The sequence below is a fragment of the Sardina pilchardus genome, chromosome 3 (assembly GCF_963854185.1).
Source record: "Sardina pilchardus chromosome 3, fSarPil1.1, whole genome shotgun sequence".
Taxonomy (NCBI): Eukaryota; Metazoa; Chordata; class Actinopteri; order Clupeiformes; family Clupeidae; genus Sardina; species Sardina pilchardus.
This window is the reverse complement of record NC_084996.1, coordinates 2,326,284-2,470,462: the sequence shown is the minus strand read 5'-3', so window position 1 is coordinate 2,470,462 and position 144,179 is coordinate 2,326,284. Positions and strand designations below refer to the sequence as shown.

Genomic DNA, 144,179 nt, shown 5'->3' with positions numbered 1-144,179 from the left:
GAGAGGAATTGCGACCAGATTTTTGAATTTTTGAAGTATATTGAAATGGCGAAGGTTTGAATTATGGCGTTTTATTAAGAAACAGGAAGTTGGTGTTATAGAAAGAAAAAAGGCTATGAATTGGATGTAATTTGGCAGCTACATGTGGAATTGCTTCTGCTAGTCAGAGACAGAGCTCTGGCCTAAGGTGTGGCTTTGGGACTCTATAGCGCCACCTAGCAGCATGTTATCTGTTGTGGTTGACACAAACATTCACGAAAATGAACCAAATTTGGTGGACTTGTGTGTTATTGCTACTACTAGTCAGAGACAGAGCTTTGGCCTAGGGTGTGGCTTAGGAACTCTATAGCGCCACCTAGCACATAGTCTGTTGTGGTTGACACATACATTGATGAAAATGAACCAAATTTGGTGTGCTTGTGTGTTATTGCTATCGCTAGTCAGAGACAGAGCTCTGGCCTAAGGTGTGGCTTCGGGACTCTATAGCGCCATCTAGCAGCATGTTATCTGTTGTGGTTGACACAAACATTCATGAAAATGAACCAAATTTGGTGGACTTGTGTCTTATTGCTATGGCTAGTCAGAGACAGAGCTTTGGCCTAGGGTGTGGCATAGGGACTATATAGCGCCACCTAGTGCGTTGTCTGTTGTGTTTGACGCATACATTCACGAAAATGAACCAAATTTGGTGGACTTGTGTGTTATTGCTATCGGTAGACAGAGACAGAGCTTTGGCCTAGGGTGTGGCTTAAGGACTCTATAGCGCCACCTAGCGCATTGTCTGTTGTCGTTGACACAAACATTCACGAAAATTAACCAAATTTGGTGGGCTCGTGTGTTATTGTTTTTGCTAGTTAGAGACAGAGCTCTGGACTAGGGTGTGGCTTAGGAACTCTATAGCACCGCCTAGCACATTGTCTGTTGTGGTTGACACAAACATTGATGAAAATGAACCAAATTTGGTGTGCTTGTGTGTTATTGCTATCGCTAGTCAGAGACAGAGCTCTGGCCTAAGATGTGGCTTCGGGACTCTATAGCGCCACCTAGCAGCATGTTATCTGTTGTGGTTGACACAAACATTCATGAAAATGAACCAAATTTAGTGGACTTGTGTCTTATTGCTATGGCTAGTCAGAGACAGAGCTTTGGCCTAGGGTGTGGCATAGGGACTATATAGCGCCACCTAGTGCGTTTTCTGTTGTGGTTGACACATACATTCACGAAAATGAACTAAATTTGGTGAACTTGTGTGTTATTGCTATTGGTAGTCAGAGACAGAGCTTTGGCCTAGGGTGTGGCTTAAGGACTCTATAGCGCCACCTAGCGCATTGTCTGTTGTGGTTGACACAAACATTCACGAAAATTAACCAAATTTGGTGGGCTCGTGTGTTATTGTTTTTGCTAGTTAGAGACAGAGCTCTGGACTAGGGTGTGGCTTAAGGACTCTATAGCGCCACCTAGCACATTGTCTGTTGTGGTTGACACAAACATTCACAAAAATGAACCAAATTTGGTGGGCATGTGTTTTGTTATAGCTATTCAGAGACAGAGCTCAGGCCGAGGGTATGGCTTAGGGACTCTATAGCGCCACCTACTGTGTTGCCTGTTGTGGTTGACATACATTCACGAAAATTAATCAAATTTGGTGAGCTTGTTTGTTATTACTGCCGCTAGTCAGAAACAGAGCTCTGGCCTAGGGTGTGGCTTAGGGACTCTATAGCGCCACCTAGCAGATTGTGTGTTGTGGTTGACGCATACATTCAGGAAAATGAACCAAATTTGGTGGGCATGTGTGTTATTGCTATAGCTATTCCGAGACAGCGCTCTGGCCAAGGGTGTCTTAGGGACTGTATAGCGCCACCTAGCGCATTGTCTGTTGTGGTTGACACACACATTCACGAAAATGAACCAAATTTGGTGGGCTTGTGTATTATTGCTATTGATAGTCAGAGATAGAGCTCTGGCCTAGGGTGTGGCTTAGGGACTCTATAGCGCCACCTAGCGTGTTGTCTGTTGTGGTTGACACATACATTCAGGAAAATTGACCAAATTTGGTGGGCATGTGTGTTGCTCATGCACATGCCCACCAACACGCACATGTTGCTTTGTTAGATTCCGAAATGTCACAGGTCTCCGCACCGCAGGTGCTCGGGCCCGCCATCGCCGCTTGCGGCTATATTTATACTTCTATTCCTCTTACCCTTAACTTTTTTGCCCTTTTTCACCAACTTGGCATGCTCTAAAACTCTTGAAATTTGGCAGCTACCTGTAGAATTGATGCCTCTACTGAGAGACAGACCTCTGGCCTAGGGTGTGGCTCAGGGACTCTATAGCGCCACCTACCACACTGTCTGTTGTGGTTGACACATACATTCACGGAAATGAACCAAATTTGGTGGACATGTGTGTTGTATTATTCTGAACAAGTTTTACATTTAAACTATATAGTGAATCTTAGAAAAATTTGAGTTATGATTATGATTATGATTTTTGCACATCACTTATTTTGAAATACTTCTCCTAGACGGTTTATCGAAATCATGTCATATAAGCACTAAAATGATCTTGAGGGGTTGCCCGAGAGGAATTGCGACCAGATTTTTGAATTTTTGAAGTATATTGAAATGGCGAAGGTTTGAATTATGGCGTTTTATTAAGAAACAGGAAGTTGGTGTTATAGAAAGAAAAAAGGCTATGAATTGGATGTAATTTGGCAGCTACATGTGGAATTGCTTTTGGTAGTCAGAGACAGAGCTCTGGCCTAAGGTGTGGCTTTGGGACTCCATAGCGCCACCTAGCAGCACGTTATATGTTGTGGTTGACACAAACATTCATGAAAATGAACCAAATTTGGTGGACTTGTGTGTTATTGCTATGGCTAGTCAGAGACAAAGCTTTGGCCTAGGGTGTGGCTTAGGGACTCTATAGCGCCACCTAGCAGCACGTTATCTGTTGTGGTTGACACAAACATTCCCGAAAATGAACCAAATTTGGTGGACTTGTGTGTTATTGCTATGGCTAGTCAGAGACAGAGCTTTGGCCTAGGGTGTGGCATAGGGACTCTATAGCGCCACCTAGTGCGTTGTCTGTTGTGGTTGACACATACATTCACGAAAATGAACCAAATTTGGTGGACTTGTGTGTTATTGCTATCGGTAGTCAGGGACAGAGCTTTGGCCTAGGGTGTGGCTTAAGGACTCTATAGCGCCACCTAGCGCATTGTCTGTTGTGGTTGACACAAACATTCACGAAAATTAACCAAATTTGGTGGGCTCGTGTGTTATCGTTTTTGCTAGTCAGAGACAGAGCTCTGGCCTCGGGTGTGGCTTAGGGACTCTATAGCGCCACCTAGAGCATTGTTTGTTGTGGTTGACACAAACATTCACAAAAATGAACCAAATTTGATGGGCTTGAGTGTTATTGCTGCCGTTAGATAAAGACAGAGCTCTGGCCTCGGGTGTGGCTTAGGGACTCCATAGCGCCACCTAACGCATTGTCTGTTGTGGTAGACATGTACATACACGAAAATGAACCAAATTTGGTGGGCATATGTTTTGCTATAGCTATTCAGAGACAGAGCTCTGGCCGAGGGTGTGGCTTAGGGACTCTATAGCGCCACCTAGTGTGTTAGCTGTTTTGGTTGACATACATTCACGAAAATGAATCAAATTTGGTGAGCTTGTGTGTTATTACTGCCGCAAGTCAGAAACAGACCTCTGGCCTAGGGTGTGGCTTAGGGACTCTATAGCGCCACCTAGTGTGTTAGCTGTTTTGGTTGACATACATTCACGAAAATGAACCACATTTGGTGGGCATGTGTGCTATTGCTACTGCTTGTCAGGGATAGAGGTGAATTTGTGAAGCATATCGAAATGGCGAAGGTTTGAATTATGGCGTTTTATTAAGAAACAGGAAGTTGGTGTTTTAGGCAGAAAAAAGATTATAAATTGGATGTAATTTGGCAGCTACACATGAAATTGCTTCTGCTAGTCAGAGACAGACCTCTGGCCTAAGGTGTGGCTTTGGGACTCTATAGCGCCACCTAGCAGCACGTTATCTGTTGTGGTTGACACAAACATTCACGGAAATGAACCAAATTTGGTGGACTTGTGTGTTATTGCTATGGCTAGTCAGAGACAGAGCTTTGGCATAGGGTGTGGCGTAGGGACTCTATAGCGCCACCTACTGCGTTGTCTGTTGTGGTTGACACAAACATTCACGAAAATTAACCAAATTTTGTGGGCTTGTGTGTTATTGCTATCGGTAGTCAGAGACAGAGCTCTGGCCTTGGGTGTGGCTTAGGGACTCTATAGCACCACCTAGCACATTGTCTGTTGTGGTTGACACAAACATTGATGAAAATGAACCAAATTTGGTGTGCTTGTGTGTTATTGCTATCGCTAGTCAGAGACAGAGCTCTGGCCTAAGATGTGGCTTCGGGACTCTATAGCGCCACCTAGCAGCATGTTATCTGTTGTGGTTGACACAAACATTCATGAAAATGAACCAAATTTAGTGGACTTGTGTCTTATTGCTATGGCTAGTCAGAGACAGAGCTTTGGCCTAGGGTGTGGCATAGGGACTATATAGCGCCACCTAGTGCGTTTTCTGTTGTGGTTGACACATACATTCACGAAAATGAACTAAATTTGGTGAACTTGTGTGTTATTGCTACAGAGCTCTGGACTAGGGTGTGGCTTAAGGACTCTATAGCGCCACCTAGCACATTGTCTGTTGTGGTTGACACAAACATTCACAAAAATGAACCAAATTTGGTGGGCATGTGTTTTGTTATAGCTATTCAGAAACAGAGCTCTGGCCGAGGGTGTGGCTTAGGGACTCTATAGCGCCACCTACTGTGTTGCCTGTTGTGGTTGACATACATTCACGAAAATTAATCAAATTTGGTGAGCTTGTTTGTTATTACTGCCGCTAGTCAGAAACAGAGCTCTGGCCTAGGGTGTGGCTTAGGGACTCTATAGCGCCACCTAGCAGATTGTGTGTTGTGGTTGACGCATACATTCAGGAAAATGAACCAAATTTGGTGGGCATGTGTGTTATTGCTATAGCTATTCCGAGACAGCGCTCTGGCCAAGGGTGTCTTAGGGACTGTATAGCGCCACCTAGCGCATTGTCTGTTGTGGTTGACACACACATTCACGAAAATGAACCAAATTTGGTGGGCTTGTGTATTATTGCTATTGATAGTCAGAGATAGAGCTCTGGCCTAGGGTGTGGCTTAGGGACTCTATAGCGCCACCTAGCGTGTTGTCTGTTGTGGTTGACACATACATTCAGGAAAATTGACCAAATTTGGTGGGCATGTGTGTTGCTCATGCACATGCCCACCAACACGCACTTGTTGCTTTGTTAGATTCCGAAATGTCACAGGTCTCCGCACCGCAGGTGCTCGGGCCCGCCATCGCCGCTTGCGGCTATATTTATTATACTTCTATTCCTCTTACCCTTAACTTTTTTGCCCTTTTTCACCAACTTGGCATGCTCTAAAACTCTTGAAATTTGGCAGCTACCTGTAGAATTGATGCCTCTACTGAGAGACAGACCTCTGGCCTAGGGTGTGGCTCAGGGACTCTATAGCGCCACCTACCACACTGTCTGTTGTGGTTGACACATACATTCACGGAAATGAACCAAATTTGGTGGACATGTGTGTTGTATTATTCTGAACAAGTTTTACATTTAAACTATATAGTGAATCTTAGAAAAATTTGAGTTATGATTATGATTATGATTTTTGCACATCACTTATTTTGAAATACTTCTCCTAGACGGTTTATCGAAATCATGTCATATAAGCACTAAAATGATCTTGAGGGGTTGCCCGAGAGGAATTGCGACCAGATTTTTGAATTTTTGAAGTATATTGAAATGGCGAAGGTTTGAATTATGGCGTTTTATTAAGAAACAGGAAGTTGGTGTTATAGAAAGAAAAAAGGCTATGAATTGGATGTAATTTGGCAGCTACATGTGGAATTGCTTTTGGTAGTCAGAGACAGAGCTCTGGCCTAAGGTGTGGCTTTGGGACTCCATAGCGCCACCTAGCAGCACGTTATATGTTGTGGTTGACACAAACATTCATGAAAATGAACCAAATTTGGTGGACTTGTGTGTTATTGCTATGGCTAGTCAGAGACAGAGCTTTGGCCTAGGGTGTGGCTTAGGGACTCTATAGCGCCACCTAGCAGCACGTTATCTGTTGTGGTTGACACAAACATTCCCGAAAATGAACCAAATTTGGTGGACTTGTGTGTTATTGCTATGGCTAGTCAGAGACAGAGCTTTGGCCTAGGGTGTGGCATAGGGACTCTATAGCGCCACCTAGTGCGTTGTCTGTTGTGGTTGACACATACATTCACGAAAATGAACCAAATTTGGTGGACTTGTGTGTTATTGCTATCGGTAGTCAGGGACAGAGCTTTGGCCTAGGGTGTGGCTTAAGGACTCTATAGCGCCACCTAGCGCATTGTCTGTTGTGGTTGACACAAACATTCACGAAAATTAACCAAATTTGGTGGGCTCGTGTGTTATCGTTTTTGCTAGTCAGAGACAGAGCTCTGGCCTCGGGTGTGGCTTAGGGACTCTATAGCGCCACCTAGAGCATTGTTTGTTGTGGTTGACACAAACATTCACAAAAATGAACCAAATTTGATGGGCTTGAGTGTTATTGCTGCCGTTAGATAAAGACAGAGCTCTGGCCTCGGGTGTGGCTTAGGGACTCCATAGCGCCACCTAACGCATTGTCTGTTGTGGTAGACATGTACATTCACGAAAATGAACCAAATTTGGTGGGCATATGTTTTGCTATAGCTATTCAGAGACAGAGCTCTGGCCGAGGGTGTGGCTTAGGGACTCTATAGCGCCACCTAGTGTGTTAGCTGTTTTGGTTGACATACATTCACGAAAATGAATCAAATTTGGTGAGCTTGTGTGTTATTACTGCCGCAAGTCAGAAACAGACCTCTGGCCTAGGGTGTGGCTTAGGGACTCTATAGCGCCACCTAGTGTGTTAGCTGTTTTGGTTGACATACATTCACGAAAATGAACCACATTTGGTGGGCATGTGTGCTATTGCTACTGCTTGTCAGGGATAGAGGTGAATTTGTGAAGTATATCGAAATGGCGAAGGTTTGAATTATGGCGTTTTATTAAGAAACAGGAAGTTGGTGTTTTAGGCAGAAAAAAGATTATAAATTGGATGTAATTTGGCAGCTACACGTGAAATTGCTTCTGCTAGTCAGAGACAGACCTCTGGCCTAAGGTGTGGCTTTGGGACTCTATAGCGCCACCTAGCAGCACGTTATCTGTTGTGGTTGACACAAACATTCACGGAAATGAACCAAATTTGGTGGACTTGTGTGTTATTGCTATGGCTAGTCAGAGACAGAGCTTTGGCATAGGGTGTGGCGTAGGGACTCTATAGCGCCACCTACTGCGTTGTCTGTTGTGGTTGACACAAACATTCACGAAAATTAACCAAATTTTGTGGGCTTGTGTGTTATTGCTATCGGTAGTCAGAGACAGAGCTCTGGCCTTGGGTGTGGCTTAGGGACTCTATAGCGCCACCTAGTGCTTTGTCTGTTGTGGTTGACACAAACATTCACGAAAATGAACCAAATTTGGTGGACTTGTGTGTTATTGCTATGGCTAGTCAGAGACAGAGCTTTGGCATAGGGTGTAGCGTAAGGACTCTATAACGCCACCTAGTGTGTTGTCTCTTGTGGTTGACACAAATATTCACCAAAATGAACCAAATTTGGTGGACTTGTGTGTTATTGCTATGGCTAGTCAGAGACAGAGCTTTGGCATAGGGTGTAGCGTAAGGACTCTATAGCGCCACCTAGTATGTTGTCTCTTGTGGTTGACACAAACATTCACCAAAATGAACCAAATTTGGTGGGCATGTGTGTTATTGCTAAAGTTATTCAGAGACAGAGCTCTGGCCTCGGGTGTGGCTTAGAGACTCTATAGCGCCACCTAGTGCATTGTCTGTTGTGGTTGACACATACATTCACGAAAATGAACCAAATTTGGTTGTCATATGTGTTATTGCTATAGCTATTCAGAGACAGCGCTCTGGCCAAGGGTGTCTTAGGGACTGTATAGCGCCACCTAGCGCATTGTCTGTTGTTGTTGACACACACATTCACGAAAATGAACCAAATTTGGTGGGCTTGTGCGTTATTGCTATCGATAGTCAGAGATAGAGCTCTGGCCTTAGGTGTGGCTTAGGGACTCTATAGCGCCACCTAGCGCATTGTCTGTTGTGGTTGACACGTACATTCACCCAAATGAACCAAATTTGGTGGGCATGTGTGTTATTGCTATAGATATTCAGAGACAGAGCTCTGGCCTCGGTTGTGGCTTAGGGACTCTATAGCGCCACCTAGTGCATTGTCTGTTGTGATTGACACATACATTCACGAAAATGAACCAAATTTGGTTAGCATATGTGTTATTGCTATAGCTATTCAGAGACACGATCTGGCCTAGGGTGTGTCTTAGGGACTCTATAGCGCCACCTAGCGCGTTGTCTGTTGTGGTTGACACGTACATTCAGGAAAATTGACCAAATTTGGTGGGCATGTGTGTTGTTCATGCACATGCCCGGCAACATGCACATGTTGCTTTGATAGATTCCGAAATGTCACAGGTCTCCTTACCGCAGGTGCTCGGGCCCGCCATCGCCACTTGCGGCTATATTTAGGGCCCGAGCACCGAGGTGCGGCCGCTGTAGCAGCGGCTGCACCGTAGGTGCAAGGCCCTATTGCTTCTGCTCAGATTATTATTATTATTATTATTAGGGCCCGAGCACCGAGGTGCGGCCGCTGTAGCAGCGGCTGCACCGTAGGTGCAAGGCCCTATTGCTTCTGCTCAGATTATTATTATTATTATGTCTGTGGAATCTTCTTACAGGTCATGTTTGGCCTTTTTTCACCAACTTGGCATGCTCTAAAACTCTTGAAATTTGGCAGTAGGATGTAGAATTGGTAACGCTACTCAGACACAGAGCTCTGGCCAAGGGTGTGGCTCAGGGACTCTATAGCGCCACCTACCGCGCTGTCTGTTGTGGTTGACACGTGCATGCAAGAAAATGAACCAAATTTGGTAGGCAGATGTGTTGCATGAATCTGAACAACTTTCACATTTACACTACATAGTGAATCTTAAACAAATTTGAGTTATGATTATGATTATGATTTTTGCACATCATGTATTTTGAAACACTTCTCCTAGACGGTTTATCGAAATCATGTCATATCAGCACTAAAATGATCTTGAGGGGTTGCCCGAGAGGAATTGCGAACAGATTTTTGAATTTCAAAAGTATATCGAAATGGCGAAGGTTTGAATTATGGCGTTTTATTAAGAAACAGGAAGTTGGTGTTATAGGCAGAAAAAAGGCTATGAATTGGATGTAATTTGGCAGCTACATGTGGAATTGCTTCTGCTAGTCAGAGACAGAGCTCTGGCCTAAGGTGTGGTGTTGGGACTCTATAGCGCCACCTAGCAGCACGTTATCTGTTATGGTTGACACAAACATTCACGAAAATTAACCAAATTTGGTGGACTTGTGTGTTATTGCTATGGCTAGTCAGAGACAGAGCTTTGGCAAAGGGTGTGGCGTAGGGACTCTATAGCGCCACCTACTGCGTTGTCTGTTGTGGTTGACACAAACATTCACGAAAATTAACCAAATTTGGTGGGCTTGTGTGTTATTGCTATCGGTAGTCAGAGCCAGAGCTCTGGCCTTGGGTGTGGCTTAGGGACTCTATAGCGCCACCTAGTGCGTTGTCTGTTGTGGTTGACACAAACATTCACGAAAATGAACCAAATTTGGTGGACTTGTGTGTTATTGCTATGGCTAGTCAGAGACAGAGCTTTGGCATAAGGTGTAGCGTAGGGACTCTATAGCGCCACCTAGTGTGTTGTCTCTTGTGGTTGACACAAACATGCACCAAAATGAAAAAAAATTGGTGGGCATGTGTGTTATTGCTAAAGTTATTCAGAGACAGAGCTCTGGCCTCAGGTGTGGCTTAGGGACTCTATAGCGCCACCTAGTGCATTGTCTGTTGTGGTTGACACATACATTCACCAAAATGAACCAAATTTGGTGAGCATATGTGTTATTGCTATAGCTATTCAGAGACAGCGCTCTGGCCAAGGGTGTCTTAGGGACTGTATAACGCCACCTAGCGTGTTGTCTGTTGTGGTTGACACATACATTCAGGAAAATTGACCAAATTTGGTGGGCACATGTGTTATTGCCATCGCTATTCAGAGACAGAGCTCTGGCTGAGGGTGTGTCTTAGGGACTCTATAGCGCCACCTAGCACATTGTCTGTTGTGGTTGACACATACATTGATGAAAATGAACCAAATTTGGTGGGCTTGTGTGTTATTGCTATAGCTAGACAGAGAAAGAGCTCTGGTCTAGGGTGTAGCTTAGGGATTCTATAGCGCCACCTAGTGCATAGTTTGTTGAGGTTGACACATACATTCACGAAAATGAACCAAATTTGGTGGGCTTGTGCGTCATTGCTATCGTTAGTCAGAGACAGAGCTCTGGCATGGTGCGGCTTAGGGACTCTATAGCGCCACATAGCGTGTTGTCTGTTGTGATTGAAACATATATTCACAAAAAATAACCAAATTTAGTGGGCATGTGTGTTGCTCATGCACATGGCCACCAACCCACAAATGTTGCTTTGTTAGATTCCGAAATGTCACACGTCCGCACCGCAGGTGCTCGGGCCCGCCATCGCCGCTTGCGGCTATATTTAGGGCCCGAGCACCGAGGTGCGGCCGCTGTAGCAGCGGCTGCACCGTAGGTGCAAGGCCCTATTGCTTCTGCTCAGATTATTATTATTATGTCTGTGGAATCTTCTTACAGGTCATGTTTGGCCTTTTTTCACCAACTTGGCATGCTCTAAAACTCTTGAAATTTGGCAGTAGGATGGGGAATTGGTAACGCTACTCAGACACAGAGCTCTGGCCAAGGGTGTGGCTCAGGGACTCTATAGCGCCACCTACCGCGCTGTCTGTTGTGGTTGACACGTGCATGCAAGAAAATGAACCAAATTTGGTAGGCAGATGTGTTGCATGAATCTGAACAACTTTCACATTTACACTACATAGTGAATCTTAAACAAATTTGAGTTATGATTATGATTATGAGTTTTGCACATCATGTATTTTGAAACACTTCTCCTAGACGGTTTATCGAAATCATGTCATATCAGCACTAAAATGATCTTGAGGGGTTGCCCGAGAGGAATTGCGAACAGATTTTTGAATTTCAAAAGTATATCGAAATGGCGAAGGTTTGAATTATGGCGTTTTATTAAGAAACAGGAAGTTGGGCTGTGTCTCATATGGCGCACTTCCGTCAGTGCACTGAAATGTAGTGCGTAGTGCGCACTGAACACTTACCTCTGTAGTGCACACTGTCGTGGGTAAGTATCGTCTCGAGTGGAACACTGTCGTTTTGCACTTGGCGGAAGTGACAGGCTAACATGTGATCGCGATTCTCCAACCCGCCAAACATTTGAACGGCGTTGTTTACAACAATGAACTTCCTCGTGGTTTTGCTCGTGTTTATTTACCCCGTTACCCACGTGGAGGCGACGCCGAATCCAACGTAATCGTAAGATCCGGCTCCTATTATTAGCGCAAGCTGAGATGGTACTAGCCTGTTATTTTAATTGTTTATGTATGACCGCCCTAAAATACATGCCTAATGGCAGCGTCGCGCCGGTTTTAGGCTTACCTTTTCATGCAGTGTGTCCAACGACGTTGTTTGTACAAAGTTTTATCAATACATGCACTAGTCAAAATAAAGTTCATATTCGTTTTTTGCATATCACCCTACTTATTGCAATTAACTGCCTTTTGTTGCCCACATTTATGTAACACTGTACTTTGAGAACTAAACCTCATGTTTTCATGTTCAGCACCATCAGCATACATACCAGTATTCATGTGTGTGCGCATGTCTCTCTCATAACCATTAGTATTAAGGCGCAATTCACACCAGTAAAATGTCTCTCCCATAACCATTAGTACTAAGGTGCAATTCACACCAGTAAAATGTCTCTCCCATAACCATTAGTATTAAGGTGCAATGTATTGTTTCACATCTAATTGTAGTCTGATGTTTACACATTAAGTATGACAAAAGATAACCAATTATAGTTAGAAAATCATAGTTACAGTATATCATAGTAAGACAAATCTAATAAAAAAGTAAGGAAGAGGCTAAAACACAGGGATGCAGCAAACTTTCATATACTTTATTAAAATCAATATAAAAATATAGCCGCAAGCGGCGATGGCGGGCCCGAGCACCTGCGGTGCGGAGACCTGTGACATTTCGGAATCTAATAAAGCACCATGTGCATGTTGATGGGCATGTGCTTGAGCAACACACATGCCCACCAAATTTGGTCAATTTTCCTGAATGTATGTGTCAACCACAACAGACAACACACTAGGTGGCGCTATAGAGTCCCTAAGCCACACCCTAGGCCAGAACTCTAAATCTGACTATGGATAGCAATAACGCACAAGCCCACCAAATTTGGTTCATTTTCGTGAATGTGTGTGTCAACCACAACAGACAATGCGCTAGGTGGCGCTATAGAGTCCTTAAGCCACACCCTAGGCCAGAGCCCTGTCTCTGACTAGCCAAAGCAATAACACACAAGTCCACCAAATTTGGTTCATTTTCGTGAATGTTTGTGTCAACCACAACAGATAACATGCTGCTAGGTGGCGCTGTAGAGTCCCGAAGCCACACCCTTGGCCAGAGCTCTGTCTCTGACTAGCCATAGCAATAACACACAAGTCCACCAAATTTGGTTCATTTTCGTTAATGTATGTGTCAACCACAACAGACAATGCACTGCTAGGTGGCGCTATAGAGTCCCTAAGCCACACCTTAGGCCAGCGCTCTGTCTCTGAGTAGCAGTAGCAATTCCACATGTAGCTGCCAAATTACATCCAAATTAGTCACTGTTTTCTGCCTATAACACCAACTTCCTGTTTCTTTAATAATACGCCATAATTCAAACCTTCGCCATTTCAATATACTTTTGAAATTCAAAAATCTGGTCGCAATTCTCTTGGGCATCCCCTCAAGATCATTTTACTGCTGAAATGACATGATTTCGATAAACCGTCTAGGAGAAGTGTTTCAAAATACATGACGTGCAAAAATCATAATCATAATCATAACTCAAATTCTTCTAAGATTCACTGTGTTGTTTCAATGTAAAAATTGTTCAGATTAATACAACACATATGTCCACCAAATTTGGTTCATTTTCGTGCATTTATATGTCAACCACAAAAGACACCGTGCTAGGTGGCGCTATAGAGTCCCTGAGCCACACCCTTGGCCAGAGCTCTGTCTCTGAGTAGCGTTACCAATTCCACATCTAACTGCTAAATTTCAAGAGTTTTAGAGCATGCCAAGTTGGTGAAAAAAGGCCAAACATGACCTGTAAGAGGAATCCACAGACATAATAATAATAATAATAATCTGAGCAGAAGTAATAGGGCCTTGCACCTACGGTGCAGCCGCTTCAGCGGCCGCACCTCGGTGCTCGGGCCCTAATAATAATAATAATAATAATAAATATAGCCGCAAGCGGCGATGGCGGGCCCGAGCACCTGCGGTGCGGAGACTTGTGACATTTCGGAATCTAACAAAGCAACATGTGCATGTTGGTGGGCATGTGCATGAGCAACACACATGCCCACCAAATTTGGTCAATTTTCCTGAATGTATGTGTCAACCACAACAGACAACACGCTAGGTGGCGCTATAGAGTCCCTAAGCCACACCCTAGGCCAGAGCTCTATCTCTGACTATCGATAGCAATAACGCACAAGCCCACCAAATTTGGTTCATTTTCCTGAATGTGTGTGTCAACCACAACAGACAATGCGCTAGGTGGCGCTATACAGTCCCTAAGACACCCTTGGCCAGAGTGCTGGCTGTCTCTGAATAGCTATAGCAATAACACACATGCCAACCAAATTTGGTTCATTTTCCTGAATGTATGCGTCAACCACAACACACAATCTGCTAGGTGGCGCTATAGAGTCCCTAAGCCACACCCTAGGCCAGAGCTCTGTTTCTGACTAGCGGCAGTAATAACAAACAAGCTCACCAAATTTGATTCATTTTCGTGAATGTATGTCAACCACAACAGGTAACACACTAGGTGGCGCTATAGAGTCCCTAAGCCACACCCTCGGCCAGAGCTCTGTCTCTGAATATTTATAGCAAAACACATGCCCACCAAATTTGGTTCAATTTCGTGAATGCACGTGTCAACCACAACAGACAATGCGCTAGGTGGCGCTATAGAGTCCCTAAGCCACATCCAAGGCCAGAGCTCTGTCTTTAACTAGCGGCAGCAATAACACACAAGCACACCAAATTTGGTTCATTTTTGTGAATGTTTGTGTCAACCACAACAAACAACGCTCTAGGTGGCGCTATAGAGTTCCTAAGCCACACCCTAGGCCAGAGCTCTGTCTCTGACTAGCAATAGGAATAACACACAAGCCCATCAAATTTGGTTAATTTTCGTGAATGTATGTGTCAACCACAACAGACAATGCGCTAGGTGGCGCTATAGAGTCCCTAAACCACACCCTAGGCCAGAGCTCTGTCTTTGACTACCGATAGCAATAACACACAAGCCCACCAAATTTGGTTCATTTTCGTAAATGTATGTGTCAACCACAACAGACAACGCACTAGGTGGCGCTAGAGAGTCCCTACGCCACACCCTAGGCCAAAGCTCTGTCTCTGACTAGCCATAGCAATAACACACAAGTCCACCAAATTTGGTTCATTTTCGTGAATGTTTGTGTCAACCACAACAGATAACGTGCTGCTAGGTGGCGCTATAGAGTCCCAAAGCCACACCTTAGGCCAGAGCTCTGTCTCTGACTACCAGAAGCAATTCCACATGTAGCTGCCAAATTACATCCAATTCATAACCTTTTTTCTGCCTATAACACCAACTTCCTGTTTCTTAATAAAACGCCATAATTCAAACCTTCGCCATTTCAATATACTTCAAAAATTCAAAAATCTGGTCGCAATTCCTTTCGGGCAACCCCTCAAGATCATTTTAGTGCTCATATGACATGATTTCGATAAACCGTCTAGGAGAAGTGTTTCAAAATACGTGATGTGCAAAAATCATAATCATAATCATAACTCAAATTCTTCTAACAATCACTATATAGTTTAAATGTAAAACTTGTTCAGAATAATACAACACACATGTCCACCAAATTTGGTTCATTTCCGTGAATGTATGTGTCAACCACAACAGACAGCGCGGTAGGTGGCGCTATAGAGTCCCTGAGCCACACCCTAGGCCAGAGGTCTGTCTCTCAGTAGAGGCATCAATTCTACAGGTAGCTGCCAAATTTCAAGAGTTTTAGAGCATGCCAAGTTGGTGAAAAAGGGCAAAACATTCCGGTAAGGGGAAAATACTATAATAAGAATAATAATCTGAGCAAAAACAATAGGGCCTTGCACCTACGGTGCAGCCACTTTCAGTGGCCGCACCTCGGTGCTCGGGCCCTAATAATAATAATCTGAGCAAAAACAATAGGGCTTTGCACCTACGGTGCAGCCACTTTCAGTGGCCGCACCTCGGTGCTCGGGCCCTAATAAAAAAGATCGCTGTTCTGCTTTATGAAGTGGTCCGCCATCCCACCGCAGAGGAACTCTCTCGCTTGGGTGCCCGCTTTGCCCGCCTAGCCGGATCTGCTGCCTTCAACAGGGTGGTAGGAGCGATTGACTGATGGCACATCCGCGTGAAGCCCCCTGCAGAGGACGCTCCCTGCTATTTCACTCCGTCCAGCTGCAGGTCATCTGTGACGACGGCGGAAGATTTCTGGACGTGTTTGTTGGATGTTGTGGGTCAGTCCACGACGCCCGAGTCCTACAAAAAGGCCCCATCTACTATGAGCAGTCCTACCCCCCACAGGATACTGCACATTGGAGATGTGGCTACCCCTGCTTGTCACGCCCCATCTGCCCCATCTGCCTCATGACACCCTTCAGACAGCCTGTTAGAACCACCTCCAAGCAATATACAACTGCTACCTGTCAAGGGTAGTCTTTTGGGGTCCTGAAAACAAGATGGCAGTCCATTTTCCTCAAGGCTCTGGAGGTGGAGGTGAAGTATGTGCCGGAGGTCATTGTGTGCTGTACTGTTCTCCACAACATCTGTGTGAGCAACGGGGACGTCCTGGAGCCAGATGCTGATGTCGATGTTGGGAGAGCAGCAAGGGACCAACCCGCACCAGGACCAGTACCTCCAGGAACCACCTCTGGGGCTGACAACAGACAGAGGATGGAAACAGCATGTTATGCCCCTGATCTTAATTACATTTAAACTATCCAAATCTTTTCAAGAGTTGACAATGTAAGTCACTTTGGATAAAAGTGTCTGCCCAGCTAGTGTCTTCATTCATTCAACACCTCAGAATAAGCAAACTGAAGATATAAGATCTAATTAAGACTAGACACAACATAGACACAACTTTAATCGCTATCACTTATCACTAAATAAATCTGATAACATAATCTTTCTGTCTTACATCTGTCAACATTAAAAAAGTTAGTCAAACATCTTGTCTGGTAGGCAATGGTAGAAAACTATCCCAGTTTCACTATTCTTTGGCGAAAAATATTGAAGACCCTCCCAGATGTAGACTATAATGATTATGGATATTTTGCAGACTTTTGTACAACGTGATGTACAACAAAAAATACATTACGAGAATTATTTAGTCACAAGTTACAAGAACCAAAAAAGCGTACTAACTATCATACCCACATGAATTCAACACTTACCGTTACATTTAATACAAACCTGTAGGTGTCCGTACCGTTCCTCTTCCCCGTGAAAAGCGCCACATTGGCCGTCCGCCACAATATTACGGCCCCGGTGTCCTCATATGTCCCTGCAACATCCGAGATACCTCGACTACATTAAAAACAAGACCTATGGTAGCCAAGTAAATAAAAGTATATATCTAATACAACACAATGTTGAGTTCGCCAGCACATGATCCAAATTTGATTTCGTTGTGACAATCGTTTAATCCAAGGTAACACTGACGATAGCTGGCTAACGATAGCTGGCTAACGTTAGCTGCTAACTGGCGTCGTTTCCCGAGAAGCGTTTTTCAAAGACCATTCGTTCACCTCAGAGACTCTAAAATGCTCAACCTACAGATTCAACAACGAAGACATACATAAACTACAACATGGACCATTTAAAATATGCAGTAATGTCATCAAAGACTGCTTAACCAGCTAAGAAACAACAGTTAACATTACGGTGTGCTAACTCTCGGTATGACCGCTAACGAACAAGTAAATCATAACTTTTGTCAGAGAGCGAGATAGGTATACGGCATATCGTTGTATACACTAGTAAAACAATTTCATTTCATTCAAGTTACTTACATTTTTACGAAGCAGTTCCCCTCGGCTTGCATCGCTGCTTTCATCGCTTCCATCTCGGTGCTGGCCGCCATTATTTCAAATCTGAAAACTTGGGGAAAAGCCCCTCCCCTTCCGCTACGCAGGCAAAATGGCGTCCGTTTAGTGTAAGTAGTGTCCATCATCTTACACTGGATTTTTGTCCGTTATTAGTGCACCATCCGGGTACTTTCAGAGCACTGAGTTTTCGCTTGTTTTTCAGTGTGAACGCACTATGCCCTAAAAATCGTGCTTTTAGTGTGCAAGTGCGCCATATGAGACACAGCCTTGGTGTTATAGGCAGAAAAAAGGCTATGAATTGGATGTAATTTGGCAGCTACATGTGGAATTGCTTCTGCTAGTCAGAGACAGAGCTCTGGCCTAAGGTGTGGTGTTGGGACTCTATAGCGCCACCTAGCAGCACGTTATCTGTTATGGTTGACACAAACATTCACGAAAATTAACCAAATTTGGTGGACTTGTGTGTTATTGCTATGGCTAGTCAGAGACAGAGCTTTGGCAAAGGGTGTGGCGTAGGGACTCTATAGCGCCACCTACTGCGTTGTCTGTTGTGGTTGACACAAACATTCACGAAAATTAACCAAATTTGGTGGGCTTGTGTGTTATTGCTATTGGTAGTCAGAGACAGAGCTCTGGCCTTGGGTGTGGCTTAGGGACTCTATAGCGCCACCTAGTGCGTTGTCTGTTGTGGTTGACACAAACATTCACGAAAATGAACCAAATTTGGTGGACTTGTGTGTTATTGCTATGGCTAGTCAGAGACAGAGCTTTGGCATAGGGTGTAGCGTAGGGACTCTATAGCGCCACCTAGTGTGTTGTCTCTTGTGGTTGACACAAACATTCACCAAAATGAAAAAAATTTGGTGGGCATGTGTGTTTTTGCTAAAGTTATTCAGAGACAGAGCTCTGGCCTCAGGTGTGGCTTAGGGACTGTATAGCGCCACCTAGTGCATTGTCTGTTGTGGTTGACACATACATTCACGAAAATGAACCAAATTTGGTTGGCATATGTGTTATTGCTATAGCTATTCAGAGACAGCGCTCTGGCCAAGGGTGTCTTAGGGACTGTATAGCGCCACCTAGCGCATTGTCTGTTGTGGTTGACACATACATTCACGAAAATGAACCAAATTTGGTGGGCTTGTGCGTTATTGCTATCGATAGTCAGAGATAGAGCTCTGGCCTAGGGTGTGGCTTAGGGACTCTATAGCGCCACCTAGCGCATTGTCTGTTGTCGTTGACACGTACATTCACCCAAATGAACCAAATTTGGTGGGCATGTGTGTTATTTCTATAGTTATTCAGAGACAGAGCTCTGGCCTCGGGTGTGGCTTAGGGACTCTATAGCGCCACCTAGCGTGTTGTCTGTTGTGGTTGACACATACATTCAGGAAAATTGACCAAATTTGGTTCGCATGTGTGTTGCTCATGCACATGCCCACCAACACGCACATGTTGCTTTCATAGATTCCGAAATGTCACAGGTCTCCGCACCGCAGGTGCTCGGGCCCGCCATCGCCGCTTGCGGCTATATTTCTTATTATTCTCTTTTCCTCTTTGCCCGTGCGGCCCTTTTCACCAACTTGGCATGCTCCAAAACTCTTGTAATTTGGCAGCTACATGTGAAACTAGAAATGCAATTCCAAGGAATTACCAGTGCATGAAAATGCAAAAATATATAGATAGATAATGTAGATATGGTTACTAAGGTGTAGCTAGGGTAAACATGGTGGTTGCATAGTTTAAAGACAGTTGATATGTGAAGGTAGACAGTTTAAAGCTTAAACATTCCAGTTGTAACTTAACTAATGATTTCTAAAAGGTATGTTAAAATGTTATCTAACTATGTTAACAATGATAACCAGGTTGATTGGATTACTTAACTAATGATTTCTAACAGTTATGGTAAAAATGCTAACAATGTTAACTATGCTAACAATGTTAACCAGGTTGATTAGCTAACCTAGCTAATGATTTCTATCAGTTATGCTAAAAATGCTAACTATGCTAACAATGCTAACCATGCTAACCAGGTTGATTAGCTAACTTAGCTAATCATTTCTAACAGTTATGTAAACAATGCTAACTATGATAACAATGCTAACTATGTTAACAATGCTAACTAGGTTGATTAGCTAACTTAGCTAATCATTTCTAACAGCTATGCTAAAAATGCTAACTATGCTAACAGTGTTAACTATGCTAACCATGCTAACTAGGTTGATTAGCTAACTTAGCTAAACATTTCTAGCAGCTATGTTAAAAATGTTAACTATGCTAACAATGCTAACTATGCTAACCATGCTAACTAGCTACTGAGGACTTCGATTTTGAAACATTTGTTGATAGGGTATCCATGGCTGCCTTATCAGGAATAAAGAAGTTACTGTAGTAAAATCCTGTTGGTTGCTATGGAAACGGTCATAAACGCTTCATTTTAATGGTTGCTATGTTGGTTGCTAGGTACATGGAGGTCTCATGTAGTTGACTGGAGGCATAGTTGATGATAACTGACAGTTGGAATGGTTGAACAGTTAAATAGTTGAGTAGTTTCAATGGTTAAATGATTTAATAGTGTATTATTGCAGTGAGGACTTTTATTTTGAAACAGTTGTGGAAAGAGGAAACAGTTAACAGGATATGTAGTCTTCACAGAGAGATTGTATGCTTAAAGCCTGAGAGAGAGAGAGAGCTGCTGCAGGTGGGGCTGGCCACCTGGCATAAGATTCTAATTGCTTAACGACCCGACTGTGATGTCATAGAGGCCAATGTTAAGTCTATGGGGAAATTTGTAATAGTTTTTAATTTATAGTTTAAAAAGTATAAAAGTTACAAAGTTGAAAAATACTTAGCAGCATGCCCCTATTGAAGACCTACGTTGCAACGTTTGAATGAAGTTTCTAGGTTAAACGGTTCAAGCTGAATAGAAAAAATTAATTTGGTAAGCGGAATAATAATAATAAGAAGAAGCCTTGGAAGAACAGTACAGTGCATTTGCATGCACTGTAATTACAGTCGCTACTCAGAGACAGAGCTCTGGCCTAGGGTGTGGCTCAGGGACTCTATAGCGCCACCTACCGAGCTGTCTGTTGTGGTTGACACATACATGCACGAAAATGAACCGAATTTGGTGGGCATGTGTGTTCTATTAATCTGAACAACTTTTACATTGAGACTACATAGTGAATCTTAGACAAATTTGAGTTATGATTATCATTATGAATTTTGCACATCATGTATTTTGAAACACTTCTCCTAGACGGTTTATCGAAATCATGTCATATAAGCACTAAAATGATCTTGAGGGGTTGCCCGAGAGGAATAGCAAACAGATTTTTTAATTTTTGAAGTATATTGAAATGGCGAAGGTTTGAAATATGGCGTTTATTAAGAAACAGGAAGTTGGTGTTATAGGTGGAAAAAAGGTTATGAATTGGATGTAATTTGGCAGCTACATGTGGAATTGCTTCTGCTAGTCAGAGACAGAGCTCTGGCCTAAGCAGTGGCTTCGGGACTCTATAGCGCCACCTAGCAGCATGTTATCTGTTGTGGTTGACATAAACATTCACGAAAATGAACCAAATTTGGTGGACTTGTGTGTTATTGCTACTACTAGTCAGAGACAGAGCTTTGGCCTAGGGTGTGGCTTAGGAACTCTATAGCGCCACCTAGCACATTGTCTGTTGTGGTTGACACATACATTGATGAAAATGAACCAAATTTGGTGTGCTTGTGTGTTATTGCTATCGCTAGTCAGAGACAGAGCTCTGGCCTAGGGTGAGGCTTCGGGACTCTATAGCGCCACCTAGCAGCATGTTATCTGTTGTGGTTGACACAAACATTCACGAAAATGAACCAAATTTGGTGGACTTGTGTGTTATTGCTATGGCTAGTCAGAGACAGAGCTTGGCCTGGGGTGTGGCGTAGGGACTCTATAGCGCCACCTAGCGCCATGTCTGTTGTGGTTTACACATACATTCACGAAAAATGAACCAAATTTGGCGGGCTTGTGTGTTATTGCAATCGCTAGTCAGAGACAGAGCTCTGGCCTAGGGTGTGGCTTAAGGACTCTATAGCGCCACCTAGCGCATTGTCTGTCGTGGTTGACACATACATTCACGAAAATTAACCAAATTTGGTGGGATTGTGTGTTATTGCTATCGCTAGTCAGAGACAGAGCTCTGGCCTAGGGTGTGGCTTAAGGACTCTATAGCGCCACCTAGCGCATTGTCTGTTGTGGTTGACACAAACATTCACGAAAATTAACCAAATTTGGTGGGCTCGTGTGTCATTGTTTTTGCTAGTCAAAGACAGAGCTCTGGCCGAGGGTGTGGCTTAAAGACTCAATAACGCCATATAGCGCATTGTCTGTTGTGGTTGACACGTACAGTACATTCACAAAAATGAACCAAATTTGGTGGGCATGTGTTTTGTTATAGCTATTCAGAGACAGAGCTCTGGCCGAGAGTGTGGCTTAGGGACTCTATAGCGCCACCTAGTGTGTTACCTGTTGTGGTTGACATACATTCACGAAAATGCCCTTGAGGCAGCCGTGGCCTACTGGTTAGGGCTTGGGGCTTGTAACTGGAGGGTTGCCGGTTCAATCCCCGACCAGTCCACCACTAAAGTGGTTCTTATCCTCACTAAAATGCTTGGTTGGGATAGCATGTAATAACCAGAATACAGAAAAGTCAAACAATCATGACTTAGTTTTGTTTACATCAAGACACACACACACACATTAAAAACAGCAACAGGTTTTATGAATTCAATGATCTGAAGCAAAGATATTGATGTAAGCCTTACAGATGCATGATTTACAGTAAACCATATCAACACACTGGTTATCATCTCAAATTTGGACTAAAAATATGGATACAGAGATAGAGCTCTGGCCAAGGGTGTGGCTTAGGGGATCTATAGCGCCACGTAGCGCATTGTCTGTTGTGGTGGTTTACACATACATTCACGAAAATGAACCAAATTTGGTGGGCATGTGTGTTATTGCTATAGCTATTCAGAGACAGCGCTCTGGCCAAGGGTGTCTTAGGGACTGTATAACGCCACCTAGCGCATTGTCTGTTGTGGTTGACACACACATTTACGAAAATGAACCAAATTTGGTGGGCTTGTGCGTTATTGCTATCGATAGTCAGAGATAGAGCTCTGGCCTGGGGTGTGGCTTAGGGACTCTATAGCGCCACCTAGCGTGTTGTCTGTTGTGGTTGACACATACATTCAGGAAAATTGACCAAATTTGGTGGGCATGTGTGTTGCTCATGCACATGCCCACCAACACGCACATGTTGCTTTGTTAGATTCCGAAATGTCACAGGTCTCCGCACCGCAGGTGCTCGGGCCCGCCATCGCCGCTTGCGGCTATATTTAGGGCCCGAGCACCGAGGTGCGGCCACTGAAAGTGGCTGCACCGTAGGTGCAAGGCCCTATTGTTTTTGCTCAGATTATTATTATTATTATTATTCTCTCTTCCTCTTAGCCCGTTTGGCCGTTTCACCAACTTGGCATGCACCAAAACTCTTGTAATTTGGCAGGCATATGTAGAATTGCATTTGATTCTCAGAGACAGAGCCCTGGCCTAGGGTGTGGCTCAGGGACTCTATAGCGCCACCTACCGCGCTGTCTGTTGTGGTTGACACATACATTCACGGAAATGAACCAAATTTGGTGGACATGTGTGTTGTATTATTCTGAACAAGTTTTACATTTACACTACATAGTGAATCTTAAACAAATTTGAGTTATGATTATGATTATGATTTTTGCACATCATGTATTTTGAAACACTTCTCCTAGACGGTTTATCGAAATCATGTCATATGAGCAGTAAAATGATCTTGAGGGGTTGCCCGAGAGTAATTGCGAACAGATTTTTGAATTTTCGAAGCATATCGAAATGGCGAAGGTTTGAATTATGGCGTCTTATTATGAAACAGGAAGTTGGTGTTATAGGCAGAAAAAAGGTTAGGAATTGTATGTAATTTGGCAGCTACATATGGAATTGCATCTGCTAGTCAGGGACAGAGCTCTGGCCTAAGGTGTGGCTTCGGGACTCTATAGCGCCACCTAGTAGCACATTATCTGTTGTGGTTGACACAAACATTCACGAAAATGAACCAAATTTGGTGGACTTATGTCTTATTGCTATCACTAGTCAGAGACAGAGCTCTGGCCTAAGGTGTGGCTTAGGGACTCTATAGCACCACCTAGTAGCACGTTATCTGTTGTGGTTGACACAAACATTCACGAAAATGAACCAAATTTGGTGGACTTATGTGTTATTGCTGTCGCTAGTCAGAGACAGAGCTTTGGCCTAGGGTGTGGCTTAGGGACTCTATAGCGCCACCTAGTGCGTTGTCTGTTGTGGTTGAAACATACATTCACAAAAATGAACCAAATTTGGTGGGCACATGTGTTATTGCCATCGCTATTCAGAGACAGAGCTCTGGCTGAGGGTGTGGCTTAGGGACTCTATAGCGCCACCTAGTGCATTGTCTGTTGTGATTGACACATACATTCACGAAAATGAACCAAATTTGGTTAGCATATGTGTTATTGCTATAGCTTTTCAGAGACACGATCTGGCCAAGGGTGTCTTATGGACTGTATAGCGCCACCTAGCGCATTGTGTGTTGTGGTTGACACACACATTCACGAAAATGAACCAAATTTGGTGGGCTTGTGCGTTATTGCTATCGATAGTCAGAGATAGAGCTCTGGCCTAGGGTGTGGCTTAGGGACTCTATAGCGCCACCTAGCGTGTTGTCTGTTGTGGTTGACACATACATTCAGGAAAATTGACCAAATTTGGTGGGCATGTGTGTTGCTCATGCACATGCCCACCAACATGCACATGTTGCTTTGTTAGATTCCGAAATGTCACAGGTCTCCGCACCGCAGGTGCTCGGGCCCGCCATCGCCGCTTGCGGCTATATTTAGGGCCCGAGCACCGAGGTGCGGCCACTGAAAGTGGCTGCACCGTAGGTGCAAGGCCCTATTGTTTCTGCTCAGATTATTATTATTATTATTATTATTATTAGGGCCCGAGCACCGAGGTGCGGCCACTGAAAGTGGCTGCACCGTAGGTGCAAGGCCCTATTGTTTTTGCTCAGATTATTATTATTATTATTATTCTTTCATCGTCTTACCCTGTGCGCCCTTTTTTCACCAACTTAGCATGCTCCAAAACTCTTGTATTTTGGCAGCTACATGTGGAGTTAATGTGGCTACTCAGTGACAGAGCTCTGGCCTAGGGTGTGGCTCAGGGACTCTATAGCGCCACCTATCGCGCTGTCTGCTGTGGTTGACACATGCATTCACGAAAATGGCCCAGATTTGGTGGGCATGTGTGTTCTATTAATCTGAACAACTTTTACATTTACACTCTATAGTAAATATTAGAAGAATTTGAGTTATGATTATGATTATGATTTTTGCACATCATGTATTTTGAAACACTTCTCCTAGACAGTTTATCGAAATCATGTCATTTCAGCAGTAAAATGATCTTGAGGGGTTGCCCAAGAGAAATTGCGAACAGATTTTTGAATTTCAAAAGTATATTGAAATGGCGAAGGTTTGAATTATGGCGACTTATTACGAAACAGGAAGTTGGTGTAATAAGCAGAAAAAAGGTTATAAATTGGATGTAATTTGGCAGCTACATGTGGAATTGCTTTTGCTAGTCAGTGACAGAGCTCTGGCCTAAGGTGTGGCTTCGGGACTCTACAGCGCCACCTAGTAGCACGTTATCCGTTGTGGTTGACATAAACATTAACGAAAATGAACCAAATCTGTTGGGCTTGTGTGTTATTGCTATGGCTTGTCAGAGGCAGAGCTTTGGCCTAGGGTGTGGCGTAGGGACTCTATAGCGCCACCTAGCACATTGTCTGTTGTGGTTGACACATACATTCAAGAAAAATGAACCAAATTTGGTGGGCTTGTGTGTTATTGCTATCGCAAGTCAGAGACAGAGCTCTGGCCTAGGGTGTGGCTTAGAGACTCTATAGCGCCACCTAGTGTGTTACCTGTTGTGGTTGACATGTACATTCACGAAAATGAATCAAATTTGGTGAGCTTGGGTGTAATTACTGCCGCAAGTCAGAAACAGAGCTCTGACCTAGGGTGTGGCTTAGGGACTCTATAGCGCCACCTAGCGCATTATCTGTTGTGGTTGATACATTCACGAAAATGAACCCGATTGGTGGGCATGTGTGTTATTGCTACTGCTAGTCAGGCATAGAGCTCTGGCCTAGGGTGTGGCTTAGGGACTCTATAGCGCCACCTAGCACATTGTCTATTATGGTTGACACATTCACGAAAATTAATCATATTTGGTGGGCATGTGTGTTATTGTTACAGCTAGTCTGGGATTGAGCTCTGGCCTAGGGTGTGGCTTAGGGACTGTATAGCGCCACCTAGTGCATTGTCTGTTGTGGTTGACACACATTCACAAAAATGAACCAAATTTGGTGGGCTTGTGCGTTATTGCTATCGATAGTCAGAGATAGAGCTCTGGCCTAGGGTGTGGCTTAGGGACTCTATAGCGCCACCTAGCGTGTTGTCTGTTGTGGTTGACACATACATTCAAGAAAATTGACCAAATTTGGTGGGCATGTTTGTTGCTCATGCACATGCCCACCAACACGCACAAGTTGCTTTGTTAGATTCCGAAAAGTCACAGGTCTCCGCACCGCAGGTGCTCGGGCCCGCCATCGCCGCTTGCGGCTATATTTATTAGGGCCCGAGCACCGAGGTGCGGCCACTGAAAGTGGCTGCACCGTAGGTGCAAGGCCCTATTGTTTTTGCTCAGATTATTCTTCTTATTATTATTATAGTATAATTATCTTACCAGTAAAATTTTTCACCAACTTGGCATGCTCTAAAACTCTTGCAATTTAGCTGGCATATGTAGAATTGCATTTGATACTCAGACACAGAGCTGTGGCCTAGGGTGTGGCTCAGGGACTCTACAGCGCCACCTAGCGCGCCGTCTACTGTGGTTGACACATACATTCACGGAAATGAACCAAATTTGGTGGACATGTGTGTTGTATTATTCTGAACAAGTTTTACATTTAAACTATATAGTGAATGTTAGAAGAATTTGAGTTATGATTATGATTATGATTTTTGCACATCACGTATTTTGAAATACTTCTCCTAGACGGTTTATCGAAATCATGTCATATAAGCACTAAAATGATCTTGAGGGGTTGCCCGAGAGGAATTGCGACCAGATTTTTGAATTTTTGAAGTATATTGAAATGGCGAAGGTTTGAATTATGGCGTTTTATTAAGAAACAGGAAGTTGGTGTTATAGGCAGAAAAAAGGTTATGAATTGGATGTAATTTGGCAGCTACATGTGGAATTGCTTCTGGTAGTCAGAGACAGAGCTCTGGCCTAATGTGTGGCTTTGGGACTCTATAGCGCCACCTAGCAGCACGTTATCTGTTGTGGTTGACACAAACATTCACGAAAATGAACCAAATTTGGTGGACTTCTGTGTTATTGCTATGGCTAGTCAGAGACAGAGCTTTGGCCTAGGGTGTGGCGTAGGGACTCTCTAGCGCCACCTAGTGCGTTGTCTGTTGTGGTTGACACATACATTCACGAAAATGAACCAAATGTGGTGGGCTTGTGTGTTATTGCTATCGGTAGTCAAAGACAGAGCTCTGGCCTAGAGTGTGGTTTAGGGACTCTATAGCGCCACCTAGCGCATTGTCTGTTGTGGTTGACACATAGCCTACATTCACGAAAATTAACCAAATTTGATGGGCTTGTGTGTTATTCCTATTGCTAGTCAGAGACAGAGCTCTGGCCTAGGGTGTGGCTTAGGAACTCTATAGCGCCACCTAGAGCGTTGTTTGTTGTGGTTGACACAAACATTCACAAAAATTAACCAAATTTGATGGGCTTGTGTGTTATTCCTATTGCTAGTCAGAGACAGAGCTCTGGCCGAGGGTGTGGCTTAGGGACTCTATAGCGCCACCTAGTGTGTTACCTGTTGTGGTTGACATACATTCACGAAAATGAATCAAATTTGGTGAGCTTGTGTGTTATTACTGCTGCAACTCAGAAACAGAGCTCTGGCCTAGGGTGTGGCTTAGGGACTCTATAGCGCCACCTAGCGCATTGTCTGTTGTGGTTGATACATTCACGAAAATTAACCACATTTGGCGGGCATGTGTGTTATTGCTACTGCTAGTCAGGGATAGAGCTCTGGCCTAGGGTGTGGCTTAGGGACTCTATAGCGCCACCTACTACATTGTCCATTATGGTTGACACATTCACGAAAATGAACCACATTTGGTGGGCATGTGTGCTATTGCTACTGCTTGTCAGGGATACAGCTCTGGCCTAGGGTGAGGCTTAGGGACTCTATAGCGCCACCTAGTACATTGTCTATTATTGTTGACACATACATACACGACAATTAGGTACGCTTGTGTGTTATTGCTGCCACTAGTCAGAGACAGAGCTCTGGCCTTGGGTGTGGCTTTGGGACTCTTTTGCGCCACCTAGCTTGTTGTCTGTTGTGGTTACACATTGATGAAAATTAACCAAATTTGGTGGGCATGTGTGTTGCTCATGCACATGCCCACCAACAAGTACGTGTTGCTTTGTTAGATTCCGCAAATGTCACAGGTCCGCACCGCAGGTGCTCGGGCCCGCCATCGCCGCTTGCGGCTATATTTATTATTATTATTATTATTATAGTTTTTTCCTCCTTACCTGTCCCACGGCCTTTTGGCCCTTTTTCACCAACTTGGCATGCTCTAAAACTCTTGAAATTTGGCAGATACGTGTGGAATTGGTAAAACTACTCAGAGACTGAGCTCTGGCCTAGGGTGTGGCTCAGGGACTCTAAAGCGCCACCTATCGCGCTGTCTACTGTGGTTGACACATACATTCACGGAAATGAACCGAATTTGGTGGACATGTGTGTTGTATTATTCTGAACAAGTTTTACATTCAAACTATATAGTGAATCTTAGAAGAATTTGAGTTATGATTATGATTATGATTTTTGCACATCATGTATTTTGAAACACTCCTCCTAGACGGTTTATCGAAATCATGTCATTTCAGCAGTAAAATGATCTTGAGGGGTTGCCCAAGAGAAATTGCGACCAGATTTTTGAATTTCAAAAGTATATTGAAATGGCGAAGGTTTGAATTATGGTGTCTTATTAAAGAAACAGGAAGTTGGTGTTATAGGCAGAAAACAGTGACTAATTTGGTTGTAATTTGGCAGCTACATGTGGAATTGCTACTGCTACTCTGAGACAGAGCGCTGGCCTAAGGTGTGGCTTAAGGACTCTATAGCGCCACCTAGCAGCACGTTGTCTGTTGTGGTTGACACATACATCCACGAAAATGAACCAAATTTGGTGGACTTGTGTGTTATTGCTACTGCCAGTCAGACAGAGCTTTGGCCCGAAGTGTGGCTTTGGGACTCTATAGCGCCACCTAGCACATTGTTTGCTGTGGTTGACACATACAGTACATTGAAGAAAATGAACCAAATTTGGTGGGCTTGTGTGTTATTGCTATCACTAGTCAGTGACAGAGCTCTGGCCTAGGGTGTGGCTTAGGGATTCTATAGCGCCACCTAGTGTATAGTTTGTTGAGGTTGACACATAATTCACGAAAATGAACCAAATTTAGTGGACTTTTTTCGTATTGCTATCGCTAGTCAGAGACGGAGCTCAGGCCTAGGGTGTGGCTTAGGGACTCTATAGCGCCACCTAGCGTGTTGTCTGTTGTGGTTGACACATACATTCACGAAAATTAACCACATTTAGTGGGCATGTGTGTTGCTCATGCACATGCACACCAACCCACACATGTTGCTTTGATAGATTCCGAAATGTCACGGGTCCGCACCGCAGGTGCTCGGGCCCGCCATCGCCGCTTGCGGCTATATTTATTATTATTATTCTTTTTCCGTCTTACCTGTTTTTTTTTTCACCAACTTGGCATGCTCTAAAACTCTTGTAATTTGGCAGCCATTTGTAGAATTGCAATCGAAACTCAGAGACAGAGCTTTGGCCTAGGGTGTGGCTCAGGGACTCTAAAGCGCCACCTAGCGCGGTTTCTGTTGTGTTTGACACATACATGCACGAAAATGAACCAAATTTGGTGGGCATATGTGTTGTATTAATCTGAACAACTGTTACATTTAAACGATATAGTAAATCTTAGAAGAATTTGAGTTATGATTATGATTATGATTTTTGCACATCACGTATTTTGAAACACTTCTCCTAGACGGTGTATCGAAATCATGTTATATAAGCACTAAAATGATCTTGAGGGGTTGCCCGAGAGGAATTGCGACCAGATTTTTGAATTTCAAAAGTATATCGAAATGGCGAAGGTTTGAATTATGGCGTTTTATTAAGAAACAGGAAGTTGGTGTTATAGGCAGAAAAAAGGTTATGAATTGGATGTAATTTGGAAGCTACATATGGAATTGCTTCTGCTAGTCAGAGACAGAGCTCTGGCCTAAGGTGTGGCTTTGGGACTCTATAGCGCCACCTAGCAGCATGTTATCTGTTGTGGTTGACACAAACATTCACGAAAATGAGCCAAATTTGGTGGACTTGTGTGTTATTGCTATAGCTAGTCAGAGACAGAGTTTTGGCATAGGGTGTGGTGTAGAGACTCTATAGCGCCACCTAGTTCGTTGTCTGTTGTGGTTGACACAAACATTCACGAAAGTTAACCAAATTTGGTGGGCTTGTGTGTTATTGCTATCGGTAGTCAGAGACAGAGCTCTGGCCTAGAGTGTGGCTTAGGGACTCTAGAGCGCCACCTAAAGCATTGTCTGTTGTGGTTGACACGTACATTCACGAAAATGAACCAAATTTGGTGGGCATGTGTGTTATTGCTAAAGTTATTCAGAGACAGAGCTCTGGCCTCAGGTGTGGCTTAGGGACTCTATAGCGCCACCTAGTGCATTGTCTGTTGTGGTTGACACAAACATTCACGAAAATTAACCAAATTTGGTGGGCTCGTGTGTTATTGTTTTTGCTAGTCAAAGACAGAGCTCTGGCCGAGGGTGTGGCTTAAGGACTCAATAACGCCATCTAGCGCATTGTCTGTTGTGGTTGACACGTACAGTACATTCACAAAAATGAACCAAATTTGGTGGGCATGTGTTTTGTTCTAGCTATTCAGAGACAGTGCTCTGGCCGAGGGTGTGGCTTAGGGACTCTATAGCGCCACCTAGTGTGTTACCTGTTGTGGTTGACATACATTCACGAAAATGAATCAAATTTGGTGAGCTTGTTTGTTATTACTGCCGCTAGTCAGAAACAGAGCTCTGGCCTAGGGTGTGGCTTAGGGACTATAGCGCCACCTAGCAGATTGTGTGTTGTTGTTGACGCATACATTCAGGAAAATGAACCAAATTTGGTGGGCATGTGTGTTATTGCTATAGCTATTCAGAGACAGCGCTTTGGCCAAGGGTGTCTTAGAGACTGTATAGCGCCACCTAGCGCATTGTCTGTTGTGGTTGACACACTCATTCACGAAAATGAACCAAATTTGGTGGGCTTGTGCGTTATTGCTATCGATAGTCACAGATAGAGCTCTGGCCTAGGGTGTGGCTTAGGGACTCTATAGCGCCACCTAGCGTGTTGTCTGTTGTGGTTGACACATACATTCAGGAAAATTGACCAAATTTGGTGGGCATGTGTGTTGCTCATGCACATGCCCACCAACACGCACATGTTGCTTTGTTACATTCCGAAATTTCATTGGTCTCCGCACCGCAGGTGCTCGGGCCCGCCATCGCCGCTTGCGGCTATATTTAGGGCCCGAGCACCGAGGTGCGGCCACTGAAAGTGGCTGCACCGTAGGTGCAAGGCCCTATTGTTTCTGCTCAGATTATTATTATTATTCTTTTTCCGTCTTACCTGTTTTTTTTTTTTCACCAACTTGGCATGCTCTAAAACTCTTGTAATTTGGCAGCCATTTGTAGAATTGCAATCGAAACTCAGAGACAGAGCTTTGGCCTAGGGCGTGGCTCAGGGACTCTATAGCGCCACCTATAACGCTGTCTGTTGTGGTTGACACATGCATTCACGAAAATGGCCCATATTTGGTGGGCATGTGTGTTGTATTAATCTAAACATTTTTTACATTTACACTCTATAGCAAATATTCGAAGAATTTGAGTTATGGTTATGATTATGAATTTTGCACATCATGTATTTTGAAACACTTCTCCTAGACGGTTTATCGAAATCATGTCATATAAGCACTAAAATGATCTTGAGGGGTTGCCCGAGAGGAATTGCGACCAGATTTTTGAATTTTTGAAGTATATTGAAATGGCGAAGGTTTGAATTATGGTGTTTTATTGAGAAACAGGAAGTTGGTGTTATAGGCAGAAAAAAGATTATGAATTGGATGTAATTTGGCAGCTACATGTGGAATTGCTTCAGCTAGTCAGAGACAGAGCTCTGGCCTAAGGTGTGGCTTTGGGACTCTATAGCGCCACCTATCAGCACATTATATTTTGTGGTTGACACGTACATTCACCAAAATGAACCAAATTTGGTGGACTTGTGTGTTATTGCTATGGCTAGTCAGAGACAGAGCTTTGGCAGAGGGTGTGGCGTAGGGACTCTATAGCGCCACCTAGTGCGTTGTCTGTTGTGGTTGACACAAACATTCACCAAAATTAACCAAATTTGGTGGGCTTGTGTGTTATTGCTATCGGTAGTCAGAGACAGAGCTCTGGCCTAGAGTGTGGCTTAGGGACTCTAGAGCGCCACCTAATGCATTGTCTGTTGTGGTTGACACGTACATTCACCAAAATGAACCAAATTTTATGGGCATGTGTGTAATTGTTATAGTTATTCAGAGACAGAGCTCTGGCCTCGGGTGTGGCTTAAGGACTCTATAGCGCCACCTAGTGCATTGTCTGTTGTGGTTGACACATACATTCACTAAAATGAACCAAATTTGGTTGGCATATGTGTTATTGCTATAGCTATTCAGAGACAGCACTCTGGCCAAGGGTGTCTTCGGGACTGTATAACGCCACCTAGCGCATTGTCTGTTGTGGTTGACACACACATTCACAAAAATGAACCAAATTTGGTGGGCTTGTGCGTTATTGCTATCGATAGTCAGAGATAGAGCTCTGCCCTAGGGTGTGGCTTAGGGACTCTATAGCGCCACCTAGCGCATTGTCTGTGTACGTTCACCCAAATTAACCAAATTTGGTGGGCATGTGTGTTATTGCTATAGTTATTCAGAGACAGAGCTCTGGCCTCGGGTGTGGCTTAGGGACTCTATAGCGCCACCTAGTGCATTGTCTGTTGTGGTTGACACATACATTCACAAAAATGAACCAAATTTGGTTGGCATGTGTTATTGCTATAGCTATTCAGAGACAGCACTCTGGCCAAGGGTGTCTTCGGGACTGTATAACACCACCTAGCGCATTGTCTGTTGTGGTTGACACACACATTCACGAAAATGAACCAAATTTGGTGGGCTTGTGCGTTATTGCTATCGATAGTCAGAGATAGAGCTCTGGCCTAGGGTGTGGCTTAGGAACTCTATAGCGCCACCTAGCGTGTTGTCTTTTGTGGTTGACACATACATTCAGGAAAATTGACCAAATTTGGTGGGCATGTGTGTTGCTCATTATCGAAATCATGTCATATAAGCACTAAAATGATCTTGAGGGGTTGCCCGAGAGGAATTGCGACCAGATTTTTGAATTTTTGAAGTATATTGAAATGGCGAAGGTTTGAATTATGGTGTTTTATTGAGAAACAGGAAGTTGGTGTTATAGGCAGAAAAAAGATTATGAATTGGATGTAATTTGGCAGCTACATGTGGAATTGCTTCAGCTAGTCAGAGACAGAGCTCTGGCCTAAGGTGTGGCTTTGGGACTCTATAGCGCCACCTATCAGCACATTATATTTTGTGGTTGACACGTACATTCACCAAAATGAACCAAATTTGGTGGACTTGTGTGTTATTGCTATGGCTAGTCAGAGACAGAGCTTTGGCAGAGGGTGTGGCGTAGGGACTCTATAGCGCCACCTAGTGCGTTGTCTGTTGTGGTTGACACAAACATTCACCAAAATTAACCAAATTTGGTGGGCTTGTGTGTTATTGCTATCGGTAGTCAGAGACAGAGCTCTGGCCTAGAGTGTGGCTTAGGGACTCTAGAGCACCACCTAATGCATTGTCTGTTGTGGTTGACACGTACATTCACCAAAATGAACCAAATTTTATGGGCATGTGTGTAATTGTTATAGTTATTCAGAGACAGAGCTCTGGCCTCGGGTGTGGCTTAAGGACTCTATAGCGCCACCTAGTGCATTGTCTGTTGTGGTTGACACATACATTCACTAAAATGAACCAAATTTGGTTGGCATATGTGTTATTGCTATAGCTATTCAGAGACAGCACTCTGGCCAAGGGTGTCTTCGGGACTGTATAACGCCACCTAGCGCATTGTCTGTTGTGGTTGACACACACATTCACAAAAATGAACCAAATTTGGTGGGCTTGTGCGTTATTGCTATCGATAGTCAGAGATAGAGCTCTGCCCTAGGGTGTGGCTTAGGGACTCTATAGCGCCACCTAGCGCATTGTCTGTGTACGTTCACCCAAATTAACCAAATTTGGTGGGCATGTGTGTTATTGCTATAGTTATTCAGAGACAGAGCTCTGGCCTCAGGTGTGGCTTAGGGACTCTATAGCGCCACCTAGTGCCTTGTCTGTTGTGGTTGACACATACATTCACAAAAATGAACCAAATTTGGTTGGCATGTGTTATTGCTATAGCTATTCAGAGACAGCACTCTGGCCAAGGGTGTCTTCGGGACTGTATAACACCACCTAGCGCATTGTCTGTTGTGGTTGACACACACATTCACGAAAATGAACCAAATTTGGTGGGCTTGTGCGTTATTGCTATCGATAGTCAGAGATAGAGCTCTGGCCTAGGGTGTGGCTTAGGAACTCTATAGCGCCACCTAGCGTGTTGTCTTTTGTGGTTGACATATACATTCAGGAAAATTGACCAAATTTGGTGGGCATGTGTGTTGCTCATGCACATGCCCACCAACACGCACATGTTGCTTTGTTAGATTCCGAAATGTCACATGTCTCCGCACCGCAGGTGCTCGGGCCCGCCATCGCCGCTTGCGGCTATATTTAGGGCCCGAGCACCGAGGTGCGGCCACTGAAAGTGGCTGCACCGTAGGTGCAAGGCCCTATTGTTTCTGCTCAGATTATTATTATTATTCTTTTTCCGTCTTACCTGTTTTTTTTTTTTCACCAACTTGGCATGCTCTAAAACTCTTGTAATTTGGCAGCCATTTGTAGAATTGCAATCAAAACTCAGAGACAGAGCTTTGGCCTAGGGCGTGGCTCAGGGACTCTATAGCGCCACCTATCACGCTGTCTGTTGTGGTTGACACATGCATTCACGAAAATGGCCCAGATTTGGTGGGCATGTGTGTTGTATTAATCTAAACAATTTTTACATTTACACTCTATAGCAAATATTCGAAGAATTTGAGTTATGGTTATGATTATGAATTTTGCACATCATGTATTTTGAAACACTTCTCCTAGACGGTTTATCGAAATCATGTCATATAAGCACTAAAATGATCTTGAGGGGTTGCCCGAGAGGAATTGCGACCAGATTTTTGAATTTCAAAAGTATATCGAAATGGCGAAGGTTTGAACCTAGGTGTCTTATAAAAGGAACAAAAAGTTGGTGTTATAGGCAGAAAACAGTGACTAATTTGGATGAAATTTGATGGAGTATTAGTTAGTGTGTTTGTAGTGACAGTCATATACAAAGTTTTGAATTTGGTGTTGTTTGTGATTTTTAAAAGCGCATTAATGATTGTGGTGGACACAGTTTTAGCTAAAATATTTTGAAGCGAGTTGATGAATAATGATAATCATATCAACCTATGCTGCAATTTCGACGTAAACCACATTAACAGAAAGTGAGTTATTTAGGTTTTCATATGACTATGGTCTCTCCTATCCGCTCCTTGCTGCCCGCGCGTGTTACACACAGAACTACCTAGCCGCTCCCTCACTGTGGCTCACCCACTCTCCCCCTCCTTGTTTCTTTCCTTCCCCCCACAGTTATTCACACTTTCCCCTCTCTCCCAGCTGGATGTCTCTCTCTCCTCCCCCGCTCTCCACACAGAGACACAGACACAGACACAGACACACACACACACACACACACACACACAGAGTCAAGAATGACAGTGTGATGCAAAGTAAAAGGTAAAAAAAAGATCATGTGTATAAAGATTTTATTCAGGTTAAGTCATTTTTGTGATTGAATTGGGGACTGACTGAGTAAGACCCAAGTTCTAATCCTCATAAAAATTTGTCTTTGCCTTGTGTGTTGCCACCTCTAGTCTGAGACAGAGCCCTGGCCTAGCGTGTGGCTTAGGGACTCCTGGTCACTCACTCACTCACTCACTCACTCACACACTCACACACACACACACACAATATTATTATTCTCTCTTCGTCTTAGCCCGTTTGGCCGTTTCACCAACTTGGCATGCTCCAAAACTCTTGTAATTTGGCAGGCATATGTAGAATTGCATTTGATACTGAGAGACAGAGCCCTGGCCTAGGGTGTGGCTCAGGGGGTCTATAGCACCACCTATCGCGCTGTCTGTTGTGGTTGACATGTGCATGCATGAAAATGAACCAAATTTGGTAGGCAGATGTGTTGTATAAATCTAAACAACTTTTACATTTACACTACATAGTGAATCTTAAACAAATTTGAGTTATGATTATGATTATGATTTTTGCACATCATGTATTTTGAAACACTTATCCTAGACGGTTTATCGAAATCATGTCATATGAGCAGTAAAAGGATCTTGAGGGTTTGCCCGAGAGGAATTGTGAACAGATTTTTGAATTTTCGAAGCATATCGAAATGGCGAAGGTTTGAATTATGGCGTCTTATTACGAAACAGGAAGTTGGTGTTATAAGCAGAAAATAGGTTATAAATTGGATGTAATTTGGCAGCTACATGTGGAATTGCTTCTGCTAGTCAGGGACAGAGCTCTGGCCTAAGGTGTGGCTTCGGGACTCTATAGCGCCACCTAGTAGCACGTTATCTGTTGTGGTTGACACAAACATTCACGAAAATGAACCAAATTTGGTGGATTTATGTGTTTTTGCTATCGCTAGTCAGAGACAGAGCTCTGGCCTAAGGTGTGGCTTAGGGACTCTATAGCGCCACCTAGTAGCACGTTATCTGTTGTGGTTGACACAAACATTCACGAAAATGAACCAAATTTGGTGGATTTATGTGTTTTTGCTATCGCTAGTCAGAGACAGAGCTCTGGCCTAAGGTGTGGCTTAGGGACTCTATAGCGCCACCTAGTAGCACGTTATCTGTTGTGGTTGACACAAACATTCATGAAAATGAACCAAATTTGGTGGACTTACTGTATGTGTTATTGCTATCGCTAGTCAGAGACAGAGCTTTGGCCTAGGGTGTGGCTTAGGGACTCTATAGCGCCACCTAGTGCGTTGTCTGTTGTGGTTGAAACATACATTCACGAAAATGAACCAAATTTGGTGGACACATGTGTTATTGCGATCGCTATTGAGGGTGTGGCTTAGGGACTCTATAGCGCCACCTAGCGTGTTAGCCCTTTTGGGTTGACATTTACATTCACAAAAATGAATCAAATTTCATGAGCTTGTGTGTTATTACTGCCGCTAGTGAAAAACAGCTCTGGCCTAGGGTGTGGCTTAGGGACTCTATAGCGCCACCTAGCGCGTTGTCTGTTGTGGTTGACACATACATTCAAGAAAATTGACCAAATTTGGTGGCCATGTGTGTTGCTCATGCACATGCCCACCAACACGCCTCATGTTGCTTTGTTAGATTCCGAAATGTCACAGGTCTCCGCACCGCAGGTGCTCGGGCCCGCCATCGCCGCTTGCGGCTATATTTAGGGCCCGAGCACCGAGGTGCGGCCACTGAAAGTGGCTGCACCGTAGGTGCAAGGCCCTATTGTTTCTGCTCAGATTATTATTATTCTTTTTCCGTCTTACCTGTTTTTTTTTTTTCACCAACTTGGCATGCTCTAAAACTCTTGTAATTTGGCAGCCATTTGTAGAATTGCAATCGAAACTCAGAGACAGAGCTCTGGCCTAGGGCGTGGCTCAGGGACTCTATAGCGCCACCTATCACGCTGTCTGTTGTGGTTGACACATGCATTCACGAAAATGGCCCAGATTTGGTGGGCATGTGTCTTGTATTAATCTAAACAATTTTTACATTTACACTCTATAGCAAATATTCGAAGAATTTGAGTTATGGTTATGATTATGAATTTTGCACATCATGTATTTTGAAACACTTCTCCTAGACGGTTTATCGAAATCATGTCATATAAGCACTAAAATGATCTTGAGGGGTTGCCCGAGAGGAATTGCGACCAGATTTTTGAATTTCAAAAGTATATCGAAATGGCGAAGGTTTGAATTATGGTGTTTTATTGAGAAACAGGAAGTTGGTGTTATAGGCAGAAAAAAGATTATGAATTGGATGTAATTTGGCAGCTACATGTGGAATTGCTTCAGCTAGTCAGAGACAGAGCTCTGGCCTAAGGTGTGGCTTTGGGACTCTATAGCGCCACCTAGCAGCACATTATATTTTGTGGTTGACATGTACATTCACCAAAATGAACCAAATTTGGTGGACTTGTGTGTTATTGCTATGGCTAGTCAGAGACAGAGCTTTGGCAGAGGGTGTGGCGTAGGGACTCTATAGCGCCACCTAGTGCGTTGTCTGTTGTGGTTGACACAAACATTCACCAAAATTAACCAAATTTGGTGGGCTTGTGTGTTATTGCTATCGGTAGTCAGAGACAGAGCTCTGGCCTAGAGTGTGGCGTAGGGACTCTAGAGCGCCACCTAATGCATTGTCTGTTGTGGTTGACACGTACATTCACCAAAATGAACCAAATTTTATGGGCATGTGTGTTATTGCTATAGTTATTCAGAGACAGAGCTCTGGCCTCGGGTGTGGCTTAAGGACTCTAGAGCGCCACCTAGTGCATTGTCTGTTGTGGTTGACACATACATTCACAAAAATGAACCAAATTTGGTTGGCATATGTGTTATTGCTATAGCTATTCAGAGACAGCACTCTGGCCAAGGGTGTCTTCGGGACTGTATAACGCCACCTAGCGCATTGTCTGTTGTGGTTGACACACACATTCACGAAAATGAACCAAATTTGGTGGGCTTGTGCGTTATTGCTATCGATAGTCAGAGATAGAGCTCTGCCCTAGGGTGTGGCTTAGGGACTCTATAGCGCCACCTAGCGCATTGTCTGTGTACGTTCACCCAAATTAACCAAATTTGGTGGGCATGTGTGTTATTGCTATAGTTATTCAGAGACAGAGCTCTGGCCTGGGGTGTGGCTTAGGGACTCTATAGCGCCACCTATTACATTGTCTGTTGTGGCTGACACATACATTCACAAAAATGAACCAAATTTGGTTGGCATGTGTTATTGCTATAGCTATTCAGAGACAGCACTCTGGCCAAGGGTGTCTTCGGGACTGTATAACGCCACCTAGCGCATTGTCTGTTGTGGTTGACACACACATTCACGAAAATGAACCAAATTTGGTGGGCTTGTGCGTTATTGCTATCGATAGTCAGAGATAGAGCTCTGCCCTAGGGTGTGGCTTAGGGACTCTATAGCGCCACCTAGCGCATTGTCTGTGTACGTTCACCCAAATTTACCAAATTTGGTGGGCATGTGTGTTATTGCTATAGTTATTCAGAGACAGAGCTCTGGCCTGGGGTGTGGCTTAGGGACTCTATAGCGCCACCTAGTGCATTGTCTGTCGTGGTTGACACATACATTCACAAAAATGAACCAAATTTGGTTGGCATGTGTTATTGCTATAGCTATTCAGAGACAGCACTCTGGCCAAGGGTGTCTTCGGGACTGTATAACGCCACCTAGCGCATTGTCTGTTGTGGTTGACACACACATTCACGAAAATGAACCAAATTTGGTGGGCTTGTGCGTTATTGCTATCGATAGTCAGAGATAGAGCTCTGGCCTAGGGTGTGGCTTAGGAACTCTATAGCGCCACCTAGCGTGTTGTCTTTTGTGGTTGACACATACATTCAGGAAAATTGACCAAATTTGGTGGGCATGTGTGTTGCTCATGCACATGCCCACCAACACGTACATGTTGCTTTGTTAGATTCCGAAATGTCACATGTCTCCGCACCGCAGGTGCTCGGGCCCGCCATCGCCGCTTGCGGCTATATTTAGGGTCCGAGCACCGAGGTGCGGCCACTGAAAGTGGCTGCACCGTAGGTGCAAGGCCCTATTGTTTTTGCTCAGATTATTCTTATTATTATTATAGTATAATTATCTTACCAGTAACATTTTTCACCAACTTGGCATGCTCTAAAACTCTTGCAATTTAGCTGGCATATGTAGAATTGCATTTGATACTCAGACACAGAGCTGTGGCCTAGGGTGTGGCTCAGGGACTCTACAGCGCCACCTAGCGCGCCGTCTACTGTGGTTGACACATACATTCACGGAAATGAACCAAATTTGGTGGACATGTGTGTTGTATTATTCTGAACAAGTTTTACATTCAAACTATATAGTGAATCTTAGAAGAATATGAATTATGTGAGATTTTCTGATTTTTGCACATCATGTATTTTGAAATACTTCTCCTAGACGGTTTATCGAAATTATGTCATTTAAGCACTAAAATGATCTTGAGGGGTTGCCCGAGAGGAATTGCGACCAGATTTTTGAATTTCAAAAGTATATTGAAATGGCGAAGGTTTGAATCTAGGTGTCTTATAAAAGAAACAAAAAGTTGGTGTTATAGGCAGAAAACAGTGACTAATTTGGATGAAATTTGATGGAGTATTAGTTAGTGTGTTTGTAGTGACAGTCATATACAAAGTTTTGAATTTGGTGTTGTTTGTGTTTTTTAAAAGCGCATTAATGATTGTGGTGGACACAGTTTTAGCTAAAATATTTTGAAGCGAGTTGATGAATAATTATAATCATATCAACCTATGCTGCAATTTTGATTTTAACCATGTTAACAGAAAGTGAGATATTTAGGTTTATTAGGTTTTTATAGGTCTGTGTGCCTAGCGGCGCACGGTCTGGCTCCCTCACTGTGGCTCGCCCACTCTCCCCCCCCTTGTCTGTTTCCCTCCCCCCACAGTTCTTCCCACCCCTCCCCTCTCTCCCAGCTGGATGTCTCTCTAACCTCCCCCGCTTTCCACACAGAGACTCAGACACAGACACAGACACGCACACACACAGACACACACACACACACACACACACAGACACACACACACACACACACACACACACACACACACACACACACACACACACACACACACACAGACACACAGAGAGAGAGTCAAGAATGACAGTGTGATGCAAAGTAAAAGGTAAAGAAAAGATCATGTGTATAAAGATTTTACTCAGGTTAAGTCATTTTTGTGATAGAATTGGGGACTGACTAAGTCAGACCCAAGTTCTAATCCTCATAAAAATGCTTGGTTGGAATGGCATGTAATAACCAGAATACAGTAAAGTCATGTATTTTGAAAAACTTGTCCTAGACGGTTTATCGAATCAAACCAAGGGTTTATCGAATCATATCATATCAGCAGTAAAATGATCTTGAGGGGTTGCCCAAGAGGAATTGTGAAGTATATTGCCCCGGCCTAGGGTGTGGCTTAGGGACTCCTGGTCACTCACTCACTCACTCACTCACTCACTCACTCACACACACACACACACACACACACTCTCACTCTCACTCTCACTCTCACTCTCACTCTCACTCTCACTCTCACTCTCACTCTCACTCTCACTCTCACTCTCACTCTCACTCACACACACACACACACACACACACACACACACACACACACACACAACCCCCCCCCCCCCCCCCCCCCCACCTAGCATGTTGTCTGTTGTGGTTGACACATACACTCAGGAAAATTGACCAAATTTGGTGGGCATGTGTGTTGCTCATGCACATGCCCACCAACACGCACATGTTGCTTTGTTAGATCCCGAAATGTCACAGGTCTCCGCACCGCAGGTGCTCGGGCCCGCCATCGCCGCTTGCGGCTATATTTATTATTATTATTATACTTCTATTCCTCTTACCCTTAACTTTTTTGCCCTTTTTCACCAACTTGGCATGCTCTAAAACTCTTGAAATTTGGCAGCTACCTGTAGAATTGATGCCTCTACTGAGAGACAGACCTCTGGCCTAGGGTGTGGCTCAGGGACTCTATAGCGCCACCTACCGCACTGTCTGTTGTGGTTGACACATACATTCACGGAAATGAACCAAATTTGGTGGACATGTGTGTTGTATTATTCTGAACAAGTTTTACATTTAAACTATATAGTGAATCTTAGAAGAATTTGAGTTATGATTATGATTATGATTTTTGCACATCACTTATTTTGAAATACTTCTCCTAGACGGTTTATAGAAATCATGTCATATAAGCACTAAAATGATCTTGAGGGGTTGCCCGAGAGGAATTGCGACCAGATTTTTGAATTTTTTAAGTATATTGAAATGGCGAAGGTTTGAATTATGGCGTTTTATTAAGAAACAGGAAGTTGGTGTCATAGAAAGAAAAAAGGCTATGAATTGGATGTAATTTGGCAGCTACATGTGGAATTGCTTTTGGTAGTCAGAGACAGAGCTCTGGCCTAAGGTGTGGCTTTGGGACTCCATAGCGCCACCTAGCAGCACGTTATCTGTTGTGGTTGACACAAACATTCATGAAAATGAACCAAATTTGGTGGACTTGTGTGTTATTGCTATGGCTAGTCAGAGACAGAGCTTTGGCCTAGGGTGTGGCTTAGGGACTCTATAGCGCCACCTAGCAGCACGTTATCTGTTGTGGTTGACACAAACATTCCCGAAAATGAACCAAATTTGGTGGACTTGTGTGTTATTGCTATGGCTAGTCAGAGACAGAGCTTTGGCCTAGGATGTGGCATAGGGACTCTATAGCGCCACCTACTGCGTTGTCTGTTGTGGTTGACACATACATTCACGAAAATGAACCAAATTTGGTGGCTTGTGTGTTATTGCTATCGGTAGTCAGGGACAGAGCTTTGGCCTAGGGTGTGGCTTAAGGACTCTATAGCGCCACCTAGCGCATTGTCTGTTGTGGTTGACACAAACATTCACGAAACTTAACCAAATTTGGTGGGCTCGTGTGTTATTGTTTTTGCTAGTCAGAGACAGAGCTCTGGCCTCGGGTGTGGCTTAGGGACTCTATAGCGCCACCTAGCACATTGCCTGTCGTGGTTGACACGTACATTCACGAAAATTAACCAAATTTGATGGGCTTGTGTGTTATTCCTATTGCTAGTCAGAGACAGAGCTCTGGCCAAAGGTCTGACTTAGGGACTCTATAGCGCCACCTAGAGCATTGTTTGTTGTGGTTGACACAAACATTCACAAAAATGAACCACATTTGATGGGCTTGAGTGTTATTGCTGCCGCAAGATAAAGACAGAGCTCTGGCCTCGGGTGTGGCTTAGGGACTCCATAGCGCCACCTAGCGCATTGTCTGTTGTGGTTGACACGTACATTCACTAAAATGAACCAAATTTGGTGGGCATATGTTTTGCTATAGCTATTCAGAGACAGAGCTCTGGCCGAGGGTGTGGCTTAGGGACTCTATAACGCCACCTAGTGTGATGCCTGTTGTGGTTGACATATACATTCACGAAAATGAATCAAATTTGGTGAGCTTGTGTGTTATTACTGCCGCAAGTCAGAAACAGAGCTCTGGCCTAGGGTGTGGCTTAGGGACTCTATAGTGCCACCTAGCGCATTGTCTGTTGTGGTTGATACATTCACGAAAATGAACCACATTTGGTGGGCATGTGTGTTATTGCTACCGCTAGTCAGGGATAGAGCTCTGGCCTAGGGTGTGGCTTAGGGACTCTATAGCGCCACCTAGCACATTGTCTATTATGGTTGACACATTCACGAAAATGAACCACATTTGGTGGGCATGTGTGTTATTGCTACCGCTAGTCAGGGATAGAGCTCTGGCTTAGGGTGTGGCTTAAGGACTCTATAGCGCCACCTAGGGTGTTGTCTGTTGTGGTTGACACATACATTCAGGAAAATTGACTAAATTAGGTAGGCATGTGTGTTGCTCATGCACATGCCCACCAACACGCACATGTTGCTTTGTTAGATTCCGAAATGTCACAGGTCTCCGCACCGCAGGTGCTCGGGCCCGCCATCGCCGCTTGCGGCTATATTTAGGGCCCGAGCACCGAGGTGCGGCCACTGAAAGTGGCTGCACCGTAGGTGCAAGGCCCTATTGTTTTTGCTCAGATTATTCTTATTATTATTATTATAGTATAATTATCTTACCAGTAACATTTTTCACCAACTTGGCATGCTCTAAAACTCTTGCAATTTAGCTGGCATATGTAGAATTGCATTTGATACTCAGACACAGAGCTGTGGCCTAGGGTGTGGCTCAGGGACTCTATAGCGCCACCTAACGCGCCGTCTACTGTGGTTGACACATACATTTACGGAAATGAACCAAATTTGGTGGACATGTGTGTTGTATTATTCTGAACAAGTTTTACATTCAAACTATATAGTGAATCTTAGAAGAATTTGAATTATGTGAGATTTTCTGATTTTTGCACATCATGTATTTTGAAATACTTCTCCTAGACGGTTTATCGAAATTATGTCATTTAAGCACTAAAATGATCTTGAGGGGTTGCCTGAGAGGAATTGCGACCAGATTTTTGAATTTCAAAAGTATATTGAAATGGCGAAGGTTTGAATCTAGGTGTCTTATAAAAGAAACAAAAAGTTGGTGTTATAGGCAGAAAACAGTGACTAATTTCGATGAAATTTGATGGAGTATTAGTTAGTGTGTTTGTAGTGACAGTCATATACAAAGTTTTGAATTTGGTGTTGTTTGTGATTTTTAAAAGCGCATTAATGATTGTGGTGGACACAGTTTTAGCTAAAATATTCTGAAGCGAGTTGATGAATGATAATAATCATATCAACCTATGCTGCAATTTTGATTTTAACCATGTTAACAGAAAGTGAGTTATTTTAATTTTATATTTGCCCACAGCCCCTCCTTTCTCTCCTTCTCTGTCTCTCTCTCTGTTGCAACTAACAGACACACGCACGCACTCTGTCACCCCCCTTCTCGGGTCCCCCTTAACTAACACACACACATTGACACACGCGCGGCTTTCTAGAGACACAGAGACAGACAGACACACACACACACACACACACACACACACACACACACACACACACAGACACACGCACTCTGTCACCCCCCTTCTCGGGTCCCCACTAACTAACACACACACATTGACACACGCGCGGCTTTCTAGAGACACAGACACAGAGAGACACACACACACGCACACACTCTGTCACCCCCCTTCTCGGGTCCCCCCTAACTAACACACACACATGGCTTTCTAGACACACACACACACACACACACACGCACACACACACAGCTTTCTAGAGACACAAAGACACACACACACGCACACACTCTGTCACCCCCCTTCTCGGGTCCCCCCTAACTAACACACACACATGGCTTTCTAGACACACACACACACACACACACACACACACACACACACACACACACACACACACACACACACACACACACACACACACACACACACACACACACACACACACACACACACACACACACACACACACACACACACACACACACACACACACACACACCCCTTGGGGCAGCCGTGGCCTACTGGTTAGGGCTTGGCGCTTGTAACTGGAGGATTGCCGGTTCGATCCCCGATCAGTCCATAGCTGAAGTGCCCTTGAGCAAGGCACCTAACCCCTCACTGATCCCTGAGCGCCGCTGGTTGGGCAGGCAGCTCACTGCTCTGAGTTAATGTGTGATTCACATGGAGTATTAGTAAGAATGTTTGTAGTGACAGGCACATACATTTTTTTATGTTGTTTGATTTTATGTTGATTGTGTGTCTCAATAGCACATTAATGATAGTGGTTGACACATAGTTTTACCTAAAATATTATGAGATGAGTTTACAAATATTAATACTTATATGAAACTACGCTGAATTTTGACTTTAACCACATTAACAGAAAGTGAGTTATTTAGGTTTTCATATGAGGATGTCTCACTCTCTGATCCTTCTTGCCCACGCGTTCCTTTCGCCTGTTACACACAGATCTACATTCAAACACACACACATTACGCGCGAGCTTCCCAGAGAGACACGCACACACATCCTCACCCTTCCCCCTTTTGCCTCTGCCCTGCCTCTCTCTCTCTCCGTCTCCCTATCTTAGCCCCATGACCCCCCTCTTTCGCATGCCCCCCCACACACATACACACTCTCTCACTCCCTTCCCATCCCCCATGTCTCTGTATCCCAACCCCTTTCTCTCCCTTCCTGATATGAGTAAAAATCATGAAAATAAATGGCCAGAGTTGAAATGAGTCATGAATGACAGTGTGATGCAAAGTGAAAGGTAAAGAAAAGATCATGTTTATAATGATTTTATTTGGGTTATATATTGTATGCATGTTGTGCAGTGGAGGTAAGGAGACCAACAGAATAACTCAATTTGAGTATGAGTGAAGGCACCACAATCCTGCATCTTAATTGCAATGTGTGTGCATGACAACACCTTGGTTAATAGATCTGAAACTATCCTTAATATGAGATAATGATTAACGAAGGCTTAAGAATGCTCTGTCTTGTTGTCTGTTGTGGTTGACACATTCATTCACAAAAATTAACTACATTTGGTGGGCTTGTGTGTTATTGCTACTGTTAGTCAGAGACAGAGCTCTGGACTGGGGTGTGGCTTTGGGACTCTATAGCGCCACCTAGCACATTGTCTGTTGTGGTTGACATGTACATTCACAAAAATGACCAAAATTTGGTGGGCACGTATGTTATTGCATCCGCTAGTCAGGGATAAAGCTCTGGCCTAGGGTGTGGCTTAGGGACTCTATAGCGTCACCAAGCACATGGTCTGTTTTGGTTGACACACATTCACGAAAATGAACCACATTTGGTGGGCTTGTGCATCATTGTTATCGATAGTCAGAGACAAAGCTCTGGCCTAGGGTGTAGTTTGGGGACTCTATAGCGCCACCCAGCGTGTTGTCTTTTGTGTTTGACACATACATTCATGAAAATTAACCAAATTTGGTGGCCATGTGTGTTGCTCATGCACATGCCCACCAACACACATATGTTGCTTTGTTAGATTCCGCCAACACCCACATGTTGCTTTGTTAGATTACGAAATGTCACAGGTCTGAACATGTCACAGGTCCGCACCGCAGGTGCTCGGGCCCGCCATCGCCGCTTGCGGCTATATTTCTTATTATTATTATAGTATAATTATCTTACCAGTAACATTTTTCACCAACTTGGCATGCTCTAAAACTCTTGCAATTTAGCTGGCATATGTAGAATTGCATTTGATACTCAGACACAGAGCTGTGGCCTAGGGTGTGGCTCAGGGACTCTATAGCGCCACCTAGCGCGCCGTCTACTGTGGTTGACACATACATTCACGGAAATGAACCAAATTTGGTGGACATGTGTGTTGTATTATTCTGAACAAGTTTTACATTGAAACTATATAGTGAATCTTAGAGGAATTTGAGTTATGATTATGATTATGATTTTTGCACATCACCTATTTTGAAATACTTCTCCTAGACGGTTTATCGAAATCATGTCATATAAGCACTAAAATGATCTTGAGGGGTTGCCCGAGAGGAATTGCGACCATATTTTTGAATTTTTGAAGTATATTGAAATGGCGAAGGTTTGAATGATGGCGTTTTATTAAGAAACAGGAAGTTGGTGTTATAGGCAGAAAAAAGGTTACGAATTGGATGTAATTTGGCAGCTACATGTGGAATTGCTTCAAGTAGTCAGAGACAGAGCTCTGGCCTAAGGTGTGGCTTTGGGACTCTATAGCGCCACCTAGCTTCATGTTATCTGTTGTGGTTGACACAAACATTCACGAAAATGAACCAAATTTGGTGGGCTTGTGTGTTATTGCTATCGGTAGTCAGAGACAGAGCTCTGGCTTAAGGTGTGGCTTTGGGACTCCATAGCGTCACCTAGAGCGTTGTTTGTTGTAGCTGACACAAACATTCACAAAAATGAACCAAATTTGGTGGGCTTGTGTGTTATTGCTGCTGCTAGTCAAAGACAGAGCTCTGGCCTCGGGTGTGGCTTAGGGACTCTATAGCGCCACCTAGCGCATTGTATGTTGTGGTTGACACGTACATTCACGAAAATTAACAACATTTGGTGGGCATGTGTTTTGCTATAGCTATTCAGAGACAGAGCTCTGGCCGAGCGTGTGGCTTAGGGACTCTATAGCGCCACCTAGTGTGTTACCTGTTGTGGTTGACATATACATTCACGAAAATGAATCAAATTTTGGTGAGCTTGCGTGTTATTACTGCCGCAAGTCAGAAACAGAGCTCTGGCCTAGGGTGTGGCTTAGGGACTCTATAGCGCCACCTATTGCATTGTCTGTTGGTTAATACATCCAAGAAAATGAACCACATTTGGTGGGCATGTGTGTTATTACTACTGCTAGTCAGGGATAGAGCTCTGGCCTAGGGTGTGGCTTAGGGACTCTATAGCACCACCTATCACATTGTCTACTATTGTTGACACATACATTCATGACAATTAGGTACACGTGTGTGTTATTGCTGCCACTAGTCATAGACAGAGCTCTGGCCTTGGGTGTGGCTTTGGGACTCTATAGCGCCACCTAGCTTGTTGTCTGTTGTGGTTGACACATACATTGATGAAAATTAACCAAATTGGTGGGCATGTGTGTTGCTCATGCACATGCCCACCGACAAGTACGTGTTGCTTTGCTAGATTCTGCAAATGTCACGGGTCCGCACCGCAGGTGCTCGGGCCCGCCATCGCCGCTTGCGGCTATATTTCATTCTTAATATGTGTCTCATTTACACTTTGTTTCCATCTCAAACCACTTTCCAGCCAGAGCCTTCTGAAATTTAGATATCAAAATCTAGTATTTTTCAAAATAAAACCCGGCGCCTAAAGGGTTAAAGTCAGTGAATGGTCCAGTGTGTGTGTAAGTAAGTAAAGTTTATTCATAGAACACATGTAACCACAGCTCACACTGACCAAAGTGCTGTGCATAGTGCATAAGCTAATAAATAATAAAATAGGATAAAATAGTGTATGTGTGTGTGTGTGAGTGTGTGTTTGTACAGTGTGTATAGATAGGTCTGTGAGTGTGTATAACAACTGTTTGGGTGTGTATGTAAGTTTGTGTGCCTGACTGTATATTTGTTTGTATCTAGAAAAAAGTGATCTGAATGAGGGTCTGAAATACACAGGAATACAATTAACTGGATTCTAAAATTCCAGGTTATCCTGGATGTATGGAATCCCTGTGTTCTGAATCCATTTTGATTAATTTCTGCAACAAATTAATGCCGACATACAATATTGAGGGTTGTCTTTATGTCAAATCACTCATCTTTATTAGTTATTAACACAATTATACAACACTCTCTGTGACATAAAAGGCTTCAATGATGACATCTACTTAACGTTAATGAAAAAGTTACAATGTTTCAATGATTATATTTACTCAACATGAAAGAAAAGAATAAAAAGCTTCAGTGATCATATTTACTCAACGTGAAAGAAAAAGATTAAAAGTGTCAGTGATAATATTCACTCAATAATGCAAGAAAAGGATAGAAAGTTTCAGTGATTATATGTACTCAAAATTAATGAAAAAGATTAACCATTTCAGTGATTATATTAACCCAATCATGAAAGTAAAGGACAAAAAGCTTCGATGATATATTTACTCAACATAAAAGTGATGAATGATATTATTATTCAAGCTGTGTCTCCAAGTTACAGCTAACACAACACTGAACCATCACCACAATCTCAGGGACCAGATAAATGCAAAAAAACAATAATATTTCAAATGTTTGTGCATCAAATTGCTAAATTTCAAAATAGCGTTGTTCAGCACACGTACAGATGTTAAGGATGTATACTAGCTGTACTTATTAACTGTTTGCTTTGTGTAATTAAGTGAACTATCTGCAGCTGAGCACATTTTGTGTCCATACATCCTTGGTGGCTCCATGAGAGAGCCATGTCTCTAGATTAAATTACTGTTCTTCCTGTGTATGTATCAAATACACTCAATTAACAAGGAGGATGGAGAACAATATAGAACCAATGCTTGAACATCATAGGGTAAAACAGAACTATTTTTTAGCTGCTTCTTTAGAAGTAATGATTCAAACTCTCTACAGCATCTTCTTTTGTGTATTGTCTCCAATCATCTGGAATCTCACTTATCCCTTCAAATGTGTTCCCATAACGTTTTTCTAAGTCTTTCTGAAACTTGCAGAGAAACCACTTCCAGTATGGCAGCTCAGATAAATCAGGGGTAATGCTCCAGTTTGCATATTTCCCTCCTGCTGTTCTGTACTCTTTCCATGGTATTGTACTATCAGAGTCGGGTGATGGGTAAAAGCCATCATCACTTGCCACTGAAGATGTGCAGAAGCCAATACACAAGTGTGTTGTACCCCTGTAATGCCATCCTTTCATGCCAGTGTTCCGATGAAAAACAGCCACATGATCTTCTTTGTGTCCTCCCACTGTGTTGGCGCAGGGGGCCCCACAGAATGGACACTGCTCCCAGCAGTACTGCTCAAAGTGCTTCATCAGGATCTCATCAGGCCGGTCACTGTAGTCCAGCATCTTTGGGAAAGTGTCTGTGCTGAATGTGCTCCTTACGTCAGCAATGATTTTTGGAATTTCTTTAGTCACAGCTTGTTCAAGAAGATCAAAGTTGTCAACTTCATCAAGACTGGCACCTCTGACGTCAGAAACGACCATCTGCTCTGAGAGGCTCTGAGTGAAATACTGCAGCCACCCACGTACATCTCTGTCATCTTTGATCATCTTTGTTGCGTTCTTTCCTGCATCTATGATGCTCTGGTGCCTGAGATCAATCTGCTTTTCCATCAGTGGCAGAACAATGTTCTTAAAATTGTCTTTAATGTAGACATCGATTACCTCTTTGACAAAAAGTTCAACGTATGTCTTGTAGCTATTAATGTATGTGTAGTATGATTTAATTTTATTTTTTTTTGCCAGTGACTTCAGAATATGTTTTTCTAGGTTAGCTCTGTTCCCACTTAATGATTCAAGGCTGTTCTGCAATTCACCGACCACTTTCAAGGAAGTCTCCTTATATACACTTATGAGAATGGGTTTTTTGAGATTCTGACAGATGATTTCACCAAGAATCATAGCTGATGTTGCTCCTTGGCAATATTTCTTAAAAATGTGGAAGTACTCTTCCTTCTTACTCTGAACATAGAGAGCAGGATCATTATTTTCCATGAATCTTTGATGGAGTCCTGTGAACGTCTTCTTTGCTTTCTTACACACACCAATTGAAAAATCCCTGGTGAACTCCTTTGTGAACATGAAGGGTACTTGTTTTTCATATTCCTTTACTCTTGAGTCGATGTAATCTGTAAGCTCTTGAATGTAGCTGATATTGTATCCCATCTTTGCAACAGGTTTTGACTTAATCATGCGATCTGTTTTCTCTGCAATGTCATTGACAAAGTGACTTATCTGGCTATGCTCCACTGGAGTCAGTTTGTTGTCATACCCTGATTGTTTGAGAGACCTCCTGAAAGTGACGTAATCGGAAAAATTTGATAATGAAGAAATATCTTTTCTCCCACTGCTTTTTTCCCATTGGTCAAAAGATGCACCTTCGTAAGCATTGCCAAGAATGTTTCTCACATCTGTTGATAAGTCAATTTGTTCAGCAGAAGTTGCTTTTCTTTTGATATCATCCACCCATTGACTCCAAACTGTATCAAATTCTTTTTTCAGGGTTTCATCATCATTTGCCTTATCTTTGAGTATTGAGGCAATGTCTCTGCTCTTCTTTAAGAGTGCTACATCATATTGTTTCCTCTCGTTATCAATCGTTTCAAGGTTTTTTCTCTGGTTAAGCAGCTCCTCTAACTTCCCTTGTGTTTCTATCACTATCTGCTTTTGAAGCTCCTTTAATTTTATGTAAAAAGAACCCTTCCACTGGATCAAGATATCCCCATCATTGTTTTTCTCAAAGAATTCGGCCATTAATTTTTCCACTTCGTTGTTAGTCTTTTGTAGTTGAGTTTGTAGTCTGTTTTCCTCAACCTTATGCAGCAGTCCACTTTCAATTTCGTTGGTCATCTTGTTTGCAATTCTTAGCATGGCACGCCGGATTTTCCAGGTCCACTTTCCATATTCTGTCTCCAGGTTCCTGTATGTTGTAATCTCCAGTGAATTTTTGAAACTAAAAACAAAGTTTTCATTAAGTAGAGCTTCCCAGAGGTCTTGAACACGAGTTTTCAGACCTGACAACTTCATGACTTTAGACTTTGAGGCATGTGAGAGGATTATTTTCTTCAGTTCTTGAATATTATCACCATAGCGCGGGTTTGGTGGGGCCATGGGTGGGCTGCCCTCCCACAACTGTGCAAAGTATTTCACATCAGTCTGAATATCAAAGGCAATGACATCACTGAAACACTCTGCATCACAGGCTTCCTCATCAGCAGCTAACTTTGCCATCTCATCCAGTTTCTCCTGCAAACGTCTCTTTCCATCCATATTTATCTCTCCAGCTGAGACATCTGAAACATTCTGATGCACAAACATGCAGCTGGGATTCAGCCTGACCTTCTTCATCCTCAGGAAGGCCTGAATAACTGTCTGAAGGATGTCCTGCATTTCAGCAGGGTTCTCTCCAAAGATGTTGATCAAGGTCATATTTCCAAGACCAACTACATATGTAGCAAGCTCATTGTCATGATGCACTGTGGCCTTCCCAGCCAGTTCTAGAGTTCGAAGTCCCTCAGTGTCCACAACCAGAATGTAGTCAAACATCTCTGTCTCTCTCTCGGTCAAGTCTGCCTTCTTTTCTGCCTTCAGCTTTTCCCTCAGCTCTGCCTTCATCTCCTCTGACACTCTGACCAGCTGCATGAAAGCTCCTCTGGTGCACCTGCCAGCACTGACTGCAAACTGGAGTCCAAACATGGCGTTCAGCATGGTGGATTTGCCAGTGCTTTGGATCCCCAAAATGGACAACACAAATACTCTCTGATCTCCCACTATCTTGATGAGTTCATCTAGAACAGCAGTAACCCAGATCAGAGGAACATGAGCAGCATCTCCATCCATCAGCTCTATTGGGTGCCCAGAGATCATCAACTCTGCAGCCATTTTAGGAAGGTCACATACATGTTTGCCACAAGATGATTCATAAACTTGACCCATTTCTCTGAAGATGTGCTCAAGGCCAAAGGTTGCTCCATTGAGTCTGACAGATACTTCTTCCAGTTGTTTTTGTTCAATGTCCAGTAAATCTGATTTTCCATGTGTCTTTTTCAAAGCCAAGACACTACCCCATTTTTTGTCATATTCCTGATAGATGGCATGGAGTTTTTCTGAAGTGAAGTCATCCAACTTACTACCAATCCACCTGAGGAAATACTGTTTCTCAGTGATTGGCAGTGACTTTAGAGTTCCAATAAACAGCTGCATGAGCTCACTAGATCCTCTATGCTTCTGCTTCTGTCTGATTGCTTTCATTTCCATCCGTTTCTTGCTTTGATCAATTTCAATATTTTCTCCTCTGAGACGATGCAACTCTTTGTTTAACTGACCCCAGTCATGCCACAGTTTCCCCTGACAGGGCAGAAATGTGTCCTTCACTGTTGATGAGTCTTTCCCCTCCAGCAGCTGCATTATCTGGAGAGCAGCATCCAGACCTCTTCTGCAGTCCTCACTGTCAGTGTCCACTTTGATCTCCGGGTAACGCGAAACATTCTCAAGTTTGAAGCAGTGAGAGACAGAGAGTGACAGAGAGTGTGTTTGCATATTCTCTCTGATTACTGCTCTTATTTCGCCTGATACTTCTGACTGATTTCTGTTCTTTAATCCTAGTTTATATTTGCCCTCCCCAATCTTAATAAGGGGATCTTCATCTTCAGTGACAATATAGATCAGAGGTTTGGAAGATGTCTCTGCCATCATTATGTTTGCACTACCATCCAGTTTAGGTAAAAGAACAACATTTATTGTGGCCATGTCAGTTAGAATGTTCCTCTGCACATGATTAGTTCCAGCATCACCATGGAGATTGCAGAAAGCAACACAGTCAGTGAATTCATCATCTCTGATCCCAGAGGGGCAATACCAGGCAATCTCCACCACTCCATCCATCAGTAGTCTGATTCTGCTGCTGCCTGGACTGTTCCTGTGGAAGAATGTGTTGTGCTTCTCATTGATCAGGCTGTTCATCAGCTGAGACTTGGATGAAGACACAGAGCCCAACCTGAAGAAAGCCACCATTGGAGTTTCTGCTTTACAGATTGACTGACTTTTGCTGATAACTTCACCTTTCGTTTTAGTCGCCTTCCAGCTCTTCTTGATTTGGTGAAATGTCCAGAGTGGAAATTCGATCTCTTTGGACAGGGGATTGGGCACAAGCAGAGGCAGAGCATACTGACACTGGGAGAGTTTAGTCACTATGAGTTGCTTCAGGAAATGATCTGCACGATAGAACACTGCCATCTGGACATCCATTGGATGGATCTGGGCTGGTTTTCTCCACTTTCCTCTAGCACTACTCCCCTGATCTCCCACCTGTTTTGCATCTGCTGACACAGGGGGTTCCTTCCTCACTGTCATGTATCTTGCATAGTAATTTCCTGTTAAAAGCATTTGTAGGAACCTGTTACCGATCTCTTTTTCTGTACCTGCTTCCTGATGATGCACTGAGTGTGGTGATATTGTAAGGGCATCTGTGTGCATGATTTTTCTTTCCAGGTCAAGTCTGACCAAACAGTCTTTTGCCATCTCCTCAGTCATTCTTCTCTCCCTCTCCTCCTTTTCTTTCATTTCTGCTCTGAGTTGTTCCTCTGCTTCTTCTTTCCTCTCTTCAGTTTGTCTTTTTTGTTCAAGTATCCCCCTCTCTACTTTATAGTCGAATTCCAGCTTTTTTTTCTCTTTCTTAATTTTGTCCAGTTCTCTTTTAAGTTTTTCACAACATTCATAAGAATCCTGATCCTCTTCATCTCTTTTCTTTCTTTCTTGTCTCATCTCGGGACTGAATTCCCTTTCATCAAGTTCTTGATTCTTTCTCTCCAGCTCTTTCAATTTGGCCTGAAAACATTCTTTAGCATTTCTCAGCTTTTCATTTTCTTTGATCAGCTCCTCATCTCTCTCTTTAAACCTCTTCTCTATTTGTTCTTCAACTGTCTTCTCCACCTGCTGGAATATCCTACTAGTGTAATATTCTCTATCATTCTTTGCCCCCATATTGTCAATTTTTTCCAAGAGAGTAGAAACCTGAATATGGTCTCCAGTGTCATTGTTAAGCACATGGTATCTATTACCACATTGTTCAATGAGGTTCATGAGAAAAGATCCAGGCTTTCCCAGGAACTTGTCAATGGGCTTGTTCTTCAGATCATCTCCTCTAGTGAAGAGCAGTATTGTGTACTTTATGGTGTTTTCACCAAAAATATTTTGAATGATGTCTACTGCTTGTCTCTCCTCTGGAGTAAACCGTCCCACTGCTATCACCAAGAGGAACACATGTGGGCCTGGTAGCACCAATGGAATGCAGTTAGTGAGTTCTCTCTGGATCTCTTCATTACCGCGCTCAGTATTAAACAAGCCTGGAGTGTCAATCACTGTAATCTGCCTCCCATTGACTTCAGCTACATGTTTCTGACATATTCTAGTAACTGATTCAGCAGATGGTTCAGCCTCAAATGCTTCTCTCCCCAAGATGGTGTTTCCTGTAGCGCTCTTCCCAACTCCAGTCTTCCCCAGCAGCACAATCCGAAGATCAGGGTGTTCTGTAAAAAATGAAATATAAAAGGAAAAGAGATTGCATCAGACTCACATTGTGTAATTGGATGGCCCGTGACTTTGCACACCAGTGTGATGGGAGTTGCATGTAAACAGGACAGTGCAAGTTTAATTTTGAGATGTTGACAATGAAAGACAAACAAGGGAAGCACCAGAAATTAATTAAAATAAAGCTGCAAGCAGCAGTGGCAGGCCCGAGCATCTGTGGTCTGTGACCCATGACATTTTGGAATCCAACACCCCTGCCTTTACAGTCCGAATGTTTATTTTGTTTTTGGTCCGTTTGCAAAATGATTCAAAATGATTCATGAAAGGGTTGGTATGAATGTTGAGTCATGTTTCATGAAACAGTCATGAATGCTTCATGTGCAGTTCATGACAGCTGTTATGAATGTGTTATGAACGAACCCGTCATGTAAAGTGTTACCACTAGCCAAAAAGTAGGCTAGTTATTTTGAACATTTCCATTTCGTTAACTTTCTAAAGCATGCAGTTTAAGAAGGCTTGAGCGTGTTACATCTACATAAAAAGTGCATGTTATATTTAACCCCGCGCTCTGCTGCGCTGTGAAATCGGCTACAGCATTGCCGGGACATTCTAAAACTCTTAACATGAAAAAGCTTAATGTGAAAATTAAGATAACGTCCATAATGATTGGACTTGGATTCGATATTCTGAGAGTTTTATGTGCTTATGAGAAGTACAGTAATAGGCTATAAAAGAGAAATTTGGTGATCATTGGTCTTTGTTTTCCAACCTTATTCCACGTTAAGCCTTTTTGTAGGCAGCATATGAAAAGAAGAGGAATGCCGGTGCAATGCAGGTGTCTTCTTTTATATTTATTTAAAAGGGGCAAAACATAACTAACGTTTCGACAATACAAACGTCTTCATCAGAGTCGTATACATAAGTTGTTCATCAGAGTTGTATACTTCTGTCCTGGGGGGTATTCCATCAAGCGAGCTAACCGTAAATCGCGGCTAACTTTGATAAGCCTCGCTAATTTTAGAGAGAGCTCGGTTCCATTACTCCCGCTAACAGGAATCTCAGCTGAGTTGCTGGGGTAACATATGCTTCTGAACTAACCTGGTCGGTGGCAGGCTAACTGCCGAGCTAAATTAATCTGTGTTGCAAATAAAAAACACCAGTCGGAAAACGAGTCCCAAACCATTGGTTCCGTCAACCTGTGCTTTCGTCACCTGTAGCCTACAACTTAAAAAATAGAAGGAGAAACTTTTTCCGACAGTGTTGCAAGCATTGATTAAGGCTATCTATCCGCTAGTTTAAATGAATTTCTGAAAATTATGCAACTTACATTGTTTGAACTTGATATGTGTGTGGTCCAAGGAATCTTGCGGCTCTGCGCAATGTACGTCTTTCGTGGTGTCATGCGCAGCGTGACAGGAGAACAATCGAGGCATGTTTTGCGTGTTCTCGGGTTCGGTTCCCATGCGATGAATTTACATAGACTATGTTAACACATTAATATTGCCATGTTTAGTTATACTCTTTAATGAAAGGCATCATTATTAAGGGTCATATACAGTAGCTTCAGTGACAGTAGGCAGGCTGTCAGTGTGCTATACGATGCAAGGCAAGCCAGCCTATAGCCTAATTCTGTAAAGGCTATAATAATTAAAACCGCTTCATATAGTCTAATTAATTATGCATGTAGTTCGGATATCAAACCAACTGTATTACAGAAATTAAATATGAAATGACATATTGAAAGCCAATATGGCATTTCAGATAGGCTAATTATATTTCACAAACACTTTGGCAGAACTATATGCTTATGGGAGACAAGGCTAGGTTTTCTCCCAATACTCCCAGGACAATATATAGGCTACCAATTTATTTTATGACCACCGAAAAAATATTTCAGAGTGAACCCTTTTAATTTACAAACGTAGGTTATCTTTATTGTTGAATAGCCTATGCCAAAGTTGTTTTGAGTTTAAATGGCCTGCTTATTCACTCGTTTTGTTCAGAGTGAAGACAATCAAAGTCCCAATTCAAACCATCATAATTACTGTTTAGCGATTTACAGTAGGCCTACGATTTCGTTATTCTCCTTTTTAGGCAACTACTGTATCTGTTTTTTTCTCTCGTGTTCAATTTGATTACTTCCGATGAAAATCCTGTAGATGGCGCTTGTAAATCGAACTGAAATCTTCTAGTTTGCCTTAATTTTACGACATGCATCCTCTTTTCGTCAATCTATGGTTTTGGTCTACTTTTCTACCTCGTGCACGAGCAGACATGAAGCTGATTTTAGCCTCGTTTGAATAAACGAGGGCAAGATGCAGCTAACTTGAGTTAATGGAACGGCTTTAGCTTCAAGTGGAAGTCTACACTAGTTCAAGCCAGGCTATTTCTGTTGAGCGCCGCCTTGTTTAGCGAGGTTGATGGAATACCCCCCTGGCCTGGTTGCACCAGATTGTCGCACAACAGAAGCGCACAGAACTTTCCTTTGTAGGCCTATGCTTAGGCTATGTCAGATAACGTCCATGGAGTTTGGGTCCGAGTTTTTGATAGTTTGATGCGCTGAGAAGTAATATGAGAGAGACATTTGGTGGTCAATGATGGTTGTTTAGGTGCATTAAACCACGTTAAGCTTTTTCCTTTCAATAGGCGTCAATGAGACAGAAACGCATAATGTCAGATAATGTCCATAATAATTTGAGTTTGGGTTCGATATATTTATAGTTTAAAGTGATTATGATGAGCAATATGAGAGAGAAATTTGGTGGACATCATTGTTTAGATACATTAAACCAAAGCCTTTTTCTCGCCATAGGCGCCAATGAAGAAGACAACGTAGCCTAAATGTGAGATATCTTCTCTAAGGTGAGACACTACAGGTGAATAGGGTAATTTTATTTAACTAGCAGATATCACTATGAAACTTCCCCAGTCGATTACTTACATCGACATAAGAAAAAAATGTATTACAAGTTTTTTGTAATTTAATGTTTAAATATGCTAATTAGGCATTATCTCATTAAATATGCGCTAATTTGCATATGTTTCAAAATACATAATCTGAGTTTTGGATAAAGCCAGGTTAAAAATTATTTTTTCATTGTGTTAACATATTAGATGGGAGAAAAATTACAGAGGGATTTATGGATATCTACTTCTGTTGTCTTGTAAATCAGCATATAGTGTCAATAGCCTTGAAAAATCGTTTTTTGCCATGTTTTTAAGCATAAAATGTCATATATCAGGTTAGGAATAATATTTCAACAAACCCCTCTGTAAAAGTCTTGTAAATATAGTCTGGCATAAGACTGGAAAGTTTGGCGCATGTAAGTGCTTCAGAAGTGGAGATTATGTTCTCCGAGTGGGAGAAGAAACTCCTTGAAACACAGCCAATGGGATACGTTCTAAGCCTAGACTCGCCTTTGAACTTTCGCGATTGGTTGCTAATACAAAGGAAATGTCCATATTTGGATTGCATAGTGTCATTCAGGAGGGAAAGGGCTTTCCAACGGTATCACACATGATATGATTTGGATCACGGTCGCGGTAGTACATGACACTTTAGAATGGGAACTTTTGGTAAAATTAGGAGAAATATATAGGCGCGAGTAGACAAAATGTCATGAAATAAACACCTAAATGTGCAAATCGGACTTTATTGTTGTAGTAGGGTGGTAGAATACATGCTAAGGTAGCAAACTAGCACAAAATATTGAAATTGACCGGAGGTCACAAAAACGATGTTTTCACCTGCCGTGTCTCGCCTTAATAGTTGGATTACGGTTTAGTTTTTTTGACAAGTTTAAGTGTCCATGACAATATATGGTCATGAGAAATTTGGTGATGATTGACCGTTGTTTTCCGCCCTTAAGCCACGTTAAGCTTTTTCAAGTTAAGCGTTTTAGAATATCCCGTATAGGGCATGACTTGACGTTTCATAGCGCTAAATCTAGCTCACGTTCAGAATGAAATAATGCGTGGGAATGAGCATGCTGTTGTGTGGTGTCGTGTCTTAAACGAGGGACTTTTTACCCGTGTTGTCTTTTTAGCGTGTGGCTTAAGGCCTATGAAGATGTTGAAGTTGGTGCGTTATAATAAAAAGTTTGGGAATCGCTGCCTTAGGCTTTCACTATATCCTTTCACCCTGAGCAGTGGCATAGACTTTGTGTTGAAGCATTTACTTTTGTACCACTTCATCCCATTTATTTTTGTACCAACTTTCAGTCTCCATCGGATTCGGACAAAGACGCTTAAAGACAGTATAGGCCTACAGACGGCCGATGTCGGCGTAGCATTTTAGGCCTATTACATAACACTATCCATTGTAACAGCTTCATGAAGAGCAATTGTCTTATGCGATCATTCCCCCTCCCCCACACTCATCTAACCAGTTCTTCACCTATGCGCAGGACGACTTTAATATAAAAAATTATATTAAAAAATCTTTGTTTATTCCCACAAGGTGTTAGGGAATATGAGATCCGAATTTATTTTTCAAACTTGTGAGGTCTGCTGTTCAGTCCTAGCCTAGAAATCTAGATGCCCCTAGCGGCAGCAAATGTAATTTGGCTGGCGGGGCAGTCTAGGCACGATCCATAGAGCCAGGGAGCTGAGAACTCGAAAAAATCAGCGGGCCAATCAAACCGTGTATAGAGTCGGTGGGTGGGCTTAACATAATGGTGACTGACATGCGACCAGAGGTTGTGACGGTGACGCATCCTGTTATTTGAAAACAAGAAGATGATTCGTTTAGCGTTATCCTATTGCGTGGAGAGGGAAGGTTACGCATCCTGCTACTTGAAAACAAGAAGATGATTCGTTTAGCGTTTATTGCGGGGAGGGAATTTGAAAGACAACTGTTTATCCCACCCCTCTGATTGAGCCCTGTCTACGGTGAGTGTCCAGACCCTACATCTTGATGTGGGTCTGGCTCGTCAGGCTAGTTCAGTCCCTGATGGAATTGATTTTCTTTTCATTGCTTTTTCTGAGAGTGTTTATACTTATCTCAATAAGAAAAAAAAACAAGAGCCTATGTTGAGTAGGCCTAAACAGAGCCCAGCCAACTCCAATAAAATCAACTTTGAGGGACTGCCTAATTATTAGGCTACTGGATTTAATATAACAAGTCCATAGACTAAGAAAAGAAAAACACAAATATCACACTGTCTTGTGTCGTAAACAGTTAATGAGTTTGTGGCCACCTAGCGCGCAACTGCATCGCGCCTCCATTTAAACTAAGAGCAAAACCATTCATTCGTGCCCAAAACGAATGAATGGGTTGGGAGCGTCGCCTGGCTGTGTCGGCAGACTGCAATACAGACGGTCTCGAGGGGTTGAATAGCGCATGTTACTTGAATTTTAAACCAGCTCTTCTCTTACCAGTAGCATATATCCTATAGCCATACTTTAATAATCAGATAGAAGAGGAATGCCGGTGCAACACAGATGTCGTCTTTAGAATTTATTTAAGGCGAGACACGGCAGGTGGAAACATTGTTTTTTTTAGCATCAGTCAATTTCGAGATTTTGTGCTAGTTTGCTACCCTAGCATGTATTCTACCACCCTACTACAACAACAAAGTCCGATTTGCACATTTAAGTGTTTATTTCATGACATTTTGTCTACTCGCGCCTATATATTTCTCCTAATTTTACCAAAAGTTCCCATTCTAAAGTGTCATGTATTAACGTGACCGTGATCCAAATCACATCGTGTGGGACACCTTTGGAAAGCCCTGTTTCTCCTACAAGACGCTATGTTATCCAAATATGGGCATTTCCTTTGTATTAGCAACCAATCGCGGAAGTTCAAAGACGAGTCTAAGCTGAGAACGCATTTCATTGGCTGTGTTTCAAGGCTGTTTTCTCAAAAGGAGTTTTTCCCCACAATCCATGCAAAGGATCTCCACTTCTGCAGCACCTACATACACCAAACTTTCCAGTCTTATTCCTAACCAGTAGTCGAGTTGAGGGGGGATGAGGAGGGATGGCATCCCCCTTTGGAATTGATATGGTCAAAATCATCCCCCCTCTGAAACGGCCATCCCCCTCCCCATCCCCTGTAATTTTTCAATGAGTGTGGAAATATCACCACTATTTCATTTTCAACATTTAGCTTTCGCACACATCGAGGCTAAAATACTGTGGACGAGGGGCATTCTCCTCCTATTGTCACGGCAATCAGCGAAGCATGCAGCCTTCTTTTACTGTCTATGCGCACGACAGGTGATTTCATTCAGCAGCATCATGGCCAAGCGACAAGCAAAGTTTGATCTAAGGGACGTCGGCTTTATTAAGAGGACAAAACGTTGATGAATTAGAAAGAGTACATTTATACTCAAACCTGAAACGCCCAGTCTCCCTTGTTTGCTAAAGTGAAGGTTCCTAGCCCGCTAGCGAGAGCTAGGTGTTCACTCCAGCTGTTTCTGAACAAACTTGCCATAATGTAATTGGAAAGGATAGGCTACCGTAGCGGCTCATGGCGAACGCAATATTGTCCAACTTTTTTGGTCATCTTTTTGAGAGTGATGTATGAATGCATCCTCACTCACACGAAAGAATAGTTTTGTAGTGTGCGGTTCTGCAAATAGACAATGTCATGAGGTGGCTGAAGAGACAAACGTCTGAGCATCTGTTCATCTTTAGAATTATTATTCCGCTGTGCATGTAGCCTAGGCACAAAGAATACGCTTTTGTTTTGCATTTTTAAAGGTAGAACGTAAGACTGAGACTGAGCTACAAAGTATCCCACAAACATTGTTGTGTGGCAATTAAAGTTTCTGTTCTAGGCTACTGTAGCCTATGGTGGTAGAATTCCAGAGTGAAAGCAAAAAGTTTCAACTTTTTTTGTTGGTTCCATTTAACTTGGCTAGATTGGTAATTATAACAAGTCATCGTTGAATGCATTAAAATTGATGTCTGGTTCACTAATTCAGATTTAGTATATTTAAGTGATACTGTTACTCTGAACTGGGATCAATTTTAGCAACTCAATGTAGACATGATCTAAAATGTTAGTGACACATCAAATGTACATGAATTGGAAGAAATTCAGAATTTGCCAATGTCCAGCAGGTCACACTATAAATGGACTAGAATACAGGAAATTGCATCTTAAAAATTAAAACATATCTGGGGGAGAACCCCCATAGACTAATACCCAGATGTGCATTTTAAAATCCACCATCCCCCCTGCCATTTTTTAACAACTCGACTACTGTTCCTAACTATATTTGGAAGATATTTACAGAGGGATTTGTTGATATAGCATTCTTGTCCTGATTTACATGACTTCGTATGCCTAAAAATAGGGCGAAAATCCATTGTTTAAGCCAATTGGCAGTATTTTCTGATTTACTGGAAAACAAAAAAAGATATTCATAATCCCCTCTGTAAATGTTTTTTTATTTGATATATTAACACAACAACAACAAAAAATCAACCTGGCTTTTTCCAATGGTCAGATCCTTCGCATCAAAATATATGTAAATTAGTGCATATTTAATTGGATATAGCCTAATTTGCATATTTAAACATTAAATTAAAGAAAACTTGCAATACATTTTTTTCTCCTATTTATGTGAGTATTGAACTGGTAAAGTTTCATGAAGATATCTTTAAGTTAAAAAATGTCCCCTATTCACCTGGGGTGTCTCGCCTTAAAAGGTGCAAAACATGACAACGTTTCGACTGATGAAGACGTTTGTAACCTTATACCATATATATCATGAGTGTAGCAATTTAACACGGCTGATCATGTTATCTGGCTACCGAGTTATCTTGCCACCGTTGCCCAAGCCATTTACCCGAGCCATTTATCCTTTTAAGTTGAGAAATTAAGTAGGCTATTGTAAAACATCTACCAAATCCATGTTTACATGTCAGCAACATTATCGTTAATACCCTATAAGCCCACGTGTTTACTGAGTTTTGACTATCCTTGTGCTTAATGTTGCGTAAAATATGGAGATGTTAGACTTCTCCTGCCCATTGCATTTCAATGTCTGTGTTTCATGAACTGCATTCTTAAAAGGATAGTCTAGGCTGGACAAAAGGATACAAAGTTAGACAACATATTTTTATTCCAGCCTATTTATTTGCTGGCGTTCATGTGTCTCTACAGACAGGTAGAGGTGGCCATAGCCTGAAGTTACTGAAACGTTTGTAAAACTTAACCATGCTAACCAACTTTGAAGGCCTACGAAATGGCTTGGGCAAAGGTAGCAAAATAACTCGGTAGACAGATACAATGATCAGCCGTGTTAACTTGCTACAATCATGATATACTGTACATGGTTTAAGTCAAGTAGCCTACACGTCACAGTGATCCTACAGATAGTTTGTGGCGTGAATAGATGAGTAACGAACTGACAATCTTGCAGCCTAATTTATTGCTAGTTTGAATCCCACGTGGAGTTATAATTACTTTATTTAGGTATTAATTTTTCGATGGCATATTCATGATCCAGTGCACGTAGCCTACTACAACCAATTTTGACATTTAAGGATGTCATGCATATTTGTATTTATTCGTCTCCCGTTTATATCAGAAAGTTGACAAATCAAGGTGCCACATCTGTCGAAGAGACGTCATCAATCATGGAACGTCATCAAGGAAGCAAGTTGACATAGGAAGCCAGTTACCACCTAACACCGGCATTCCTCTTCTTTCATGCCCCTCTGTCCTGGCATGGTTGCACCAGATTGTCGCACAACTGCAGAAGCGCGGAGAAGTTTCCTTTGTTTTTTAATAATCAGATGTTATGCTCATTTTTGTAGGCTACACCTCACCGGCAAGCACGCACGCAAATGCTGGTTTTGCACATCTACAATATAGGCTGTTAATTTGCCAGGCTATATATAATAGGCTTAGGACTGTATTTTGCCTTCGTGCAACTTTAGTTGTGCTCAATCTGAATTATTGTCAGTAAGGATAGGTCATATTACCAAATGGCGAACCTCGGAAATTATTTAGGGTAGAGCCGTGTCCATTATGCACTACAGTTATTTAGGCTATTGTTTTATTTTAGTGGTTTTGTCCACCATGGCAAACATAGTTGAAACGTTCGCTCTAAACTTATGTATTTCCAATCGGGTTTCACAATCAGCTACAGCTGCGCCGATGATCACCATGAATACTTGCAATGTCTATAGCCTACAGAACTGCTAATTAAAAGGCTATGCTCACTGAATATGCTGGCCCTTCAGTTTGACAGATAACAATCAGGCGAAGGCAGGCTTAATACAAGGGGGGCAGGCAACTTACAGTATTCCACATCAGCACAAAATGAGTGATTATATCTCATCAGGAGCAGTCTTTCGAAATGTTTATCTAAAGCTGCGTTTAGACTGCAGATCGGATATGCTCAATTCCGATTTTGTGCTCATATCCGATTTTTTTGATTGCATGTTTACATCTACTTTCGCCAGTGACCCAAATCCAATCATGTGTGTTTACATTTGCCAGACACTTGAAATGGCCCGCATGCGCATGGGCTAAAAGTTTCTTGTAGGGGAGAACCAGCACAATCGTAACACTTTTTTCTCAGTTCAAACTAGCTTTACACAAAGACGATAGACTTGAGAGCAGTGAAACTTGACCAGAACAGAGTCATACATCTCTACTCCATGAAAGTTGAAACAGAATGTAACAAATATGTTGCAGTTTGTTAATAACTTAACGTAAGGCTACAGTTGTAACAGTATAGCGTCATGGTTGTAACAGTGCTACAATCCTATAACATATTTTAACACAAAACACTGCTGGCTTAAACAAAGAACATCTGTTTTCATATATAATCAACAAAAAAAGGTTCAAATGTATGACTGTTAAAGCTAGTTGTATGAGTGATTAGCCATTGCAAACCATACGGTATGATGCTAGCTCACAATAACCTTTACAGTGGGTACGGGTTGAGAATGCACCTTCTCCCGCGGGACTCCCGAGGAGATCCCGCAGTGCGTCAAGCCGATTTTTTTCGAGGCTAAGGCAATGTACCCAAACAACCACCAGGTGGCAGAAAGTTTCAACTGCATTTAATGATGAAGACCGCTTATCCGTCAATAGTCGACTCCTTAATCTCATTGAATCATTAAAATGAAGGTGATGACTGGCGAAATTATTCAAACGACACTTCAATGAACCATTGTTGAAATGAATGAAAATGGCTATAGAAATCGCCTACAGCCAGCGTTATAAGAAATATATAAGTAATAGTTAGTCTTCTTCCGTATTAAACAGATAGCCTACGGGACGCTCTTTGTTCCGTATTTTAAGGAACTACTCAATGCACACACACTGGGTAAACTGGCGCGCTACAAACATTAAAATATCCAATCATATTTATTTCTCTTTGTCGCCATGGTATTGGGGGAAACGCGGAGAGGCGAGATGGTCAGTCCTCGTATTTTTTCTTCGCGTTTCGTTATAAGAAATATATAAGTAATATATAGTATTCAAGTTCCTTCTCAGCACGAAGACGTGACCTTGCTTGCTGTTGGCCCAGAACAACATGCTCGGATTCACCAACAGAGTCGCGGCAACGTTGGTAGATACGGATGCCTGCTCTTCAGAGCCATCACCACAAAGGAGCACTACAGAGCCTGGTGCAAAACCACCAACTGGGATGGATCTAATGGCAAGCAAGCACTGCCACACAACGTCAAGACCTTTGTGTTGTCAACACTAAGCAGAAAGTTTCCTACGATGGGGAGAAGTGGCCGCAAGGACTGCATCGATAAGATCAACGAATGCCTTCGCAAGCCCCGAAACCCTGGCGATACATTTTCTTTCCTTTAATTCAATAAAACATTGTTTATCTGAAGAACTTTTCCGAGGTTGTCTTGTCTACCAAATCCTAAACTTAAATAGAGTAAACATTTTATCTTATGAAAAAACTCTTAGGGGGAACAGTTAGGCAGCCCTTCCTCCATTATCGTAGTAGGACTATAGGCAATTTATTAGAGGGGTCAAAAAAAACTCATAAAGTAGGCTAGACTAAATGTGTCACTTTAGTGATTGGCTCTTTCAAATGCAAATTAGGTGGATGGGCTTTTGAATGGGCCTGCTGCAGGTGAGATCCTAAGAATTTATTGTTTTTAGAAAGTGCCATTATCATTGCCATATTCTCTTAAAACATAGGCTATATATTTGAAAACGAGTTGATTAAAGGCTTCTAATGGTGTTTCTATAATATGATAAAAGCAGAGATTGAGATGTGTTTGGAACAGTTTTTCAAATCCCCCGGGGGTATTTAGACTCCAGGGTGTTAAGCACTCATTCACAACTGTCCCATCGCTAAATGCTCTCTTGTGTTGCGTGATCACACAAGTATACCTGTCGTAGTGTGCTTTTAATTTGATAGGCCTAATTATTATCTCCGCCAAGGATATAACAAAGTCTATGGATTTGCTATCCAGTAGCCTAGCCTAATAATTAGGCTATGTGCCACGTCCGATTACGCAAGTGGTGTAGGCTACTAGGCTACATTTAAAAATCGACAGCCGCCTATGAGATTCATTTCATGAAGAGCAATTGTCTTGTGCGATCATTCCCCCTCCCCCACACTCGTCTAACCAGTTCACTACATTATAGCCTACCTATATGCGGCACTGAGGACGACACTTGAGCCCGACACTATGTCAATGTAAAAATGTGTGTGAGTGCGCGCTGAACCACGAATTAACATATTAACTTTTCTTTTCAGCAGACATCGCAAACATAAAAAGAATCTCAAAACAGAAAGTCTTTCATTTTTTTTAATAAATCAATGCATGTTGGTTGCTATGGAAACTGTCATAAAAGCTTAATTTTAATGGTTGCTATGTTGGTTGCTAGGTACATGGAAGTTTCATATAGTTGACTGGAGGCATAGTTGATGATAACTGACAGTTTGAATGGTTGAACAGTTAAATAGTTGAGTAGTTTCAATGGTTAAATGATTTAATAGTGTATTATTGCAGTGAGGACTTTTATTTTGAAACAGTTGTGGACAGAGAAAACAGTTTATAGGATATGTAGTCTTCACAGAGATTGTATGCTTAAAGCCTGAGAGAGACAGAGCTGCTGCAGGTGGGGCTGGCCACCTGGCATAACATTCTAATTGCCCTATTATGATGTCATAATCCAATGTTAAGTCTATGGGGAAATTTTAATAGTTTTTATTTAATAGTTCAAAAAGTATAAAAGTTACAAAGTTGAAAATTACATAGCTGAAGTCACCTAAGTAAGACCTACGTGGCGCAGTTTGAATGAAGTTTCTACGTTGAACGGTTGAAGCTGAATTGAACGCACAAAAAGCGTTAGAAGAAGAATAATAATATCGATAACTAGAGAAAGCAATTCCAGGGAATTACGAGTGCATGAAAATTGTGACAAAGATAGAGGTGAAGTAGAGAAAAGGTTGAGGGGAGTCATAGTTGATGACAATTAACAGTTGGAATGAGCAAAAAGTTAAACAGTTGAGTAGGCCTAGTTCAAATAGTTGAGCTATTTAATAGAGAATTATTGTGTGAGGACTTTTATTTTGAAACAGTTGTGGGCAGAGGAAACTGTTGGTGGGATACATAGCTGATGACAACTGTAATTCGGAATGGCTAAAGAGTTAAATAGTTGCATAGTTTAAATAGTTACATTATTAAATACGGAATTAGGACACTGATGACTTATTTTGAAACAGTTGTGGGCAGAGGAAATAGGTGGTGCGAGTCATAGTTGAAGACAACTGACAGTTAAAATGGCTGAACAGTTGATTAATTGAGCAGTTTAAATGTTTAATTCCTTAATTGTGAGTAATTGTTGTAAGGACTTTCATTAAGAAACAGTTTCAGGCAGTAGAAACAGTTGGAGGGAGTCACAGTTGATGACAACTGACAGTTAGAATGGCTGAACAGTTAAATAGTTGAATTAATTAATAGTGAAATATTTGAGTGAGGACTTTTATTTTGAAACATTTTCAGGCAGTAGAAACAGTTGGAGGGAGTCATAGTTGATGAAAACGGACAGTTGGAAAAGCCAAACACTTAATAGTTGAGCAGTTAATAGTTGAGCAGTTTAAATAGATGAGTAGTTTAAATAGTTGAATCAATTAATATTGAATTATTTTAGTGAAGACTTTTATTTTGAAACAGTTTCAGGCAGTAGAAACAGTTGGAGGGAGTCATAGTTGATGCAAACGGACAGTTGGAATAGCCAAACAGTTAAATAGTTGAATTAATTAATAGTGAATTTAGTTTCAGGCAGTAGAAACAGTTGGAGGGAGTCATAGTTGGTGAAAACGGACAATTGGAATAGCCAAACAGTTAAATAGTTGAGTATAAATAGTTGAGTTGTTTAAATAGTTGATGACAACTGACAGTTAAAATGGCTGAACAGTTAAATAGTTGAGTAGTTTAAATGGTTGAATGATTTGATAGTGAATTATGGTAGTGAGGATTTTTATTTTGAAACAGTTTTGGGCACAGGGAACAGTTGAATAGGATCTGTAGTCTTATTAGACTGTAGCCTATGCTTAAAAGCCTGAGAGAGAGAGTTCTGGCATACAGTAGGATTCTAGAAGCCTGAGAGTTCTGGCATAGGATTCTAAAAGCCTGGGAGAGAGATTTCTGGCATAGGATTCTAATCGGTGATGTCATAATCATAATGTTAAGTCTATGGGGAAATTTTGATAGTTTTAATTAAATAGTTTAAAAAGTATAAAAGTTACAAAGTTGAACAATATATAGCTGAAGTCACCTAAGTGAGATCTACGCGACACAGTTTGAATGAAGTTTCAAAGTTAAACCGTTGAAGACGCATTAAACGCACAAAAAGCGTTAGAAGAAGAATAAGAACTATAACTAGAGAAAGCAATTCCAGGGAATTACGAGTGCATGAAAATTGAGACAAAGATAGAGGTGAAGTAGAGAAAAGGTTGAGGGGAGTCATAGTTGATGACAATTAACAGTTGGAATGAGCAAAAAGTTCAACAGTTGAGTAGTTCAAATAGTTGAGCTATTTAATAGAGAATTATTGTGTGAGGACTTTCATTTTGAAACAGTTGTGGGCAGAGGAAACTGTTGGTGGGATACATAGCTGATGACAACTGTAATTCGGAATGGCTGAAGAGTTAAATAGTTGCATAGTTTAAATAGTAACAGTATTAAATACGGAATTAGGACACTTATGACTTATTTTGAAACAGTTGTGGGCAGAGGAAATAGGTGGTGGGAGTCATAGTTGAAGACAACTGACAGTTAAAATGGCTGAACAGTTGATTAATTGAGCAGTTTAAATGTTTAATTCTTTAATTGTGAATAATTGTAGTAGAACTTTCATTAAGAAACAGTTTCAGGCAGTAGAAACAGTTGGAGGGAGTCATAGTTGATGACAACTGACAGTTAGCATGGCTGAACAGTTAATGGTTGAATAGTTTAAATAGTTGAATTAATTAATAGTGAATTATTTGAGTGAGGACTTTTATTTTGAAACAGTTTCAGGCAGTAGAAACAGTTGGAGGGAGTCATAGTTGATGAAAACGGACAGTTGGAATAGCCAAACAGTTAAATAGTTGAGTAGTTTAAATAGTTGAACTAATTAATAGTGAATTTAGTTTCAGGCAGTAGAAACAGTTGGAGGGAGTCATAGTTGATGAAAACTGACAGTTTGAATAGCCAAACAGTTGAATAGTTGAGTATAAATAGTTGAGTAGTTTAAATAGTTGAATTAATAATATTGAATTTAGTTTCAGGCAGTACAAACAGTTGGAGGGAGTCATAGTTGATGAAAACAGACAGTTGGAATAGCCAAACAGTTAAATAGTTGAGTAGTTTAAATAGTTGAATTAATTAATAGTGAATTTAGTTTCAGGCAGTAGAAACAGTTGGAGGGAGTCATAGTTGATGAAAACTGACAGTTTGAATAGCCAAACAGTTAAATAGTTGAGTAGTTTAAACAGTTGATGACAACTGACAGTTAAAATGGCTGAACAGTTAAATAGTTGAGTAGTTTAAATGGTTGAACGATTTGATAGTGAATTATGGTAGTGAGGATTTTTATTTTTAAACAGTTTTGGGCACAGGGAACAGTTGAGCAGGAACTGTAGTCTTATCAGAGCCAGACTGCATGCTTAAGAGCCTGAGAGAGAGAGTTCTGGCATACAGTAGGATTCTAGAAGCCTGAGAGTTCTGGCATAGGATTCTAAAAGCCTGGGAGAGAGAGTTCTAGCATAGGATTCTAATCTGAATTGTGATGTCATAATCACAATGTTAAGTCTATGGGGAAATTTTGATAGTTTTAATTAAATAGTTTAAAAAGTTTCAAAGTTTCAAAGTTGAAAAAAACAAAGCTGAAGTCACCTGAGTGAGATCTACGCAACACAGTTTGAATGAAGTTTCAAAGTTAAACCGTTGAAGCCGCATTAAACGCGTAAAAAGCGTTAGAAGAAGAAGTTTAATAAGAATAATTCGGATAACAATAGAGTGCATTTTTCATGCACTCTAATAATAAGAATAAGTGGAATAACAATAGAGTGCATTTTTCATGCACTCTAATAACTAGAGAATGTAATTCCAGGGAAATTACGAGTGCATGAAAATGCAAAAATGTATAGATACAGTAGATAATGTAGATATAGTTACTAAGGTGTAGCTAGGGTAAACATGGTGGTTGCATAGTTTAAAGAAAGCTGATAGTGTGAAGGTAGACAGTTTAAAGCTTAAACATTACAGTTCTCACTGAACTAATGATTTCTAGCAGTTATGCTAAAAATGCTAACAATGCTAACTATGTTAACCAGGCTGATTAGCTAACTTAGCTTATCATTTCTAACAGTTATGCTAAAAATGCTAACTATGCTAACAATGCTAACTATGCTAACAATGCTAACCAGGTTGATTAGCTAACTTAGCTAACCATTTCTAGCAGTTATGCTAAAAATGCTAACTATGCTAACTATGCTAACCATGCTAACTAGCTAACTTGCTAGTGAGGACTTTTATTTTGAAACATTTGTTGATAGGGTATCTATGGTGGCCACTATCAGGAATAAAGAAGTTACTGTAGTAAAAGCATGTTAGTTGCTATGGAAACGGTCATAAACGATTAATTTTAATGGTTGCTATGTTGGTTGCTAGGTACATGGAGGTTTCATGTAGTTGACTGGAGGCATAGTTGATGATAACTGACAGTTGGAATGGTTGAACAGTTAAATAGTTGAGTAGTTTCAATGGTTAAATGATTTAATAGTGTATTATTGCAGTGAGGACTTTTATTTTGAAACAGTTGTGGACAGAGGAAACAGTTTAACAGGATATGTGTAGTCTTCAGAGAGATTGACTGAGAGATTGACTGACGCTTGCTTGGATGCGGTTCGTTGGACTAAGTTGGCGTGGACTTTTCTGTTTGTTTGTTTGTTTTATTATTTATTTGACTTTTGTTTATTTGTCTGTCTTGTAGGCCTATGTCTGTGGTGTCAAGGGTAGCCTTACGCCGCTCTGCTCGACCTGCCAATTTTGCCTAGTGTTGCAAGTGTTTTTGTTAATCTATGTTGTTTTATTATATGTTGATTGTTGTTTGGTGTCTGTCTTTGTATGTCTTTGTATGTCTTGGTGCCCGTCGGGTACGCAGGCGATTACGCCGCTCCGTCCGGCATCTTTTGTCTTGTGTCTTGTTATTTTGTAAATTTGTTTGTCTTTGTTGCCACGGGTACGCTGGCGATTACGCCACTCCGCTCGGCACTGTCTGTGTATGGGTTCTGTGCACGTGAAATGCGCTATGTTTGTAGTGGTTGTCTAATGTCTGTCTTGATGTCTGTACAGGAACGCTGTGCGAATACGCCGCTCTGTCTGGCACCTGGCTATTTTGTGTCACTTTAATTATTTGCTTTTTGTATCTTTTTCTTATTCTTGTTTTATTATTTTGATTATTGTTGTTATATGTTTTGTGACTCAGGGCATTGCTGTAAAAGAGCTTGATGCTCAGTCAATTTTCCCTGAATAAAAAAACGGTTGATGATGATGATGATGATTGTATGCTTAAAGCCTGAGAGAGAGAGAGCTGCTGCAGGTGGGGCTGGCCACCTGGCATAAGATTCTAATTGCCCTATTATGATGTCATAATCCAATGTTAAGTCTATGGGAGAAAAAATGTTTTAAAAAATTAATATAAATTCAACGATAAAGTTTTCAAAGTTGAAAAAAACATAGCTGAAGTCACCTAAGTAAGACCTACGCAGCGCAGTTTGAATGAAGTTTCTACGTTAAACGGTTGAAGCTGAATTGCACGCACAAAAAGCGTTAGAAGAAGAATAATATCGATAACTAGAAATGCAATTCCAAGGAATTACCAGTGCATGAAAATGCAAAAAAAGATAGATAATGTAGATATGGTTACTAAGGTGTAGCTAGGGTAAACATGGTGGTTGCATAGTTTACAGAGAGTTGATAGTGTGAAGGTAGACTGTTTAAAGATGAAACATTCCAATTCTAACTTAACTAATGATTTCTATTCATGTTAAAATGTTGATTAGCTAACTTAGCTAATGATTTCTAGCAGTTACGTTAAAAATGATAATTATGCTAGCAATGCTAACTTTGCTAACAATGCTAACCAGGTTGATTAGCTAACTTAACCAATGATTTCTAGCAGCAATGCTAAAAATGCTAACTATGCTAACAATGCTAAATTTGCTAACAATGCTAACCAGGTTGATTAGCTAACTTAGTTGATGATTTTTTGCAGTTATGCTAAAAATGTTAACAATGCTAACAATGCTAACTATGCTAACTAGCTAACTTGCTAGTGAGGACTTTTATTTTGAAACATTTGTTGCTAGGGTATCCATGGTGGCCACTATCAGGAAACAAGAAGTTACTGCAGTATAATCATGTTGGTTGCTATGGAAACGGTCATAAACACTTAATTTTAATGGTTGCTATGTTGGTTGCTAGGTACATGGAGGTTTCATGTAGTTGACTGGAGGCATAGTGGATGATAACTGACAGTTGGAATGGTTGAACAGTTCAATAGTTGAGTAGTTTCAGTGGTTAAATGATTTAATAATGTATTATTGCAGTGAGGACCTTTATTTTGAAACAGTTGTGGACAGAGGAAGTAGTGAAACAGGATCTGTAGTCTTAAGGCTGGCTTACATTGCACGATTTTGACCTGTTTTAACAGTCGGCGACTACATTTCCAAAATCGGGCGGCAATCTTGGGAGTTGTACTAGAATCGCAGCGCGCTCCCGTCATCTAAATCGTTTAGTGTAAGGTGCCAATCTTAGCGGTTTTAAGTCCGTCGGAGGCAGTCTTTTTCTAGTTTTGCCGTTACGACAATATCAAACATGTTTGATATTATCGGAAGTCTTTTCAGTCGTGGCTCATGCAAATATTGACGTGAACATTAAAAACCAATAGTAACCACGGTCGAACATGAAACAGGAAGGGGCAAAATAGGCGACAGCTGTAGCCTATATGATTATTTGTTATTTCATTTCTTATAATTTATTAGACGGCTGTTCTACGTGACAGAACAACTCTATATCTGTTAGTGATGTCACACATCAAACAATGCTGCAGAAACGCGAAAAAATTACTTTGATATGAGTAGGCTATCATGTGAGTTCCTGTTAATGATGACGTGTAGCCTATTGCACGATGGAAATAATTTGAAGGAATCTAGCAGCAGTCTTGTAAATAGTGACCCACAGTCTTTGCAAAATCCTAATCTGAGACTGGCCTGTGACTAGACTGTGACTAGAAACTCAATGAATTGTCTTTAGATGTGAGAGGGTCTGAGACAGTAGTCTTTCAAAAATCTTTTCCAAATCTTTGCAAAGTCTGTCAATGTAAGGTAGGCTTTAATGAGATTGTATGCTTAAAGCCTGAGACAGAAGGTGCCTCTCATATAGCGTTTACGCGTCCTCTCTCGCTCCTCACTGATCTACATAAAGAATGATGGAGCGGCAACAATGGGATAGTCTAGCCCTTCTTCTATCTTTCTTTATGTAGATCATTGAGGATCGAGGAGCGAGGGAGGACATATAAACGCTGCTTGAGAGGGACCCACAGTAAATACTTTAAAAGTTGTATGTAGATAGTCTAATTAATGTTTATAGACAGAATGTTTAATGGATGTTGATAGGCAGATTGTTTAATAGATATTGATTGACAGTTTAATGGGTGGATGAGTGAATGGTCTGAAGAAGATGAATGGATAGAAGGTTGGATGGAATGTGCCTTATATTCTTGTTAAGAGAGACACTGATACAGCTCTCTGAGAGTAGTTGATACAGGTGTAATCAATTTAACTGGCTAGTCTGAGACAGAGTAAATAATTTAAAAGTTGAATGTAGATAGTCTAATTAATGTTGATAGACAGAGAGTTTAATGGATGTTGATAGACAGATTGTTTAATAGATGTTGATAGACAGTTTAATGGGTGGATGAGTGAATGGTCTGAAGAAGATGAATGGATAGAATGTTGGATGGAATGTGCCTTATATTCTTGTAGAATGGAGAGACACAGCTCTCTACTGAGAGTAGTGGATACAGATACAGGTGTAATCAATTTAACTGGCTAGTCTTAAGAGAGCCAGCCTGAGACAGAGTAGATTGTTTAAAAGTTGAATGTAGAGCGTCTTATTGATGTTGATAGGCAGACTGTTTAGAATGGGTGGATGAGTGAATGGTTTGAAGAAGATGAATGGATATAAAGTTGGATGGAATTAGGAGAACTTATTTTGATACTGTTGTGCGCAGAGGATACAGGGGAACATAATATGTAGTCTTCAGAGAGATTGTATGGTTAAAGCCAGAGAAACTGACAGTTGGTGCCCAGGTGGCCGGCCACCTGGCCTAAGATTCTAATTGCTGCCGTGATGTCACAATGAGCAATGTTAAGTCTATGGGGAAATAGCTCAATGTTAAATCTATGGGGAAATCGTTTTTTAATTCATAGTTTAAAAAGTATAAAAGTTACAAAGTTGAAAAATACAAAGCAGACATGGCATGAGCAAGACCTACGCAACAACGTTTGAATGAAGTTTCTACGTTAAACGGTTAAAGCTGAATTGGCTGCGTTAGAAGAAGAAGTTTAACTAGAAATGCAATTCCAAGGAATTACCAGTGCATGAAAATGCAAAAATAGATAGATAATGTAGATATGGTTACTAAGGTGTAGCTAGGGTAAACATGGTGGTTGCATAGTTTACAGAGAGTTGATAGTGTGAAGGTAGACAGTTTAAAGATGAAACGTTCCAGTTCTAACTTAACTAATGATTTCCATTCATGTTAAAATGTTGATTAGCTAACTTAGCTAATGATTTCTAGCAGTAACGCTAAAAATGCTTATTATGCTAGCAATGCTAACTTTACTAACAATGCTAACCAGGTTGATTAGCTAACTTAACCGATGATTTCTAGCAGTAATGCTAAAAATGCTAACTATGCTAACAATGCTAAATTTGCTAACAATGCTAACCAGGTTGATTAGCTAACTTAGTTGATGATTTTTTGCAGTAATGCTAAAAATGCTAACTATGCTAACAATGCTAACTATGCTAACCATGCTAACTAGCTAACTTGCTAGTGAGGACTTTTATTTTGAAACATTTGTTGCTAGGGTATCCATGGTGGCCACTATCAGGAAACAAGAAGTTACTGCAGTATAATCATGTTGGTTGCTATGGAAACGGTCATAAACACTTAATTTTAATGGTTGCTATGTTGGTTGCTAGGTACATGGAGGTTTCATGTAGTTGACTGGAGGCATAGTGGATGATAACTGACAGTTGGAATGGTTGAACAGTTCAATAGTTGAGTAGTTTCAATGGTTAAATTATTTAATAGTGTATTATTGCAGTGAGGACCTTTATTTTGAAACAGTTTTGGACAGAGGAAGTAGTGAAACAGGATCTGTAGTCTTAATGAGTTTGTATGCTTAAAGCCTGAGACAGAAGGTGCCTCTCATATAGCGTTTACGCGTCCTCTCTCGCTCCTCACTGATCTACATAAAGAACTAGAATGCATTTCCCGGTGGGAAAGTGCGAAGTGTGCTTGCTCCGACGCGCCGCGAAAGCGCTCCGGCAGGAGACGCGACCGCTCGCCCTCAGGTCAAAACGCTAAAGTTTGGCCAAGACACAAAGCTGCTACGAGTTTGGCGGCGTTACCCTCGATTGCCAAATTCTTACACTGACGTGACGGGTTGCCTGGGTTCATCAGTGGTATGTCCCAGAGCACCTCCAATGTAAAAATGTGGATGTCATCCCAAAGATGTAAAGAGATATGAGACAAAATGCATTTTTGCTAATTGCGACGCCCCCTAGTGGCCAAATTACACCAAATTTACTAAGGCTACTTTGGATTGTGTCCAAAATCGTCCCACCAAATATGGTCTTGACACCTCAAAGCGTTTCCGAGATTTGACCTCACTTCCTGTTTGGAGGCTTCGCCATCGAATTTGATTGGCTGCCATGGGCGAATGCTTTGATGTATGGAAATGAAATGTACACCTCTAAGGTCTGTAGACCTTGTGTTGAATTATGTATGAGTTGTTCACGTGTAGCCAGCATGAAACACGTAACCAGTGAAAGAAGGAAGGAGCCTAAGGAACTAGGCATGTTTCTAGAACAAATACGAGTAATGTTAGGAGTATTGCGGGAACATCTGCTGTTTACTCACTGTTGAGTAAGTTGCAATGTGTTATAGCCTCAAATTGATGGTAGAATAAATAGGACGACTCACCTGTTCAAATGGTGTAATAGGATCAAATTTGGTGTTGATATGTCAAAGCAACCAGGCTGTTACTGGTTAACGTGTCTGAATATGAAATAGGGATGGCGAAAACTACAAATTTTCTTGACCGACCACCGAGGCTCATTAGCCGGTTGAAACCGGTTAACCGGTTCGTTTAAAATAAATTATGCTATTTGAAATAACAGCCACGCAATTTCCCAACTCTCATCTCTCTGTCCCCCGCTCATAGGCTACACACAGCCCCGGCGCCGCCCTTTCACTCACGTAGGGATGTAACGGTATGAAAATTTAACCCCACGGTTATAGTGACCAAAATTATCACGGTTTTCGGTATTATCGCGGTATTTTAAAAATTGTGTGTACAATATGTTAAGAAAGCGCTGATGGGTGTAGACAAGCTGAAATATTTTAGTTTTAAAAAGTGTGACAGTGTTTATTACATTAAAAATATAGGCAAACCCTTATTGCCTCCAGCAGGATACCGATCATTCACAGCATTGGCAATCCTAGTCCCTGCTCAACCCTCCACACACACAGAAAATGGCTTGTCTTGTTTCTATTGCATATTTTGAATTCATGACTTTATATATTTTGCTAATAGTTTATAATATGTTAGGATCTGCATAATTACTTATAGCTAAAAATATTCAGTAATTTGAATACTTCATATTGATTTTTAAACTATTACACTTGTCTTTAATGACATTACAGGGGTGTTGTCTAGGTCTAATTGAGTGCCTGTCACTTTAAGAGGTACGTGAAGTAGGCTAATTATATTAACCTTCATTCGGTTTTAGGAAAGTAGTCACGCATAGTTCAAGGATATCCGTTTTCATTGAATGAAATGAATGTTCAAAAAATTAACAAGTCAAAGAAAAGATTGCTGGGATAATATAAAAGATAAGTGTCTTGCAATGTTAACTTCTATTATTTTGGTGAGCACTAGGCTACTGTACATTAATGATAGACATGACGCGTGAGCTAACGGGATAGTTACCTTGATGGAACTCTCTCAAGATGTAAAAGTTTGCCAATAGGCTGTGTAGCTTTTTTCGGAAATTGAATTAGACACTACAGTAGGCCGAACTAAATCCCATAGCTTACTGTAGGTAGGTTACCGTGGTATTGTGCTCACTTTTTCCTTGGTTGGAAATGTTGTCTGCTTATAGCTTAACTTATGATTTGGAGTTTGGTATATCTGTTATATCCAATGAGTGACACCCAGCGCTCAACATAAAACTTCATGGCATTCTCCTGATAACGTTAGTGGAATAGCCTAGATTTAATGTGAACGTGTAGGCCTACATAAAAAGACGCTGGCTACATGATACAGCGCACGTTTTGGGGTGGAAATGTTGCGCCCTTTAAAAGCAGGTGTAGCCTTATCCGAATCATGGTTAAATCCATCAATTAGACAACAGAATTAGTAAGGTGAAGTTTTGTTTCATAGTAGCCTTCCAGCTTGTGTCAAAAGCAGGCAAGGATGAAACTGGGAGGAATTAAACACGCGGTTACCATACCGTAGTATCAACCGTGATAATAATGATATTCGAAATGAACACGGTAATTGTTATCGTCAACAATTTTATCATGGTTTACCGTCACACCGGTAATCGTAACATCCCTACACTCACGTCACTTTTTTAAATCCCCTACAGCGCCAGTTTAGTTTGAGGAAGTGCTAACAATAATAACGAAAGATGATCATTACCTTATTTGTTACCATTGATGACCCTTCCTGAAATGTAGATGTAATGTCTTTCCAAATCTAAGCCCATCTTATGCGGAAAGTTGCCTAGACTGCAACACGATAAAACCAATGGATAAAACAGCGCACTTCCAGATTGCAAAAGACGCACCGGCCACCGCTGTGACCTCGTGCCAAATGTTTTTATTGGTTTATTACGTAGCCTAGCCTACAAGCAGGCGAGTTATGAAAAATTGAGTGTGAGGGATAATTTGTTAACTTCACGAAAAAAAGATCTTCTTGGAATGAGATGGCTAGCTGTAGTAACGTTTAGTCCACTGTCTTTAGGCTAATTTAAAGATGCCTCTCTTTTTTTTTTGTTAACCGACTAGCGACAACTTTGGTCGGTTAACGTGGATACGGTCAACCATCGGTCAAACAGTCACCGGTTAACATCCCTAATATGAAATCGATTTTGGATTGGTTGCATGTGATAAAAGCTATGCCATTTCCTGTCCATATTCAGATTCAGAAATACTGTACACCGGCAACAAGGCACACACACACACACACACACACACACACACACACACACACACACACACACACACACACACACACACACACACACACACACAGACACACACACACACACACACACACACACACACATATACATATATATATATGTATATACTGTATGAGCAATTCCATGCAAAACTGTCAAGTCCATAACCCCACACAGCGTCAAACTATGATGTGGATGATGATTTCTTAAAAGTTTACCATTTCGCTCTTCTTGTTTGTACAACATATTCAATGACATTGTTAACTTAATCATTTGCATTATATAAATGTAACCTATTTTTCCACCCTTATGTCTCAACATATAGGCTACTATACACATAGTCACATTCATAAACATAAACAGGATCCTAGGTTCTCAATTTGCTGGACTCACTGTCTACCATAAAGGTAAAGAATAGTAATAACAGAAGAAAAGGTAAGAAGATGTTGATGGCGTGATTAACTGTGTGGTGCCTCCACTGAAGAATGTCTTTACCACTGCCCTGGTGGAAATATGCAAATCCTCAGAAATGTCAAGTGACTACTGTTACTTCTAACTGCTTTGATATAGCTTATCCTAAATGAAATACTATGCAATGCAAGCATCACAAAACATTTATTTTATCCTTTGTTTTTAACTCTTAGAATTCAGTTCAGTAGGCTATGACATAATAAAATGAAAGTACAAAAACAGTTTTTAAAACCCCTTTTTAAAAGTTCAACCTATCACTTTATCCAGCGCTTTGGGTGTGCACTTTGTGTATACAAAAATGCGCTTTATAAATAAATGTGACTTGACTTGACTTGACTTTCAATGAAATCTCAATTAAGGATTACGTAGTTTTAGATAGTAACTGTGTGGTAATAATTCACCTATACCACCCGTAGCCTAAATTAATTAAATGTTTACTATGAACAATAGTTAAATGAAACACACAGTAAGACTTTCTATAACACTTTGTGTTGGATGTAATTCATTGAACCTAGAATTGTTAACTGCTATACAATAAGTGGGCCAAACTTCACAGTTTAAGTCTCCACACATAAGCTTGCCTACTGAGTCTAAACACATAGCTCCCACTTTCCTTAGCTGGAGGGGAATTCTGATATTTCTCCCTAAAGCAGAAACTATTATTTTTACCTAATTATTATTACTATTATTATTGGGAAGGTTATAGGTTTGCACTGATTCAGGTAGGGTAGTGGCACTATACTGGATGGTATATCGGTTAGAATATAGGACGGAGAAGAGATAGGGTTTAACTTTGTATTGTTCCAGCAGAGACATTCAGGATTCCATACATACAGAGAAATATAGGTAGATGGCTATTTATATAGATAATATATCTGCAGCATACAGATATGCATTGAATACTAAGCTCATTAAACGGAATTGTAAGCCAGGACACACATACAGCAACGGCAACGCTAACCCCTTCAAGAAAGAAAAGAAACCTTTTTGTTCGTGACTACAGTTATTATGTGGTCAATAACGCCATCTAGCGGCGTAAACGGTACTGTGTAATAGCGTTAACTCGCACAGCACAGGTACAAACTTCCTCCAGTCGGAGATTGTTAATGAGGGCTATCTTTTACTGTCTATGGGGCTAAAGGACTGTATGGATTGATTGATTGTGTTGCTTGGGTGGCGTCAGTTAGAACCAAAGATCATACAGCGCTAGAATCTTTGGTTAGAATACTGGTTGTGAAGCAGTAGTTTCTCCTTAGTTTCTTTATTGAGTTTTCTTCCACCATACAACAGCATGAATAAACTTATAATGTATAGTGGTCTGTAAAGAACCAAATAAACTGTCATTAATATGGTCACTAAATAAACTGTATCGCTATCTCTCATTCTATAAGCTCAACTTCTCACACAAGTAACACAGGCTACCTTCATTTCAAACCCTTAATGCTAATGCTCCGTTTAGCATGCTAAGTCCTTGCATATCAACGTGAAAGATACATCCCACTCCCAATACACATGACCGAAGGTTACGGTCACTTACTTTTGTTGTCATACACGCACACAACTTCAACTTAAGGTAATTGGCAGTAAACTCACTCAAAACTAACGTCATGAACTTCACCAACACTGTGGTGTACTACTAGATAACGTCTCTAATGAACTAGCATGAGGCTGCACGAGAGGGCGTCACTAGGCAACAACACCTCAACAGAAGAAGAGTACAGAGATGCAAGACTAGTCTACGTCCTTACAGTAGAAACGCTAAACAGTAGATTCTTAAGCTAAACACATGAAGTATTATAATTTCAGAGAACACTTACAGTATATTACTTCATGGAAATCATGTCAAGAGCAAGTTTAAGTGTATTAGCAAACCTCTTGCATACCAGTGTGAATTAACGATGTATCAAACTTACTTTTTGTCAATGATCGCATCTCTGAATGTAAAGGGCTGGATTACTCAGGATAACTGCAGGAATTGTCTAAGGGTAAATTAATTATCTATGTTTTTTGTGCACAGCCGTCTGCTCATCATCACAACAGAAAACGAAACTTAAAATCCTCAGACAGGGCGACCGCTCTACTTCCGGTATTTCGCCGAATTTGGGAGTGAAGTTTACCCAGAATGCTCAGGTCAATACAAATCATCCAAAACACACCGTCAGTATGAAACATCGTGTGATTGTCGAGTATATATACCAAATGAACACACGATATGTCTAACAGCACGTAAGTCCGTACTTGCCCCTAGGGGCCATGGCATTGCTTAGATCTACCAGTCTCAGGATGAGACACCCCGACGCGGACCTTCCTAGAATCACACCCACATTGTACCGTTGCGGAAAATCCATGTCATCCAATGACCAATTGAACAGTGGAGGTAAACTATCATTCCATAATGAAGGTATGAAAATACATGGAATGACTCCATAGTGCTGTGAGAATTACACCAATATGTTTTACAAGAATGGCCTCGATTTGATTTTTTTTTTAAAAATATCAACATTGTATCTTAAATCACTCTGAAATGTCATTTCTGCATGACCTAAGCAATTTAAGATGAGCTATTCTGCTTAATAGTATACATTCGCCAACACACACGTTTTTGCTAATTATAGAGCCATCGACAGACCGAATAACACCAAATTTATTGAGGGTGCTTTGGATGGGGTCTCAAGTCATCCCACCAAATATGGCTTTCATACGTCACAGTATTTCCAAGATAGGCACACTTCCTGTTTGGCGGCTTCGCTCGCTGAATTTAATTGGTTGTCACAGGCGAACGCTTGGACGTATGAAGGCGAAATCAAGGCGGTTGATCCGCCTTGGTCTGTAGATCATGCGTGCCAAGTTTCATGACGATCGGAGGAACTATGCGGCCAGAGTTGCTTTACTTTGACTTTGGACAAAATTCAAAATGGTGGAAAATCCATCATGGCGGAAAATGACGTCACATAGTGCGTTGGAATCAGCTGAGTCAGAGGATTCCAACGGTATAAGTTTTATAAAAATCAGCCATACGGATCAAAAGTTACGGGCATGAACGTGTTTTCAATCTTTGACCAGTTGGTGGCGCTAGAGCGTGAGAGTGGCGAGCATGAAACCTGGTGGTGTCAATCAGGGTAGTCTCCTCTATCAGCATACCAAATTTCATGATTTTATGTCTTACGGTTTGGGCTACAGGTAGAAAAATGTGTGGGCATCAGCGCTCAAAAATCGCTTTTCCATTCATTCCTATGGGAAAAAATCGACCGGAAAAACTGGAATAACGGGAGAACGACATGCCGTATCAAAAAGCTGTATACAAGCCACCATCCTCGCATCAGGACCCACGCGTGAGAAGTGGAACGGCGTCTCTAGCTCTAAATCCCTAGGACAAGATAGGGAGACAAAAGTTGGACTTGAGATAAATAAGTATATGAAACGCACGGATAACAATAGTGTGCTTTTGCAAGCACACTAATGATGGAGCGGCAACAATGGGATAGTCTAGCCCTTCTTCTATCTTTCTTTATGTAGATCATTGAGGATCGAGGAGCGAGGGAGGACATATAAACGCTGCTTGAGAGGGACCCACAGTAAATACTTTAAAAGTTGTATGTAGATAGTCTAATTAATGTTGATAGACAGAATGTTTAATGGATGTTGATAGGCAGATTGTTTAATAGATATTGATTGACAGTTTAATGGGTGGATGAGTGAATGGTCTGAAGAAGATGAATGGATAGAAGGTTGGATGGAATGTGCCTTATATTCTTGTTAAGAGAGACACTGATACAGCTCTCTGAGAGTAGTTGATACAGGTGTAATCAATTTAACTGGCTAGTCTGAGACAGAGTAAATTATTTAAAAGTTGAATGTAGATAGTCTAATTAATGTTGATAGACAGAGAGTTTAATGGATGTTGATAGACAGATTGTTTAATAGATGTTGATAGACAGTTTAATGGGTGGATGAGTGAATGGTCTGAAGAAGATGAATGGATAGAATGTTGGATGGAATGTGCCTTATATTCTTGTAGAATGGAGACACAGCTCTCTACTGAGAGTAGTGGATACAGATACAGGTGTAATCAATTTAACTGGCTAGTCTTAAGAGAGCCAGCCTGAGACAGAGTAGATTGTTTAAAAGTTGAATGTAGAGCGTCTTATAGATGTTGATAGGCAAACTGTTTAGAATGGGTGGATGAGTGAATGGTTTGAAGAAGATGAATGGATATAAAGTTGGATGGAATTAGGAGAACTTATTTTGATACTGTTGTGCGCAGAGGATACAGGGGAACAGAATATGTAGTCTTCAGAGAGATTGTATGGTTAAAGCCAGAGAAACTGACAGTTGGTGCCCAGGTGGCCGGCCACCTGGCCTAAGATTCTAATTGCTGCCGTGATGTCACAATAAGCAATGTTAAGTCTATGGGGAAATAGCTCAATGTTAAATCTATGGAGAAATCGTTTTTTAATTCATAGTTTAAAAAGTATAAACGTTACAAAGTTGAAAAATACAAAGCAGACATGGCATGAGCAAGACCTACGCAACAATGTTTGAATGAAGTTTCTACGTTAAACGGTTAAAGCTGAATTGGCTGCGTTAGAAGAAGAAGTTTAACTAGAAATGCAATTCCAAGGAATTACCAGTGCATGAAATGCAAAAATAGATAGATAATGTAGATATGGTTACTAAGGTGTAGCTAGGGTAAACATGGTGGTTGCATAGTTTACAGAGAGTTGATAGTGTGAAGGTAGACAGTTTAAAGCTGAAACATTCCAGTTCTAACTTAACTAATGATTTCTATTCATGTTAAAATGTTAACTATGGTAACAATGATAACCAGGTTGATTGGTTAACTTAGCTACTGATTTGATGCAGTAATGGTAAAAATGTTAACTATGTTAACTATGCTCACCAGGTTGATTCGCAAACTTAGCTAATGATTTCAAGCAGTTGTGCTAAAATTGCTAACTATGCTAGCAATGCTAACTATGGTAACAATGCTAACTTAAACTAACAATGCTGACCAGGTTGATTAGCTAACTTAACTGATGATTTCTAGCAATAATGTTAAAAATGCTAACTATGCTAACAATGCTAAAATTGCTAACAATGCTAACCAGGTTGATTAGCTAACTTAGTTGATGTTTTTTGCAGTTATGCTAAAAATGTTAACTATGCTAACAATGCTAACTAGCTAACTTGCTAGTGAGGACTTTTATTTTGAAACATTTGTTGCTAGGGTATCCATGGTGGCCACTATCAGGAAACAAGAAGTTACTGCAGTATAATCATGTTGGTTGCTATGGAAACGGTCATAAACGTTTAATTTTAATGGTTGGTATGTTGGTTGCTAGGTACATGGAGGTTTCGTGTAGTTGACTGGAGGCATAGTGGATGATAACTGACAGTTGGAATGGTTGAACAGTTCAATAGTTGAGTAGTTTCAGTGGTTAAATGATTTAATAATGTATTATTGCAGTGAGGACCTTTATTTTGAAACAGTTGTGGACAGAGGAAGTAGTGAAACAGGATCTGTAGTCTTAATGAGATTGTATGTTTAAAGCCTGAGACAGAAGGTGCCTCTCATATAGTGTTTACGCGTCCTCTCTCGCTCCTCGATCCTCACTGATCTACATAAAGAATGATGGAGCGGCAACAATGGGATAGTCTAGCCCTTCTTCTATCTTTCTTTACGTAGATCATTGAGGATCGAGGAGCGAGGGAGGACATATAAACGCTGCTTGAGAGGGACCCACAGTAAATACTTTAAAAGTTGTATGTAGATAGTCTAATTAATGTTGATAGACAGAATGTTTAATGGATGTTGATAGGCAGATTGTTTAATAGATATTGATTGACAGTTTAATGGGGGGATGAGTGAATGGTCTGAAGAAGATGAATGGATAGAAGGTTGGATGGAATGTGCCTTATATTCTTGTTAAGAGAGACACTGATACAGCTCTCTGAGAGTAGTTGATACAGGTGTAATCAATTTAACTGGCTAGTCTGAGACAGAGTAAATAATTTAAAAGTTGAATGTAGATAGTCTAATTAATGTTGATAGACAGAGAGTTTAATGGATGTTGATAGACAGATTGTTTAATAGATGTTGATAGACAGTTTAATGGGTGGATGAGTGAATGGTCTGAAGAAGATGAATGGATAGAATGTTGGATGGAATGTGCCTTATATTCTTGTAGAATGGAGAGACACAGCTCTCTACTGAGAGTAGTGGATACAGATACAGGTGTAATCAATTTAACTGGCTAGTCTTAAGAGAGCCAGCCTGAGACAGAGTAGATTGTTTAAAAGTTGAATGTAGAGCGTCTTATTGATGTTGATAGGCAGACTGTTTAGAATGGGTGGATGAGTGAATGGTTTGAAGAAGATGAATGGATATAAAGTTGGATGGAATTAGGAGAACTTATTTTGATACTGTTGTGCGCAGAGGATACAGGGGAACAGAATATGTAGTCTTCAGAGAGATTGTATGGTTAAAGCCAGAGAAACTGACAGTTGGTGCCCAGGTGGCCGGCCACCTGGCCTAAGATTCTAATTGCTGCCGTGATGTCACAATGAGCAATGTTAAGTCTATGGGGAAATAGCTCAATGTTAAATCTATGGGGAAATCGTTTTTTAATTCATAGTTTAAAAAGTATAAAAGTTAAAAAGTTGAAAAATACAAAGCAGACATGGCATGAGCAAGACCTACGCAACAACGTTTGAATGAAGTTTCTACGTTAAACGGTTCAAGCTGAATTGCGTGCGTTAGAAGTAGTGGAATAATAATAAGAATACTTTGGAAGAACAGTATAGTGCATTTTCATGCACTATAATAAGAAGACTTGGAATAACAGTACAGTGCATTTTCATGCACTGTAATAAGAAGACTTGGAATAACAGTACAGTGCATTTTCATGCACTGTAATAATAAGAAGATGTCGGATAACAGTAGAGTGCATTTTCATGCACTCTAACTAGAAATGCAACTAGAAATGCAATTCCAAGGAATTACCAGTGCATGAAAATGCAAAAATAGATAGATAATGTAGATATGGTTGCTAAGGTGTAGCTAGGGTAAACATGGTGGTTGCATAGTTTACAGAGAGTTGATAGTGTGAAAGTAGACAGTTTAAAGATGAAACATTCCAGCTCTAACTTAACTAGTGATTTCTATTCATGTTAAAATGTTGATTAGCTAACTTAGGTAATGATTTCTAGCAGTTACGCTAAAAATGCTAATTATGCTAGCAATGATAACTTTACTAACAATGCTAACCAGGTTGATTAACTAACTTAACCGATGATTTCTAGCAGTAATGCTAAAAATGCTAACTATGCTAACAATGCTAAATTTGCTAATAATGCTAACCAGGTTGATTAGCTGACTTAGTTGATGATTTTTTGCAGTTATGCTAAAAATGCTAACTATGCTAACCATGCTAACTTGCTAGTGAGGACTTTTATTTTGAAACATTTGTTGCTAGGGTATCCATGGTGGCCACTATCAAGAAACAAGAAGTTACTGCAGTATAATCATGTTGGTTGCTATGGAAACGGTCATGAACACTTAATTTTAATGGTTGCTATGTTGGTTGCTAGGTACATGGAGGTTTCATGTAGTTGACTGGAGGCATAGTGGATGATAACTGACAGTTGGAATGGTTGAACAGTTCAATAGTTGAGTAGTTTCAATGGTTAAATGATGTAATAGTGTATTATTGCAGTGAGGACTTTTATTTTGAAACAGTTGTGGACAGAGGAAACAGTTAACAGGATATGTAGTCTTCTGAGAGACTGTATGCTTAAAGCCAGAGAAACTGACAGTTGGTGCCCAGGTGGCCGGCCACCTGGCGTAAGATTCTAATTGCTGCCGTGATGTCATAATGAGCAATGTTAAGTCTATGGGGGAAATTGTAATAGTTTTTAACTAATAGTTTAAAAAGTATAAAAGTTACAAAGTTGAAAAATACAAAGCCCACATCGCGTAAGTAAGACCTACGCGCCAAAATTTGAATGGAGTTTCTACGTTAAGCGGTTGAAGCTGAATTGCGTGCGTTAGAAGAAGAACTAGAAATGCAATTCCAAGGAATTACCAGTGCATGAAAATGCAAAAATAGATAGATAATGTAGATATGGTTACTAAGGTGTAGCTAGGGTAAACATGGTGGTTGCATAGTTTACAGAGAGTTGATAGTGTGAAGGTAGACAGTTAAAAGATGAAACATTCCAGTTCTAACTTAACTAATGATTTCTATTCATGTTAAAATGTTGATTAGCTAACTTAGCTAATGATTTCTAGCAGTTACGTTAAAAATGCTAATAATGTTAGCAATGCTAACTTTATTAACAATGCTAACCAGGTTGATTAGCTAACTTAACCGATGATTTCTAGCAGTAATGCTAAAAATGCTAACAATGCTAAATTTGCTAACAATGCTAACCAGGTTGATTAGCTAACTTAGTTGATGATTTTTTGCATTTATGCTAAAAATGCTAACTATGCTAACAATGCTAACTAGCTAACTTGCTAGTGAGGACTTTTATTTTGAAACATTTGTTGCTAGGGTTTCCATGGTGGCCACTATCAGGAAACAAGAAGTTACTGCAGTATAATCATGTTGGTTGCTATGGAAACGGTCATAAACACTTAATTTGAATGGTTGCTATGTTGGTTGCTAGGTACATGGAGGTTTCATGTAGTTGACTGGAGGCATAGTGGATGATAACTGACAGTTGGAATGGTCGAACAGTTCAATAGTTGAGTAGTTTCAATGGTTAAATTATTTAATAGTGTATTATTGCAGTGAGGACTTTTATTTTGAAACAGTTGTGGACAGAGGAAACAGTTAACAGGATATGTAGTCTTCTGAGAGACTGTATGCTTAAAGCCAGAGAAACTGACAGTTGGTGCCCAGGTGGCCGGCCACCTGGCGTAAGATTCTAATTGCTGCCGTGATGTCATAATGAGCAATGTTAAGTCTATGAGGGAAATGGTAATAGTTTTTAAGTAATAGTTTAAAAAGTATAAAAGTTACAAAGTTAAAAAATACAAAGCAGGCATGGCATAAGCAAGACCTACGCAACAACGTTTGAATGAAGTTTCTACGTTAAACGGTTGAAGCTGAATTGGCTGCGTTAGAAGAAGAAGTTTAACTAGAAACGCAATTCCAAGGAATTACCAGTGCATGAAAATGCAAAAATATATAGATAATGTAGATATGGTTACTAAGGTGTAGCTAGGGTAAACATGGTGGTTGCATAGAGAGTTGATAGTGTGAAGGTAGACAGTTTAAAGCTGAAACATTCCAGTTCTAACTTAACTAATGATTTCTATTCATGTTAAAATGTTAACTATGGTAACAATGATAACCAGTTGATTGGTTAACTTAGCTACTGATTTCATGCAGTTATGGTAAAAATGTTAACTATGCTAACTATGCTCACAGTTCTAAGCAGGTTGATTAGCTAACTTAGCTAATGATTTCTAGCAGTTATGCTAAAATTGCTAACTATGCTAGCAATGCTAACTATGGTAACAATGCTAACTTAAACTAACATTGCTAACCAGGTTGATTAGCTAACTTAACTGATGATTTCTAGCAATAATGCTAAAAATGCTAACTATGCTAACAATGTTAAAAAATGCTAACAATGCTAACCAGGTTGATTAGCTAACTTAGTTGATGATTTTTTGCAGTTATGCTAAAAATGTTAACTATGCTAAACATGCTAACCAGGTTGATTAGCTAACTTAGCCAATCATTTCTAGCAGTTATGCTAAAAATGTTAACTATGCTAACTATGCTAACCATGCTAACTAGCTGGTGAGGACTTTTATTTTTAAACATTTGTTGCAAGGGTATACATTGTGGCCACTATCAGGAAACAAGAAGTTACTGCAGTATAATCATGTTGGTTGCTATGGAATCGGTCATAAATGCTTAATTTTAATGGTTGCTATGTTGGTTGCTAGGTACATGGAGGTTTCATGTAGTTGACTGGAGGCATAGTTGATGATAACTGACAGTTGGAATGGTTGAACAGTTAAATAGTTGAGTAGTTTCAATGGTTAAATGATTTAATGGTGTATTGCTGTGAGGACTTTTATTTTGAAACAGTTGTGGACAGAGGAAACAGTTAACAGGATATGTAGTCTTCAGAGAGATTGTATGCTTATAGCCAGAGAAACTGACAGTTGATACAGGTGTAATCAATTTAACTGGCTAGTCTTAAGAGAGCCTGAGAGAGTAAATCATTTAAAAGTTGAATGTAGATAGTCTAATTAATGTTGATAGACAGAGAGTTTAATGGATGTTGATAGACAGTTTAATGGGTGGATGAGTGAATGGTCTGAAGAAGATGAATGGATAGAAAGTTGGATGGAATGTGCCTTATATTCTTGTAGAATGGAGAGACACAGCTCTCTACTGAGAGTAGTGGATACAGATACAGGTGTAATCAATTTAACTGGCTAGTCTTAAGAGAGCCATAGTGTGTGCTTAAAGCCTGAGACAGAGTAGATTGTTTAAAAGTTTAATGTAGATTGTCTAATTGATGTTGATAGGCAGACTGTTTAGAATGGGTGGATGAGTGAATGGTTTGAAGAAGATGAATGGATAGAAAGTTGGATGGAATTAGGAAGACTTATGTTGATACAGGGGAACAGAAAATGTAGTCTCAAGAGAGCCAGTGTATGTAGCCTGAGAGAGAGAGAGAGAGCTGCTGCACCTGGACTGGCCACCTGGCGTAACATTCTAATTGCTGCCGTGATGTCATAATGAGCAATGTTAAGTCTATGGGGACATTTTTAATAGTTTTTAATTTATAGTTTAAAAAGTATAAAAGTTACAAAGTTGAAAAATATATTCCACAGGTCTCCTAAGTAAGACCTACGTAGCAACGTTTGAATCAAGTTTCTACGTTAAACGGTTCAAGCTGAATTGCGAGCGTTAGAAGAAGTAGTGGAATAATAATAAGAAGCCTAGGAAGAACAGTACAGTGCATTTTCATGCACTGTAATAATAACTAGAAAAGCATTTCCTGAAGGAAATACCAGTGCATGGAAAGTCATTGGACGGATTATGCTAGGGTACTTAAAGTGATTACTAAGGTGTTGCTAGGCTAATTAAAGTGGTTACTATTCTATAAAAAGTGGTTACTAGGTTGGTTGCTAGGGAAATCGCATTGGTTGCTAGGGAAATCACATTGGTTGCTAAGGTGGTTGCCAGGGTGTCATTATGGAAGTGGTTTCTAGGTTGTTACTAAGTAATTATAGTGGTTGATTTGCTATAAAAAGGGTTATTTTAAATATAGTTTTGAAAAGTTATCAAAATTGGGAGAAATAGAGAGAGTGATAGAGAAAGTGAGAGGAAGTGAAGAAAAAGAAGTGAAAGAAAGTGGGGATGACAAGTGAGCTATCCAGGTCAATGGAGAGACACACAGAGAAGAAGTTCCATTGAAGTTGCTGAAGTCAGTGAGAGAACACTGGCAAAGTTGATTCCATTCTATTTCTTTGAAAGCTAATTATGATGTCACAAAGCCAATGTTAAGTCTATGGCAAAATTAAGTTTAGTTTTTATATAATATCTCAAAAAGTAAAAGTCGTAGAAATATGAAAAGTAATAGGCCAAAAATTTGATGCAAGAGCTACGTGACAAAGTTTGAACCAAGTTTCTATGATAAGTGGTTCAAGTCAAATTAGGGCCTGGAAGAATAATAATAATAATAATAACTAGAAAAGCATTTCCTGAAGGAAATACCAGTGCATGGAAAGTCATTGCAAGGATTATGCTAGGGTACTTAAAGTGATTACTAAGGTGTTGCTAGGCTAATTAAAGTGGTTACTATTCTGTAAAAAGTGGTTACTAGGTTGGTTGCTAGGGAAATCACGTTGGTTGCTAGGGAAATCACATTGGTTGCTAAGGTGGTTGCCAGGGTGTCATTATGGAAGTGGTTGCTAGGTTGTTACTAAGTAATTTTAGTGGTTGCTTTGCTATAAAAAGTGTTATTTTAAATATAGTTTTGAAAAGTTATCAAAATTGGGAGAAATAGAGAGAGTGATAGAGAAAGTGAGAGGAAGTGAAGAAAAAGAAGTGAAAGAAAGTGGGGATGACTAGTGAGCTATCCAGTTCAATGGAGAGACACACAGAGAAGAAGTTCCATTGAAGTTGCTGAAGTCAGTGAGAGAACACTGGCAAAGTTGATTCCATTCTATTTCTTTAAAAGCTAATTATGATGTCACAAAGCCAATGTAAAGTCTATGGCAAAATTAAGTTTAGTTTTTATTTAATATTTCAAAAAGTGAAAGTCGTAGAAATATGAAAAGTAATAGGCCGAAACTTTGATGCAAGAGCTACGTGACAAAGTTTGATCCAAGTTCCTACGATAAGCGGTTAGAGTCAAATTAGGGCCTGGAAGAATAATAATAAAAACTAGAAAAGCATTTCCTGAAGGAAATACCAGTGCATGGAAAGTCATTGCAAGGATTATGCTAGGGTACTTAAAGTGATTATTAAGGTGTTGCTAGGCTAAATAAAGTGGTTACTATTCTATAAAAAGTGGTTAGTAGGTTGGTTGCTGGGGAAATCACATTGGTTGCTAGGGAAATCATGTCGGTTGCTAAGGTGGTTGCCAGGGTGTCATTATGGAAGTGGTTGCTAGGTTGTTACTAAGTTATTATAGTGGTTGCTTTGCTATAAAAAGTGTTATTTTAAATAATAGTTTAAAAAATGTATTGAAATTGGGAGAAATAGAGAAAGTGATAGAGAAAGTGAGAGGAAGTGAAGAAAAAGAAGCAAAAGAAAGTGGGGATGACAAGTGAGCTATCCAGTTCAATGGAGAGACACACAGAGAAGAAGTTCCATTGAAGTTGCTGAAGTCAGTGAGAGAACACTGGCAAAGTTGATTCCATTCTATTTCTTTAAAAGCTAATTATGATGTCACAAAGCCAATGTTAAGTCTATGGCAAAATTAAGTTTAGTTTTTATTTAGTATCTCAAAAAGTAAAAGTCGTAAAAGTATGAAAAGTAATAGACTGAAAATTTGATGCAAGAGCTACGTGACAAAGTTTGAACCAAGTTCCTACGATAAGCGGTTAGAGTCAAATTAGGGCCTGGAAGAATAATAATAAAAATAAAAATAAAAAGAAAAAACGAAGGAATATCAATACAGTGCATTTCCATGCACTGTAATAAAAATAATAAAAAGAAAAAGCCTAGGAATAACAATACAGTGCATTTCCATGCACTGTAATAATAAGAAGACTTGGAATAACAGTACAGTGCATTTTCATGCACTGTAATAATAAGAAGAAGCAGAAGACCGAGGAAGAACAGTACAGTGCATTTTCATGCACTGTAATTACAAGGAATTACCAGTGCATGAAAATGCAAAAGTAGATAGATAATGTAGATATGGTTACTAAGGTGTAGCTAGGGTAAACATGGTGATTGCATAGTTTACAGAGAGTTGATAGTGTGAAAGTAGACAGTTTAAAGATGAAACATTCCAGTTCTAACTTAACTAATGATTTCTATTCATGTTAAAATGTTGATTAGCTAACTTAGCTAATGATTTCTAACAGTTACACTAGAAATGCTAATTATGCTAGCAATGCTAACTTTACTAACAATGCTAACCAGGTTGATTAGCTAACTTAGTTGATGATTTTTTTGCAGTTATGCTAAAATGCTAACTATGCTAACAATGCTAACAAGCTAACATGCTAGTGAGGACTTTTATTTTGGAACATTTGTTGATAGGGTATCTATGGTGGCCACTATCAGGAATAAAGAAGTTACTGTAGTAAAATCATGTTGGTTGCTATGGAAACGGTCATAAACGCTTAATTTTAATGGTTGCTATGTTGGTTGCTAGGTGCATGGAGGTTTCATGTAGTTGACTGGAGGCATAGTTGATGATAACTGACAGTTGGAATGGTTTAAGAGTTAAATAGTTGAGTAGTTTCAATGGTTAAATGATTTGATAGTGTATTATTGCAGTGAGGACTTTTATTTTGAAACAGTTGTGGACAGAGGAAACAGTTTAACAGGATATGTGTAGTCTTCAGAGAGATTGTATGCTTTAAGCCTGAGAGAGAGAGGGCTGCTGCAGGTGGGGCTGGCCACCTGGCATAAGATTCTAATTGCTCAACGACCCGATTGTGATGTCATAGAGGCCAATGTTAAGTCTATGGGGAAATTTTGAATAGTTTTTAATTTATAGTTTAAAAAGTATAAAAGTTACAAAGTTGAAAAATACAAAGCACACATGGCATAAGCAAGACCTACGCAACAACGTTTGAATGAAGTTTCTACGTTAAACGGTTGAAGCTGAATTGCGTGCGTTAGAAGTAGTGGAATAATAACTAGAAATGCAATTCCAAGGAATTACCAGTGCACGAAAATGCAAAAAAATGTATAGATAGATAATGTAGATATGGTTACTAAGGTGTAGCTAGGGTAAACATGGTGGTTGCATAGATTAAAGAAAGCTGATAGTGTGAAGGTAGACAGTTTAAAGCTTAAACATTCCAGTTCTAACCTAACTAATGATTTCTAACAAATGTTAGAAACAGATGCTGTAAACAGATGTTAACTATGCTAACAATGACAACCAGGTCGATTGGTTAACTTAGCTAATGATTTCTAGCAGTTATGGTAAAAATGCTAACAATGTTAACACTGTTAACTATGTTAACAATGCTAACCATGTTGATAAGCTAACTTAGCTAATGATTTCTAGCAGTAATGTTAAAAATGCTAACTATGTTAACAATGCTAACAATGCTAACCAGGTTGATTAACTGACTTAGTTGATGATTTCTAACAGTTATGTTAAAGTGCTAACTATGCTAACAATGCTAACTATGTTAACAATGCTAACTAGGTTGATTAGCTAACTTAGCTAATAATTTCTGGCAGCTATGCTAAAAATGTTAACAATGCTAACTATGCTAACCATGCTAACTAGCTAACTTGCTACTGAGGACTTCTATTTTGAAACATTTGTTGATAGGGTTTCCATGGCTGCCAATATCAGGAATAAAGAAGTTACTAAAGTAAAATCATGTTGGTTGCTATGGAAACCGTCATAAACGCTTAATTTTAATGGTTGCTATGTTGGTTGCTAGGTACATGGAGGTCTCATGTAGTGATAGATAATGTAGATATGGTTACTAAGGTGTAGCTAGGGTAAACATGGTGGTTGCATAGTTTAAAGAGAGTTGATAGTGTTAAGGTAGACATTTTAAAGCTTAAACATTCCTGTTCTAACTTAACTAATGATTTCTAACAGGTATTCTTAAATGTTAACTATGGTTAACTAACCAGGTTGATTGGTTTACTTGGCTAATGATTTCTAACAGTTATTGTAAAAATGCTAGCTATGTTTACAATGCTAACCAGGTTGAGAAGCTAACTTAGCTGATGATTTCTAGCAGTAATGCTAAAAATGTTAACTATGCTAACAATGCTAGCTATGCTAACAATGCTAACCAAGTTGATTAGCTAACTTAGCTAATCATTTTTAGCAGTTATACTAAAAATGCTAACTATGCTAACAATGCTAACTATGGTAACAATGCTAACCAGGTTGATTAGCTAACTTAGCTAATCATTTCTAGCAGCTATGTTAAAAATGCTAACTATGCTAACTAGCTAACTTGCTACTGAGGACATTTGTTGATAGGGTATCCATGGCTGCCACTATCAGGAATAAAGAAGTTACTGTAGTAAAATCATGTTGGTTGCTATGGAAACGGTCATAAACCCTTAATTTTAATGGTTGCTATGTTGGTTGCTAGGTACATGGAGGTCTCATGTAGTTGACTGGAGGCATAGTTGAAGATAACTGACAGTTGGAATGGTTGAACAGTTAAATAGTTGAGTAGTTTCAATGGTTAAATGATTTAATAGTGTATTATTGCAGTGAGGACTTTTATTTTGAAACAGTTGTGGAAAGAGAGTTTAACAGGATATGTAGTCTTCACAGAGAGATTGTATGCTTAAAGCCTGAGAGAGAGAGGGCTGCAGGTGGGGCTGGCCACCTGGCATAAGATTCTAATTGCTTAGTGATCCGATTGTGATGTCATAGAGGCCAATGTTAAGTCTATGGGGATTTTTTAAATAGTTTTTAATTTATAGTTTAAAAAGTATAAAAGTTACAAAGTTGAAAAATACATAGCAGCATTCCCCTATTTAAGACCTACGTTGCGACGTTTGAATGAAATTTCTAAGTTAAACGGTTCAAGCTGAATAGAAAAAAATAATTTTGTCAGCGGAATAATAATAACTAGAAATGCAATTCCAAGGAATTACCAGTGCATGAAAATGCAAAAAAATGTAGATATGGCTACTAAGGTGTAGCTAGGGTAAACATGGTGGTTGCATAGTTTAAAGAGAGTTGATAGTGTTAAGGTAGACATTTTAAAGCTTAAAAATTCCTGTTCTAACTTAACTAATAATTTCTAACAGGTATTCTAAAATGATAACTATGCTAACAATGCTAACCAGGTTGATAAGTTAACTTAGCTGATGATTTCTAGCAGTAATGCTAAAAAATGCTAACATTGCTAACTATGTTAACAATGCTAACCACGTTGATTAGCTAACTTAGCTAATCATTTTAGCAGTTGTGCTAAAAATGCTAACTATGTTAACAATGCTAACCAGGTTGATTAGCTAACTTAGCTAATCATTTTTAGCAGTTATGCTAAAAATGCTAACTATGCTAACAATGCTAACTGTGCTAACAATGCTAACCAGGTTGATTAGCTAACTTAGCTAATCATTTTTAGCAGTTATGCTAAAAATGCTAACTATGCTAACAATGCTAACTGTGCTAACCATGCTAACAATGCTAACTTGCTAGTGAGGACTTTTATTTTGAAACAGTAGTTGCTAGGGTATCCATGGTGCCCACTATCAAGAATAAAGAAGTTACTGTAGTATAATCATGTTGGTTGCTATGGAAACTGTCAAAAATGCTTAATTTTAATGGTTGCTATGTTGGTTGCTAGGTACATGGAGGATTCATTTAGTTGACTGGAGGCATAGTTGATGATAACTGACAGTTGGAATGGTTGAACAGTTAAATAGTTGAGTAGTTTTAGTGGTTAAATGATTTAATAGTGTATTATTGCAGTGAGGACTTTTATTTTGAAACAGTTGTGGACAGAGGAAACAGTTAACAGGATATGTAGTCTTCACAGAGAGATTGTATGCTGAAAGCCTGAGAGAGAGAGGGCTGCTGCAGGTGGGGCTGGCCACCTGGCATAAGATTCTAATTGCTCAACGACCCGATTGTGATGTCATAGAGGCCAATGTTAAGTCTATGGGGAAATTTTAATAGTTTTTATTTAATAGTTCAAAAAGTATAAAAGTTACAAAGTTGAAAAGTCATAGCAACCCGATCCATTAGAATACCTACGTTACAACGTTTGAATGAAGTTTCTAAGTTAAACGGTTGAAGAGAAATTGCGGTCAGAAAAAGTGGTAAGCGGAATAATAATAACTAGAAATGCAATTCCAAGGAATTACCAGTGCATGAAAATGCAAAAAAATGTAGATATGGCTACTAAGGTGTAGCTAGGGTAAACATGGTGGTTGCATAGTTTAAAGAGAGTTGATAGTGTTAAGGTAGACATTTTAAAGCTTAAACATTCCTGTTCTAACTTAACTAATAATTTCTAACAGGTATTCTAAAATGTTAACTATGCTAACAATGCTAACCAGGTTGATTAGCTAACTTAGCATTTTTAGCATAACTGCTAAAAATGATTAGCTAACTATGCTAACAATGCTAACTGTGCTAACCATGCTAACAATGCTAACTTGCTAGTGAGGACTTTTATTTTGAAACAGTAGTTGCTAGGGTATCCATGGTGCCCACTATCAAGAAACAAGAAGTTACTGTAGTATAATCATGTTGGTTGCTATGGAAACTGTCAAAAAAGCTTAATTTTAATGGTTGCTATGTTGGTTGCTAGGTACATGGAGGATTCATTTAGTTGACTGGAGGCATAGTTGATGATAACTGACAGTTGGAATGGTTGAACAGTTAAATAGTTGAGTAGTTTCAGTGGTTAAATGATTTAATAGTGTATTATTGCAGTGAGGACTTTTATTTTGAAACAGTTGTGGACAGAGGAAACAGTTAACAGGATATGTAGTCTTCACAGAGAGATTGTATGCTGAAAGCCTGAGAGAGAGAGGGCTGCTGCAGGTGGGGCTGGCCACCTGGCATAAGATTCTAATTGCTCAACGACCCGATTGTGATGTCATAGAGGCCAATGTTAAGTCTATGGGGAAATTTTAATAGTTTTTATTTAATAGTTCAAAAAGTATAAAAGTTACAAAGTTGAAAAGTCATAGCAACCCGATCCATTAGAATACCTACGTTACAACGTTTGAATGAAGTTTCTAAGTTAAACGGTTGAAGAGAAATTGCGGTCAGAAAAAGTGGTAAGCGGAATAATAATAACTAGAAATGCAATTCCAAGGAATTACCAGTGCATGAAAATGCAAAAAAATGTAGATATGGCTACTAAGGTGTAGCTAGGGTAAACATGGTGGTTGCATAGTTTAAAGAGAGTTGATAGTGTTAAGGTAGACATTTTAAAGCTTAAACATTCCTGTTCTAACTTAACTAATAATTTCTAACAGGTATTCTAAAATGTTAACTATGCTAACAATGCTAACCAGGTTGATTAGCTAACTTAGCATTTTTAGCATAACTGCTAAAAATGATTAGCTAACTATGCTAACAATGCTAACTGTGCTAACCATGCTAACAATGCTAACTTGCTAGTGAGGACTTTTATTTTGAAACAGTAGTTGCTAGGGTATCCATGGTGCCCACTATCAAGAAACAAGAAGTTACTGTAGTATAATCATGTTGGTTGCTATGGAAACTGTCAAAAAAGCTTAATTTTAATGGTTGCTATGTTGGTTGCTAGGTACATGGAGGATTCATTTAGTTGACTGGAGGCATAGTTGATGATAACTGACAGTTGGAATGGTTGAACAGTTAAATAGTTGAGTAGTTTCAGTGGTTAAATGATTTAATAGTGTATTATTGCAGTGAGGACTTTTATTTTGAAACAGTTGTGGACAGAGGAAACAGTTAACAGGATATGTAGTCTTCACAGAGAGATTGTATGCTGAAAGCCTGAGAGAGAGAGGGCTGCTGCAGGTGGGGCTGGCCACCTGGCATAAGATTCTAATTGCTCAACGACCCGATTGTGATGTCATAGAGGCCAATGTTAAGTCTATGGGGAAATTTTAATAGTTTTTATTTAATAGTTCAAAAAGTATAAAAGTTACAAAGTTGAAAAGTCATAGCAACCCGATCCTTTAGAATACCTACGTTACAAAGTTTGAATGGAGTTTCTAAGTTAAACGGTTGAAGAGAAATTGCGGTCAGAAAAAGTGGTAAGCGGAATAATAATAATAAGAAGTCTAGGAAGAACAGTACAGTGCATTTTCATGCACTGTAATAAGAAGTCTAGGAAGAACAGTACAGTGCATTTTCATGCACTGTAACTAGAAATGCAATTCCAAGGAATTTCCAGTGCATGAAAATGCAAAAATAGATAGATAATGTAGATATGGTTACTAAGGTGTAGCTAGGAAAAACATGGTGGTTGCATAGTTTACAGAGAGTTGATAGTGTGAAGGTAGACAGTTTAAAGATGAAACATTCCAGTTCTAACTTAACTAATGATTTCTATTCATGTTAAAATGTTGATTAGCTAACTTAGCTAATGATTTCTAGCAGTTACGCTAAAAATGCTAATTATGCTAGCAATGCTAACTTTACTAACAATGCTAACCAGGTTGATTAGCTAACTTAACCGATGATTTCTAGCAGTAATGCTAAAAATGCTAACTATGCTAATAATGCTAAATTTGCTAACAATGCTAACCAGGTTGATTAGCTAACTTAGTTGATGATTTTTTGTAGTTATGCTAAAAATGCTAACTAGCTAACTTGCTAGTGAGGACTTTTATTTTGAAACATTTGTTGCTAGGGTATCCATGGTGGCCACTATCAGGAAACAAGAAGTTACTGCAGTATAATGATGTTGGTTGCTATGGAAACGGTCATAAACGCTTAATTTGAATGGTTGCTAGGTACATGGAGGTTTCATGTAGTTGACTGGAGGCATGGTGGATGATAACTGACAGTTGGAATGGTTGAACAGTTCAATAGTTGAGTAGTTTCGATGGTTAAATGATTTAATAGTGTATTATTGCAGTGAGGACCTTTATTTTGAAACAGTTGTGGACAGAGGACGTAGTGAAACAGGATCTGTAGTCTTAATGAGATTGTATGCTTAAAGCCTGAGACAGAAGGTGCCTCTCATATAGCGTTTTCGCGTCCTCTCTCGCTCCTCACTGATCTACATAAAGAATGATGGAGCGGCAACAATGGGATAGTCTAGCCCAGGGGTCGGCAACCTGCGGCTACAGAGCCGCATGCGGCTCTTTAGCGCCACCCTGGTGGCTCCCTGGGGCGTCTTCAAAAATGTATGAAAATAAATGGGGGGATTTTTGTTTGTTTGTTTTAATATGGTTTCTGTATGAGGACAAATATTCTTAACGTTTTCCAATGTTGTAAAAATGTGCATAATAAATATTAAAGTTCAACATTTCTGTCAACGAAGATTTGATAGCCTGCGGCGCCGTACCAGGCAGGTGGCTGTAAACAAACCGGCGGGTGTGTCAGCATGGGCCATGTCATGGATGTATGACCGTGAGAAAGAGGAAGAAAGATAGCCGATGAGATCAGAGAATTTAAGGCAGAATGGACCGAATCATTTGTTTTCATTGCCATTGCGGAAGGATTGCCTGCATGTTTGCTTTGTAATGAGAAGTTGGCGAACAAGAAAAAGAGAAAGACATTTAGAAAGACATTTTCAGGGAAGGCAAGCTACATTTGCAGCCGACTATCCAGTTGGGACTAAGAGAAAAAGTGCGATTGCAGTAGCCTACTTCTGGAGAAATTTTGTTGCAACCTGAGAGATATTAAAACGTGGAAAACAACGGTTCACGGATGGTGATTACACGAAGTTGAACTAAAGCACCATATACAGCGGAGTAGTCACGTGTTGTGTCATTCTCTCCGAGATGCGCTGCAGGGAAAACATGAAAGCTCATTATGTAGCCTCGTTGTAGCCTACTTAGTAATTTTGATAGTAGGCTAATATAGATAGGGTAATAAACACTTACAGCCTGTGTTGCCGTCATATAAGGCTTACATAAGGCTTTTCATTTTTTGCGGCTCCAGACAGATTTGTTTTTTGTTTTTTTGGTCCAAAATGGCTCTTTGAACATTTTGGGTTGCCGACCCCTGGTCTAGCCCTTCTTCTATCTTTCTTTATGTAGATCATTGAGGATCGAGGAGCGAGGGAGGACATATAAACGCTGCTTGAGAGGGACCCACAGTAAATATTTTAAAAGTTGTATGTAGATAGTCTAATTAATGTTGATAGACAGAATGTTTAATGGATGTTGATAGGCAGATTGTTTAATAGATATTGATTGACAGTTTAATGGGTGGATGAGTGAATGGTCTGAAGAAGATGAATGGATAGAAGGTTGGATGGAATGTGCCTCATATTCTTGTTAAGAGAGACACTGATACAGCTCTCTGAGAGTAGTTGACACAGGTGTAATCAATTTAACTGGCTAGTCTTAAGAGAGCCAGAGTACTCTTAAAGCCTGAGACAGAGTAAATAATTTAAAAGTTGAATGTAGATAGTCTAATTAATGTTGATAGACAGAGAGTTTAATGGATGTTGATAGACAGATTGTTTAATAGATGTTGATAGACAGTTTAATGGGTGGATGAGTGAATGGTCTGAAGAAGATGAATGGATAGAATGTTGGATGGAATGTGCCTTATATTCTTGTAGAATGGAGAGACACAGCTCTCTACTGAGAGTAGTGGATACAGATACAGGTGTAATCAATTTAACTGGCTAGTCTTAAGAGAGCCAGCCTGAGACAGAGTAGATTGTTTAAAAGTTGAATGTAGAGCGTCTAATTGATGTTGATAGGCAGACTGTTTAGAATGGGTGGATGAGTGAATGGTTTGAAGAAGATGAATGGATATAAAGTTGAATGGAATTAGGAGGACTTATTTTGATACTGTTGTGCGCAGAGGATACAGGGGAACAGAATATGTAGTCTTCAGAGAGATTGTAAAGCCTGAAAGAAACTGACAGTTGGTGCCCAGGTGGCTGGCCACCTGGCGTAAGATTCGAATTGCTGCCGTGATGTCATAATGAGCAATGTTAAGTCTATGGGGGAAATTGTAATAGTTTTTAACTAATAGTTTAAAAAGTACAAAAGTTACAAAGTTGAAAAATACAAAGCCCACATCGCGTAAGTAAGACCTACGCGACAAAATTTGAATGGAGTTTCTACGTTAAGCGGTTGAAGCTGAATTGCGTGCGTTAGAAGAAGAATAATAACTAGAAATGCAATTCCAAGGAATTACCAGTGCATGAAAATGCAAAAATAGATATATAATGTAGATATGGTTACTAAGGTGTAGCTAGGGTAAACATGGTAGTTGCATAGTTTACAGAGTTGATAGTGTGAAGGTAGACAGTTTAAAGCTGAAACATTCCAGTTCTAATTTAACTAATGATTTCTATTCATGTTAAAATGTTAACTATGGTAACAATGATAACCAGGTTGATTGGTTAACTTAGCTACTGATTTCATGCAGTTATGGTAAAAATGTTAACTATGCTAACTCTGCTCACAGTTCTAACCAGGTTGATTAGCTAACTTAGCTAATGATTTCTAGCAGTTATGTTAAAAATGCTAACTATGCTAGCAATGTTAACTATGGTAACAATGCTAACTCAAACTAACATTGCTAACCAGGTTGATTAGCTAACTAAACTGATGATTTCTAGCAATAATGCTAAAAATGCTAACTATGCTAACAATGTTAAAAATGCTAACAATGCTAACCAGGTTGATTAGTTAACTTAGTTGATGATTTTTTGCAGTTATGCTAAAAATGCTAACTATGCTAAACATGCTAACCAGGTTGATTAGCTAACTTAGCCAATCATTTCTAGCAGTTATGCTAAAAATGCTAACTATGCTAACCATGCTAACTAGCTAACTTGCTAGTGCGGACTTTTATTTTTAAACATTTGTTGCAAGGGTATTCATTGTGGCCACTATCAGGAAACAAGAAGTTACTGCAGTGTAATCATGTTGGTTGCTATGGAAACGGTCATAAACGCTTAATTTTAATGGTTGCTATGTTGGTTGCTAGGTACATGGAGGTTTCATGTAGTTGACTGGAGGCATAGTTGATGATAACTGACAGTTGGAATGGTTGAACAGTTAAAGGGATATTCCGCCATTTTTGGAAATACGCTCATTTTCCACCTTCCCTCGAGCAAAACAATCGATATTTACCTTGTTCCCGTTCATCCAGCCATTCTGTGAGTCTGGCGATACAACTTTTAGCTTCAGCCTAGCATAGATCATTGAATCGGATTAGACCATTAGCTTCTCGCCTGCTAGCTTCATGTTTAAAAGTGACTAATATTTCTGGTAATTTTCCCATTTAAAACGTGTGTCCTCTCAAGTTAGAAAGTGCAATAAGACCAACTGAAAATGAACCCTGCCGTTTTTCTAGGCTGATTTGACATGGAACTACATTCTCATCTGGCGTAATAATCAAGGCAACTTGCAGCTACTGGCACTACTACTGCTTGATGTCTATGGGGACTATTTTCAGATGCTGCGTACGATATCACTGCGCCTATGGTACGTTTGCAAGTTGCCTTGATTATTACGCCAGATGAGAGTGTAGTTCCATGTCAAATCAGCCTAGAAAAACGCCAGGTTTCATTTTCAGTTGGTCTTATTGCACTTTCTAACTTGAGAGGAGACGCGTTTTAAATGGGAAAATTATCAGAAATCTTAGTCACTTTTAAACATGAAGCTAGCAGGCGAGAAGCTAATGGTCTAATCCGATTCAGTGATCTATGCTAGGCTGAAGCTAAAAGTTGTATCGCCAGACTCACAGAATGGCTGGATGAACGGGAACAAGGTAAATAGCGATTGTTTTGCTCGAGGGGAGGTGGAAAATGAGCGTATTTCCAAAAATGGCGGAATATCCCTTTAAATAGTTGAGTAGTTTCAATGGTTAAATGATTTAATGGTGTATTATTGCAGTGAGGACTTTTATTTTGAAACAGTTGTGGACAGAGGAAACAGTTAACAGGATATGTAGTCTTCAGAGAGATTGTATGCTTATAGCCAGAGAAACTGACAGTTGATACAGGTGTAATCAATTTAACTGGCTAGTCTTAAGAGAGCCAGAGTGTATATGCTTGAAGCCTGAGACAGAGTAAATCATTTAAAAGTTGAATGTAGTCTAATTAATGTTGATAGACAGAGAGTTTAATGGATGTTGATAGACAGTTTAATGGGTGGATGAGTGAATGGTCTGAAGAAGATGAATGGATAGAAAGTTGGATGGAATGTGCCTTATATTCTTGTAGAATGGAGAGACACAGCTCTACTGAGAGTAGTGGATACAGATACAGGTGTAATCAATTTAACTGGCTAGTCTTAAGAGAGCCAGGGTGTGCTCTTAAAGCCTGAGACAGAGTAGATTGTTTAAAGTTGAATGTAGATCGTCTAATTGATGTTGATAGGCAGACTGTTTAGAATGGGTGGATGAGTGAATGGTTTGAAGAAGATGAATGGATAGAAAGTTGGATGGAATTAGGAAGACTTATGTTGATACAGTTGATACAGGGGAACAGAAAATGTAGTCTCAAGAGAGCCAGTGTGCCTGAGAGAGAGAGAGGAGCTGCTGCACCTGGACTGGCCACCTGGCGTAACATTCTAATTGCTGCCGTGATGTCATAATGAGCAATGTTAAGTCTATGGGGAAATAGCTCAATGTTAAATCTATGGGGAAATCGTTTTTTAATTCATAGTTTAAAAAGTATAAAAGTTAAAAAGTTGAAAAATACAAAGCAGACATGGCATAAGCAAGACCTACGCAACAACGTTTGAATGAAGTTTCTACGTTAAACGGTTCAAGCTGAATTGCTTGCGTTAGAAGTAGTGGAATAAGAATACTTTGGAAGAACAGTATAGTGCATTTTCATGCACTATAATAATAAGAAGAAGCCTAGGAAGAACAGTACAGTGCATTTTCATGCACTTGAACTAGAAAATGTTATTCCATGGAAGGAATTACCATTGCATGTAAATGCAAAAAGGTTGTTAGCTGCGTAAAACATATTAGGCCTATAGTTAAAAAGACAACTAGGCTAAACTGAAGAATAGATAAATAACAATTACCCAATTACAATTCCAACTTGGAAAGTCACATTTAAAAAGTGATTCATGAAAATGCATCAAAATTGTGGATATAGGCTATTTTGGAAACTAACTCTTCATTTATTAGAATTTAAAAGACTGAATGAAGTTGCCAACTTCAAACGAGTTGAAAGAGCTGACTTTAGTAGCCTACAGTGAAACGACTGGTAGGATAGCTTATAGCCTTCGATATCTACACTAATGCAGGTTAAAAGTAGGCATTGGAATACGGAATACAATCTCAAACAACGCCAATCAACGATGATGCAGCAACAGGTAGGTTATCTAGTAACGTTAGCTTACAGTAGAATATTTTATGTAGGCTACACATATTACAGGATGAGCTAGTATGTTCTTCGAAACCGTTTCCAGGTGTGTGAGTGTGATTGTCCTAATAGGAATGTACAATAAGCGACTGAGAAGAAGGCTTGAACCTAAATGGTGCAACTGGTTGGACTTCACTTAAAACGCTGCTCTGTCGAGATGGCTAAAAGCCCTTGTGTAAGCCCTGTTCGCCTGGCAGCCTACCCCGACATTAAACGTTAGCCTGGAGGAAGTTTGGTTGTCGTTAGCTAAATACAGTGTTTACATTGACGTTAGGTTAGATTGTCTTTAGCTGTTGATAACGTTACCGAGAGCAAACCGGTTAGTTTACTGTTACGATATAAACAAATCAAGTAAGGAGTGGCCAAACAGGAGACAAGACGATAACGTCCTGGTTTACAGCAGCTGCAGCTGTTACAGCCTAATGAGTAGACGTAACGTAACATTCACGTTTAGCCTGGTTCAGCGCGGTTCAGCGCAGCGGCGGTGGCATGGCTTTGGATCAGAGTTCCTTGATTACTGACAGCTGCGCACTGACGTAACAATTAATCTTTGCCGCCAAAGGGTCTCAATGTAAACTCTATGGGAATTTTAATTTATTTTATCGTAAATATCTCAAAAAGTATAAAGTTCACACATTTGAAAAATCATAGAAGAAATCTCCGTTACAAGACCTATGTAGGAGTGTTTGAATGACGTCATACGGTTCAGTGGTTTTAGAGCCTTTGATCGTTGATTTTGGTCGGAAGATATAATAATAAGAAGAACAGTGATAACAGTACATTGCATTTACATGTAATGTAATAATAATAAGAAGTCTAGGAAGAACAGTACAGTGCATTTGCATGCACTGTAATAAGAAGCCTAGGAAGAACAGTACAGTGCATTTTCATGCACTGTAATTAGCTAACCTGATTACCAGATTAGCTAACCTGGCTAATGATTTTTAGCAGTTATGTAAAAATGCTAACTATGCTAACAATGCTTACCATGCTAACGATGCTAATGAGGTTGATTAGCTAACTTAGTTGATGATTTCTAGCAGTTATGCTAAAAATGCTAATTATGCTAACAATGCTAACGATGCTAACCAGGTTGATCAGCTAACTTAGCTAATTATTTCTAGCAGTTATGCTAAAAATGCTAACTATGCTAACCATGCTAACTATGCTAACCATGCTAACTAGCTAACTTGCCAGTGAGGACTTTTATTTTGAAACATTTGTTGCTGGGGTATCCATGATGGCCACTATCAGAAATAAAGAAGTTACTGTAGTATAATCATGTTGGTTGCTATGGAAACTGTCATAAAAGCTTAATTTTAATGGTTGCTATGTTGGTTGCTAGGTACGTGGAGGTTTCATGTAGTTGACTGGAGGCATAGTTGATGATAACTGACAGTTGGAATGGTTGAACAGTTAAATAGTTGAGTATTTTCAATGGTTAAATGATTTAATAGTGTATTATTGCAGTGAGGACTTTTATTTTGAAACAGTTGTGGACAGAGGAAGTATGAAACAGGATCTGTAGTCTTAATGAGATTGTATGCTTAAAGCCTGAGAGAGAGAGAGCTGCTGCACCTGGACTGTCCACCTGGCATAAGATTCTAATTGCCCTATTATGATGTCATAATGCAATGTTAAGTCTATGGGGAAATTTTAATAGTTTTTATTTAATAGTTCAAAAAGTATAAAAGTTACAAAGTTGAAAAATACATAGCTGAAGTCACCTAAGTAAGACCTACGCAGCGCAGTTTGAATGAAGTTTCTACGTTAAACGGTTGAAGCTGAATTGCACGCACAAAAAGCGTAAGAAGAAGAACTAGAAATGCAATTCCAAGGAATTACCCGTGCATGAAATGCAAAAATAGATAGATAATGTAGATATGGTTACTAAGGTGTAGCTAGGGTAAATATGGTGGTTGCATAGTTTACAGAGAGTTGATAGTGTGAAGGTAGACAGTTTAAAGCTGAAAAATTCCAGTTCTAACTTAACTAATGATTTCTATTCATGTTAAAATATTAACTATTTTAACAATGATAACCAGGTTGATTGGTTAACTTAGCTACTGATTTCATGCAGTAATGGTAAAAATGTTAACTATGCTAACTATGGTTATGGTTATGGTTATGGTTATGGTTATTTAGCAGACGCCTTTGTCCAAAGCGACATACAAATAAGTAACAATACAAATTAAATTAACAGTGAACAATTACAAACTAGGGAGAATAGTAATATTATCAGTAAAACAATAATTTTAAGCACTAACCTAATGAGAAATAAAACAGTGAAATGAGAATAGCAATCAAATAAGTCACTCAGTTAATTATATATAATAATAATAACTAAAGCATGGTATGGCTAAATTTAAGGACAATAGCAAAATAAATTTCAAATTCTATCAATAGACAAATTATAGCAAAACAATACTATTATACAAACCATAACACATCACAAACTCAAAGGACTAAGTGCATATTAACTATGCTCACAGTGTTAACCAGGTTGATTAGCTATCTTAGCTAATGATTTCTAGCAGTTATGCTAAAATTGCTAACTATGCTAGCAATGCTAATTATGGTAACAATGCTAACTTAAACTAACAATGCTTACCAGGTTGATTAGCTAGCTTAACTGATGATTTCTAGCAATAATGTTGAAAATGCTAACTATGCTAACAATGCTAAAATTGCTAACAATGCTAACCAGGTTGATTAGCTAACTTAGTTAGATGTTTTTTTGCAGGTATGTTAAAAATGCTAACTATTGCTAACAATGCTAACCATGCTAACTAGCTAACTTGCTAGTGAGGACTTTTATTTTGAAACATTTGTTGCTAGGGTATCCATGGTGGCCACTATCAGGAAACAAGAAGTTACTGCAGTATAATCATGTTGGTTGCTATGGAAACGGTCATAAACGCTTAATTTTAATGGTTGCTATGTTGGTTGCTAGGTACATGAAGGTTTTGTGTAGTTGACTGGAGGCATAGTTGATAACTGACAGTTGGAATGGTTGAACAGTTAAATAGTTGAGTAGTTACAATGGTTAAATGATTTAATAGTGTATTATAGCAGTGAGGACCTTTATTTTGAAACAGTTGTGGACAGAGGAAGTAGTGAAACAGGATCTGTAGTCTTTATGAGATAGTATGCTTAAAGGGATATTCCGCAATTTTTGGAAATACGCTCATTTTCCACCTCCCCTCGAGCAAAACAATCGATATTTACCTTGCTCCCGTTCATCCAGCCATTCTGTGAGTCTGGCTATACAACTTTTAGCTTCAGCCTAGCATAGATCATTGAATCGGATTAGACCATTAGCTTCTCGCCTGCTAGCTTCATGTTTAAAAGTGACTACGATTTCTGGTCATTTTCCCATTTAAAACGTGTCTCCTCTCAAGTTAGAAAGTGCAATAAGACCAACTGAAAATGAAACCTGCCGTTTTTCTAGGCTGATTTGACATGGAACTACACATTCATCTGGCGTAATAATCAAGGCAACTTGCAAACTACTGGCACTACTACTGCTTGTTGTCTATGGGGACTATTTTCAGATGCTGCGTACGATATCACTGCGCCTATGGTACGTTTGCAAGTTGCCTTGATTATTACGCCAGATGAGAGTGTAGTTCCATGTCAAATCAGCCTAGAAAAACGCCAGGTTTCATTTTCAGTTGGTCTTATTGCACTTTCTAACTTGAGAGGAGACACGTTTTAAATGGGAAAATTACCAGAAATCTTAGTCACTTTTAAACATGAAGCTAGCAGGCGAGAAGCTCATGGTCTAATCCGATTCAATGATGTATGCTAGGCTGAAGCTAAAAGTTGTATCGCCAGACTCACAGAATGGCTGGATGAACGGGAGCAAGGTAAATATCGATTGTTTTGCTCGAGGGGAGGTGGAAAATGAGCGTATTTCCAAAAATGGCGGAATATCCCTTTAAAGCCTGAGACAGAAGGTGCCTCTCATATAGCGTTTACGCGTCCTCTCTCGCTCCTCACTGATCTACATAAAGAATGATGGAGCGGCAACAATGGGATAGTCTAGCCCTTCTTCTATCTTTCTTTATGTAGATCATTGAGGATCGAGGAGCGAGGGAGGACATATAAACGCTGCTTGAGAGGGACCCACAGTACATACTTTAAAAGTTGTATGTAGATAGTCTAAATAATGTTGATAGACAGAATGTTTAATGGATGTTGATAGGCAGATTGTTTAATAGATATTGATTGACAGTTTAATGGTGGATGAGTGAATGGTCTGAAGAAGATGAATGGATAGAAGGTTGGATGGAATGTGCCTTATATTCTTGTTAAGAGAGACACTGATACAGCTCTCTGAGAGTAGTTGATACAGGTGTAATCAATTTAACTGGCTAGTCTTAAGCGAGCCAGAGTGTATATGCTTAAAGCCTGAGACAGAGTAAATAATTTAAAAGTTGAATGTAGATAGTCTAATTAATGTTGATAGACAGAGAGTTTAATGGATGTTGATAGACAGATTGTTTAATAGATGTTGATAGACAGTTTAATGGGTGGATGAGTGAATGGTCTGAAGAAGATGAATGGATAGAATGTTGGATGGAATGTGCCTTATATTCTTGTAGAATGGAGAGACACAGCTCTCTACTGAGAGTAGTAGATACAGATACAGGTGTAACCAATTTAACTGGCTAGTCTTAAGAGAGCCAGCCTGAGACAGAGTAGATTGTTTAAAAGTTGAATGTAGAGCGTCTAATTGATGTTTATAGGCAGACTGTTTAGAATGGATGGATGAGTGAATGGTTTGAAGAAGATGAATGGATATAAAGTTGGATGGAATTAGGAGGACTTATTTTGATACTGTTGTGCGCAGAGGATACAGGGGAACAGAATATGTAGTCTTCAGAGAGATTGTATGCTTAAAGCCTGAGAGAAACTGACAGTTGGTGCCCAGGTGGCCGGCCACCTGGCGTAAGATTCTAATTGCTGCCGTGATGTCATAATGAGCAATGTTAAGTCTATGGGGGAAATTGTAATAGTTTTTAACTAATAGTTTAAAAAGTATAAAAGTTACAAAGTTGAAAAATACATTGCCCACATCGCGTAAGTAAGACCTATGCGACATAGTTTGAATGGAGTTTGCTCTGAGAATCAAACAATACTGACTCATAATCTTGATAAGTTCCAACAGTTGTCAATCATTAGTTTGCTTACATGGGCATGTCTTTTGGTTTATGAAATATTGCATCCATTGGGCGTATGTACACATGATGATTTCCTGTCAATCAGATGGTTGCGGTGAACACTTTTATAACCGAAAGCACAAAGTGGTTCTTTAAATAGCTGATAAAGAGTATGCCCTGTGCACTGATAAAGAGTATGCCCTGTGCACTGATTTACAGACTACAGTCACACTCTGCAGACAAAATGAGTTGTTGGTGCCATGATATTAGGAAAACATGCGATATGCGATAACATTATTGAGTACTGTGATAACGATATAACTTGCGATATTTAAATATTTAATGTTTTTCTCCATTCTACTTGCTGCTAGCATAGACTGATGCAGACTATTAAAAAAGAAATGCATTGATTCCATTCCAACATTATTTTTATTGGGAAAAAATGGCAATGCCAGACATAAATCATCTCGGCCCCTTGAAGCATTTTCTGCTACGGTCAACAAAATTAAGTTGAAATATATAAAAACTTGAAAACTACTTGATCTAAACATAATCATTTTACTGCATGTCAACTTAAAATGGTTTTCTGACCACTAATTTCTTGAGTCAAGAACGTGTTGTAGAATTGGGTATGATGGCTTAAATCAGGGGTGTCAAACTCATTTTCACCGAGAGCCACATCAGCACAATGGTTGCCCTTAAAGGGCCAGATGTAACTTCTAAGATTTGTAGCACCAGCCACAAAATCTTTAGCATCGGTATAAAACTTCTAAAATCGAGAAGTTGAGAAGAGCAAAAGGTATCAGCATGACATGTTGTTTTTATGGTAGTTGTGTTTTGTAAAAACGGGAAAATATGAATTTTAAAATCACAATGAAATGAGCAGAGAGTCTGGCCTAAATCCATTGGCAAACATTTATTGGTGAACGTCTGAAGTTTAAGTACACATTCAATACTAATTCAGTGTTTACTCTGGATGGTACTATGGCTCAATACAATACTTGACATGACAACTTTATTGTGAGTCTTTATTGAATCTAAGTAAAAATTATTTCTGCAATATGCATAAATTGCTGCATCGACAACCTTAAGCCCCCCTGCTGGAACCTCATGCCACACCTTTGCCACCCCAAGGCAAAATCTTTAAATCCGCCACTGCGACCTACACCTATTTTTGGAGCAGATTTGGCCTCTCACTGATGGGATTTGGAGAGGATGACAGAGTGGGAATCGAACTCAGGTCGCCGGCATGCAATGCAGGCACTCAAACCAGTTGCGCCACAGCTGTGGTCTTTCAGCTCAAGAGTGCCTATGCCTACTTAGTATGCTTTAGTTTGCAGAGTAATCCTCATGAAAATGTAGGTTATATGCCTACTTTCGCGGGGGGTAGAGACATTTTTCAAAGTTAATACTTAGGCCCTCTACGAAAAAGTAGCCTGCAAAGTTTAAATCTTTTAATTGTAGTTCCGTGGCTATTCAAAATTGCGCTGTGAGCAGCGGAGGACAGTGAAACAAAATATTGGTAGTTTATCCGGTCGTATACCATGCCTTACAAGTGCATGGCTTTGAATATATTAACAGTTGCCAACAAATATAAGGGATTCAGCCAGTCTGGTTTATTTGATATTCGCGGCATGCACTTGAAACGCTGATCAAAAGTTCTGATATGTTAAACTGACGTTAGTCATTAATTCACCACCTGATATAATGCTGTCGTATAGCTTGACGCACAGTAGCCTACGGTAGTCTATGCCTATCTCTGAATCAACATGAACATGCATACCGAGATCTATATAAGTTGCTAGAAATGTATTAAGCAGGGCTAGGCCTACTAGTCGATGGTTAGGCTATCACCCTCACAGCCCTATCGCATATCTGATCATCAATTGTTACAATGTTACAAAATGGGCAATCTTTTCCGCGCATGTAGCCTACGGTTATAAGTAAAGTGACAAGCATAGGCATGTATTAAAGAGATTTCTTTTAAATACATTTTATTTTCAGTTGTCAAAAGTGGTGGGGACAAAAAACTGTGATAAAAAGTGCTGGGTACATGTACCCAGCGTCGCCGGTTAAAATGAACGCATGCCTCCGTTTTAAAATAGCCTATAAACATTTCTAAGTAGGCCTAGCATATAAATGTAGCCTTCCATTTTGTCCATCTCTTTCGTCCTCGCCTTGACAACAACAGCCTACGGAAATACGGTCTTGTAACCGTAATGAATTAATGAATTAATCTAAGGTTGCCTATTGAGTCTTTCAGGTTGAATTGAAGACTATTTCCTTCTGATAGGCCTATAGGCGATTTTCTAAAACCATTTTCATTCATTTTGTAATAATTCCTTAATACTTTTTTTTTGTTTGTTACTTTAATTTTTATTTGATGCCATATAGAGGGTAGAAGACACAAAGATAACAGATTTGGGGGAAACAAAGTAGACATACATTCATGAAGACGACGACAACAACAACAACAACAAAACAAGATAGGGAAAAGCAAAAACTGGAAATAATAATGAAAAGAATAATTATAGTAACTAGAGAATGTAATTCCAAGGAAATTACGAGTGCATGAAAACGCAAAAGGTATAGTTTAATGTATGTTTAATGTTTCGCTAATGTTTGCCAGCAGTTATGTTAATAATGCTTATATGCTAATCAGCTTGCTTAGCTAGCTTAGCTCATGTTATCAGTTTTGCTAACCATGCTAACAATACTAACTATGCTAATAATGCTAACCAAGGTGATAAGCTAACTTGATTAATGATTTTGAACAGTTATGCAACAAAAGCTAACTATGTTAACAATGCTTACTATGCTAACAATGTTAACCAGTTGATTAGCTAACTTAGTTGATGATTTCTAGTATTGTTGTTAAAAATGTTAACTATGCTAACAATGTTAACTATGTTAATAATGCTAACCAAGGTGATTAGCTAACTTGGCTAATGATTTCTACCAGTTATGCTAACAATGCTAACTTTGCTAACCATGCTAACTCACTAGTGAGGACTTTTATTTTGAAACAGTAGTTGCTAGGGTATCCATGGTGCCCACTATCAGGAATAAAGAAGTTACTGTAGTATAATCATGTTGGTTGCTATGGAAACTGTGAAAAACACTTCATTTTAATGGTTGCTATGTTGGTTGCTATGTACATGGAGGTTTCATTTAGTTGGAATGGTTGAACAGTTAAATAGTTGAGTAGTTTCAGTGGTTAAATGATTCAATAGTGTATTATTGCAGTGAGGACTTTTATTTTGAAACAGTTGTGGACAGAGGAAACAGTTAACAGGATATGTAGTCTTCACAGAGAGATTGTATGCTTAAAGCCTGAGAGAGAGAGGGCTGCTGCAGGTGGGGCTGGCCACCTGGCATACGATTCTAATTGCTCAACGACCCGATTGTGATGTCATAGAGGCCAATGTTAAGTCTATGGGGAAATTTTAATAGTTTTTATTTAATAGTTCAAAAAGTATAAAAGTTACAAAGTTGAAAAGTCATACCAACCCGATCCATTAGAAGACCTACGTTACAGAGTTTGAATGAAGTTTCTAAGTTAAACGGTTGAAGAGAAATTGCGGTTAGAAAAATCGATCAGCGGAATAATAATAAGAAGAAGCCTAGGAAGAACAGTACAGTGCATTTTCATGCACTGTAACTATAAGAAGCCTAGGAAGAACAGTACAGTGCATTTGCATGCACTGTAATAAGAAGAAGTCTAGGAAGAACAGTACAGTGCATTTTCATGCACTGAAATAATAAGAAGTCTAGGAAGAACAGTACAGTGCATTTTCATGCACTGTAACTAGAGATGTAATTCCAAGGAAATTACGAGTGCATGAAAATGCAAAAATGATGAGGACTTTTATTTTGAAACAGTTGTGGGTAGAGGAAACAGTTGAACAGGATATGTAGTCTTAAGAGAGCCAGAAAGCCTGAGACAGAGTTGCTGCCAGGTGGCTTTGAACACCTGGCTTAAGATTCTAATTGCTTAACGACTTTATTGTGATGTCATAATCCAATGTTAAGTCTATGGGAGAAAAAATGTTTTAAAAAAATTCATATTAAATAAACGATAAAGTTTTCAAAGATGAAAAATTGCATAGCTGAAGTCACCTAAGTAAGACCTACGCTGCGCAGTTTGAATGAAGTTTCTACGTCGAACGGTTGAATCTGAATTGAATGCACAAAAAGTGTCTGAAGACTATAATAATATCGATAACTAGAAATGCAATTCCAAGGAATTACCAGTGCATGAAAATGCCAAAAATGAAATGTAAAATATAATTTGTAGTTAACACAAATAATAATTAAAAAAAGAGAGATGCGGTAAAACAGAGCGAATGAGGATTTACATGTGTATTTTACAGTGTGTTTTTATAAGTCATGTATTTTTAGAGTTGCTTGCTATGGAGGTTGCTAAGTAGCAATTGAATTAGACACAGATATTGATGGCCGTTGATAAATAGTTTAATGAATGTTGACAGACAAACTGTTTAATTTATGTTGATAGGCAGATAGACAGTTTAATAAATAATTTGAAGTAAATGGATGGAGAGAAAGTTGGATGGAGGGTTAGATAGATGGAGACAAGGTAATAAATGCTGGTTAATATGGTGGTTCCTAGGTTGACATAATGGTGGTTGCTAGGTTGTTGCTAGGGTAATTGAGATTGTTAGGTGTTGCTAAGACACATATGGTGGTGGCTAGATTGACATGGTTTAATAAATGTTGATAGGCAGATCATTTAATAGACATAGTTTAAGGGATGTGTAGGTAGACAGTTTAACCCTATGAGCCCGACGGACGCAAAGTGCGTCAAAAAACGCACACATTTTCTTTGTTACATTGCTCCGCTATTATTTGTCACAGCGAGATGGAACTTATATTGCAGGAAAGAACAGAACCGGGGCTTTCCAACGATACTAGACACTTGTCTGTACGATCAAGTATGAAAATAAAATAAAATGATGAAGTTAAATCAAAGTATATCATATTTACAGTCTATAATTGCTCTGCGTTCACCGGCGCATCCAGAACTCTCGCTTGAATTACTTGCGGACCACGCATCGCACAGACATGACACGCATATCAAATGAAAGAGGAGAAGCAGAGCTTTGCATTGATACCAAATACATCGATCATTTCGTATGATAAAATCAGACGAAGTCACAAACAAATAATAATGTCATATAGCTTTGGCTACCTTTACTCTCGTTTGATTTCCTCGTGAAACCGCTATCAAAAAGATACGGCACGCATGTCAGATGAAAGAGGAGAGCTAGAGCTATCCACAGATACCAAATACAACCTTCTAGGCCATAAAACAGACGAAGTGACAGCAAAATAATAACTTCATTTAGCTCCACTTACCTCGTCTTTTTGTGTGGCATAATGGCCTATGTTCATAATCCAATGTTATCATGTGTTTCTCTATGACAAGTCACGTTCATAACACGGTTTTGAGATCCTAGCAAACTCCTGTATGGTATCCAATTCAAGACTCATATTGCATCCAAATTTGTTTGACAAATAAACACTTTTTTGCCTTTACTTTGTTCATTGCAATGCAGTAAAACAAATATTATAGAGAATCATCATCTGTGCACGTCATGTGTGCTACCGCAAACAAGTCATGTCAGATCAGCTAGTGTCACAAATATGGAGCGCAAAAAGTGCCAAAAAGTAATTTTTTCATCACGAAATAAAAATTGCCATTTATTTCTGGAAGGCACACACCACATATTTCTGTAAATTGCTCAGCCCCAAAGTATACCTCCACCATGGTTCTTATATTGCCGTGTTCAGGACAGTCAGGCCTACATAACCATATAAGTTTCGTCGAGATGTGAGCTTGCTGTGGTGAGATACATGTCAAAATGTAAGAATTTGTATAGTACGCTTTTCAAATTTTTATTATTTAAAAATCTAAATCAAATCAATGCAAGTATTTATACATGATATTGTGGCAGATCTGGATAGCCTAGACTGTGCTGAAAAAAACAATATGTAGCATGTGTAAATGGTACTTACAATGACCAGGATAAATGCTTCTAACTAGAGGTAGTGACAGCTTAGGGCTCATAGGGTTAATGGATGTTGATAAGACAGATAGTTTAATGAATGTTGATAGACAAATATAATGGATGTATAGGTAGATTAATGGATGGACATCCAATAGTTGGATGTAAATGGATGGAGAGAAAGTGGAAATGGAAAGTTGAATTGAATGGAAAGTGCTCTGTGTTAATATTAGGGTGATTGCGATGATTTCTGTATTGTTGCAAGGGTAATTGAAATAGCTGTTAGGTTTATCATAGGGTATTCAGTGGTTACTCTGCTATATAAAGTAGGTTGCTAAAGTAAGGTGGAGGTTATAGGTAGTAATTGAATTAGACATGAGTGTTGATAGACAGTAAGGACAATTTCCAAACAGATCATATAGATGACACACCAGCATGGAGCTCTTGAACAGTCCAAAGGCAACTAGGCCTGCTTTTTTTTTCACATCGATATTATGTTGTGATATTCAAGTCATGCATTTATGGTTAAACCATAGGGATCACAGCAAGAGATAATTTGTGTAGACATCATGTGTGGATAAATTAACTTTTTTCGAAATGGTGAAATCTTCAGAGGTCATTCTTTTGCTGTCTAGGGTCATGCAGGCTCACATTGCCTACGTTAAACATCTTATAATTGTAGGCCTATTGCATTATCCTGATTCCTGACTGTAGAAGAGTGTTTAGCCGGTTAGGGTGCGCATTGCTAACCTGACTTTCGCCAGATCCTGTAGTTCGCTGTCTGCTTCACACAAGGATCTGGGACTTCTCGATAGGAGATGTATTTCTGAAGGCGGGTCCTTGTAAAACATCCTCGCATGTGATTTGATAAACCACTTGCCTGTTATCTTGAATGACGTGCTAGGCTTCATCAAGTTCTTGCCAAACCCGGTCGGAAGAAGAGTAAAAACATCCTTGCCACCAATAAATGTCTTCAAAACTATTCTCTGAAAGAATGAATACTCGATAGATTCGACAAAACGGTTGAAATAGCAGAATCAATGTCAGCACAAGACTCCTCGCTGCGTGCCGCCATAGACCTCTGAAGTTCGCCTACAAAAAGGATCCAAAGCTGCCATCTTTGCCCATATAAGAAGATCCAGGAGTTAATTGAAGCTAACTGCCTATGGCAAGTTGCATTGTAAGTTAGCTTTGGGGTAGCAAAGATCAAAGTGTGCCATCTTCACCTGCCGAAGATCACAGTATCCACTAGACGGCAGTGGACAAAACTGTGTAGTGAAAAACGTCTGCATTTCAAATGTCATCATCCCCGCGAGAGTTTAACAGGTGCGATTATTGAAAATCCCCATGTTATTTTCCCATAGAAAAAATCTCAAGATACCGGATCTCCTTATTTGGGCAAAGATGGTGGCTTTTTTGTAGGCGAACTTCACAGGTCTATTGTTATTTGAATCAAACACTCGCTTCGGCGCTCCTGATTGGCTGTTCATTTTTTGATCACTGGCACAGGGGTTTGGATTGCCCTCGCGTCCAGACCCTTGTGTGGAGCTCAGCGAAACGCCTCTGGTGGAGCATGGCGGAACTACAAGGGTCTGGCGAGAGTCAGGCTAGCGCATTGCACACAAAAACTGATAAAATATTCAATGGTCATTTAGGCAGGCTGTGTAGCCGATCTACATCATATTGTATATCCTCTTAGTTGTGTGTGATGTGTTCTGTTACCTGTTGAATTCCTGAAATTCTTGTGTCCCTTTTACGGGAACTGGGGGGTGGAGTTTTAAGTGCGTGTGTTTGTTTACGTTTTTAGGTCTAGCCTATGCGCAGTGAAGGAGTTGGACAATAGATTTAGGTCTGAATGAATGCGCTGTTAAAAGCGTGAGTTGTGGCTAAAACAGCAACTCGGTTGTGATGTAAGCTACTTGTTCGATAAATAAAGCACGGGAAGTTTCCCTCAAGTGTGACAAAGTGTCTGGCTGTAGCCTAACTGTAGATGAAGCATCATGAGTTTCACAATAGGCTATTAACGGTGGTAAACAATGTTTCTGCTAATCGTGACTGCCAAAAGACGGGGATCAATACTATGATCAACATCGGGGGTTGACATTGATTCAGTGAAGTTAGCTTTATTTACAGCTGAACTACTGTATCTAGGTCTCTCATGGTCTGCGTTATTTGAATTCAAGTAGCCTAGCAATTTTGCCTGGCTTGATAACGTGCTATTTGTTTTAGTCGGAAATCGTTAACGTTAACCGCACTTGTGCAGATGTGCCAGATGTGAACTAGCAAAAGCAAGCTCGGACCAGTCCAAGTTGTTTGTTGACTATATGGCCTGCATGGAGATGGATAAGTTACAGTCAGTCAGACAGATGGTGAGTAGGCTAATGTTGTGGAAGTTGCCGACGCCGTCTTTGGTTGAACTTGAGGCGCGACATTTGGGGACATGGGGACATTTTAGCACGTTTATGGCAAATATCTTAAAAAGTATAAAGTTGTCAAACGTCAAAGTTACAAAGCACATCTGTCGTTTGAGAGACCTACGTAACAATGGTTGAACGAAGTTTGTACGTTAAATGGTTAGAGCTGAATTTAGAGCAGAAAAAGTGGTCGGGAGAATAATAATAAAAAGTCCAGCGATAACAGTACAGTGCATTCTCATGCACTGTAATAAGAACTAGAAATGCAATTCCAAGGAATTACCAGTGCATGAAAATGCAACAAAATTATAGATAGATAATGTAGATATGGTTACTAAGGTGTAGCAAGGGTAAACATGGTGGTTGCATAGTTTGAAGAAAGTTGATAGTGTTAAGGTAGACAGTTTAAAGCTTAAACATTCCTGTTCTAACTTAACTAATGATTTTTAACAGGTATGTTAAAATGTTAACTATGCTAACAATGATAACCAGGTTCATTGGTTTACTTGGCTAATGATTTCTAACAGTTATGGTAAAAATGCTAACTATGTTAACAATTAGGGTTGGGCGATGTCCCCTTAATTGGCATATGACGATGTGTACAGTAAAACATCGCGATGGACGATGATATTGTCGTCGGGGGGGGGGGGGGGGGGGGGGGGTTGTCAATAACAGGACCGCAGCCCGGCAGTTGTAGGTATATCTAGGTCAATCCAACTTGGCGCTTCAAGTAATACGTCTCAGCGTCAAAATGACCGGCGGTTGGCGCTTCTAGTGTTAAATAGCACTATATAGTGTACACAAGTGTTAAATCTTAACTCTATTTAGAGTAAATGTTACTCAAATATTTGAACACTTCAGTTTAACACCAGTTTGGAGTAGGACCATATACACTATGAAACAGTGTTAGGGTGTTTTCACACCTGGTCCCCTTTAAAAGAACCAAACTCAGTCCTCTTTAAGTGGACCGAAAAGTGGACCAACAGAAAAAGAACTCAGTTTTTTTTGTGTTCACACTGTGAGTTTATGAGAAAGAGGACTGGGTTCTCTTCCTGGTCCAGTTAAGCTTTGTTGGGGCCTCAGTCCTCTTTCTGTTCACACCAGGTCCTCTAAAGCTCTCAGACCCCTGCTGCACTGAATCCTGGGTAATTTTCACTTGAAGCAAAATGTCTGTCACGTGACCAAGCTACGGCAACCGGAGAAGGTTAAACCACAGTGCAAAAAGGCGAAGGGAACTTGACATCTGGGTACGGTTGGAGTGTTCACATATTCTGAGTCATCGATCTGAGTTCGTTTAGAGGGCTGAAAGGGACCAAGTGTGAAAACACCGGGTTCCCATTCGCCTTTTTGCACTGTGGTTTAACCTTCTCCGTTTGCCGTAGCTTGGTCACGTGACCGTCTCAGCCGGGACTCAGGATTCAGTCAAAGATCCTTCATTACTATCAAGATACTGCAACACAATACGTTACTATGGGAGCAAAACGGGACAGTAGTCACTAAATAAACTCTTTCTCTCTTAACATGATAAGAGCAGATAAACATAATTGTGTTTACAGTATTACTGTCTAAAATCATGCATGATACCAATGAATCATTCTATAGGGTACGGACTGAATAATTTAATTAGTCTGTGAACCGAGCTAGCTAGCTAGCAAACGCCAGCTTAAAAAGCTATGTAAGTGAATGGCATTAACCATAACAATACAGCTATGCGCTGCCAGGTCACTATAGTTGAAAGACTCCGCTTAAACTGTATATACCATTGCAAGTTCATTGGAGTATAAACTACCTACTTTAACTAATGTCACTAATGTTATTCAGGTAGTTGTCACTTCAAAGAAATCACACTGCTCCATTTAAAATGTTACCTTAGCTAAGCGGCTAGCTAGCTAGCTAGCTAGAAACCAGACAGTAACCGGCAGCAGCATAGTCTGATATTAAGTTATTTTCTTAACAAACAGATCCATACACTAAAAATTACACTATTAGGCTGGAAATGATTGGAACAACTTACAGATCAAAATGCAGTCAACAAATCCAGAAAGCCATAATGACCAATTTATTGATAACATTCCACAAGTCTCCCATTGACATGAATGCAGCGAGGGCTTACTCTGGTCTGCATAGGGGGATTCCCTCCCAACCAACCCCATTGAAATAATAGAACGCGGAAATGGTCGAACGTTGGGGCCTCTCGCTCCACTTTAACCCTCTCTGATTCAGTGCAGTAGGGGTCTGAGAGCTCTAGAGCAGTGGTCCCCAAACTTTTCTGGCTTAAGGCACCCCTAAACATATCTCTCTCCATCCACGGCACCCCCATTTTTTTTTTTTTTTTACTTTTCACTCAACCTCCTTTGTGCCTTATTTGTACTTCATGCCATTTTCTTTAACCTTGTGATATGTTGGATAGGCCAAAACTGCTTTTATTATAGGCATTACTAAGATAAGGTGAAGTTAATATCTTTTTTTGTTTTATTCAAATGAACTACTTTTATTCAACTCATTTAATTGAACTTTTGAATAAATGGTGAACAGGATAACCAACTTGATAACCACCTGACCTCGGTGTGCAGTCTTAACCCATTTCACTGCAGAGGGCAGTGAATAACCGTGTTTGAAGGTGACGTGATTTAACGTAATTAACTATTTTTACGATCTATTTCAATACATCCGTCAGGTCTGGAGGCATCGTTTTTGCAGTAAGAGCCTCCCGATGCAACATGCAATGCGTCGCTACCATGGAAGGATTCTGTTGCATAGCTTTCGTTACAAAGCCTTTGACCCGACCTGTCATTGAGGCCGCCCCGTCAGTGGCAGTGCACACACTTACGCACATATCCTAGCTAAGATTATTATAAGTATTCATCTGTCACCCTGAATATCTCATCTCCGGCAGCATGGTTGGTCAGTTCTTTGCAAAATAAAAAGTTATCTGTAAATGTGTCCTCATCGACATCTCACGTTAGCGAGCAGCTGGCAAAGGCCACTAGCATAAGTGGACTCGTATTTGAAGCGCAAACTTCCCCAATAGCCGTAGCCATCGTTAGCCCACGTCTCCCTGCAGACCAGGCATACTGGTCTGGTGTGGGACACGTTACCTCGCCAGCCCAAGTGAACCCATACTGGAGGTAGGAGTCGTTATGTTGCCTCACTTTTCTCTTTGCTGATTTCGTCTGGTCAGATTCCGAGGTCTGTCCCTGTGGAGGTGCATGGCGTTCTCTTTAAAAACGTATCCATTGCGCCTATAACTGCACTCCGCCATACGGAATAACGAACGAAGTCACCGAACAAACAATAAGTAGCCACTGTATACAGAACAGTAGCCTACGATACAGTAAACTGTAGCCTATTGTTTGTGCTGCAAATACGTTTTTGCAATAAAATGAATTTTGAAATGATATTATGCTTTTTAAAATTTCATTAAATTATCAAGCCTAGACAATTCCACGGCACCCCTGAGCATGCGTCACGGCACCCACTTTGAAAACCCCTGCTCTAGAGGACCTGGTGTGAACAGAAAGAGGACTGAGGCCCCAACAAAGCTTAACCCAGTCCTGTTTCTCATAAACTCACAGTGTGAACACAAAAAGAACTGAGTTCTTTTTCTGTTGGTCCTCTTTTTGGTCCACTTAAAGAGGACTGAGTTTGGTTCTTTTAAGGCGAGACACTACAGGTGAATAGGGTAATTTTTTTAACTAACATATCACTATGAAACTTCCCCAGTTGATTACTTACATCAACATAAGAAAAAAATGTATTACAAGTTGTTTGTAATTTAATGTTTAAATATGCAAATTAGGCATTATCTCATTAAATATGCGCTACTTTGCATATATTTCAAAATGCATAATCTGAGTTTTGGATAAAGCCAGGTTCAAAATTGTTTTTTCATTGTGTTAATATATTAGATGGGAGAAAAATTACAGAGGGTTTATGGATATCTACTTCTGTTGTCTTGTAAATCAGCATATAGTGTCAATAGCCTTCAAAAATAGTTTTTTGCCATGTTTTTAAGCATAAAATGTTATATATATCAGGTTAGGAATAATATTTCAACAAACCCCTCTGTAAAAGTCTTGTAAATATAGTTTGGCATAAGACTGGAAAGTTTGGCGCATGTAAGTGCTTCAGAAGTGGAGATTATGTTCTCAGAGTGGGAGAAGAAACTCATTTTGAGAAAACAGCCTTGAAACACAGCCAATGGGATACGTTCTAAGCCTAGACTCGCCTTTGAACTTTCGCGATTGGTTGCTATTACAACGGAAATGTCCATATTTGGATTGCATAGCGTCATTCAGGAGAAAGAGGGCTTTCAAACGGTGTCACACACGATATGATTTGGATCACGGTCGCGGGAGTACATGACACTTTAGAGTGGGAACTTTTGGCGAAATTAGGAGAAATACATAGGCGCGAGCAGACAAAAGTTCGTGAAATAAACACTTAAAAGTGCAAATCGGACTTTGTTGTTGTAGTAGGGTGGTAGAATACATGCTAAGGTAGCAAACTAGCACAAAATCTCGAAATTGACCGGAGGTCACAAAAACAGTGTTTTCACCTGCCGTGTCTCGCCTTAAAGGGGACCAGGTGTGAAAAGACCCTTAAATTCAACTCTTTAGGTGTTACTTTAACACAGCAAAGTTTACTGTGTAGGGATGACACACATGAAGCAATGCTGCAGAAACACACACACACACACACAAATTACTTTGATATAAGTAGGCTATCGTATATGAGTTCCTGTTGATATGTAGTGCACAATGAAATCATTTAAAGGAGTCTAGTAGCAGTCTTGTAAATAGTGACCCTGCATGATTCCCTGTAGTTGTTAAATCATAGTCTGTGACTTAACAACTCTATGACTTGTCTTTAGATGTGAGAGGGTCTGAGACTATAGTCTTTCAAAAATGGTCTCCAAATCTTTGCAAAGTCTGTCAGTGTAAGGTAGGCTTTAGTTGGGATCAGTGAAGATGAGCCAAGCTGGATTTTGATATATTAAGGACTAGCTGTGTTAGCTGGAATTAACAAAAGCTCAGTTTTAGAAATATTAAAATGACGGTGTCAATCATTCACCCAGACTGACTCAGTGAATGTGAGATGGATTGATGGATTATGTTGCCCTCTCAACTTGATGTATGAGCACAAAAGTTGTAAATGTACTTACGAACATGTTTGCTGGCCATGTTTGGCTTGCTGGTAATTGATCTGTGCAGTTGTTCTCTTAATGTCTGGGAGGTGAATAGTTTCTAGAATAGATTTTATTTAGGAAACAGCACTCTTTGTCTTACATTAAAATACATGAATAGTCATGGAAGACAAAATAAAGCCTAAAGACTTATTTCCATAAAGTTCCACTTTATAACCTGCATCTAGTCTCCTCCCCTTGCAGTCTGAGGAGGAGTCAGGATTGGAGCTAGAGTATGACATGGTGTCCCTGAAGTTGACCCGTCATTGATCCTTGCTCTGAGAATCAAACAATACTGACTCATAATCTTGATAAGTTCCAACAGTTGTCAATCATTAGTTTGCTTACATGGGCATGTCTTTTGGTTTATGAAATATTGCATCCATTGGGCGTATGTACACATGATGATTTCCTGTCAATCAGATGGTTGCGGTGAACACTTTTATAACCGAAAGCACAAAGTGGTTCTTTAGCTGATAAAGAGTATGCCCTGTGCACTGATAAAGAGTATGCCCTGTGCACTGATTTACAGACTACAGTCACACTCTGCAGACAAAATGAGTTGTTGGTGCCTGTTAGGGCTGCATGATATTAGGAAAACATGCGATATGCGATAACATTATTGAGTACTGTGATAACGATATAACTTGCGATATTTAAATATTTAATGTTTTTCTCCATTCTACTTGCTGCTAGCATAGACTGATGCAGACTATTAAAAAAGAAATGCATTGATTCCATTCCAACATTATTTTTATTGGGAAAAAATGGCAATGTCAGACATAAATCATCTCGGCCCCTTGAAGCATTTTCTGTCAACAAAATTAAGTTGAAATATATATAAACTTGAAAACTACTTGATCTAAACATAATCATTTTACTGCATGTCAACTTAAAATGGTTTTCTGACCACTAATTTCTTGAGTCAAGAACGTGTTGTAGAATTGGGTATGATGGCTTAAATCAGGGGTGTCAAACTCATTTTCACCGAGAGCCACATCAGCACAATGGTTGCCCTTAAAGGGATATTCCGCCATTTTTGGAAATACGCTCATTTTCCACCTCCCCTCGAGCAAAACAATCGATATTTACCTTGTTCCCGTTCATCCAGCCATTCTGTGAGTCTGGCAATACAACTTTTAGCTTCAGCCTAGCATAGATCATTGAATCGGATTAGACCATTAGCTTCTCGCCTGCTAGCTTCATGTTTAAAAGTGACTAAGATATCTGGTAATTTTCCCATTTAAAACGTGTCTCCTCTCAAGTTAGAAAGTGCAATAAGACCAACTGAAAATGAAACCTGGCGTTTTTCTAGGCTGATTTGACATGGAACTACACTCTCATCTGGCGTAATAATCAAGGCAACTTGCAGCTACTGGCACTACTACTGCTTGTTGTCTATGGGGACTATTTTCAGATGCTGCGTACGATATCACTGCGCCTATGGTACGTTTGCAAGATGTCTTGATTATTACGCCAGATGAGAGTGTAGTTCCATGTCAAATCAGCCTAGAAAAACGGCAGGTTTCATTTTCAGTTGGTCTTATTGCACTTTCTAACTTGAGAGGAGACACGTTTTAAATGGGAAAATTACCAGAAATCTTAGTCACTTTTAAACATGAAGCTAGCAGGCGAGAAGCTAATGGTCTAATCCGATTCAATGATCTATGCTAGGCTGAAGCTAAAAGTTGTATCGCCAGACTCACAGAATGGCTGGATGAACGGGAACAAGGTAAATATCGATTGTTTTGCTCGAGGGGAGGTGGAAAATGAGCGTATTTCCAAAAATGGCGGAATATCCCTTTAAAGGGCCAGATGTAACTTCTAAGATTTGTAGCACCAGCCACAAAATCTTTAGCATCGGTATAAAACTTCTAAAATCGAGAAGTTGAGAAGAGCAAAAAGTATCAGCATGACATGTTGTTTTTATGGTAGTTGTGTTTTGTAAAAACGGGAAAATATGAATTTTAAAATCACAATGAAATGAGCAGAGAGTCTGGCCTATATCCATTGGCAAACATTTATTGGTGAACGTCTGAAGTTTAAGTACACATTCAATACTAATTCAGTGTTTACTCTGGATGGTACTATGGCTCAATACAATACTTGACATGACAACTTTATTGTGGGTCTTTATTGAATCTAAGTAAAAATTATTTCTGCAATATGCATAAATTGCTGCATCGACAACCTTAAGCCCCCCTGCTGGAACCTCATGCCACACCTTTGCCACCCCAAGGCAAAATCTTTAAATCCGCCACTGCGACCTACACCTATTTTTGGAGCAGATTTGGCCTCTCACTGATGGGATTTGGAGAGGATGACAGAGTGGGAATCGAACTCAGGTCGCCGGCATGCAATGCAGGCCCTCAAACCAGTTGCGCCACAGCTGTGGTCTTTCAGCTCAAGAGTGCCTATGCCTACTTAGTATGCTTTAGTTTGCAGAGTAATCCTCATGAAAATGTAGGTTATATGCCTACTTTCGCGGGGGGTAGAGACATTTTTCAAAGTTAATACCTAGGCCCTCTACGAAAAAGTAGCCTGCAAAGTTTAAATCTTTTAATTGTAGTTCCGTGGCTATTCGAAATTGCGCTGTGAGCAGCGGAGGACAGTGAAACAAAATATTGGTAGTTTATCCGGTCGTATACCATGCCTTACCAGTGCATGGCTTTGAATATATTAACAGTTGCCAACAAATATAAGGGATTCAGCCAGTCTGGTTTATTTGATATTCGCGGCATGCACTTGAAACACTGATCAAAAGTTCTGACATGTTAAACTGACGTTAGTCATTAATTCACCACCTGATATAATGCTGTCGTATAGCTTGACGCACAGTAGCCTACGGTAGTCTATGCCTATCTCTGAATCAACATGAACATGCATACCGAGATCTATATAAGTTGCTAGAAATGTATTAAGCAGGGCTAGGCCTACTAGTCGTTGGTTAGGCTATCACCCTCAAAGCCCTATCGCATATCTGACCATCAATTGTTACAATGTTACAAAATGGGCAATCTTTTCCGCGCATGTAGCCTACGGTTATAAGTAAAGTGACAAGCATAGGCATGTATTAAAGAGATTTCTTTTAAATACATTTTATTTTCAGTTGTCAAAAGTGGTGGGGACAAAATCTGTGATAAAAAGTGCTGGGTACATGTACCCAGCGTCGCCGGTTAAAATGAACGCATGCCTCCGTTTTAAAATAGCCTATAAACATTTCTAAGTAGGCCTAGCATATAAATGTAGCCTTCCATTTTGTACATCTCTTTCGTCCTCGCCTTGACAACAACAGCCTACGGAAATACGGTCTTGTAACCGTAATGAATTAATGAATGAATCTAAGGTTGCCTATCGAGTCTTTCAGGTTGAATTGAAGGCTATTTCCTTCTGATAGGCCTATAGGCGATTTTCTAAAACCATTTTCATTCATTTTGTAATAATTCCTTAATACTTTTTTTTTGTTTGTTACTTTAATTTTTATTTGATGCCATATAGAGGGTAGAAGACACAAAGGATAACAGATTTGGGGGAAACAAAGTAGACATACATTCATGAAGACGACAACAACAACAACAACAACAACAAAACAAGATAGGGCAAAGCAAAAACTGGAAATAATAATGAAAAGAATAATAATAGTAACTAGAGAATGTAATTCCAAGGAAATTATGAGTGCATGAAAATGCAAAAGGTATAGTTTAATGTATGTTTAATGTTTCGCTAATGTTTGCCAGCAGTTATGTTAATAATGCTTATATGCTAATCAGCTTGCTTAGCTAGCTTAGCTCATGTTATCTAGCAGTTTTGCTAACCATGCTAACAATACTAACTATGCTAATAATGCTAACCAAGGTGATAAGCTAACTTGATTAATGATTTTGAACAGTTAAGCAACAAAAGCTAACTGTTAACAATGCTTACTATGCTAACAATGTTAACCAGTTGATTAGCTAACTTAGTTGATGATTTCTAGTATTGTTGTTAAAAATTTTAACTATGCTAACAATGTTAACTATGTTAATAATGCTAACCAAGGTGATTAGCTAACTTGGCTAATGATTTCTACCAGTTATGCTAACAATGCTAACTTTACTAACCATGCTAACTCGCTAGTGAGGACTTTTATTTTGAAACATTTGTTGCTAGGGTATCCATGGTGGCCACTATCAGGAATAAAGATGTTACCGCAGTATAATCATGTTGGTCACTATGGAGCGTCATAAACGCTTAATTTTAATGGTTGCTATGTTGGTTGCTAGGTACGTAGAGGTTTCATATAGTTGATTGGAGGCATAGTTGATGATAACTGACAGTTGGAATGGTTGAACAGTTAAATAGTTGAGTAGTTTCAATGGGTAAACGATTTAATAGTGCATTATTGCAGTGAGGACTTTTATTTTGAAACAGTTGTGGACAGAGGAAGTAGTGAAACAGATCTTAATGAGATTGTATGCTTAAAGCCTGAGAGAGAGAGCTGCTGCACCTGGACTGGCCACCTGGCATAAGATTCTAATTGCCCTATTATGATGTCATAATGTAATGTTAAGTCTATGGGGAAATTTTAATAGTTTTTATTTAATAGTTCAAAAAGTATAAAAGTTACAAAGTTGAAAAATACATAGCTGAAGTCACCTAAGTAAGACCTACGCGGCGCAGTTTGAATGAAGTTTCTACGTCGAACGGTTGAGGCTGAATTGAACGCACAAAAAGTGTCTGAAGAAGAACTAGAAATGCAATAGCTTGGTTTCACTCTGTGTCACAATGCTACTTCAAAATTCGAAAATAGCGTTCGAAATTCAGATGGAGGGCAGGGACTGAAATAGCTGGATCAGGAGCCGGTTGCACAAAGCACCTTCAGTTAACATGTTCCCTTAAAATCTGATTTAAGGACCATTAAATCGTTTGCACAAACAGTTTGGGGCTATCAGTTAGGGCGTAATCAAAATATGTCCGAGTCCAATTCATCATAACGAACGTATACAGCCTATTCAGCCGACACTGACCCGTTGATACATTGATGCGCGGTCAGGCTACTGATTTCACCGGCAGTCAATTTGTGAGTTATCTTACCGTCTTGAGTTGGACCACCGTACTTTCCGCAACTGTGCGCTACCAGACGTATAGGCTACTATCTGTTTTTAATGCAACAGGATCAGTCTGTGGTGGCAGACGTCTTCCACACAGTCTGCAGCGTAATAATTCATAACGTCTATAATGCACCGTCTCAAACGCCTGTTGGCGATCATTAATTTATAAATAATAAATACATCAATACAGTTCATTTGTAATCACGAAAGCAAGATAATCAACGTTGTGGCACAGTGGCCAGAAAGCACGCATGACGCGCCTCTTCTGGATGAAAGAAACACCTTTCAGGAACGGGGACAGACCTCAGGCAAGTTGTCTAAATTGTAGGCCTGAGGCTGTTTGACTTAAATATGTAGGCTAGCCTATTAGTTGTGAGTGATATCATTGTGTTAATCTTCAATTCCATACAACAGGAGAGCTATAACTTCAGTCTGTGCAAAACTTGTGCAGTCAATGAACGACGTAGGCTACAGTACTGCAAGCCTAGGCTATCCACTGAGCGCTACGTCATGGTCAACAACTAAATTGCAGAAGATGATTAAATCACTATTATGAATCACAGTCAGTCCGACTCATTTGATTGCATGTCATAAATGAAATGGCAATACACATTTAATGACGAATAGTATTTATTAAATGGAAGGACCTCGTCAGTCAATGTCAATGTAACTTCTATTTCGAATTTATCTATTTCTAATTTTCTGAAGCAATGTATCTATTTCTACATCTCTGATACAGCAAAACTTCTTATTGGAGAGCCAACACGTCCTCTGTTGATTCAATGGTTCGTCGTTGTTCCTGTAATGAAAAGAAAAGGAAACAAGAGCCTAATTAGGTCTGGTGACATTAGCTTGTAGCTGCACTGCAACGAGATGTAGAAATGTGCGAAGTGGCCAGCGGGGTATAAGTTTGTTTGACATTATGTGTGAGCACAAAAGTTAGGCCTGGGTCTACCCAGTCCACCCAAGCCTAAATCGCATATGCCGACTTAGTGAGAACATCTGTATTTGATACAATATGTTTAGGATTATAATATGTAGGCTTAACATTTTAATAGGAAACACAGTAGCATCAATAACTTACTTTTCCGCTCTCCGTCTCTTTTACGCTGGGCTGGCGGAGGATAGACAGGATGACGGGCACTATCGCTTCACTCATTTCTTTGACTGGCTCACTGCCGAAGGTCTGACTCACTGCAGAAGGTTTTGATGGTATACAGTCATAACACTACGGTCACTAACGCATTTAATTAGCTGCTAGACTCAACTGAAAATATATTATCAGACTATTAGGCTACCTTTCTGATAGGACGCGCAGATCCTGTCCACCAGCACTCCCCATCACTGGGTGTGTCCAATGCATGTCAGCGACCATTGCAGCTGGAGCTAGGACACCCCCTGAATAAAATATATTCATAATTATGGAATAAACGTCGTTAGCAGGCCCAACATTAGGTAACCAGAATCGGGTTATAAGCCAGCAAGTTTTAAACGGACGTCAGTTAGCTAACGTTGACTAGCTAACGTTAACGGCTGATCATAGGCTATTATCATAATTCATATCCATAGCATAAAGAATGAAAGCAATATCAGGTTAAAAGTTCGTTAGAGAAAAATGTAATCGCCATTACTGATTACAAAAGACAAATTAAGTAGAGAATGATCTATGTCAATTAGGCCTACCAAGTTTGTATAACGATAACTTTTATGGGCAATCTAAGCATGAGTTAGGCCTGCTAGATAGTTAACGTCATCTTTTGTAGCCTATGCAGCTAATAAACATAGCGTAAACGTTTTTTTTAAAAAACTTACCTTTTCCATTTGATTCACTCCCAAGGCAGGACATCTCCTTCTTGGCCATAACCGTTAGATTTTCTAACTTTGTTGTAGCCTACTTCGTGTAGCTAGCCACCACCTCACCACCATACGTCTTGCACTTTTGCGGCGATTTCCTCACAATTTCTTTGTTTTACCATTATATGTGAGCCAAATTTGCTTTTCAATATAGTTTTTCATTTGTTGTATTCCTCTAGCAGGATTATTTTTTCGTCCTCTGGCCAATTTGGCTTCATTGCCTTCTGTTATTGGGTCTATATCAGTACAATACAGACTGTCTGCAACGGTAGACGGTGGTCCATTGTTTACTTCCTGCCCTCCATCTCAAATTGTCCCGCCGTGGCGCGTCATAATAATCACGTGATTGAAACCAAGCTATTCCAAGGAATTACCAGTGCATGAAAATGCAAAAAAAATTATAGATAGATAATGTAGATATGGTTACTAAGGTGTAGCTAGGGTAAAAATGGTGGTTGCATAGTTTAAAGAGAGTTGATAGTGTTAAGGTAGACATTTTAAAGCTTAAACATTCAGGTTCTAACTTAACTAATGATTTCTAACAGGTATTCTAAAATGTTAACTATGCTAACAATGATAGCCAGGTTGATTGGTTTACTTGGCTAATGATTTCTAGCAGTAATGCTAAAAATGCTAACTATGCTAACAATGCTAACTATGTTAACAATGCTAACCACGTTGATTAGCTCACTTAGCTAATCGTTTTTAACAGTTATGCTAAAAATGCTAACTATGCTAACAATGCTAACCAGGTTGATTAGCTAACTTAGCTAATCATTTTTAGCAGTTATGCTAAAAATGCTAACTATGCTAACTAGCTAACTTGCTACTGAGGACTTTTATCATGAAACATTTGTTGATAGGGTATCCATGGCTGCCACTATCAGGAATAAAGAAGTTACTGTAGTAAAATCATGTTGGTTGCTAAGGAAACGTTCATAAATGCTTAATTTTGATGGTTGCTATGTTGGTTGCTAGGTACATGGAGGTCTCATGTAGTTGACTGGAGGCATAGTTGATGATAACTGACAGTTGGAATGGTTGAACAGTTGAATAGTTGAGCAGTTTCAATTGTTAAATGATTTAATAGTGTATTATTGCAGTGAGGACTTTTATTTTGAAACAGTTGTGGAAAGAGGAAACAGTTAACAGGATATGTAGTCTTCACAGAGATTGTATGCTTAAAGCCTGAGAGAGAGAGGGCTGCTGCAGGTGGAGCTGGCCACCTGGCATAAGATTCTAATAGGGAGGGAAAGTGAAAACCAGCGCCCCAAGTGGTTGCGTTCCTATCGAAGAGCAGCTCCAATGTTAAGTCCCATAGACCGACTTTTCAAAAAAATACTACGCAGCTATTCCAGCGATCTTATCCACCAAAAATATTTTTCAGTCTTCATACTGTAATAATCTACTAACTGTGAAAATATCAGACCCTATTTCGCCTTAATAAAAAAAACCGTAATTGCTCGTTTCATTTCATAAATGGACTACAACTTCAAGTGACGTGACACCCTTCCACGACGTTACTCGCCTAGCATGGTTTGTTTATTAGCCTGTTAGCTAGTTGGTTAGTTAGTAGACAATCACACTTACTGCCAGCTCTTGTGTGAGTAGGAGCACAACACAAGTTGTCCCAACATAAAGGTAATTACCACGCATTTTACATCGCTCTCTGTCATTACAAAAATATGTAAAGCCAGTTCAGCAAATTGCCGTTTTGATCAGTTGGAGATGAAGCGCCAAACTGGTGACGTCAAATGCTACTGTAGCTAGTACTGTAGTTCATTATCACCATGTTACAAACAAACTCAAAACAATTAAACTGATCCTAAAAAATAAAGTATGACCACTAGAAGCAATAGAGCTGACCTAAATACATAGCATATTGAGGGCATTTAACTAAGTTCCCATCATGGGCCAAGATGTATTTTTTCTAAAAGAAAATCCCATCCCCTCCCGCTAGCCTCTAGGAACGCAACCGCTAGATGGCGATGAGATTACTTTCCCTCCCTATTGCTTAATGACCCGATTGTGATGTCATAGAGGCCAATGTTAAGTCTATGGGGAATTGTTTTATAGTTTTTAATTTATAGTTTAAAAAGTATAAAAGTTACGAAGTTGAAAAGTCATACCAACCCGATCCATTAGAAGACCTACGTTACAGAGTTTGAATGAAGTTAAACGGTTGTAGAGAAATTGCGGTTAGAAAAAGTGATCAGCGGAATAATAACTATAAGAAGCCTAGGAAGAACAGTACAGTGCATTTGCATGCACTGTAACTAGACATGTAATTCCAAAGAAATTACGAGTGCATGAAAATGCAAAAATAATGAGGACTTTTATTTTGAAACAGTTGTGGGTAGAGGAAACAGTTGAACAGGATATGTAGTCTTAAAGGGATATTCCGCCATTTTTGGAAATACGCTCATTTTCCACCTCCCCTCGAGCAAAACAATCAATGTTTACCTTGTTCCCGTTCATCCAGCCATTCTGTGAGTCTGGCGATACAACTTTTAGCTTCAGCCTAGCATAGATCATTGAATCGGATTAGACCATTAGCTTCTCGCCTGCTAGCTTCATGTTTAAAAGTGACTAAGATTTCTGGTAATTTTCCCATTTAAAACGTGTCTCCTCTCAAGTTAGAAAGTGCAATAAGACCAACTGAAAAGTCAGGAATCATAAAAGTGAATAAGTCGATAGGAAAGCTTAAACAGAACGGTCGTCTAGCAACCAGCACTCCACAAGCTGCAACAACTGGAGCAGTGCAACAGAAACAAATGTTTTCATGTGTATTGTGTACTGTATGTGTCTCTGGTAACCAACCAGAGGTGGGTTACACATAGTTTAAAGAAAGTTGATAGTGTGAAGGTAGACAGTTTAAAGCTGAAACATTCCAGTTCTAACTTAACTAATAATTTCTAATCATGTTAAAATGATAATCAGGTTGATTGGTTAACTTAACTACTGATTTCTTGCAGTTATGGTAAAAATGTTAACTATGCTAACAGTGCTAACCAGGTTGATTAGCTAACTTAGGTAATGATTACTAGCAGTTATGCTAAAGATGCAACCTATGCTAGCAATGCTAACTATGGTAACGATGCTAACTTTACTAACAATGCTAACCAGGTTGATTAGCTAACTTAGCTCAGCGGTCCCCAACCACCGGGCCGTGGCCCGGTACCGGGCCTCGGGACTTTCCAAACCGGGCCGTGCGACATGACGAGAGAAAAAAAAAACATGCAAACTCAATGTGCTTCGCATAAATGGCACACATTTACATGCCATAGACCCCTGCAGTTTTTAGATAGCAGGCATGCATCAGCCGTCTCAGTTCACTTCATTTATCTTGTTCACTTGCGTACGGTAGTGTCAAGCAAAGTTAGCGATCAGCGAGACATACAGTTCACACTCTTGTCATGTCTCAAAAGAAAAGCATAAATTTGTTGTCAGTTTCGATCTCGATGCAAAAAACAACCCGAACAACCTGTAAAAGCCTACTCGTTCTGATGCCTGGGTTAGGGACCGTCATCAAATGACGCATTTGAGCGTGCTTCGGCGATTAGGCAAACTCCTCAGTGAGGGGGTAGCCTTTTCTGGACTGGAATATTTATAGAAAATATTCACTGAAAGTCAATAAAGTAGTGTTTGTTGATCCTGGTTGCTGTATTTTGCAATATACAGTTGTTATGAGATACAGTGTTTCACTACAGGAGAGATTTTGCTAATAGGTCACATAATGTAGGTTCAAGAATGAATTATTCTAGAATAATTTTCATGGACCCCCCCCCCCCCCCCCCCCCCCCCCCGGTCCATGAAAGAAAATTGAGAAGCAAACCGGTCCTTGGTGCGAAAAAGGTTGGAGACCCCTGACTTAGCTGATGATTTCTAGCAGTAATGTTAAAAATGCTAACTATGCTAACAATGCTAAATTTTTTAACAATGCTAACCAGGTTGATTAGCTGACTTAGTTGATGATTTCTTGCAGTTATGTTAAAAAGGCTAACAATGCTAACCAGGTTGATTAGCTAACTAAGCTAATGATTTCTAGCAGTTATGCTAAAAATGCTAACCATGCTAACTTGCTAGTGAGGACTTTTATTTTGAAACATTTGTTGCTAGGGTATCCATGGTGGCCACTATCAGGAAACAAGAAGTTACTGCAGTATAATCATGTTGGTACAGAGCAGCATCACTGCAGTGTACTGCTTTATGTTTCTGTGAGTGCGAATATCAGAGAGTGTAAAGCTGTGTTAATAATTTCTTTGCTTCTTGACCGAGACAAAAGTGGTCATTGAATTCAGCATGGAATCTTATATGTTACGTTATTAATTAAGGCGAGACACTACAGTTGAATAGGGTAAAATTTTTAAATAATAGGTATCACCATGAAACTTCCTCAGTTGATTACTTACACAAGTATGAGAAAAAAATGTATTACAAGTTTTTGAAATGTGTATGTTTAATTATGCAAATGAGGCATTATCTCATTAAATATGCATGATTTTGCATATATTTCCGGTAGATAGATCTGAGCATATGATAAAGCCAGGTGCAAAATTATTCTTTCATGTTGTTTACAAACAAGATTACAATAAAATTACAGAAGGACTTCAGGATATCTGCTTTCATTGCCTAGGAAATCCAAATATACTGTCCATAGCCTTAAAAAAACGATTTTTGCCATGCTTTTTTGATTAACATGTCACATAAATCAGGCCAGGAATGATGTATTAACAAATCCCTCTGTAAATGTCTTCAGAATACTGTTAAGTGTATAACTGGAAAGTTTGGTGTAGATAGGTGCTACAGAGGCTGAGAAGTATCTACCGGAAAATGACTCAAAACCGCTAATAACTCGTTTTGAGAAAACAGCCTTGAAACACAGCCAATAAGATTCGTTCTCAGCTTAGACTCGTCTTTGAACTTTCGCGATTGGTTGCCAATACAAAGGAAATGTCCATATTTGGATTGCATTGCGTTATGCAGGAGGAACAGGGCTTTCCAACAGTGTGAGACACGATATGATTTGAATCACGGTCGCGGGAGTACATGACATTTTAGAATGGGAACTTTTGAGAAAATGTGGAGACATACATAGGCGCGAGCACACAAAAGTTCGTGAAATAAACACCTAAATGTGCAAATCGGACTTTGTTGTTGTAGTAGGGTGGTAGAATACATGCAAAGGTAGCAAACTAGCACAAAATCTCGAAATTGACCGGAGGTCACAAAAACAATGTTTTCAACTGCCGTGTCTCGCCTTAAATTATGTAACTATTCAAAGCTCAACTGCAGAATAGTTGAACTACTGCTTCTTTGTTCTGTTTCTTGTTATGCAGGCCTACATTAAAAAGACAAAAAAAGAGAGAAAAAAACTAAAACAAAAAAACAAAAAAATGCCATATTTGGTGGCCATTTAAAAAAAAAAAAAAAAAAAAAAAACTTATCTTATATTTTAAAGTTTAAAGGCCTTGATGTGAAAGTGTGCTCATATTTATATGCATCATGGTGAAATGTGTTATTGTATTTAAAGTTTTTGGCAGCTTTTAATCCATTTTCCCATTACAAAATCCATATTTGGCGGCCATTTTGAAAAATGGCCACCATGACCCCCAGGGGTCAGATTTTGAGCGCCCTACTATCCCCAGCACTTATCAAACCAAGCTGTAAAATAGCGTTTTTGTCCCCTGAAAACTAAACTGACGCCCTTGGATAGATAGATAGCTATCCAAAGAGAAATTACAGAATTACATTCATGAGGAAATAGCCTAGGCCTAGGCTACGTCAGATTACGGAACTATTATAGAGACGCAGTCAAACTCTCGAATGAAACATTAAGTGTTATTTCAATCTGCTGCTTGTGTTAATGGCAATTTTGAACTATGACAAATAGTTTGTTTCATGCTCGTCTTTTTCGAAGTGCAGAGCCTTGCGAACATTTTCAGAATGCCAGACTGAATTGACAAACACCCGAAAAAACAAAACAATAAAAGAGTTGTAGTGTTGCAGTCTGTAGGTGACTAGGCTCCTAGGGATTTCTGTTGGCATTTCCGAAATATACTATATGGGCTGGGCCACTAGAGGTTGCTTCCTGGCCGCCTATTGAATGAGTAGAACTGGGCTACAGTATCAATCACACCGCAGCAATGCTACAGCGGACTGTACTGCCACCTAGTGGCGGTAAGTTGTAATGCAGCTGTAATACATTTCACGCCGAACGTGAATCAGGCAAAGCGTGAGTGAAATGGCCATTCTCAAGTAACGCTTACTATATGTTTCCATAGAGCTTAGGTAGAATAGTTTTAAAGACCAAAAGGTGCACTAGGGGGTTATCTGCACCACTGAAAGCAGAATTTTCATCCCTCTAAAATTGGTCATTTTTAGGAGGCATTATCTCACATTCGCAGTGGCTTTGGTGGATGGTTTTACTGTTGCTGGACAGAGGAACATCTTCTGATTCAAAAACAATTGTCATCTAATTGGGCCACACATAATGTGCGCCGTGCCAGGAGGGTCTTTACGGGGTTTTTTCGGGTTTTGGAGTGTAATAAACCAGGCAATAATATCTCACTATAGGGTAATTTATGGTCAATTTTTGTGTCACTGTATGACAAATTGTTAAAGAAAGCTTTAATTAAAGTGGACATGAAACACTAAATTAAGCTTTCTTTGTTTGAAATATTGATTCTCACTCTTATCAATCCGAATGGGTTGAATGATGTCAGGGACACTGGTTTAGAAATAACGAGTCCTACAAAGTTAAATTTTTGCTACTGTGTAGCGCCATCTTGGGCTACAATAGAACGTTACGTCACTGGGTTGGTTGGCTTAAAATTCTACAATCGTAAACGCAGGTGCTACGTGGACGCAACTTTGGTAAACACTATGAAAAGGCTAAATTGTAAACAGCAAAATGCTAAATTGTAACCAGTGGGGGGAAGGGGCACTTCAGCTTTATGTGGCCATCAGTTTTACCGCCTAAGGTTTTGAATCAGACCATTCACTTCCACCATTTACCACACCGAAAAACTGTCCCTATCGTTGGCAAGCTGCGTTAATAAACCAAACAAAAAAGTTGTAATGCCAGGCTAGCGATCACTTCATCAGAGAACTACGTGGAGGAGAAAATATTTGATGAATCGGGATTGATAGTGGCACGACGGTAACCGGCTAGCACGACGGACTTAAACGTGAGGCTGCTCCATCAATCTTTAGCTTCAGGTCATATCACTACACGAACTCTCAATGCTAGCAAAGTTGCTAAACGTCTGAAGAGTACAACGGCGTGCAAAACAACAATATGAGAGTAAAAATACAGTACAGATAACCAGAAAATTCAGCAACACACCAACACCATAGCCTAACCAAACCAAACATGCCTAAACTACACCCCCCAAATATTTGACTCAAAGATTATGCTGAAGGGGTGTAAACCCTGCAAGTGCACCTCTGCTAATTGTGCTAGTTATGCTGAAATCTACTAAGGGTTTGAGTGATGGCAATTTTGTACCTTACAGTTCACCAAGAAAAGTAGGCTATTTCAAATGTTGCTCACCTTTGCCAGCTTTCAAAGCAATAAATGGTAGCCTTACTTACATGCACGGGCAAATCCATAATCCCATGATGACCATCTTCACAAAAAAGGGCCGCCACGAAATCAATAACATCTACGTCAAACAATGAATGATAGGCGCATGTCGGGCATAATGATAACAAAAAGGGACGCGTTTTAGAGCATAGCAAGTTTGTTGGTGGCAATGACCATTTGCAGACCTTATAGTTATATTTGACAACTGGCAACTATGGTTTCGTGAAACAAACCCGTGGCAGTTTTTGTGGCTGTGAGTGCGTGAGGAAATATATAACCAATTAGCATTTCGCTGTCATTCCCATTAAGAATTTTTACCACTCTTGCACCTTTACCTGACCTAATACCTTTGATAATTTAAATAATCATTTGCCACTGATAAACTAGTAAAGTTTAATACACAAAAATGAAACATGATTACAATTTCTCTAATGTATATTACTCCATAATGCACACACTGCATACACAGAAGTATACATCATTCATTGTACAATCCTTATAGGCAGCGGGTCAAACAGGGTCAGAGTTCATCCCCACCACGAAACTAACCTTTTTATGCATGCTCTTGCTATGCTGAAAGTGGCTTTGGATGTTAATAGTGAACATTTTGAGATGCACTGCCTGTTTCAGCCATGGCCATTGAAGATGTGTACGTGTGTGTGTGTGTGTGTGTGTGTGTGTGTGTGTGTGTGTGTGTGTGTGTGGCCTCTGACCCTATTTAGCCCGCAGCCTATTCGTTTTCAGTCACATACATGTTACCAAAATATTTCAATGGACAAATGCAAAGAGCGCATTCCTTTGTACTACATGCATTTTTATTATTTCCATAGGTCAGAGAGACACACATGCATCCAATGCATCAGTTAAGGCCTATTCGGACGGGATTAGTTTTATGGGGTGACATCAGGTAAAGTAATAATTACCAGGTAATGTAGTCCCGTCCGGACGCGCCATGTCAGTAAACATAACGGAGTATGTCGGTGACATTTACAGACACTTTTACCTTCCGTAAAACGGTCCGGAGAAATTACCTTAGGTAAAATTAATCCCGTGCGAACGCGACCCTCTGTAAAGATGTCTGTAATATTTCGTCACATCCTGATTTGAAAACAATTCCACCATAGTCTGAATGAAAACATAACATGCTGTGCAGCTCCTAATAGGACGTTAGCTAGTTTGCCTATTAGCTTGATATTGTTAGCCATTTCAAACTACTTATGGCATAACATAAAGCTAACGTTTGCTAGTTTAACCAACTTGTGTAGTCTTTCAAATCTGAAAATGCCGCACGTACCTGACGCAAAGTATCACGTGCACGGCGACGAAGATGTGACGGCAGAACGTAAACGTAGTTACTCCTCCCATGTCAGGTAAAATAACAGAGATGCTTAGTCCCGTCCGAATTGGACATTTATATTACAGAGGTCATATGATAAACCTGCATTACTCTACGTCCCCCCATAAAACTAATCCCGTCCGAATAGGCCTTTAGACAGCAACCATATTGCAGACTGTGACATTGTTGAGGAACAGCAGCAAACAATAAAAACCATCAGTGTAGGCACCCAGACAGATCAGGAAGTGCAGCGATACAGCAGCAAAGCCACAATGACTGATGACATTGAATTGTCATCAAGTTCTTACCCATGACCATCCTTACAGCAAAGACTACGTTTTAGGAAGGTCATTGTGTCTGGTACAGTCCACAGGTCCAAGTCTGTGTCGATCCGAGCAGCACTGCGACAGTAGGCCTTTACCTTTGAGCCAGAACTCACACTTGCACAGCATAAAGGTGTTCTGAAACCTGACAAGGCTCATTCAGTAGAGAAGCATCTGAGTAGATTAGCGCCAGGAACTTTCAAGTGAACCCTCTGAAAAATAGAATCATTAAATCAGCATAGTACAAGTAATATTAACATAACATTTGCATGATTTCAATAAATTCCTACTTTCTAATATGAGAACAATTAAATTAACTGATTCAAACACACTGAAAAGTCTTTGACATTTGTTCAGAATTGAAACTTGTATTCAAAAGCCATAATAATGTAATGATAGAAATCTAGTCCTGAGTGTGATCATCACACAAGCTGGTATGGCCCGTTTCCCCTATAGCCTACCTATGTCCTCTAGCTGGCCCAGAGTGAACTGTCTGTAGGCAGTTAACCTGAACAGACTAAAAAGGCACATGGACCATCTTACATTTTATGTTAGATCACCACGTAAAACAATATTTCCTTGATCAAATGTTAAAACACGTTTCTTTTTCGCCCTCAGTACGAACAAAATCATCATCATCATCATCATCATCATCTGCCTGCAACGTTAGCAAGCTGAAGATAGCTAGCTCAGGCAGAGTTGCTAACGATAGCCCACAAGCTAACGGTAGCCGAATCAAGCGACAGATAATGCACATGTAGCGAGTAATAAATCAATATGTAACAGCAAACTTTTCAAACATGTCTACGTTTTAAACACTGGTCATATATTGTACAGTGAGAAACTAAACATTACCGTTAACTCGTGCTAAAAAGAGTTAGCTACAGCGACCAATTACCTGCTGTTGATGGTGGGCTGGTCCAAGGTTTCGGCACGAACTTCACGTAGGGAGAGCAGACACTTCCAAGACGTCTTGTTCACAGCACAGTATCTGGTAACTCCATGACTGAGTGATGCACTGAAGTTTCCCAAGCAAATAACTTGAATATTAGCCTTCTGGCAACAGACTCCCTGGGGTCGGCACTGCTGTGCAGTGTCCAGTCCACAACGCATCCCCAGGCGGTGTTGCCCACCCTCTACACACCTGTGAGAATCGACGGGGGCTCGTCTAAATCACCCACTGTAACAATTCACGTTTGTCTTTCTGTCCTCACTGGTTCAAACGTGTAGCCACAGGGTCCCTGGCAACCTTTAAAGACCTTTCCTCCTCGTCTTCTGCCACAATTAACGTTACGTATGTCAGTCCCAGATGCATCTTGCTATGAACTATCAGTGTGGAATGTTCACCAACCAACCCAGTGATGTCATAGCTAACCTAAAAGCAAGATGGCGGCGAGCCAAAATAAAAGCCTTGATATTGCTGTACTGACATGTCGTTTTAAATGATGGAAATTACTTTACGTTTATTTTTTTCTGGCCAAATCAATTCTATTTAGCTTAACTTTGATTCAAACCCATACAAATGAAACTGTTTCACGTCCACTTTAACTAGAAAAGCACTCAAAGAGTGCAGACCTCTGCATGCATTGTTGTTCTGGGTTGTCATACATTTGAAACTAGACTATTCAGATCGCCACCGAGTGGCCATACCATGCCATTACATCGCAAACATCTGGCATTAGATCTGTTTGTGATGTAATGCCATGGTATGGCCATGTGATGGCGACCTGAATATAGTTTATCTAGTGCCCTATATGTGGAGAGTATCGCCAACTCAAATCATGGGCGCCATCTTTACGACCAGAAGTGACGTCACGTACGTTCGTCTCAATGATGGTCAATAGGGCGAATATGACATGTTGAAACAAATAGCTTAACATCGTCATAAACAAGCCTATAAATGTTATAATATGCATCACCATTCATTAAGATGTAAATGCTGTTGCAAATACGCTGCATTATACATTTTGAAAAAATTAGCAAAGACCAGATAAATAGTGATAAACGTTGCCTAGTTGGAGCCAGCTAGCTCTGAAAACGCCTACGAGGCGAACTTCGTTTATCCAATTTCTTACAGCAGTTAAATATTAGTCTGAGGAAACAACTTGAAATAAAGCAGTAAGAGAAAGCTGAAAGCTTCATTTTGGTGAAATAAGCCTGTTTAGGGCACAATGAATAACATCTTACCTTACTTAAGCCAGCGATCCCTACATGTCGCAGCAACTCTTTGAATCACTGTTAGATTTGACGTCTGACCTCCAGATTCAGGCATACAATGTATTTCGACCGTGCATGAGGCAAGACTAAAATATGCTATTTATTTTCTTTTTTATCAATAAGTATGTTGTTTCAATAGACTCTGGGACAGTAAAAGAAAATAGTTTTAATTGAACACATGTTATTTAAAAAATATATTATTATCATAAAGTTAGGCAATTATTATATAAAGTTATTATTATTACAAAAGCTACATGGAGGTCACCATTAGTTTGACCTCAAACTTTTCCGTTAAATAATAACTTACCCTTATGCACAAAACCTGCCAGACAATAATCACATTTTTCCCACTGCCATCACTCAATCTATTGGTAGGTGCCTTATGTATATTGTGGTGCTCTATAGTATGCATCTTCTGACTGCATACTACTGTATGTCTAATTGTTCCAACAGCTAATGCCAGTCAAATTCCTTGTAGATATACTTGGTCAATACAAGCTCATTCTGATACTAAAACACACAAACTTGCTAGGTTTTCAAAAATATTTTTCAATAAAATATATTTCCATTTATTATAATCAAATTAAATAATCAAAGACAACAATTTCTGACTTGTGTAACAAACATTTACAAGACCATCAGAATCTAGGCCTATATGAAATGCAATATAAGCATGAGGGATGAGGATGAGAGATCTCCATGTACTCTTTTCGGGTGTCACATTGTTGTCCTCCACCAAGTCCATCCCTTCATGGTCCTTTACATGGCCTGATTAGATGACATGGAGTTGATCAGCTGTCTGCGGTGTCCTCCCCTCAGACCAATTGTACCTTTGTTCTCGTCCTGCATGTAAAATAATGAAACTCTTGTCATTAAATGGGTAGATGTACATAAAAATACCACTATTTCTACCACTGTAGTAAGGACTGCTCTTCTAAAAAATCTGAAATGTGCACAGGTTGTCATTAAATGTGTATGCCTCTACACCACACTCGTTATCTGTCGCGCACTCTCTCACACACACCCACAAAACATGGGACACAAAGGGAGCAGACCGTGAATCTCCTCTCTCAGCCTCAGACTTGGATAATACAAGGCAGTACCATTTAACACCA

General features: G+C 40.1%; 1 protein-coding gene and 3 long non-coding RNA genes across 4 annotated transcripts in view; all 4 read right to left on the bottom strand.

Annotated features, from left to right (window-relative positions):
* Positions 1–15,741: 15,741 nt before the first annotated feature.
* On the bottom strand, positions 15,742–17,803 carry LOC134076022 (uncharacterized). The gene is made up of 3 exons (XR_009938518.1): positions 17,531–17,803; positions 16,932–17,022; positions 15,742–16,392 (listed from the first exon to the last, which is right to left on the bottom strand). It is a non-coding gene; the product is annotated as an uncharacterized LOC134076022 (long non-coding RNA).
* A 32,256-nt stretch (positions 17,804–50,059) lies between these two features.
* LOC134077597 (interferon-induced very large GTPase 1-like) lies at positions 50,060–124,898 on the bottom strand. Its single transcript, XM_062533300.1, has 2 exons — positions 124,835–124,898; positions 50,060–55,722 (listed from the first exon to the last, which is right to left on the bottom strand). Exons 1-2 carry the CDS (start codon positions 124,896–124,898, stop codon positions 50,060–50,062), a joined length of 5,727 nt encoding a protein of 1,908 aa, XP_062389284.1.
* A 5,466-nt stretch (positions 124,899–130,364) lies between these two features.
* On the bottom strand, positions 130,365–131,172 carry LOC134076021 (uncharacterized). Its single transcript, XR_009938517.1, has 3 exons — positions 131,045–131,172; positions 130,831–130,940; positions 130,365–130,545 (listed from the first exon to the last, which is right to left on the bottom strand). It is a non-coding gene; the product is annotated as an uncharacterized LOC134076021 (long non-coding RNA).
* Positions 131,173–143,607: 12,435 nt separating this feature from the next.
* LOC134076019 (uncharacterized) overlaps positions 143,608–144,179 on the bottom strand; it is a 985-nt gene continuing 413 nt past the window's right edge. The window contains exon 2 of the long non-coding RNA XR_009938516.1: positions 143,608–143,907. This is a non-coding gene — a long non-coding RNA (uncharacterized LOC134076019). The remainder of the gene's footprint in view (positions 143,908–144,179) is intronic.

Excerpts from the sequence above, each read along its gene's own strand:
- LOC134077597 (XM_062533300.1), bottom strand. The coding sequence starts at position 124,898 with ATGTCATACTCTAGCTCCAATCCTGACTCCTCCTCAGACTGCAAGGGG. Across the intron at positions 55,723-124,834 it reads GGGGAGGAGACTAGATGCAG|AACACCCTGATCTTCGGATT; the intron begins GTTATAAAGTGG and ends CATTTTTTACAG.